The sequence below is a fragment of the Bufo gargarizans genome, chromosome 2, assembly GCF_014858855.1.
Source record: "Bufo gargarizans isolate SCDJY-AF-19 chromosome 2, ASM1485885v1, whole genome shotgun sequence".
NCBI lineage: Eukaryota > Metazoa > Chordata > Amphibia > Anura > Bufonidae > Bufo > Bufo gargarizans.
Genome location: NC_058081.1, coordinates 483,735,363 through 483,879,541, shown reverse-complemented (window position 1 = coordinate 483,879,541; position 144,179 = coordinate 483,735,363). Strand labels below are relative to the sequence as shown.

At 45.2% G+C, this 144,179-nt stretch overlaps 2 protein-coding genes across 4 annotated transcripts; one reads left to right on the top strand and one right to left on the bottom strand.

The window, feature by feature from the left end:
• Positions 1-32,682: 32,682 nt before the first annotated feature.
• Positions 32,683-95,038, bottom strand: LOC122926067 (mucin-12-like). The gene is made up of 3 exons (XM_044277451.1): positions 94,982-95,038; positions 93,627-94,717; positions 32,683-32,856 (listed from the first exon to the last, which is right to left on the bottom strand). The coding sequence occupies exons 2-3, from the start codon at positions 94,686-94,688 to the stop codon at positions 32,683-32,685; spliced, it is 1,236 nt and encodes a 411-aa protein (XP_044133386.1). The 5' UTR covers positions 94,689-94,717; positions 94,982-95,038.
• On the top strand, positions 82,630-134,495 carry LOC122928380 (peroxisome proliferator-activated receptor alpha). 3 transcript variants are annotated; one of them, XM_044281158.1, is made up of 8 exons: positions 82,630-82,820; positions 109,989-110,094; positions 112,758-113,012; positions 115,377-115,537; positions 116,781-116,919; positions 123,839-124,068; positions 126,857-127,304; positions 132,839-134,495. In XM_044281158.1, exons 3-8 carry the CDS (start codon positions 112,784-112,786, stop codon positions 133,084-133,086), a joined length of 1,455 nt encoding a protein of 484 aa, XP_044137093.1. In that variant the 5' UTR covers positions 82,630-82,820; positions 109,989-110,094; positions 112,758-112,783; the 3' UTR covers positions 133,087-134,495. The 3 variants fall into 3 exon arrangements, with proteins under 3 accessions (XP_044137093.1, XP_044137095.1, XP_044137094.1); XM_044281160.1 differs by having other exon boundaries at positions 82,632-82,820; positions 123,839-124,038; XM_044281159.1 differs by lacking the exon at positions 82,630-82,820 and adding an exon at positions 102,841-103,304.
• Positions 134,496-144,179: the final 9,684 nt, after the last annotated feature.

Below are 144,179 nucleotides of genomic sequence, written 5' to 3'. Positions count from 1 at the left end.
CAGCTTCTGCGCCATAGGATGACCACAAGCATATTGCTGTCTCTTGGCAATCGTTTCAGTGATCGACTGCTGACTAAATGACTGACGAGTTGTAGGAGGACAAGGAGCAGGAGCATCAGGACCAGCAGATGATGGGAAGGACAGACAGGTCCCTTCGGTTGAGGTGGTGGAGCCTTGACTGCCTGAAATCGGGTGCGTGCCACTGGGTGATGCAGCAGTTGCTGCCGCAGGCTGGACCACCACATCGAAGCCAAGGTTCTTCCAGGCCACTTTATAGTGACGCTGCATATGTTGACTCAGGGCCGTGGTGCGAACATTGGCACCCTGGCCATGCATCACCTTCTGCCCACCGATTCGACAAATGGCCATGTTCACCTCCTTCAGCGGCTTAACAAGAAACTGACACACCGCCGAGTAGGTGATTTTAACCCCAACACTCCGCACTGACTGACTGCTACGGCCGCTGCCTCCCTGAACCCCTGCACCACTACTTTCCATGGAGGTAGGCTCCTGCAAAGTAAGTGGTCTACCCTGGGCATGTTTGGCTCCCGACCTTCCACTTCTGCCACCCTGCTGACTCCTGGCCACACTACCGACTTGTTGGCTCCATGGCTCCCTCAGGCGCAAGCTGCCACCATCTTCTCCCGATGATGATGAAGCCCCTTCATCACCCGGCTCCCAATTGCGATTGACTACATCATCATCGAGTACTGTCTGCATGTCACTGATGTCCCCCTCAACAGTCTCTGAGCCAGGAGCCTGACAGCTCGCAACACCAGCTTCTACACATCTTTCCTAATCACTACTTACCAGCCTACAAGAGGAAGCGGCAGATGTCTCATCCAGATCTTGGCTGGGCAGTAGCTGCTGACTGTCCTCTTGTAGCTCATCCTCGCTATATAGTGGAGTTGAGCCAACAGCATATAATACTTGTTTGGCTGAGGGAACAGAAAAGCACAGAGGCAGGTTGAGGACAGCTGAGGGCACAGGGCCTGCTCCCGGGCCATGCCAACTAAGGGTTGGGTCTGACGAACCCACCGACTCTTGGCTGGTAGTGTCTGATGTCACTTGGGACGAAGTGGAACCCCGAGTCAACCATTCAAGCACTGCTGGGTTGCTGGTCAAGACACGAACGCTAGATGACACCGGGAGCTCAGGCCTCTCAAAGTGACCCCTGCTGCCATGCCCCCTTACTCTGCTGTGACCTGTGCCTGCGCCAGAAACATTTAGGACTCTGCCCCTCCCCTGTGCAGGGCCTAGCACTTCTCTGTCTGACATACTGTTAGATCAAATAAATAAATAAAGAGGAAATTAAAACACCAAAAAAGTCTGTAATTTTGTCACTTAACTGCACACCGGCTAATAAGCCCTTCTTTTCCCACTAATATACCACAAAAAAGGCTTTAGAACATATAACTGCACCGCTGAACTGCAAATAAGCCCTTTTTTAAGTTTAAAATGCTTTATAACATATACAGTGGATATAAAAAGTCTACACATCCCTGTTAAAATGTCAGGTTTCTGTGATGTAAAAAAATGAGACAAAGATAAATCATTTCAGAACTTTTTCCACCTTGAATGTGACCTATAAACTGTACCACTCAATTGAAAAACAAACTGAAATCTTTTAGGTGAAGGAAAAAAATTTAAAACTAAAATAATGTGGTTGAATAAGTGTGCACACCCTCATATAACTGGGGATGTAGCTGTGTTCAGAATTAAGCAACCACATTCAAAATCATGTTAAATAGGAGTCAGCATACACCTGCCATCATTTAAAGTGCCTCTGATTAACCCCAAATAAAGTTCAGCTGCTCTAGTTGGTCTTTCCTGAAATTTTCTTAGTCGCATCCCACAGCAAAAGCCAGGGTCCACAGAGAGCTTCCAAAGCATCAGAGGGATCTCATTGTTAAAATGTATCAGTCAGGAGAAGGGTACACAAGAATTTCTAAGGCATTAGATATACCATGGAACACAGTGAAGACAGTCATCATCAAGTGGAGAAAATATGGCACAACAGTGACATTACCAAGAACTGGACGTCCCTCCAGAATTTATGAAAAGATGAGAAGAAAACAACATTAAATGAGCTGCAGGAATATCTGGCAAGTACTGGCTGTGTGGTACATGTGACAACAATCTCCCGTATTCTTCGTAGAGTGGCAAGACAAAAGCCTTTTCTTACGAAGAAAAACATCCAAGCCAGGCTACATTTTGCAAAATTACATCTGAAGTCTCCCAAAAGCATGTGGGAAAAGGTGTTATGGTCTGATGAAACCAAGGTTGAACTTTTTGGTCATAATTCCAAAAGAATTGGAATTCCGCCAGACGCGTTAAGGGATGGGTTCCACTGAGGAAGAGATAAGGTATCTCGAAACGCGTATGGGCGGAATACCTGTGCGTTAAATCGACTACACATTATACATGGCCATGTATTAGATCTTATTATCAAGGAGCAAAATATCGCTTCACTTACGAAACTTACAGATGTACCAAGTCTCACGAGAATTGGGACGAGATCCCGAAAGACGCTGTAAAACTAAACCAACATTGCTGGAGCGTGGTGTGAGCGGTAGGACGCCACTGAAAAAATCTCTACATGCAGAAAAAAGCTCTTTGATCAGCGCAACGTATCGTGAGTAACAAATGTGTATATCCACTCTCTTAAAGCGGGTAAAACCGATTGACTATGAAAGCTTGAAACTAAGGCGAAATTGTGTCCTCTATACATAAAGATTAGAGGTCCTACGCATACAGATTGACATTAGACATTTGCTACTGGGACTTATGATATATTCGATTTTATATATTCGATTTATTTTATATTCAATATATTGTATACTGTATTTTATATATTAGATGTATAGTACCTAGGTACAATGTGATTTATTAATTTGTGTGGTTCCACATTGCTCTCAGAATAATTTGAGTGCCGGTCCAACTTTCTATATCTAATAACATCCACACAAGTAAGCCCCCATGCACACGACTGTAGGTATTTCACGGATCTGCAAAATACAGGTGACCCATTGACCATTTTTTTGGACCCACTGAGGGTTTCAAAGGACATGTTTTATCTATTTGAGAAATAGACATACAGATCCGGAAAGCACACGGATGATCTGTGTGCTTCGCTCAGAAGATAAAACATGTCCTATTCTTGGCCCCAAAATATGGTCTACGGACCCCCAAAAATTTAATATAACATGGGCGTCACAAGGACATCATCCTTTATTTTGTGGATCTGTGCTTTGCAGAACGCAAAATAAATATGATTATGTGCATAGAGCCTAACTCTTACGGTATACATAATACACTTATGATATACATCAGGCATGCTCAACCTCCGGCCCTCCAGCTGTTGCAAAACTACAACTCCAAGCATGCCCAAACAGCCTACTGCTATCAGCCTACAGCAGGGCATTGTGGGAGTTGTAGTTTTACAACAGCTGGAGGGCCGCAGGTTGATCATGCCTGGTATACATAATGTCAATATATGCTACATCCAAATAACAGATAAATACAATCAAAATCTCCTCTACTAGTTAAAGGGCATCTGTCAGCAGATTTGTCCCTATGAAACTGGCTGACCTGACCTTGAAGGCATCTGTGTTGATCCCATGTTTATGTGTGCCTGAGAAAAATAATCTTTTAATATATGCAAATGAGCCTTCAGGAACAGTGGTGGTGTTGCCATTACACCTAGATATTCAGCAATTTAGACAGCACTCCGAAATTTGCTTAGATGATTTTTATTTGCTTAGCCAGACATGGTGGTTCCTTAGACAATGTTGCGGGCAGAGAGAATGCTCTTCATCAGGCTGATGTGTAAAATATAAATAAAACATATTTGTAGTCCCATTTCATCCATGGGACAGATACATTTATTTGACATCTCTGATAGTCGAGAATTGGAAATATCAGGATCCGACACAATACATTTGAATGTGGGAGAGAGCGACTTAACCCTGGGGGGTGAAATGAGTTGTGCCTTAAAAGACTATTCCTGTCTGTAGGTTTGGTGTAGAGGTCTGTATGTAAGGTGTTGTCTCTTACCTTGAGGAGAACATCCAAAAAGGAAATTTCAGTATTGCTGCAATCCAAGGAGAGAGAGATGGAGTCTGTGGGCGAGTCAATGGTTTTGTGAAATGTGTGCAGATCTTCTAATGGGCCCTGCCAAATACAGAAGACGTCATCTATATATCTATACCAGCATTTGACATATTGACTGAACATCTCGTTGGTGTACACGATACAGTTCTCAAAATGGTTCATATACAGAACTGCAAAAGTGGGTGCCACATTACGAACCATGGCTGTCCCAGAGGTCTGAAGGTAAAATTGGTCTTCAAAAAGAAAATAATTATTTTTTAACACAAATGATAATAAAGACACAATAAATTCTTGTTCTGGAGTAGAGAATTCGGCTTCTCGTTGGATAATTTCCCTGACACACTCAATGCCTTCCTCAGTGGGGATATTAGTATAGAGCAGTGATGGTGAACCTTTTACAGACCGAGTGCCAAAATCCCACAACTTTATCGCAAAGTGCCAACGCGGCAATTTAACCTGAATACTACTATCCAATATAGTATATCTTCCATGTCAGTGGCGTAACTACCAGGGAAGCAGGGGAAGCGGCTGCTTCGAGGCCCGGGCTGACAAGGGGCCCGGCCCCCGGCAGCGTGCCCTGTCTATCCTTGCAGAGCTAAACATATGGGGATCCCTCAGCTCTGCACCCCCATTTCCCAGTATACCAGACATATGGGCTCTGCGCCCTGCAGCTCAGTGTAGATGCCAGATCCTTCTAAGCTACAGGACCTTTGATGATGTCATGACCATGTGACCGGTCATGTGGGTGGGAGGAGCCAGGCTGTGGGCTGGTAGCGCCTTTATGATCCTCATCTGCTCCTGACTTTGGCTTGAACTGTTGAACATATGAGGTTAGCACCCTAGCACTTACAATTCCGGGTACTTAGGGGTTAATGCAGGGATGATGTGTATGGCCTCATTCACACATTGCAGATTTAGTCAAATCTGCAAACAAGATGTACAGCGAGCTTATAGCATAGCTGTGTGTGGGGTGCATGTAGCAGAGCTGAGGGTGCTTCATGTGTATAATGCAGCAAAGATAGTAGTATAGTGTGAATCCAGCACAGTAGTGTGTGTGGTGTATGTAGCAGAGCTCTATGAGACAGAGGAATGTATAATGTGCACAGCAGAGCTGTGTATGTAAAATGTGCAACACAGTGATATACAATGTGCCACCCAGAGCTGTGTGTGCGCATGTAGTAGAGCTGTGTATGTAAAATGTGCAAAAACCCTGATGCTCTCAAAAAGAGCAAGCAATATAAAACATTGTAGTTTGATACCTTTTACCCCTTAAAGACCAGCCCCATTTTCATTTGTACATTAGCCATAACCTTTTTATTTTTCCATTCACAGTTATATGAGGGCTTATTTTGTGTGGGACAAGATGCATTTTTTAAATGCCGCCAATTAGTTTACCATGTCTTGTATCAGAAAGCAGGAAAAAAATATATTTGTGGGTTAAAAAAAAAACAAAAAAAAAACACACACAATTCCGCCAAGATTTTTGAGGTTTTCACATCACAGCGTTCACTAAAAATGGCGTCTTTATTCTGCGGCTCAATACGATACTAAACTTGTATGGTTTTTATTTGGTTTAATTACTTTTAAAAATTACTTTTCTATATCTCGGTCTATGTGAGGGCTTGTTTTTGTTTAACGATCAGTAGTTTTCTGGGGGTGCGGGTTCCGACAGAGAGGGCTCTGAGTGCCGCCTCTGGCACCAGTGCCATAGGTTCGCCACCACTGGTATAGAGGCTGGCAACATCCATGGTAACAAGAAGGATATCATCACCTTCCAGTTTCAGGCATTGGATTTTATTCAAGAAGTCAGTAGTGTCTTGAATGTAGGACTCACCTTTTTGGCATATGGTCTTAAAAGGTTATCTAACATTTTAGCCGCTGGTTGAAAAATGGAATCACAACCAGAGAATATGGGCCTGCCTGGGGAGGTGATCTTTGTTCTTGTGAATCTTCGGTAGTGCATAGATTACAGGGATACGAGGGTATATGGGGATAAGGTAGTCAGCTGCTTTTTTATTTATAATGCCATTTCCTAGAGCTTTCTCCACTATGGCAGAAAGTTCCTTAGAACAATCTCTAGTGGGGTCGTAGTCTATAGGTAAGTAGACCCTTCGATCCGCAAGTTGCCGAAGGATCTCCAGTCTATAGTCCGCTTTGTTCATCACCACAATCCCCGAGCCTTAATCAGCCGGCTTGATGATTGTGTCTTTGTTGTTACATACAGTACAGAGCAAAAGTTTGGACACACCTTCTCATTCAAAGAGTTTTCTTTATTTTCATGACTATGAAAATTGTAGCTTCACACTGAAGGCATCAAAACTATGAATTAACACATGTGGAATTATATACATAACAAAAAAGTGTGAAACAACTGAAAATATGTCATATTCTAGGTTCTTCAAAGTAGCAACCTTTTGCTTTGATTACTGCTTTGCACACTCTTGGCATTCTCTTGATGAGCTTCAAGAGGTAGTCACCTGAAATGGTCTTCCAACAGTCTTGAAGGAGTTCCCAGAGATGCTTAGCACTTGTTGGCCCTTTTGCCTTCACTCTGCGGTCCAGCTCACCCCAAACCATCTCGGTTGGATTCAGGTCCGGTGACTGTGGAGACCAGGTCATCTGGCGCAGCACCCCATCACTCTCCTTCTTAATGGTCAAATAGCCCTTACACAGCCTGAAGGTGTGTTTGGGGTCATTGTCCTGTTGAAAAATAAATGATGGTCCAACTAAACGCAAACCGGATGGAATAGCATGCCACTGCAAGATGCTGTGGTAGCCATGCTGGTTCAATATGCCTTCAATTTTGAATAAATCCCCAACAGTGTCACCAGCAAAGCACCCCCACACCATCACACCTCCTCCATGCTTCACGGTGGTAACCAGGCATGTAGAGTCCATCCGTTCACCTTTTTTGTGTCGCACAAAGACACAGTGGTTGGAACCAAAGATCTCAAATTTGGACTCATCAGACCAAAGCACAGATTTCCACTGGTCTAATGTCCATTCCTTGTGTTCTTTAGCCCAAACAAGTCTCTTCTGCTTGTTGCCTGTCCTTAGCAGTGGTTTCCTAGCAGATATTCTACCATGAAGGCCTGATTCACACAGTCGCCTCTTAACAGTTGTTCTAGAGATGTGTCTGCTGCTAGAACTCTGTGTGGCATTGACCTGGTCTCTAATCTAAGCTGCTGTTAACCTGCGATTTCTGAGGCTGGTGACTCGGATGAACTTATCCTCCGCAGCAGAGGTGACTCTTGGTCTTCCTTTCCTGGGGCGGTCCGCATGTGAGCCAGTTTCTTTGTAGCGCTTGATGGTTTTTGTGACTGCACTTGGGGACACTTTCAAAGTTTTCCCAATTTTTCGGACTGACTGACCTTTATTTCTTAAAGTAATGATGGACACTCGTTTTTCTTTACTTAGCTGCTTTTTTCTAGCCATAATACAAATTCTAACAGTCTATTCAGTAGGACTATCAGCTGTGTATCCACCTGACTTCTCCACAACGCAACTGATGGTCAGGCAAGAAATCCCACTTATTAAACCTGACAGGGCACACCTGTGAAGTGAAAACCATTTCAGGTGACTACCTCTTAAAGCTCATCAAGAGAATTCCAAGAGTGTGCAAAGCAGTAATCAAAGCAAAAGGTGGCTACTTTGAAGAACCTTGAATTTGACATATTTTCAGTTGTTTCACACTTTTTTGTTATGTATATAATTCCACATGTGTTAATTCATAGTTTTGATGCCTTCAGTGTGAATCTACAATTTTCATAGTCATGAAAATAAAGAAAACTCTTTGAATGAGAAGGTGTGTTCAAACTTCTGGTCTGTACTGTACATTTTTTATGGCAAGAGACTGTCTTTTGGATATGTTATGTCTTACCTTGATGGTCGAAGATCTTGTTTCTAAGGTCTTAAAGTCTTGTGAGACATGCGAGATGTATTCTTCAACCACCTCGTATCTTGAAGGGGGGATGAACTTGCTTGGTGGTTTGCAACCTTTAATGCAATCCTTGAAGGGCGAAGGGGCGTCTTTGTTCTCTAGGGTCCATGAAGGTTTCTCGATTTCTATGTAGGCCCGTAGTCTGATAGCTCTGAAGAACTTTGACATTTTTTTGTCCAAAAGGTAAGGGTCGGAGAAGTTGGTGGGGGCAAATCCAAGCCCTAAGTTTAATGCGGATATTTAGTCACTTGTCAAGGTTTTATTTGATAGGTTGATGACTAAGTCATTCGAAGTGGCTTGGTCGGTCTGAGATATCATATCTGGTGGGTGGATCTCGTTCCGATCGGTTCCCTCTGTTGTTGGTAATAACCTCGTCCTCTTCCTCTTGTGTTTCTTCTCCTTTGCTCCATTTGTTATACACATCATGTATATTATTGCCACCTGGTGGTCCCTCTGTCATGATTAAATATCATGTACTATGTAACAGTATATCACATTTAAGTAATATTATGTATTTTTGGACATGTAATTGTCTGCATTATGAATTTATCAGTCATATTTAAGTTATATTGCGTATTATTTTTGGATATGAATTTATCTGTCCCATGGATGAAATGGGACTACAAATAGTTTTCTCTTTTTTCCCCTTTTTTCTGTAATCATGTATCACAAGAATCATGTATTTACATATGTTTTATTTATATTTTACACATCAGCCTGATGAAGGGCATTCTCTCTGCCCGAAACATTGTCTAAGGAACCACCATGTCCGGCTAAGCAAATAAAAATCATCTAAGCAAATTTCGGAGTGATGTCTAAATTGCTGAATATTTATTATAGTTCCAAGAGGTGGAGCTAGGAACATACCACGACGTGCACCCAAACCAGTCAGAATAGATAGAGTGCTGTGATCACTGCGAGATGCCATTACACCTAGAGGCTCTGCTCTCTCTGCAACTATCACGCCCGCTCCACTTTGATTGACAGGGCCAGGAGTGATCATGTTTACAGTGCCTGGCCCTGTCAATCAAAGTGCAGAGGGCACAGCTGTTGCAGAAAAAGCTTAGCCTCTAGGTGTAACAGCAACAACCCCATTGCTCCCAGAGGCTTATTTGCACATATTAACACTTCATTTTAATCAGAAGTATCACATAACTGGATTCTACTTCGCCCAGAAACTTGTAGGCCAAAAGCCCAGGAGAGGCATGTGTTAGAGTAGGTCCCGTCTGTTGGATGCCACCTTGTCTCGGGTAGATGGGCCCGACATATTTTTTATCAAAAATATGCGCAAAGAGCTTCTATTTTTCAATCAGTAAGTATAGCAGTAATGCAGTTTACCTTTTTATATTTTCACCATTCACCTGCATACCTCCCAACTTTTGAAAATCGCAGAGGGACAATATATTGTACACGTCGCAGCAATTATTTTCATACTAGGCCACGCCTCTAACTCCGCCCAAAGCATAATTACTGACTCTATCAGAACTGCAGCAGCTGGGACTCAGTTAGGTGAGTATAAGTTCCTTTATTTTTTTTACAGCATGTGGAGCCCCTGGGAAAAATGTTTTCCTGTGCTTCAATATCCATTTAAATATTATCACATAAATCATCCGATTATAGATATTTTAAGGTCCAAATTGCACCAAATAATGAAGTTATTGTCTAATATACAGGTAGAAACCATACAGATAGTTTAGTAAGGAGCAATTTAGTAAATGTATTAATGCATATTTAAGCATTAATTCCCCAGGTCAAAAAGAGGGACATTTAAGGATCAAAGAGGGACAGAGGAACTTAGGTAAAAAAAAGAGTTACAGGGACACTTGGGAGGCATACACTTGTGTATTTGTGCATTAAGCAGTGTGCTGCTACTTATAGTTCTAAGCATTATATTGCAGCTAAGGTAGCGTGCACCTGCCGTGTCGATTCTGCATTATGGATGCGGACCCATTCACTTTAATTGGTCCGCAAATCCGGAGATGTGGTGCAGTGCGAATAGAAGGACGGAACGGGAGTGCTTCTGTGGTGTTTCGCAAAAAGATAGAACTTGCTCTATCTTTTTGCGGAATGAACGGATCGCGGACCCTATTCAAGTGAATGGGTCTGCGATCCGCATTTGGCTTCCCCACGGTTGGTGCCCGTGCATTGCGGATCACAATTTGCAGTCCGCAGCACGGCCATGGGGGACGCACATTCGTGTGAAAGAAGCCTTATACTTACAGTTACCTTCTAGGCTGCATCTGTCATAGCAGCCATTCTTCTCAGGAAGGCAGCAGGTGCCATGATACTCCACCATCCCAGAAGAGCAATGGCGGTGTTCTGTGCTGATAACCAGCTGTAGGCATGGAAGAGAAGGGGTACATTGTGCTGTGCCCCCTCCCCCTCCTGTTCACTGAAATGACTCTGCACTGTTCAAAATGAGGACTCTGAGGAGGAAAGGAGAGATGCTGTTCCTGTGCACCTGAGATTGACGAGGGCATTCTTTGGGTCAGTTCACATGGCTGATTTTTAAATTACACATGTAAAAAAAACTCAGCACTGAATCCAAGCAGATTTTTAGGCTTCAAAATTATGTGCGTTTTTTGTAAATCGTTTTTCAGAAAGATTTTTTAATGTTTTTTTTTAGACTCCACAGATGGGTTTCTATGCCAACCATAGAAACTACACCCTTCTTCTTCATCCCAGGAACCATTTTAGATAACATATAATAGCACATCTGTATGTTCACAATGAGCTCCAATAATCGCATTAAAGTACATATCAATGAAATGCGCTTTTTAATGAATATTTTAGTAAACATATCCAGAATTGCACTTTTATGTACCAAAACAAATAAAACTACACTCCCCTTTTTTAAAACGTATTCAAAACTTTATTAAATTCTATAGTACTTTTCCCACAAGCATTTTTGGGGTGTTTTTTGGAGCGTTTATGTGTAAAATAATGCGCATATGTGCACATCGCAAATGGTGCATTTTTTTGCTGCTTCCTGTTAATTTGAATGGGATAATCATCTCCTCCCTCCTGAAGAAGCAATACGCAAAACGCGAGTTGAGGGGACGCCATCTTTTACATCTTCTAAGTTCACGTATGTTACCTACAAATAGGTATTAAGTACTATGGTGTATTCCTTATCTTCCTTATTACGTACAGAATCTATGGATCTATAGCAGGGATGCTCAACCTGCGGCCCTCCAGCTGTTGTAAAACTACAACTCCCACCATGCCCTACTGTAGGCTGATAGCTGTAGGCTGTCTGGGAATGATGGGAGCTGTAGTTTTGCAACAGCTGGAGGGCCGCAGGTTGAGCATGCCTGATATATAGGATAAATGCGAGGGATATTCTTTATGGCAATATTTTACCGCCCTAGTATTTGTTACGATATATCCCCGCGCCGGCTACATTAGAGGAAGAGGAAGTTTGAAGTAGATTGTTATACTCCATAGCAATGCAATATGTGTTAGGCTACTTTCACACTCGCGTTTTGGCTTTCCGTTTGTGAGATCTGTTCACGGCCCTCACAAGCGGACCAAAACGGATCAGTTTGCATTCTAATGCATTCTGAATGGAAAAGGATCCGCTCAGAATGCATCAGTTTGCATCAGTTCAGTCTCCATTCCGCTTAGGAGACGGACACCAAAACTGGCACACAATGTAAGTCAATGGGGACGGATCCGTTTTTACTGACACAATCTGGCACTATAGAAAACGGATCCGTCCTCCATTGACTTTCAATGGTGTTGAAGACGGATCCGTTTTGGCTATGTTAAAGATAATACAAACGGATCCGTTCTGAACGGATGCAGACGGTTGTATTATCTGAAAGGATCTGCACAAAACGAGAGTGTGAAAGTAGCCTAAGATATTAGTCATCACCATCAATTTGTTTAGTACTCATAGACTCTTTTGGGAATACAATTTAAATACAGAAGATGTGATATGATGTGACACATTTGTATCCCTACTGTTATTATAATATAATCTTTTTAATTGTATTTAATAAAAAGTGAATTTTTCTAGGAATTCTATAGTACTGATTAATTTGTGATCTATAGTATATAACTGAGTATTCCGGTTAGAGGTGGAGTTAATCACTTTGTGGATCTAACATAGTGTGAATTATAATCTCAGTGTGTGTAAACTTTTGACATTGCAGAAAGTAATAAAAATGCCTTAAAATATTCACTCTCTCTGATTATTCTGGCATTTGGCAAATAATAATAATTATGGTAATCCTAATTGACCAAAAACAGGATGTAAACTTCTGGTTTCAACTGTATGTGGTTCAGAATGAGCACTTTTGAGCCAATGAGCCATATTTATGAAGAACTTGCTCGTCTTTTTCCAACATGAAAGTCAGCTAAAGTGGGTGAGATGGAGGGTGCCTTTTCTTTTTATTAGAAATTTTTTCATCAAAATTTCTTACACTTTATAAATAAATCGAGTTGCGCTTTGTGTTTCACTTAGCCTTAGAGTGATTGACTACATGTACTGGGAAACTGGGGGACCATACTAAGTTTTGCTATGTGGCCCTATGAGATGTTTTCCATGTGCAACAAGCCGACTAAGACGTTGTAGAGGTTTTGTCGTGACGCCAGTTGCATTTCAGCAATGAGGGACTAAGTCCCCCTATGTAGAAGGTGATGGTGGAACCCAGGTGTAGGAATGCCAGAGTGGTATGAGGGTGGCCTAAGATGTCCGTCTAGGTGCGGCTATGCACTTGTCACTATGCTCCTACCTGGATATCCGGGAACCCCAGACGTAGTCGTCCGAAAAAGTGAAAATAGGGTTAACAGTTGAGGGATTGGTAGACTAAATTGAGTCCAGACTTGTATTGAAGTTGAAACAGCTTTACTTGGCATAAACTTTCATCAGGGAACAATCTTCCAACTTTATCTTGGTCACCAGTGTAAGACTGTGTACCGGGGTGGGCTCCCCAGGATATAGCGAAGTCACGAACAAGGACAGCAACACCGACACCGACTTGTGCAAAACAGAATTTTCTTTACTGAAAGATATAGCAATGAACACAATCCCAAATTTGGAGGCAAAGAAAATAAAGTTACATACACTCAGCCACAGCACTCAGCCACAGCACCGAGATGCCCCCTGGTGAATACCGAGGAAACAATACTTTGACTCCAGACAGGATCTGGGTATAGGACAGCGATCAGTCCCTCTTTGCTGCTACTCCGGACACTTTAGGACACCATGAGGCCAGGACGCGCAATGTCCCTTTTAGTTATGGAGTCCTTGTAACAAACGTGGCAAACACTTTGGCCTTATATAACACAGAATTCTTATCTAACTAACGGAGTCTCTTAGGTGCCAATCTGCAATTAGGTGCGTGCACAATTTTACTGACCCAGGTCTTGTGCTGTATCCGATGATGTCTTTAAACTGAACAGCAACAAGTCTCTTCAGCAAACATGAGGTCCTGCAGGATAGGCACCGCTCCGGCCACTCCAGGACACCCTGACGCTAGGATTCGACCAGATTTTGTTTCACACAGTCCTTCTCTGCTCCTTTCAAGATGGAGGCAGCTGCAGCTTCCTGGTTCTTCTCTAGAGTGTCCAAACCGCATCTCATATGAATATTCAAACACTTGCAATATGTTAGCTGTGTTAAGAAACAGCGGCATCTAGGGGCAGAGCGAGACACACATGGAATTGTGAGCTCTGCTCAGGGCCGAGTGGAACGAGCACAATAAGCTGACCAAACCAGCTGAAGATGGGTAAAACCTCAAGAGACAGATCCAGAGACACAACGGACCACTTAAAACTGGACCCAACCAGGGAGAAATGGACAAATTTGTTGGAAAACAAACTGTACGGGCCGGGAAGCATGGAACTAAGATGGCGCCGAGAGCAGAAAAGACCGCCGCCTCTGAATATTCCACAGATTCAGACAGAGAAAGCGAACAAGAAACAGTACTAGAAAGAAAAGACCTTTCTGTCTCTCGACGCTTTATAAAGGATCTTCTTGCTGATGCTATAGCACCATTGCGAAAAGACCTGCTCGACATTAAGAGAGACCTCAGGCAAGTCAATGAAAGGGTGGAAACACTTGAGAGCCGCCAAGAGATGATTATAAATTATAACACAGTGGTCTCACATAGTCTAGACAGAACGCAAGCACATATTAACCAGCTCTACAACCTGGTAGAAGACCAGGACAATCGAGGCAGGCGCAACAATCTGCGGCTAAAAGGCTTGCCTGAAGCTATTGGAATAGACGACCTGAGGGGATCAGACAAGGAACTCTTTACCATGCTTCTATGCCCCGACTCAGAAGCAGATCTTACTATGGATGGGTACATATAGCCTTAAGGCCTCCTCCAAACATGGAGACCCGCCGAGAGACGTGATATGTCGCCTCACTAGCTTTCAAGCTAAGGAGAACATATTGAAAGCCTCCAGAGCTAAGAAATCCATAACATTTGCTGAAGCTGATATATTGCTCTTCCAGGACCTGTCAGACTGGAATTCTGCTAAAGATTTGACAGACTTGCCAGATCTTCCTATGGTGGTCCCGTAGGCACCAGTAAGCCGCTCTGCTGACAAGTGGGGGAAAATGAAACCAGGAGTATTAACACCCAAGCAGCTGGTTACAGATATGGAGGGACTCTGATAGTCTTGTCTTCACTCAGAGACTCACTCAATTTCTCTGGAATTATTATTAAAACTCAGGGACTCACCTGAATATGGATTTTGAAGAATTACAGATAAGTAGAGGTCCAACTACATAATAACAAAAAATAAAATAAAATGTTATATATTGTGTAAGACAAAGTAATATAAGCATTTATATCAAGGCTAGGACCCTTACATATATACACATTTTTTATATACTTGCTTGTTCACCACACTACGGACTCTGGTTTTGGTCCTCCCTCTTTTCCCCCATCTCACAGGGGTATTGCATAGATGCTGCTCCTGGGAGATACAACGCGATTTGTATAGATTTTATCACAAGGTTTGAACAAAACCTGCTTTATAAGGGCTACAGTTTGTTTCCCTACCTTCCTTACCCCGCTTCCCTCATTACTTCCTTCTCTCCTTCGGGAAAAAAGCTGGGATGGGCAGAGGACCTAGATGGTAATGAAATAGTTGACCATGGCTGACATAAAAATATGTACTTTTAACGTTAGAGGGTTGAATGCACCACCTAAGAGAACACAGATCTGCCAATTTCTGAAAAAAAACAAAAGGTGAATATTGCTGTCCTACAAGAAACCCACTTTAGACAAGGACATATTCCACGCTTATCTCATATGGCATTTAACCACTGGTTTCACAGCACCTCTTCATCAAGTGTTAAGAACGATACACAAAAATACACCTTTGGTGGTGCAGTCAACTCTTGCAGATGATGAGGGACGTTATTTGTTTATAAAAGGGATATTGGGAACACAAAAAATGGTAAACGTGTATGCTCCCATTGTATCTCAAGCTGATTGGATTAAAAATACACTGTCCAATATTCTGAATTCAAGGACAGCTAAAGGTCTGCTAAATTCAAATACTATGCCCATGGAGACAAGGCCTCAAAATTCATGATGACTAGTTTGAAAAAACATAAAACATGCTCATCTATTCCATTAAAAACGCTTCCCCCCAGACATTAATGTCCACCGACCAAATAGCTGCAAGATTCAGTAAATATTACCACTCTCTATATAACCTTAGAGAGCAACTGGGCCCCCGAGAAACTATAGACAGGGAAAAAAGATAGAACAATGGCTCTCAAATATTTGCCTTCCTTCCCTTACACCGAGGCAGACTATATCCCTTACGCAGCCTTTTTCTTTGCAGGAGTTGGAGAAAGCTGTTAGAACAACCCCAGCTCATAAATGCCCAGGACCTGATGGGCTACCTTCTACTTACTATAGTGTATTCTCAACGCTGCTACTACCTAGATTTTTGTCAGTTTGTAATGAGGTGTTAACTAAAAATACATTGCCGCCTCAAAAAGGGAATAGGGCCCAATACTGACCCCTGAGGTACCCCACTAGTGACAGTGACCCAATCTAACGGTACATACTCAGATTGGGTCACTGTCACTAGTGGAGTACCTCAGGGGTCAGTATTGGGCCCTATTCTCTTCAATATATTTATTAATGATCTTGTAGAAGGCTTGCATAGTAAAATATCAATTTTCGCAGATGACACTAAACTGTGTAAAGTAATTAACACTGAAGAGGACAGTATACTACTACAGAGCGATCTGGATAGATTGGAGGCTTGGGCAGATAAGTGGCAGATGAGGTTTAACACTGATAAATGTAAGGTTATGCACATGGGAAGATATAATGCAAGTCACCTGTACATACTAAATGATAAAACACTCGGTAACACTGACATGGAAAATGATCTAGGAATTTTAATAAACAGCAAACTAAGCTGCAAAAACCAGTGTCAGGCAGCTGCTGCTAAGGCCAATAAGATAATAGGTTGCATCAGAATGCGCATAGATGCCCGTGATAAGAACATAGTCCTGCCACTTTACAAATCACTAGTCAGACCACACATGGAGTACTGTGTACAGTTCTGGGCTCCTGTGAACAAGGCAGACATAGCAGAGCTGGAGAAGGTCCAGAGGAGGGCAACTAAAGTAATAACTGGAATGGGGCAACTACAGTGCCCTGAAAGATTATTAAAATTAGGGTTATTCACTTTAGAAAAAAGACGACTGAGGGGAGATCTAATTAATATGTATAAATATATCAGAGGTCAGTACAGAGATCTCTCCCATCATCTATTCATTCCCAGGACTGTGACTGTGACAAGGGGACATCCTCTGCGTCTGGAGGAAAGAAGGTTTGTACACAAACATAGAAGAGGATTCTTTACGGTAAGAGCAGTGAGACTATGGAACTCTCTGCCTGAGGGGGTGGTGATGGTGAGTACAATAAAGGATTCAAGAGGGGCCTGGATGTATTTCTGGAGCGTAATAATATTACAGGCTATAGCTACTAGAGAGGGGTCGTTGATCCAGGGAGTTATTCTGATTGCCTGATTGGAGTCGGGAAGGAATTTTTTATTCCCCTAAAGTGGGGAAAATTGGCTTCTACCTCACAGGTTTTTTTTTTTTGCCTTCCTCTGGATCAACTTGCAGGATAACAGGCCGAACTGGATGGACAAATGTCTTTTTTCGGCCTTATGTACTATGTTATGTTATGTACTATGTTATGCAAAAATGCTGGCACTTAGACTCCAACATTACCTACCGCAGCTTATACATGCAGAATAGGTGGGTTTTGTGGCTGGCCGGGAAGGTAGGATAAACACAACCCGATTAGTAAGCCTTATCCAATTTGCCAGGAGTTCTCAACACCATTAGTTCTCCTAGGAACATATGCCGAAAAGGCATTCGACCATATAGACTGGTTATTTATGCAGAAAACCCTGTTCAAATTTGGATTACCCACACAATTTATAAAGGCTATTGTGGCTATCAGGAAAAATAGGAAAATCCAGCTCAGAGATGGTGGAAAAATTGTAGCTTTATTGCGGCATAAAATCTTCAACAAACAGGAACAGTTCGGTTACGCGTTTCAGACCATAAATAAATAGCGGATTTTCCTATTTTTCCTGATCTACTGTTGCGCATCCAGGTGCGCCATCCGTGCTCGACTGGTGAAGAGGAAGGTGAGAGCTGCTGTGTGCTTTAATGTGATCTTCTATTATGACTATGTATGACAACCCCACTGCTCGTGTGATGGTTAATAGGACTTTATCCCCCCCCCCCCCATTTTCAATACAAAATGGCACAAAACATGCCTTTCCCCTTTGTTATTCATCATGACAGTAGATTGTCTCTTTCAAGCAATACACCAAGATGACAAAATTGAGGGTCTAACACTAAAAGGGACCTGGCATCAACAAGCAGCATTTTCTAATGACTTATTAGTTATAATTACTAACCCAGATGAGGCTTTACCAGCGAATCACACACTTTTCCAAAGGTTTGGGGAACTATCAAACTTTCTAATCAATCCCACTAAGTCACAAATACTAAATGTCACATTAGACCAACAAACACAATTAACACTAGCGCGACACATCCCTTACAACTGGTCCTCTAAGGCAATAAAATTCTTAGGAGTGAACGTAACTGCAGACCCTAGAGCTCTATACAAAGAAAATTTCCAGACCCTACCACAAACCATCAAAGACACAATAGACTCATGGGAGATCCAGTTCACATCCTGGTTCGGGATGCGCACGCTAATAAAATCTATCCTAGTACCTAAAATTCTATATTACATGCAAACTTTGCCAATTTCTCTTCCAAGATCCTTCCTCACACAAATAAGACAGCACTTCTCCTCATTCCTATGGAAGAAAGCCAGCCCACGCCTTCCTCACCGCACACTAATCCAGACAAATAGAACAGGAGGTATAGGCCTCCCAGATTGAATGCTATATTATAGGGCGATTCATGGAAGGAGATATTTACAATGGCTTAGGGCCACAAATGATAGGTTAGACATTCAAGCTAAGACTCGGCAGATGAGACCTCCTCTACGAACACACTTACCGTATTTGCATCACTGAAAGATTCGATCCAGTGCACTAATACTTTGAGCAATATGACGACAACTACTATTAAGATATGGCATAAGTACCTGTCCAACAACTTGCTCTCCTCAACATAGTTGTCCCCAATAAAACAAGTAAGAGATGTCTCAGGGAACTCATCTCAAACCTTTAAAGCCACACTGTCTAGAGAATGCGCACACCTATTGGTTCCAGTGGTGGACCTATTAGATACAACAGGCTCTCTCCAGAAGAATTGGGAAGTACACCCAAAACTACACGCACTTACTTTTCTACAAAAATTACATTTCAAGAGCCAGATAGAGAAGGGGGTAACCACATCACACACCTCCAATATGCGATTTGAAACAATGGTTTTATCAAACACCATGCCTACAAAGAAAATCACTACCATATATGCTGGTCTAGTCTCCCAGAACAAGCCTGAGACATATGACTTTGTTAGTCAGTGGGAGAAGGATTTAGGTGCTGCCCTTTCAACTATGGATAAAAAATGCTTCTTAGTACTTGCCTCGAAAGTGTCGTGCTGTGTAAAATTACAAGAGAATTTATATAAATTTATTACAAGATGGTACTATACGCCACAAAAACTTAATTCCCTTTTTCCAGAATGTGATCCTAGCTGTTGGAGATGTCGGAATTAAGTAGTCACACTCTTTCATATATGCAATGCCCGGTCATGGCAAACTACTGGCGACAAATCTGCATAACCCTGACAAACATAAGCAAAACTACAATAACACCGGAAGCAAAAAGTTGCCTGTTAGGTCTACTGGGAGATATAAAATGTTCTAAACAAATGAAGACTCTGCTTTCTCTATTGTTGGCAGCAGCCAGAGCGTTAATTGCTTTTAAATGGAAATCTAGAGAGGCCCCAACATACTCCCAGTGGCTGATCAAGTGTGATGATATATACAGAATGGAACAGATTGCAGGTTGGGAAATGAGAAGCACGAACAGTGTTCAGTCCATATGGTTGCCCTGGAAGACTTTCAGGAAATTCTCTTAATACTCTGCAACATCCTCTGGAAAGAGAAATTATCAATCAAATTTCCCTATCCCCACCTCCCTTCCCCAAGTTTTTACTTACCCCATTTTCCCAGTTACGGTTATGAATAACTCTGTTGCTGTAATATAATGTTACAAAACAATGTATGTAACACGCTTTACTTGTCAAGACTGTTAAACTGAAATTGTAACATGCAGACATAACATGTAATTTTGTCAATTTTCACAAACAAGTTTAAAAAGAAAAAAAGAAAAAAGAAACAGCAGCATCTTGTGGTTAAAGAACAGAATGACAGTGCTAATGAATCAATATGCCCCTCCCTATACAAACTTGTTCTGCGCATAGTGCTGTGGTGATATACCAGCATTGGCCCTGGTTGACCTTCGCAGAGTGAAAGGCTCAAAAGCACTGGGGACGTCAGGCACATCTGACGGGGAAGGATCTGCTGACTGCTCAGCATTCTCTCTGGGTGGCAAACTTGCCATAGCTGGGGCCTCTGTGGGTACTAGGGCAGGAGCAACCTCCCTTTTTATCGTGTATGGGACCACCTCCCACCGCCCATCCAACCTCCCCGATGGACGTTTGGCTTTGACCATCACCCATGGCAGACGTCCCGCCATACTGGTTTTGGGTTAGGGTGTCGCAGGCGTTCTCCCACAACCTTGTGGATCGCTCTCAACCGCCGGTGGTGCTCCTGCACCCATGTGGTGGCATTTCTTGGTGGTAGTCCCATCAGATCAAGCATGTGGAGGTCTTCAACCTCTTTCGTCTGGTGGTACTGTGTACCCTGTTGTTGTAGGCCCACATCGGCTCTGGTGACGCTGAAGTCCGGATGGGATGGACAGGAGTCCACTGTTCAGTACTCTTACTCAGCCCACAGGGTCAACACTTAAGACATGTCTCAGCTACCATGTCTGCCAGACCTGGACAGTATACCAGCCATTGGAGCCACTTGAACGCCTTGTCGCTCCTGAAATGGGCGACCCTTTCATGGGCTTCCCGGGCGGCCTCTAGTCCCAATGACATGGGGATGACAATCTATTGTCGGTACTGCAGCTCTGGCTTCAAGTATATGGTCCGGCACAGGAGGCCCTGGGTAACAGTCAACTTATCCTATTGTCTCAATATTTTTTGCCCTCTGGGGTGAAACGAGCCTGCTCTTCTGGCCGAGGCCATATCTTGGTCCGGACCCATTGTTTCACTTCGCTGGTATCTTCGCCGGGGTCCTTTGCGGCACCTTCACGTCTCCAATGGGCCAAAGGGACATGTTGCTCTTTTGCAGACAACAACCTCTGACTATCAAGTTTAACGTCGGCTCGAACTCCGCCTGTTCTGGGCTCTCTCTGGCCACATGGCCATACAGCCAAGAAGCCCAACAGCAAGGCCCTCTCTCCTGGATGAAGTTGCACGAGGTGTTGGGGACATTTCCTACTAGGGCGGTCATGGCATTGGGGGCAAGCTGGTCTTGCGCAGGCGCACCCTGATCCGGTGCCATAGGCGCCAGGGGAAGGTCTCCCGCTGCGTTCCCATCCATAACTGTTGCTGTATCCTGCCGACTATGCCAAGTTGTAAGACCGTGAACCGGGGTGGGCTCCCTAGGATACAGAACAGAACGTTCTTTACTGAAAGATATAGCAATGAACACAATCCCAGATATGGAGGCAAAGAAAATAAAGTTACATACACTCAGCCACAGCTGAGAACCCCTGTGCTGCACAGTGAGATGCCCCCTGGTGAATACCAAGGAAGTTTTCTATAATTTACCTACTGGCGGGCACACTAAAACTACCCCACCATACCTGTTATTACCCTGTTGACCACCCGAACGATTGAGTGAGTGTTTAGTACGGAGTTATCTGTGGTGCAGCACAGCAGCTTACAATCTTATCAACTCTAGAACACCTCCCCTCTCATAACTAGTCCAGGAACCCGTATCAGAGTATTGTTCCTGAGCAATGTGCTGAGCTGAATTGAAGTCATGGGCCTGTTGTTATCTCTCAATTGCGCAATGTCCCTTTTAGTTATGGAGTCCTTGTAGTAAATGTGGCAAACACTTTGGCCTTATATAACAGAGTTCCTATCTAACTAACTAACGGGCCTAGTCGCAGTCTCTTAGGTGCCAATCTGCAATTAGGTGCGCTTCGGCCACTCCAGGACACCCTGACGCTAGGAATCGACCGGATTTTGTTTACACACAGTCCTTCTCTGCTCCCTTCAAAATGGAGGCAGCTGCAGCTTCCTGGTTCTTCTCTAGACTGTCCAAACCCCACCTCCTATGAATATTCAAACACTTGCAATATCTTAGCTGTGTTAAGTAACAGCGGCATCTTGTGGTTAAAGAGCAGAATGGCAGTGCTAATTAATCAATATGCATGTATACAGTATTCAGACAATGGTGACTGTTTCTCCATCTGACACCAGCAAGCTTTGGCATAAGTTTTGGCAGGCAAACACGTTTGGCTCTGCTACTGCTTAGACAATGGGGGTATATCCCCACCTTAGACAATGGAGGCATATCGCTAGGATATGCCCCCATTGTCTGATAGGTGTTGGGACCCGCACCTATATCAAGAACGGAGCGTGAATCGCTGTGGCTGGAGGACCCCACAGGATCCCGCCTCTCCCATAGAAGTGAATGGGAGCGTGCCGCGCATGCACAGCCCATGCTCCCATTTATTTCTATGTGGTAGACAGTAATAGCCGAGCCAGTGCTCGGCTATTTTCGGCAGCCCCATAGAAATGAATGGAGGGTGGCTGCACATGCGCAGTGCGCTCTCCTTCACTTTCGGTGCTCCGTTCTCGATATAGGTGCGGGTCCCAGAAGAATTGAAGGTTCTCTGGCTGGCTTTGGCAAGGCCTGTCCAACAGGGATGAACATAACATTTACAAGGCCAGTCCCACACTTTGACCTAACATTTACATGGAATTGAAACACACATTGGGCAGGATCAGGAATAACTACACATGATTGCATTGGGCCATCCTTTGGGTCATTCTAGAGGTGAGAGGAATCACTATACCAAGCACCCTTGAAACCAGTGTTACTTTTCTGCTTATAAAAAATCTGTAGCACAACATCTTCTACATGCAGCCAAGTTGGTCATTCCCCCATCACTGAAGGTCCCTGGACCATCCCAAATTAGAGGAGTGGTAAAAGGAGTTTGCAGTGACGTAACAAACGGGGGAGCCTGTGGATCAGTGGCCTGAGAAGATCATGCAGCAAATTAATTCATCATTTCACTAGAATGATTTCCGTTCATCCCCCACCTTATCTTTCCTTCAAATATACACTCTTTGTGGCTCTGGGAAACACGGTCCGGGTGTCTGCCGGATCTCTCAGGCCGACTGAGGTGCCCTTGAACTGAACCAACTGTATCATAGTGTATTATGATGCATTTGATTGCGGCTCTCTTGTATTGTACTGTCAGCAGAAGAGATCCACGATCAGATATGAACTGACTGCACCATAAAACATTATGATTAGGGATGAGCGAATCGACTACGGATGAAATATCCGAAGTCTACAGTATTTGCATAATACTTTGTTTGAATACTGTACGGAGCGAGTGATCCATACAGTATGGAATGTATTGGCTCCTATGAAACCAAACCCGAGTTTGGGCAATGTTTTTTTTACAGTAGAAAATGATTTATGAAGTTCATACGCAAAGTCTCACAAGACTTTGCGAAGTAATAACTTCGGCTCCTAGGAGCCAATACATTCTAATACTGTACGGAGCGCTCGCTCTGTACAGTATTCAAACAAAGTTTCCTCCAAAGTCGATTCGCTCATCCCTAATTATGTTACAGACAGTTTGGGTCGTGGGCGCCATGGTCGGTGCAGGAGATTCGGCAGACACACAGACTGAATTCCCAGGCCGATCACGATCGTGCGCATGAGCCCTTAGACTAGGTTGGTGCTAACTAGATAACACTGGAAAAGGCCATTGATGCGGCGAATTGGATCTACCCAACAAAAATCTCCTGGCTGGTAAAATTGGAGGTGAACGAAGTCCTTGAGCTGTCCGCTTTGGCAAAGTGGATGGAGGAGATTTATCAAAACTGGTGTAAAGCAATCCAGTCAGATTGTTTTCTATGGGCAACTAAGCCTGTTTTCCTTTACACCAGTTTTGATATATCTCCTCTGAACAGCAGATTTGTTATCGTGGAGTCCACAGCACTTGTAATGGTGTCCATATTGTTTGTCACTTGAGTTAAAAGACGACCTGTCCTCTTTCCTCACATGCTTGTTCTAGTAAATGCTTATATTCCCTATGAAAGTACAATGGCGAACACATGCGGGCTGCCATCTTTAGTAAGGTAGACTCACCCGTCCGGCGATGCACAGGTAAGCCCTTACCTGTGCCGGGAGCCGGTCTGAAATCAAATGCAGTCACCGGGAGCAGGCAGTTCCGAGAACAGCTGCTGGGTTCCTTCATCGGGCTGTTCTCGGAACTGCCTGCTCCCGGTGACCGCATTTTATTTCAGACCGGCTCCCGGCACAGGTAAGGGCTTACCTGTGCATCGCCGGACGGGTGATTCTACCTTACTAAAGATGGCAGCCCGAATGTGTTCGCTGGCGAACACTGCAAACTGACCATCACTGCTTAATAAAACCATTAGGTCAGTAGGGTGGAGAGCTCCCATCCGAGAAACAGCCGAAAAAAACTGTTAAACTTGACAACACAGGACAACTCAAGGACTAAGGCCTCATGCATTTTATTAGCGGATTGGATGTGGACCCATTCATTTCAATGGGGCCGCAAATAATGCAGACACCACATTTGTATGTCCCTTCCGTGGCCCCCGGACAAGGATAGGACATTTCTACAGAAGTAAAAAAAAAAGTTGTCGACCTGCACACAGCCAGGATCCGTGCTTTGTGGATCTGCTTTTTGCTGAGCGCAAAACGGATCCAGTTGTCTGCATGAGGCCTTAGAGTCCTCTCGGATACCACAGATCATTACAAATGGATATACATGAAAGGACGTTCTACAGTAGCAGAGGGTCAGGGATGAAATCCCTGGTGTCGCAAAATGGTGCATGTGAGGCTAAAATGGTACAATAATCATCCGTTTTTTTATCTGAAACGTCATTCTCTGCATCTTTAAGTGCTGAAGAGCACTCGAATATGTGTTCATGACGCCCCTCTGGGAAAAATGCACTGACCCCTGTCACTCGACCTCCTCCAATTAGGCAAATGTAGAAGCGGTGTGAGGTGTTAATCACCAGGCTCTGGGCATCACACCGTGCAGGCTGACAACACACCCAAAATGAGCTCATTAGAGGCTCCCGTGGCACGTCAGGACACAGCTGAATCACCACTAGTGGGTGTGAATGGCAGAATGTCATTTGCTGGAGGTGTAATTTACATCCATGTACAGACTCGTCCCCACAATCTGCATTCAATGTGAAGAGATCTCTTAAAGGGGTATTCCAGTTTCAGCAAATAAAGCTTGTCTTTCGTACAGTATAATGAAAAAATATAGTTTTTGAATATTTTTTGCTGATCAAATCCTCACAATGTTCAAGATCTCTGCTTGCTGTCATTTAATAAGAACCTTCATTGTTTTCTTCCAGGAGATACAAATCTGTCCTGGTGATTTGATGGACACACAGATGCACGGCCTGCTATAAGACATCATCAGAGTTCTGTATGTAATGATCCATGCACCAGGGTGAACAGAATTTTTGTAATGGTTTCAGCTTGCTTTTTTTTTTCTGCAGTTAAAACAAGATAGCGACACATATCCTGTTTTTTCTTTTCTTTTTTAATTTTTTTAATTTTATTTTATGAATATGATTATCGAGGCTACCATCTTGCCTGAGCTGTTCTTAACAGTATTTGGAGAATTGCTGTACAGAAGCCACCATGGGCCACAGACACATTAGACCACAGGGGACCTCACGGACTTCCATGGGAGAGTTTTCTAGGCATGACCTGTGCAGAGGTCAGGGGGGAGTAGATAAGCTTCGACAATCATCTATCGTGGATGATGTTATCTTTACAGAAAGGTGATGTCTGTCATTCTAATCTTGCCTGTAATGATAAGCAGATAACTTCAGTAAAGTAATCTGTACAGACCATAAAGTCGCACATATGATTAAGCTTAGTGGCCGGTGGGAAAACTACAGGATTTTATAGTTTCTGTAGAAATAGATAATATTGACATGGAAAACTAAAAATAACATCAAAAATTCTTTAAAAATGTGTTTTAACATAAAAACATGTTTTAAAGAATAGGTCATTATCTCATGATACATTCCTTTAAAAAAAAAAAAAAAAACATCCAGTTGGTACTTGTGTAGGGGAGACGATGGAATTGGCAGCAAGACAGAGAACTAAGTACTGAGCAGACTATCCTCCCTTCATAGGTCAGCACACAGCAAGATTTACAAGATTGCCCGGAGACCCCTTTAAATGTGACACATTGCAAAAATGCACTTTTATAAATTTGCCACTAGAGGGCAGCAAAGTACTGTAGAGCTCTTATACTATGTTACTTTTATCCTGCCTGATAATGTAGATACAGGAAGGCAGATTATAAATATGAGGCAAGGTAATTTGTTAAAGAGGGTTCTAAATGCCAGTAGATCTGTGTCATATTATGATAGTGTCAGGTAAAGGGTCATTTAGGGGATTTTATTAGTGATCTTTCTTCAATTCTTTTTCCCAAGAAAAAGGGTTAACCTGCTAGAATGAATGGGACTGTAATACCAATGCCTTATTCTTTCCAAGGCTGGAAGCTGCAGGTCGATTCTCGGCATATTTCCTGGGTTGCGGCCGTATCTCCACCAGTCACCATTATAGTTAATAGGGCCAGATGGCAATCATGTAGTATCCGGCATTGCCAGATCCAGAGAGAACCAGCAGCCTGCCGTATCTTACTAACGCTAATGTGAAACAGTGGCGTGTCTAGGGTGTTTTGCACCCGGGGCAGGTCTTTTCTCTGCCCCCCCCCCCCCCCCCAATACTTTAAAAAAATGGTACCACCTCACAGTAGTGTTGCCCTCACTGTACAACCTTCACAGTAGTTTTGTCCAGATATGTGCCCCCTCACGGTAGTTATGCCCATATTGTGCCCCCTCACAGTAGTTATGCTCACATTGTGCCCCCTTAAAGTACTTATCACTTTATTGTGCCCCTTTACAGTAGTTATTCCCTCATTGTGCCCCCTCACAGTAGTTATGCCCTCTCTGTGCCCCTTTCACAGTAGTAATGCCCTACCTTTGCCCACTTCACAGGTGTAATTCCCTTTCTGTGCCCTGTGGGGATTCGCTCTGGTAGGCAGGGTGAGCGGACGCAGAACAGAGGCACCAAAAATTGTTCTTGATAAAACTGCAGTGTTGTATTCACACAAGCAGGTTTAAGGCCCCATGCACACGGCCGTTGTTCACAGCCGTGTGCGGGTGTATTACAGTGTATTACTGTATTGCGGCGGCAGCAGGGAGCGCACGGCGTCATAGCAACCAGTGACGCCGTGCGCTCCTGCTCTCAGGAGGGATCCAGGCCGCGGTTCCACGGCCCGCACACGGCCGTGAACAACGGCCGTGTGCATGGGGCCTAACAGCTCAGCAAACAACTTTGGTGCATGGAAATGGTGCATGAAAAATAAATATAACCAATTTATGAACAGCAAAGTATGATGAAAAGTATACTGATATATACACATACAAATAACTTATTTGATAGTTTTAATGGTTTCACTGGGGCCGCCCAGGAACTCGGTATAAAGCTTGAAAATCCAATAGGATTCTCTATTTATTAGTTTTTTGTATATAGATGACTGGGACAAAGGGGTATGATCGATAACCACTAGATGGTGATGGTGATTTTTCTCATGGACTTGGGCGAACTGTCTAGACACACTGGGCCAGATTTATCATGACTGACAGCTCACTCCACTTTAACATATGGCTAAAGTCAGTTTTAGCCAAGTCAGATTTATGATCGGCCCTTTAAGGCCTCATGCACTCATGCACGTTTTTTTTCGCGGATCCATTGACTTTCAATGGGTCCGTGGAAAAATCGGAAAATGCACCGTTTTGCAGCCGAGACCGTGATCCGTGTATCCTGTCCGTCAAAAAAATATGACCTGTCCTATTTTGTTGACGGACAACGGTTCATGGACCCATTCAAGTCAATGGGTCCGTGAAAGAACACGGATGTACAGAAGATTGGCGTCCGTGATCCGTGGCCGTAGGTTACTTTCATACAGACGTATCCAAAGATCCGTCTGCATAAAAGCTTTTTCAGATCTAAGTTTTCACTTCGTGAAAACTCATATCCGACAGTATATTCTAACACAGAGGCGTTCCCATGGTTCTAGTTAGAATACACTACAAACTGTGTACAAGACTCCGCTGGGGGAGGTGTGTGGCACCTGAAGGGGTTAATTGTACTATCATATCCCCCTGTAAGAGATCAGGGCTGCCAGGCAGCAGGGGGCAGACCCCCCCCTCCCCAGTTTGAATATCATTGGTGGCCAGTGCGCCCCCCCCTCCCTCCCTCTATTGTAATAATTCGTTAGTGGCACAGTGTGCGCCCCCCATCGCCCCCCCCCCCTTCCTCCCTCTATTGTAATAATTTGTTGGTGGCACAGTGTGCGCCCCCCATCGCCCCCCCCCTCCCTCTATAGCATTAACAACATTGGTGGCCAGTGTGCGGCGTCCTATCCCCCCCCCCCATCATTGGTGGCAGCGGAGTTCGCTGGGGCTCCGATCGGTAACCATGGCAACCAGGACGCTACTGCAGTCCTGGTTGCCATGGTTACTTAGCAATAGTACAATAGTAGAAGATTCATAGTTACCTGCTGGCTGCTGCGATGTTCGTGTCCGGCCGGGAGCTCCACCTACTGGTAAGTGACAGGTCTGTGCGGCGCATTGCTAAATGAACTGTCACTTACCAGTAGGATGAGCTCCCGGTAGTCCTGTGACTCCAGCAATGAGCGCTTCCATCTGTATTGATGGAAGCTCTCATTGCTTCTAGGCTCTGGACCGCCCCCCACATCCCCTTCTTAGCACGCCACTGGCAGGTGAAATACAAATGTTGATGTCACAGCACAAGATAATGCACACAGCAGGGTAATCATGGTAATCAATAGTAAAAATTTTGATTGGGGAAACATTCAAGTTTCTATCGCACCTAACATTCATTTACCAATAACACCCTTTTAATTGGCAATAGGCTTCCTTAGTTTTCAGGCCCTATAGCAGCTGCTACTGTATGTCTGCTTCCCTGGTAGTTACGCCCATGCTATAAATTTACCAGCAGCCCTTGCCACACAATTTCAGTCTGCAGATGTTTGGAGCAGAAATGAGGAAACAAGTACAGACAGACATATATATGAAAGCCTTGTCTCAGCAGAAATGCTAATGTACATTGTTCATAAACGATAATAGACGCAGTACAAAGAGAATAAAACATCAACATACTGTATATAACAAAAGCTATCTAAATAGTAGCTCCATATTTGGAAATAGCTTTTTAAAAAAAAAATCTTAAAAGTCCCACTCCTGGTATATCTGTTTCTTATGTATAAGAATATAAGTACTATAATACTGCCTCTCATGTACAACAATATAACTACTACAATACTGCCCCAGATGTACATGAACCTCTGCACCTATGCACAAGAATATATTTACAATAATATTGCTCCCTATGTATAAGAATATAACCACTCTAATACTGGTCACTATATTCAAGAAATTAACTACTATCATACTGCACTGTGTACAAGAAAATAACTACTGTAATACTGCCCCCTGTGTACAATATGACTACTATAATACTGCCTGCTATGTTCAAGAATATAAGTACCATAATACTGCGCCTATATACAAGAATATAACTACTATAATACTACCCCCTGTGTACAAGAATATGACTACCATAATACTGTCTCCTATGTTCAAAAATATAAGCACTATAATACTGCACCTACAGGTAAGTATAATAATTTAACTACTATAATACTGCCTCCTATGTACAAAAAATTAACTACTATCAATCTGTCCCCTATGTACAAGAATATGAATACCATAAAACTGCCTCCTATGTTCAAGAATATAAGTACTATAATACTGCCCCTATATACAAGAATATAACTACTATAATACTGATCCCTAAGTATAAGACTATTACTACTATAATGCTGCCTCCTATCTACAATAATATAACTACTATAATACTGCCCCTATATACAAGAATATTACTACTATAATATTGCCCCTATGTGCAAGAATAAAACTATTATGTGACAAAGACACAGTGGACCCTCTGACTATTCCACCAAGGGGTATCCACATCTAAAATTGTTATGGTGTATCACAAATGAATGGGCAGTGCTGCAGTTCCCTGCACAGCGATGTTCCCTGCACAGTTCCTGTGTAGCTACAGAGTGGCAGCTGCAGTGCTTCTGATCCTCTTATCAGAGGGAACCATTTAAATTTGTCCTCAAGTAAAGCCTTGAGAGTCCAGACAGTCGAGTGACCTGTCACTCCTGCATCTACAGACACTGCTGTAAAGTGAGGGACTACAACCAAGCCACCCATCACCAAATAACCACTAGGCCATAATCACCTAAGTGCAGAATTGCCACTAACCAACCTGCCTCCATTTCCTTGCTGGTGTCAAAGAGAAATTGCACTGAAGCCTGCTGCTACTGTATGCTTTTAAAGTTCTACTTTGCACTCAGTAAAAAATACTTTGTTAAGATTAAAGAGGACCTTTCACTGGTCCTGACGTAATAATATTAGCACCTGGCAGTGTAGGGCATTATTAGTAAATGTCAGGGCACTTTTTTTCAGATGCACTGCTCTTTTCTCCCGCTGTGCCCCCCGTTCAGTTTTGCCACCCTGTATGCTAATTAGTAGCATCGGAACAGGAAGGAGGAGATGGCCGCTTTTCTCAAGGGGCGTTTCCTTCTCCCTGGCTGTGAGCTGCCCAATCGCAGCGGAGAGCATCACAACCAGGGAGAAAAAAAAACTCACCTTCTCCCTGGCTGTGACGCTCACCGTTGCGATTGAGAAACGCGGCCGCCTCCTCCTCCCTTTACCGATGCTACAAATTAGCATACAGGGCGGCATAAGTGAACAGGGGGCACATCGGGGGAATGAAGCAGCGCATCTGAAAAAAAAAAGCACCCTGACATCTACTAATAATGCTCTACACCGCCAGATGTTAATACTGTAACGTCAGGACCAGTGAAAGGTCCTCTTTATATCTGGCTGCATTCTTCAAAAAGATATTTCCACTACTTTGATCCCCAGGGACCAATGGCCTGAGGGTGTACACACATGACACAACACGTCATCAGGGCCACTATCCTCCACACTGACTCCTCAGGGAGTGTACCCCATGGAGGCCCTCAGAATGAACAGAACACTCTGCAATTGAAGGAACTCCTATATAAATTAATAGAGCAGCAGGGGGCATGCCTGACCAACTGCTTTATTCATTTTGGGGCGGGGCTTCACGAGATATAGGATCCTCACGGGGCGGACTGGTCAAAGACCCTACATGGAAATTTCCCGGTGGGCCAATGTCCAGAGATGCCCGAGCCCTCCTCATGGCCACTGTCCACGTACATAATGATCTAATGCTCTTAGCATCAATTAAAGGGGTTGTCCCACCAAAAACATTCTACAGTTTTTAAACCAGCACCTGGATCTGAATACTTTTGTAATTGCATGTAATTAATAATTTAGCATAGCCACTGAGTTATTCAATAAAATATATCTGTACAGCGCCACCTGCGCCTGAGTTGTGATAGGGTCGGAGCTGCAGCAGAATGGACACACCCCCTGAGCTGCAGCAGAAAGGACACTCCCCTTAAGCTGTCAGCTTGATATAAATCTAGCAGAGCAATGAATGAGGAGATCTCTGGATCCATGTGAGGCACAGGGCTGGTTCTAGCTTTGTTAGAAAGAGGTTGTCATGGACTATATGATGTCTCATTTTCTAAATTAGTCATGGGACAACCCCTTTAACGCTAGGAGCATTAGGTACTTATTCACCTGTGTCACCATCCTCCTGTGGTATTTGATTTTGCTGGGGCGGTATTTTGTGCTGTACTATAGTATCGCTGGCCCCACCTACTTCTGTTGGCCCCGTCTACTTGTGTTCCTCCACCTTATGTCAATTTGGACTCACCTACAACATGGGGCCTCTTAGGTTTTTTCCAGGGACAATTCAAGTTCTCAATCTGCCCCTGGATCTAATAGTTATCCCTTAAGCTACATGCACAAGACCGTATGTGTTTTGCAGTCCGCAAATTGCGGATCCACAAAATAAAAAACAGATGACATCCGTATGCCATCCGTTATTTTTGCGGATCCATTGTAACAATGCCTAAAACGGAAAAGAATATGTTCTCTTTTTTTTTGCAGGGCTACGGAACGGACATGCTGATGCGGACAGCACACGGAGTGCTGTCCGCATTTTTTGCGGACCCATTGAAATGAATAGGTCCGCATCCTATCCGCAAACAAAACGGAACGGACACAGAAACAAAATACGTTCGTGTGCATGTAACCTAATCCTGTGAATAGGGGTAACTTTACACAAACGAAATACTTAAAGGAACACTTTCATAAAATGTTTTAATGACCTATTAAAGTGTACCTAAATGTTTAAACATTTTATACCTTACAAATGCCCTATAATTCTGCAACTTAGACAGAATAATGGAAATTGCTCCAGAGCTCCAGAGCGGGCACCATCCTTAAAGACCTGACATGCACCGGATTTTCAGCGGACCAGTACCTCATATTCTCGGAATTTAAGCGACCTGATAAATGAAATCAAGCTTTATCCGACATGAAGTACAGCAATGGGTCCAGATGTCTGTCAGCAATCATAGCAACCAAGTCCGGTAATTTCCGCGTTTCGCTATGTCAGCCTCTTTCAGTTCCTGCACACACGTTATGTGGTTTCAGGTTCAGAGATTTCAGCACTCGCTGACACATTGCTCGTGATACACCAAATTGCTAGAGTCTTCAAGTTGATTTTTGGGGGCTACTTGCAATCCGCTGCTGAATTTCAGGCACAACTTCAGCCGTCCTGATTGATGGAGGCCTCGGTTTCTTCATGTTTGATGCCATTTCTGGACCAGACTCCATGAATACATTTAGCTGGTGGTTTTGTTCCTGGGTACTTGTCGGCAAAGGTCTCCAGAGTTTCCTTAATCACTCTGCTTCGCACGTAGCCTTCCACAATCGCTATCCGCTGATAGAGGGAGAACACCATCTTTCTCACACAATAGGCCTGTCTCAGTTGCCCATAGCAACCAATCAGAGCTCAGCTTTCAGTTCCTACAGGGCTCTGAAAAAATGAAAGCTGACTTCTGGTTGCTATGGACAACTAAGACAGATTTACTATTAGGCAGTTTGATTTGGAGACATTGGAGGCGGCTATTTTTTCGTGGGCCACCCTGCACCGTCAGGCAGGAGCCCCAACATCAGGGTGTGCCTCAGGGAAGAAAGGTTGTGCCCTTCTATCACTGCCCTAGCCCTAAGGAGCATCAGTATGAGGACTGCCACTATGAATAATTATTGCCGTTCCCCCGCTGTGCCCCCCGTTCACTTTTGCCGCCTTGTATGTCAATAGCATCGGTACAGGGAGGAGGAGGTCTTATTTGTATTGACTGCTACAGAAGGACAATATTTTTGTTTTTCATTTTCAATAGCATATTACTGCTGAAATTGAAAAGAAAAATAGCCAAAAATGTTTTCCATGGACATTAAGTTTAAAAAAAAATACCCATTTCCGATGTGTGGCCCTTTAAATGAGTTTAGCATAGCATTGTACAATGCACACAGCAACCACCAGAGGGAGATATCGATGTGTACAGTAACTGGTATGAACTATAAGGAGTTATAACACGGGTTCATTTTGAGCTATTTATATACAACTTAGGCCTCTTTCACACTACCTTTTTCCGTTTTGAAGGCCGTTTTTTGCGTTCCATATACGGTCTGTATACGGAACCATTCATTTCAATGGTTCCGCAAAAAAAACGGAATATACTCCGTATGCATTCCGTTTCCGTATTTCCGTTTTTCCATTCCGTTGAAAGATAGAACATGTCCTATTATTGCCCGCAAATCACGTTCCGTGGCTCCATTCAAGTCAATGGGTCCGCAAAAAAAAAAAAAAAACACATATGGAAATGCATCCATATGTCTTCTGTATCCTTTCAGTTTTTGCGGAACCATCTATTAACAATGTTATGCCTAGCCCAATTTTTTCTATGTAATTACTGTATACTGTATATGTCATACTGAAAAACGGAACGGAAACACAACGGAAAAAATAAAATAAAAAAAACAACAGATCCTTGAAAAACGGACCACAAAGCACTGAAATAGCCATACGGTATTGTGAAATAGGCCTTAGGGTAGCTTCTTGAAGGGGTATTCCCATCTTAGACAATGAGGGCATATCGCATTGTCTGAAGGGACCCACACCTATATCAAGAACGGAGCGGGGAGCGCTGTGGCTGGAGGACCCCAGATTTCCCGGGGTCCGTCCACCACCAAGCGCTAATCCCCGCCTCTCCCATAGAAGTGAATGGGAGCATGCCGCGCATGCGCAGCCCATGCTCCCATTCATTTCTATGGGGCAGACGGCAATAGCCGAGCCAGTGCTTGGCTATTTTCGGCGGCCCCGTAGAAATGAATAGAGGGTGGCTGCGCATGCGCAGTGCGCTCTTCTTCACTTTTGGGGCTCCATTCTCGATATAGGTGCGGGTCCCAGCAGTGGGACCCGCACCTATAAGACAATGGGGGCATATCCTAGCGATATGTTCCCATTGTCTGAGTTGAGAAAACCCCTTTAAAGGGAACCTGTCACCGGGATTTTGACACAATAAAAGCACACAGAGCTATGGGAACTGGGTATTGCGGATGTGCTAGCGGCCATCTAGCAACTCCTGTCTTCAGCTCTATACACAAAATCCCGGTGACAGGTTTCCTTTAAAGGGCTTGTCTCACTTCAGCAAATGGCATTTGTGATTGTCCATATTTCCTCCTTTGCTGGCTTGATTAATTTTTCCATCAGATTATACACTGCTCATTTCCAGGGGTTACGACCACCCTGCAATCCAGCAGCGCAGATATGAGGAGGCCGGGACGAGAGCTGCTGTGCATGTGTGCCTATGTGTGCTCCCGGCCACCACATAGGCCATCACTTTGTCCTATAGTGTGCAAGCACGACCACCACTGATTGATTGCAGGGTGGTCTGTAACCATGGAAACGAGCAGTGTATAATGTGATGGAAAAATTAATCCAGCTAGCAAAGGAGTCAATATGGATGATCACAATACATTAGTAAGTGCCTTGTAGTAACTTTCCCTACATGATAAATGCCACTTGCTGAAGTGAGAGACCTTTTTAAAGATAATTCCCTAACGCTGGGTTCACACCTGAGCGTTTTACAGCGCGTTCCTACGCGCTGTAAAACGCACAACAGGCAAGAACCAATGATTCCCTATGGGAATGGTTCTCACCTGGGCGTTTTACAGCGCGTACGATCGCGCTGTAAAACGCCCGACGCTCAAACAAGTGCTTGAGCTTTTTTTTGGGCGTTTGTCGCGCGTTCCCGCACATAGAAATTCGGAAACGCGCGACAATGTGTGCACCCCTGTCTCTGTATGCGCGATTGTAAACGCCCGTACAATCGCGCATACAGAGCGCTCGTTTCACAACGCTCAGGTCTGAACCCAGCGTAAGATCACACAGCAGTCACAAGCTGTACAGTACCTGCTAGCATTAAACACCCACATGAAACACCCAGTATGTCATCAAGTATAAAGATACAGGGGAAGATTTATCAAACTGGTGTAAAGTAGAACTGGCTTAGTTGCCCATAGCAACCAATCAAATTCCACCTTTCATTTGGACAGCTCATTTGGAAAATGAAAGGTAGAATCTGATTGGTTGCTATGGGCAACTAAGCCAGTTCTACTTTACACCAGTTTGATAAATCTCCCCAAATTCTTCTTCATTATATCAAATAAAATAAAAATAAATAAAACGGCAGCAGGCACTCACAAAGAAGTAGCTGCATAAAAGGGATCATCCCTTTAAGGAATCATGGACAGCCACCAAGTACTGTATATATAATATGGTACAGAAAAATCATAGCAATAATTAAATAAAAAGCCCAGAAAATAATATATTGGCAATTGTTCTGGTGACTGATACAAAATGACCCTGGCTTCAGCACTAACATACAGTCCCAGTTAAACAACCACAACACTAAAACCTTCACTTACCTCTCCCCATGTAGCAGACATCACCACAGCTTTTTCCCCTGAACTTCTCCACTTCACTGCTGAGTGCCATCCTCTCCTGCACTGGTCACATAAAGGTGACATCATCGCAGGTCCTTCTCAACCACTACCTTCAGCATTGATCACATGGACTGTGATGTCATCACAGGTCCTTCAGCTCCTACAGTGCATTAGATTCAATTGTATTTCCGTCCTGCGGAAGGCAATACAGTTGTATCTATCTGGCAGGCAGTACATTCGGGCCCATTATTTTTTTTTTTTTTTTTTTTTTTCATGGTAATGCAAACGGATCCGTTCTGAACGGATCTAAGCATTTGCATTATAGGTGCGGATCCGTCTGTGCAGACACCAGACGGATCCGCTCCGAACGCAAGTGTGAAAGTAGCCATGTGTGCATTACAAGGTACTTCAGTTTTGTGTTAGATTCTTGTATTTCTGTACAAGTACAGGATCGGATTGAAATTAGATTGAGTTTTCACATTAATATTGGGGCGTATTCTGTACCGAAATCCACATAAAATCCTCATGCAGTCCGCTTCCCATGCAAGTGAATAAGGTTTCGGCCACCCATCGCGTGTCACGGCTGAGGATGGGGAAAACCCTTAGCCGTGTGATGGCAGATGATGATGGTCGCTGCTCGACCAGGACGACAGAATTAGGGAGCAGGTCACCTCCTAATCGCATCCCTAATCTGACCCTGACTCCTAGCTGTATGAGCCGACCCTGATGGTAGGAGGGCTCATACCCTGCTAGCCCTCAGGGGGTCCCTAAACTAGATGCAGGGTAAGACGACCTGTTCCTCCTGGACACGGAGGAACAAGGGTCTCACTGGCCAAGCTGCAAGGAAAAGGGGAACACAAATACAACATATAGATATGGCAGGAGAACTAAAGCAGTTCCAAACCTACCTGCCACAGCCACGCTGACTGGAACCCGTGCATGACAACTGATGTCCACAAAACACTAAGGGACACAGCACACAACACATATCACACAGGTAACCAGGACATCCATAGTTGTAATAAACAGATAGACCATAAAGACATCATCTAACACCAGACATAGAGTTTTATGACCACAAGGGTGGCCCCCACTGGCAGTAGGTAAATACCAGGCGGCTGTCTCCAGCAACCATGGCTGAAGAACCCCTCAGCTAACTGAAACCAGCAGAGGCTTTATACCCCAAAGTAGCCACACCCACACTCAGACACACCCAGGGCACACACACTGAGGGAGTTAACCCTTCCTTAACCAGGGAGTATAGTGAAACCACATAAAGGGGAATACACAAACAAACTCTCACTGCAGCTGTTACCGTCGACAACGACATGTGTAGCAAACGTGTCCTGGGAGCCGGCCAAAAGGCAGAGACACTGCCACCACATGTACACAACACCACACGTTGCGACGGGCAGCCACAGGCGAAGGGAAAATGTCAGAGTGCACACATAACATAAAACACAGTGCACACCATACATTCAAAGTGCATACAAACACCCACACATAACCAAAGGCAACCGCACGCATACCTGTTGTCTGCGGCAACCGCACTTGAGGCAAACAACAAAGTGCCCCCAGCTGCGGTTGACACAACACCAGACCGCGGGCAACTGCATGCGGCTCCCAAGGAGTCACGGCCATGAACATGGTCGTGACATCGCGCACATAGAAAAATCTCAACGTGGATCTTCAATATCTTTTGTAAGGATCTGCAGCAAAGCAAACAGCAGCACAAATTTCCTCTACAGCAAATACATGTCAGATTTTATCCTGTTATGTGACCTGACCTAAGGGCACGTCCACACTCGCCAGAACCGCTGCAGGTTTTCCATCCAGATTTGGGGGCAGAAAATCCACAGGGGAATGAGAGTTGAACAAATCTTATCAATGTGCTCGAAACATTTCTGCACGCAGACTGGGTGGTGGTGCAGGGCTCACAATGCACAGCAGGTCTGTACCTATCGTGGATTTTCCTCATTGAGTTATTGAATTTATCCTGAGAAATCCCAAAGGTTGCAAAATATCTGTGGATCTGCAGCGAAATCCGTAGACATTAAATACAAATAATCAGTTTAGGCTAGCGTTATAGGTGTCTATAGGTGTTCTCTGCTGGGGCAGGGCTGGATGTTACCACAATGCCCACTGGGCCATTGACTATAATGGGATCCGGATTAGATCTGGCCACTACCAGGCAAATATATCATTTTTTATATATATATTTTTTTTTACTTCAGCAGATCTGCAGCAGCACTATTTGAACGCAAATTTTCTGTTGTAAATCCAGTACATGGTGCAGATTTGTATGCAGAAAAAGCACACGAAAAAGCATTAAAACCACAATAACTAAATAATCCTCACTATCTATCGTGCTTTTATACGTTTTTTGTTACGGATTTTTTGTTTATGTTGACAACACTCATTGAAGTTTATGGGGAAAACCACTCTACATAGGGTGCGAAATCGCACAGTTGATATGCTGCGGATTTCAAAATCCTCATGGCAGGTCAATTTCCGCAAGTAAAAAATAGGCAATGTGTATGTCAAATATGGAAAATCTCATTCACTTTGCTGGTACTGTGTTACACTTCAGTTTTTCTGCACACAAAAAACTGCATGTAATCTGCATCATGAGAAAAGTAGGAAAGTTTTCAGAAAACCATATGGAGACATATAGAAAAAAAAACTGCAATATGTGAATAGAGACCAGTGTTTTGGTGTGACAACCAGAGACAACCAAAGAAGCATGGAAAAATACTATAATATTGTTTACCCGCACTTCTCAATGCCACTCTGACTTATGCCTCATTCACACTTCAGTGTTCGGTCAGTGATTTCCATCAGTGATTGTGAGCAAAACCCAGGTGCTGGCTCTAAACACAGAACAGGGGCAGATCTTTCCCTTAGGCCTCTTTCACACTACAGTATGTCCATTTCAGTGTTTTGCGGTCCGTTTTTCACGGAGCCGTTGTTCCGTTTTTTTGCTTCCGTTGTGGTTCCGTTTCCGTTCTGTTGTTCCGTTCCGTTTTTCCGTATGGCATATACAGTATACAGTAATTACATTGAAAAAATTGGGCTGGGCATAACATTTTCAATAGATGGTTCCGCAAAAAACGGAACGCATACGGAAGACATACGGATGCATTTCCGTATGTGTTCCGTTTTTTTTGCGGACCCATTGACTTGAATGGAGCCACGGACCGTGATTTGCGGACAAATATAGGACATGTTCTATCTTTCAACGGAACGGAAATACGGAAACGGAATGCATACGGAACACATTCCGGTTTTTTTGCGGAACCATTGAAATGAATGGTTCCGTATATGGACCGTATACGGAACGCAAAAAACGGACCGCAAAACGGAAAAAAAACGGTAGCGTGAAAGAGGCCTTATACCTTATGTCTGTGGAGGCTCCGGTCCTGGTTTTGGCTCACAATCACTGATGAAACACTGACTGTTTAACTGAGAACTGACATGCAACAGTTTGACATTTGTGTGCTGACAGTGAACCAAAATAAAATAAAATAATTCAAGTCTCCTTTAAATCCTGTTTTATTGTAAAATGACACGTTTCACTCTGAATTCTGAGAAATGCCCACGTGACCCATCAGTGCCAGGGAATGAGCTTGTGGGTGTGTATTGGGCAACATCCTGACTGGCTGAAACCTTGGTGTTTTGATTGTCAGCTTTGTCCTCACATTTCATACCAGATGTTTTACATTGTAAGCAATGTCTGCACCCAGTATGTGTAAAGGGGGGCTTCCGCCCACAGTGAATGCATCACTCGCTGCATAACTGAGTCATGATTCAGGAGTCTGGACGTGGGAACGTGTCATGATATTAATATCCAATAGCAGGTACAGATACTGGACATGTCATTTTATGGCTTCCTACTATGTGTATTATCTATTCCTCAGGTACATCAGCTTTTTAAGCTATGGTCTAGATTAGAGTTTTGCTTAAATGGGGTGCTTGTTTGTTTAAAGGGTCCCCAGACGGTAAACCGAATAACAGGTGAACTGAGGGAGGGACATAAGCAGTCGGCTGTAACATGCGCGGCCCGCGGGAACTGGGCAGTAAGTGTTAAATTCTAGCAGTGCCCCCACAGGAGATTTTAATCCCTTCAAGACCCTGACATTTTTCACCTTAAAGGGAACCTGTCACCTCCTAAATGCATGTAAACCCGCCAGCAGTACCTCAGGGTAGCCCGTAGTGTGATACTCATCATACTTTTAGTCCTGCAGTCCGATGCTGCATAAAGTCAAAAAACGATCTTTTATCCTCTGACCGCGCTAATTTGCATGTCAGCTTCAAGTCAAGGTAACCACCTTGCCTTTGAGTGACAGCTTCGCTTTCCTAAGTCTAGCGCATGTGCGGTGCCCTCTGTTTTACTGCGCGATCCTATGTCAGGGCATGGGGTCGCACAGTAAAATAGAGGGCACCGCGCATGCGCGAGATTTGGGAAAGAAAAGGCAAGATGGGGCGTAGTTACCTTGACTTGACGAAAGGATGATGCTTTTTTTTACGGCGTTAAACAGAGTGGATAGATCATGTGATAGTTTTATAGAGCAGATGATTATGGACGTGGTGATACCTAATATGTCTATTTATTTCAGTTTTACAAAATAAAAGCATTTTTGAAGAAAAATAAATCATGTTTTAGTGTCTCCATTTTCTGAAAGCCATATTTTTTAATCTTTTGGGCGATTGTCTTAGGTAGGATCAAATTTTTTTGTGGGAAGAGATGACGGTTTGATTCGTTCTATTTTGGGGTACATATGACTTTTTATCGCTTGGAATTACACTTTTTGTGATATAAGGTGACCAAAAAAATTGAATTTTTTGCTCAGTATTTTTATTTTTTATGGCGTTCACCTGAGGTGGTAGATTATGTGACATTTTTATAGAGCACGTCGTTACAGACGCGGCGATACCTAATATGTCTGTTTTTTTGTTTTTTTATTATAAAAATACACTTTTTTTTAACTTTTTATATTTGTCCCACTGTGGGACTTCACCTTTTCAGGGTTTGATCCCTGTTTCAATTCAGTACAATACATTCTGTATTGTACTAAATTGAACTGTCAGCGTCTTACACAGTAAGAGGCTGACAGTTGCCTAGGAGACCCAGCCCTCAGGGTGGATCTCATTAGTTTCCGTAGCTGGCAGGCCTCGATGCCTGTGTCAGTGCGGGGAGGCGATGGAGTCAGGGTCCATTCACACGTCCGTTTTTTCTTTCCTGATCTGTTCCGTTTTTTCAGGAACAGATCAGGACCAGATCTGGACCCATTCATTTTCAATGGGTCCTGGAAAAAATCGGACAGCACAATGTGTGCTGTCCGTTTCCGTTGTTCCGTTCCGCATGTCCGTTTAAATATAAAACATGTCCTATTCTTGTCCTGAAAAATCGGATCCTGGTACAATACAAAGTCAATGGATCCGCAAAAAACGGATGACATTCGGATGTCATTCCGTATGTCATCCGTTTTTTGCGGATTCCGTTCCTGGAAACACATAACAAATTTTATTTTTATTTTTTTTTTCAAAGAAATCCAAACAACTTTATTTGATTATTGAAATGTATACATGTTTCCGTTTTTTGCGGATCCGCAAAAAACGGATGACATACGGATGACATACGGAAACATTTTCAGGAACAACGGATCCGCAAAAAACGGACCGTTTTTCAGGATGAAAAAAAACAGGACGTGTGAATGGACCCTCAGAGGGAGCCGCGGTCAGCTGGCATCATCGCAGACAGCAATGCCGGCGGATGCAGCAGCGGCCTGGCTATCAGTAACAGAGCTGCAACCGCCCGATCACATCACGTACATGCAGGTGAGGATGCAGCAAGAAGCCACATTCCCTCATGTACATGTACGTGACAATGCGTGATTGGGTTAAAGGGGTTTTCCGGGATAACTATGGTGTTTAACAGATTTGCTCATGTATTTGCTTACCTGTACATCTCCTCGTGCTTTATTCAATTTGGACTCTCCTGGCCCTTTTTCCCCATGTAAACCAATCACTCTGGTATGTTTCTGCAGTGGCCAGGTTTGGGGTGGCCCCAACGCTAGGATGGGTCCACCGGACACCGTCGAGGTGTCACCACTTCAGGGCTCCAGATGGTGACCAAAATGGTCGCCAATGCGACTTAGAATTTTGAAATGGCGACAAGACTTTTGCCATTTGCAACTAGACCCTCCGCGGCAGCTCTGAGGTTGAATACAGCGGCGGGCACAGGAGATGATAGTTCTCTGCCCGCCGCCGATGTTCTTCTCAGCAGCGCAGTGGAGAAGGAGTCTCTCCCTCCCCCCCTGTGCTGCTGCCGCCACCACCAGTAAGAAGAGAGACAGGAGGAGGAGGGGAGGGGCTGTGGCCACTGCGCCACCAATGAAGATAACTGACCTGTTAATACAAATACAGGTGGTGAGTGCCAGAATCAAATAGCCGGCACCCGACCTGTATGACGGGGAGCTGCGATCAGCGGCAGTTAACTCTTCAGGTGCGGTACCTGAAGGGTTAACTGCAGCGGATTGCACCTTCCTGCCATAGAGGTCGGGTGTCGGCTATTTGATTCTGGCACCCGCCTCCTGTATTTGTATTAACAGGTCAGTTATCTTCATTGGTGGCACAGTGCCCCCCCAACACCCCAGTATAATAAACATTGGTGGCGCAGTGCGCCCCCCCAGTATAATAAACATTGGTGGCGCAGTGCCAATTAGGGTTAAAAAATAAATAAAAAATTAACTCACCTACTCCAATTGATCCCGTAGCTGCCGGTCTCCTGTTCTTTCTTCAGGACCTGTCAAAGGACCTGTGATGACGTCACTGAGCTCATCACATGGTCCATTACCATGGTGATAGATCATGTGATGTACCATGTGATGAGCACAGTGATGTCACCACAGGTCCTTTGACAGGTCCTGAAGAAAGAACAGGAGACCGGCAGCTACCCGATCAATTCGAGGATGTGAGTTCATTTATTTTTATTTTTTAACCCTCAATTGACCTTCTACTAAGCATTCTGTATTAAAGAATGCTATTATTTTCCCTTATAACCATGTTATAAGGGAAAATAACACAGTGAATAGACTTTCATCCTAGCAACCATGCGTGAAAATCGCACTGCATCCGCACTGATCGGCGTAGCGTTGTCAAGATACCAACATTTTGATTCGGTTTCGATTTGGCGACTAAAAATTTAATTTGGCTCCTAAAATTTTTCAGTTCAGGAGCCAATGGCTACTAGGTATATTTTTTTTGTCTGGAGCACTGCATTTGTTGCTGTACTCCGGAATGGATGGTAAGGCGTGGTGCACCCCAATGGGAAATAAGTCCAGAGAGTCAAGGTCTGCAGTAAACCAGGGTACTTCTTTATTGGAGGAATTCAGGTACAAAACAATACAGGCGAGGCATTGTCTAGCTTCTCCAGTCTCCTCCCTGGCAGAAGAAGGTTTTGATGCTGAGGAAAGGCCTGAGCTAGCTGGTCCTCTTTCTCTTCAGAAGGCTGGTACCCCGGTCCAAGGCTGGTGATCAAGGGTCTGTGGCAGCGTATCACCGTCTCATCGTCTTCTTCTGATCAATCAGTAGTCTGGCAGAGTCTCCACCCTAGCAGAAGAATGGTTTGATGCTGAGGAAAAGCCTGAGCTAGCTGTCCCTCTCTCTCTGGCATCCTGGTCAAGGGCCCATGGTCTGTAGCTCAATAGTCCAGGTGGCTCCTTGGTCACAGGACTAGTGACCCATGGTCTGTGGCTCAGCATCCCCATCTCAGTGTCTTCTTCTGGTCACTCATGAAGGCTGGCATGAGTCTCCCCTCCAAGCACTGGTCCCTAACTGCAGCACACTAGGGGCTCTGACTGCTCTCATTATATACAGTTTTTGCTAGACTGTAGCTGTACGGCGATGGGAATCGGGTTTACAATACCAGCGCCATAGAGCTACTACCAAATCTCTTGGTGACCAGGTGATGATGGCTGCTCAGGACGTCAGGCAGTCATCTTCCCAAGGGGCAGAAGGAGTTTTTTCCGCCCCCCTGCAACATGGATCGCTGCGATTGGCCAATTTCTGCAGGTGATTTTGTTCACAGAGCTTACATATCCACTTTTCACCAACCACTACATATTAATTTCTGTAATACACCTGTTTGGTCAAAAGTACCCCTTCCACCCCTTAAAATGTTCGTATGGGGGTGCTCTTTCCAAAATTGGGTCACTTCTTGGGGTTTTACATTTCTGGGGACCTTAGGAATATTTTAACATGCTACATGTCACCTAAAATCCATGTCTATTTATTCAGGCCTGCCAAATCCATATTTTGCAGTTTGCCTTTACAGCCCTGCTGTGCGCCCATACAGCAGGCTACAAGCACATATGGGGTGTTTCCTGAATGGGGAGAAAATGGGGAACATATACTGAGGTGCATTTTCTCCTTTAACCCCTTGTGAAAGTAAAAAACTGGGGTCTGCTAGTAATTTTTTATTTTCACAAATGCGTGCTTTGAAATCCTTTAACAAGTGTTTCTGCCTTCTGTGAGACACCTGTTTGCGGAAAAGTCCCCTTTCCGCCACTTGGGTAAGAAAATGTGGGATGAATTTTGTCCTGTTACCCCTTGTGAAAGTGAAAAATGTGCAACTTTTACTGGAATAAAATTGAAATGTTTCATTTACCCAGCCAAGTATTTCCTAATTCTCTGAAATACCTGATGGGTCAAGGTGCTCACTACACACCTTGAAATACTCCTTGAGGGGTCTAGTTTCTGGAATAAGATCACTTTGTGGGGGTTTCCACTGTAGGGGTACCTCAGGGTGTCTTCATATGCGACATAGCTTCAAAAAGCAAATGCTACAGAATCTGTCCTCCAAAAGCCCTCTGGTGATCATTCCCTTTTGAACCCTGCCATGCGCTCAAAAATCTGTTTTTCAGCACATGTGGGGTGTTTCCTTATTCAGGGGAAAATGGGTAAGAAAATATGAGGTGCATTTTGTCCTGTTACCCCTTGTGAAAGTGAAAAATGTGGGTGTAATGCAACTTTTTCTAGAAAACAATTTTAATTTTTCATTTTCACAGCCAAGTATTTCCTAATTCTGTGAAACGGCTGATGGGTCAAAGTGCTCACTACATATCTTGAAATACTCCTTGAGGGGTCTAGTTTCTGGAATGGGGTCGCTTTTTGGGGGTTTCCACTGTAGGGGTACCTTAGGGTCAGGGGCGTAGCTAGAAATTACTGGGCCCCATAGCAAAAGAATTTATGGGCCCCCATCCCGGATCTCCCACCCCCACATACCTCTCAGAGCTCCCACCCCTTCCAGAGCTCCCACCCAAACACCCCTCCAGTACCTCCCACCCCAGGATCCCCACACTCCTCCAAGACCTCCCACCCCCACACCCATCCTAAATCTCCCACTGCCAGTCCCCAGATATAATGGTCCAGACATCAAGTGTCCTGCTCCCCCCCACAATTTAATGGTTTAGACCTTGGAGATCCTGCGGCTCCTCCCTCAATAAATTGGTCTAGACCTCCAGGGTCCTGCTTCCCCCTAAATATAATGGTCCAGACCTCCAGGGTCCCCTCCTCCCAAGATATAATGGTCCAGTGTCGTGTTCCCCCCCTATATAATGGCCCAGACCATACCTCCAGGTCCTGCTCCCCCCTTCTCCTTAAATGTACTGGTCCAGACCTCCAGGGTCCTGCTCCCCCCTCCTCCCTAGATATAATGGTCCAGGACTCCAGAGTAAATTTTACCAGTCCCAGAGTCAGCCAGCCCTCACCGCCACTTGAATATCTGCGCGCCCACACTCCAGCAGTGCTGCCAGGCCCAGCAGCACGCAGCTTCGCTGTACGCTCCGCCTCTTCCACTTCCGGCCAGTGGGACTGCCGCCCAGACTGGGAGCGGGACCACTCCCTCTCCTCACTGCAGGTACACCTCTCTGCCTTCAGCCAACACCTATTGCACAGCCCACAGCCTACAGGCCCTGCAGATAGCGCTTTCTCTGTCTGTCCTGGAGGGGCCTGCGACCCCTGTAGCTATACCACATGAATTAAAAAAAAATTATAATAATCCTCAGCAGGCAGCCTGGGCCCCCAGTGGCGTAGGGCCCCATAGCCATTGCTATGGCTGCTATGGTGATCCCTACGCCCATGCTTAGGGTGTCTTCATATGCGATATAGCTCCAAAAAGCCAATGCTGCAGAATCTGTCCTCTAAAAGCCCTCTGGTGATCATTCCCTTTTGAACCCTGCCATGTGCTCAAAAATCCATTTTTGAGCACATATGGGGTGTTGCCGTATTCAGGGGGAAATGGGTAACAAACTTTTGGGTGCATTTTGTCCTGTTACCCCTTGTGAAAGTGAAAAATGTGGGTGTAAAGCAAACTTTTCTGGAAAAAATTGTAATTTTTCATTTTCACTGCCAAGTATTTCCTAATTCTCTGAAACGCCTGATGGGTCAAAGTGCTCACTACACACCTTGAAATACTCCTTGAGGGGTCTAGTTTCCGGAATGGGGTCACTTTTTGGGGGTTTTTACTGTAGGGATACCTTTCGAACCCTGCCATGCGCTCAAACATACGGTATTAAGCAAATGTGGGGTGTTGCTGTAAACAGGGGGAAATGGGTAACAAAATGTTGGGTGCATTTTGTCCTGTTACCTCTTGTGAAAGTGAAAAATGTGGGTGTAAAGCATCTTTTTCTGGAAAAAATGGTAATTTTTCATTTTCACAGCCAAGCATTTCCCAATTCTATTATCTTGAAACAAAAGCCATTGAAAAGCAATTGAAGGTGTTTGCTTAGTTTAGAGAACACATATCAAAAATCTCAGAAAGCATGAGTCTCTACTCTACTATATTGGGTACCAGCAGTTAGCCTCACATTTTTAAACTATCCATTGCATAGGTGATAAATATTGTTCACTAGCTTTATCTGGATGACATCCATATCTAAAAAAAAAAAAACAGGTGTAGACAGTGTATGACATGACCTGCTGTCGGAGTTCCCTCCAGATGATCTGAGTGTTTTGAAAGGTATTGATTTACCATTACGGATCACCATGTGCGCGCTATCTTAAGCACGGATTAGTCTATTGGACCATAGGACTCTAGGTATTCATGAAGAACATGTTCAATGTACCGGATTCATGATATCACAGATGACTGGTTATCTCCAAGAAGATAAAGATATCAGCATTGGGTTATCACACAGCTTTCCCAAATTCCTGAACAAATAAAACTGGTGGTCGCCTCTGCTCTATGATATCAGACAGATGACCCAAGACAGATTTGCTAAAGCTCTGTGGCAGCCATGGTTGTTACACAGCTTTCCCACTGTAAGATCAGCGAGGTCCGATCTCTGGAATCCCACCCAATCCTGAGAATGAAAAGGCCCCAGCACTGCAACCTCTTCACTGATTTTCCCTGCATAGTGTTTCCCCAGACACCCAAAGTGCAGGGGACTACAGAACAGTTTGTTTCTGTGATATGATTAGGGGTATTGTCATTGATGTGTAGCATGCAATCACACTATCTTATTTATGCTCTATGTCACATTTATATCTTTCTTACCTAAAACAACAGCAGAAACCACCAGAAAGTAGGGAGAGTACAAAAAAAAAAAATCCTTTAAATTTGCAGGTAATACATTTATCAGTCTCTTCCTTGCATTAAGAGACATCCTATTCTTTCTGACTGTGTATTAAATATATATGATATTTCCAAGAACTACAAGTCTGAACAGGACCTGTAAGGTCGGTAAATCTAGAAACAAATAACAGAATCCAGCAGAGACGTCTACCTGCTCCCATCTATGTTCAGACGGAGATCAGATAGGGGGTTGCTTGTTCTCAAGCAGGATTGTTGTGCATGCATGTTAAATTGCAAAGTAGCGTAGACTGGGAAGCACTGTAGCTATCCTATGGCCTGTGATGTGAGAAGACAAACTCAAGGCAGAGTAGCAGATCCTGTTACTAGTATATTTTATTATATCATAAAGTCTTGCGCCTTGTCAACGGGATTGTTAGTTGGCATATAGAGTACACAGAAAATATGATGTAGAGGCTTCAAGATGCTACAAATGACATTTTTATCAGTCATAGGAAAGTTCTGTTTCTTCTATCTAGACGGTAAGGTGTAATTACTCAATATTATATTTAAAGGGGAGTCTCACTTCAGTAAGTGGCATTTATCATGTAGAGAAAGTTAATACAAGCCACTTACTAATATATTGTTATTATACATATTGCTTCCTTTGCTGGCTGGATTCATTTTTCTATCACATTATACACTGCTTGTTTCCATGGTTACAGGCCACCCTGCAATCCATCAGCTGTGGTCGTGCTTGTACAATATAGGAAAAAGCACTAGCCTATGTGTGTTCCCATGGTCCCGGCCACCAGAGAGGCTGACGCTATTTTATATGGTGTGCAAGCACGACCACCACTGATGGATTGCAGGATGGTCTGTAACCATGGAAACGAGAAGTGTATAATAGGATGGATAAATGAATTCAGCCAGCAAAGGAATATGGATAATAATAATACATTAGTAAGTGGCTTGTATTGACTTTCTCTAAATGATAAATGCAACTTATTGAAGTGAGACAACCCCTTTAGGCTAGTTTCACACTAGCGGCAGGACGGATCCGACAGGCTGTTCACCATGTCGGATCCGTCCTGCGGCTATTTCGCCGTGCCCGCGGACCGCCGCTCCGTCCCCTTTGACTATAATGGGGACGGGGGCGGAGCTCCGGCGCAGCACGGCGCTGCACGGAGAAAGCCGCCGGACTAAAAAGCCTGACATGCAGTAATTTTAGTTTGGCGGCCTTTCTCCGTGCAGCGCCGTGCTGCGCCGGAGCTCCGCCCCCGTCCCCATTATAGTCAATGGGGACGGAGCGGCGGTCCGCGGACACGGCGAAATAGCCGCAGGACGGATCCGACATGGTGAACAGCCTGTCGGATCCGTCCTGCTGCAAGTGTGAAAGTACCCTTAAGGGGTGCAATGTTATAACTAGGGTTGAGCGAATACCTGGAAGTTCGGGTTCGTTGGGTTCGGCCGAACCACCGCAAAGTTCGGGTTCGGGACCCGAACTTGACCCCGAACTGGAACCCCATTGAAGTCAATGGGGACCCAAACTTTGGGGCACTAAAATGGCTCTGAAAAAGTCATAGAAAGGGCTAGAAGGCTGCAAAAGGAAGCAAAATGGGGGTAAGAGAGCAGGACAATTGCCCTGCAAACAAATGTGGATAGGGAAATGAATTAAAATAACAGAATTTTTTTTTTTTTAAGTAAAAAAAAAAAGATCTTGAACTAGGAGGCGGAGGTCAAAGTGGAGTAGGAGGTTGAGGAGGCGGTGGACGTGGCAGTGTAGGTGGAAGCGGTGGTGGAGGAGGAAGTAGCCAACACTATTTTTGTATTTTTATTTTTTTTTATAAATTTGGGAAGACCCCAAAACATTGGGAAATATAAAAAATAAAACAAAGAGAAAGTGCGCTGGAGTATAACAATGGCTGGGTGAGGCCGGTATACATGTCTATTCTGCACAAGGTACGGACAAGTCCTGTGGGATCCATGCCTGGATTATTTTAATGAATGTGAGCTTGTCCACATTGGCTGTGGACAGGCGGCTGCGCTTGTCTGTGATGACGCCCCCTGCCGTGCTGAACACACGTTCGGACCAGGGCCGGCGCTACCATAAGGCAGACCAAGCGGCTGCCTTAGGGCGCGCCCTGCGCAGGGCGGAAGAACGGAAGAATGAATGAATGCCGTTTTTTTTTGCACTTGCTTGTGCTGCAGCGCCGCCGCCGTCAGTGAACCTGCCCGCCCCCAGCCTGCGTGTGCCGGCCGGCAGCTGCGGCGCTCGTCATAGTCAGGGCAACATTACCACCCGTCCCCAGCCTGCGTGCGTCGGCCGGCGGCGCTCATCGTAGTCAGGGCAACAGTACACAACACAGTCACCTGCAGAGGGGGCGTGACTGGTGTGAGAGCGGCACGGCGGCGGCGGGTAGCGCAGGTACCATAGGCGAGTCTCGAGCTGACTGATTGTGTCTGAGTCAGACACAGGCAGCCGCGCCCGCCAGTAAGATGAGAGCAGATGATTCAGATCAGAGTCAGACGCACACTGGCCCTCTGGCAGCCAGCAGCAGCAGGAGACGTGGTCAGGACAGGACAGGTCAGGACTTGTTAGGGTAGGCGTAGGTCTGAATTGAATTTTTAATGCTATTTTATAATAATTAATATCAGATCATTTGTTTTAAAATTAATTCAAAATGATGAGATGAGCGCCCATGAGCAAAAAGCGCTAGGCTAGCGCACACACTGACTAGCGCCAGAGCAGAGGCGCTCAGGCTTAGCATGGCGTCAATGATGTGTTTAAAAAAATTAATTACAAAACAACAATCATTAATATTGGGGGGGTCACACACCCCGCCCCCCCCCCCTAATATTAATTATTGTTGTTTTGTAATTAATTTTTTTAAACACATCATTGATGCCGTGCTAAGCCTGAGCGCCTCTGCTCTGGCGCTAGTTTGTGTGACCGTGACATGATGGAGGGAGGGCAGGGGGGACAATGTAAATGTCTGTACTCTGAGTATGCCACTGTATGTGACATGGGAATGGGGCCAGGCCGCCAGGAAGGGTCGGCCGGGGGCCGGGGGGGGGGGGGGAATGATGTTCCATGGGGGGGTAAAATGTGACACAATAGGGGGTAATGATGTGATCATGGATGGGGCCAGAGCCGTCCGTCAGGGGGGGGATTAAGTGCCATGGGGGGAGAAATGTGACACAATAGCCTATTGTGTGTCACATTTCTCCCCCCCATGGCACATCATTCCCACCCCTCCGGCCCGGTCGGCCCTGGCCCCATCCATGATCACATCATTACCCCCTATTGTCAATAGGGGGTAATGATGTGATCATGGATGGGGCCAGGGCCGTCCGGGCGGGGGTTAATGATGTGATCATGGATGGGGCGCGGGAAAGGGGGGGGGGGCACTAAAATGTAGCTTCGCTTGTGTTGGCAAAAATCCTTGCACCGGCCCTGGTTCGGACAATATACTGGCTGCAGAGCAGACCAGCACCGCTAAGGCGTTAAGGGCAAGCTCAGGCCATGTGCACAATTTGGAGACCCAGAAGTTGAAGGGGGCAGACCTGTCATTCAGTACGTGTAGGCGTGTGCACATGTACTGTTACAACATGTTGCTGAAATGCTGCCTCCTGCTAAGACGTTCCGTATCAGCTGGTGGTGCTGGTTGTTGTGGAGTGCTGACAAAGCTTTTCCACATTTCGGCCATGCTATCTCTCCCTTCTGAGGTGCTGGCGGTGCCCCAGCTGCGTTGGCGACTTCTTCCTCCTCCTCTGCCTTCGCCTTGTGCTTCCACTGAGCCCCCGGGGTCAGGTGGGAATGCCATCAGCAGCGCGTCTACCAGCGTGTGCTTGTACTCGCGCATCTTACGATCACGCTCCACTGATGGAATTAAGGATGGCAAGTTGTCCTTGTAGCGGGGATCCAGCAGGGTGGCCACCCAGTAATCAGCACTGGTTAGAATGTGGGCAACTCAGCGGTCGTTGCGCAGGCACTGCAGCATGTAGTCGCTCATGTGTGCCTCTGTATCCCCACAGCCACGCTCCAATGATGCCCATGAGCTCCTTTGGGTGCCACCCTGCTGTGAACACGGTTCCTCCTTCTCATCATCCTCCTCCTCCTCATCCTCCAGAACTGTGCTGTGGCTGGACAGTTGTGTACCTGGCCTCTGTTGGTGCAGGAACCCACCCTCCGAGACACTTGTGAATGGCTGACCTGATAACCGTGGAAATGATCCCTCTTCCTCCTCCTCTTCCTCCTGTGCCACATCCTCTTCCATCATTGCCTCGGTGGGGAAGTGCTGCTGTTCCTCAGAGCGACTCACCCGACGTGCGTGCTGAAGCTGAAACTCCACTATCGCCTGCTGCTGGTCGCACAGTCTGGCCAGCATGTGGGCACGTCGCATATGAGGCATTACCAAATTCAGCAGATGCGCCAAGCAAGGGATGTGCGTCAAATCGGCTAGGCCCAGAGCTGCTACAAGATTTCACCCATTATCGCACACCACCAGGCCGGGCATGAGGCTCAGTGGCACCAACCACTCATCAGTCTGTTGTTCCATGCCGTCCACAGCTCCTGCGCAGTGTGGGTTTTCCCCCCCCAAACAGATGAGTTTCAAAACAGCCTGCTGTCGTTTACCCCTGGCTGTGCTGAAGTTGGTGGTGAAGATGTTACGATGACCAGATGAGTAGGCAGTAGAGGAGGAAGCTGAGTAGGAGGCAACAGGAGGCAAAGAGAAACGTCCTGCAATCCTCGGTGGCGGAAGGACATGCACCAAACTGCTATCCGCCTCAGGCCCAGCCGCCACTGCATTTACCCTGTGTGCAGTTAGGGAGATATAACGTCCCTGCCCGTGCTTACTGATCCACCTATCAGTGGTTATGTGGACCTTGCCACTGGTGGCGTTGCGCAGTGCACACCTAATTTTGTCCGCCACTTGATTGTGCAGCGCAGGGATCGCTCTCCTGGAAAAGTAGTGGCGGCTGGGAACCACGTACTGTGGGACAGCCACTGCCATAAGTTTTATAAAAGTCTCAGTCTCCACCAGACAGAATGTCAATGGGGACCCGAACTTGATAATGGGGGGTAATGATGTGATCATGGATGGGGCCAGAGCCGTCCGTCAGGGGGGGGATTAAGTGCCATGGGGGGAGAAATGTGACACAATAGCCTATTGTGTGTCACATTTCTCCCCCCCATGGCACATCATTCCCACCCCTCCGGCCCGGTCGGCCCTGGCCCCATCCATGATCACATCATTACCCCCTATTGTCAATAGGGGGTAATGATGTGATCATGGATGGGGCCAGGGCCGTCCGGGCGGGGGTTAATGATGTGATCATGGATGGGGCGCGGGAAAGGGGGGGGGGGCGCTAAAATGTAGCTTCGCTTGTGTTGGCAAAAATCCTTGCACCGGCCCTGGTTCGGACAATATACTGGCTGCAGAGCAGACCAGCACCGCTAAGGCGTTAAGGGCAAGCTCAGGCCATGTGCACAATTTGGAGACCCAGAAGTTGAAGGGGGCAGACCTGTCATTCAGTACGTGTAGGCGTGTGCACATGTACTGTTACAACATGTTGCTGAAATGCTGCCTCCTGCTAAGACGTTCCGTATCAGCTGGTGGTGCTGGTTGTTGTGGAGTGCTGACAAAGCTTTTCCACATTTCGGCCATGCTATCTCTCCCTTCTGAGGTGCTGGCGGTGCCCCAGCTGCGTTGGCGACTTCTTCCTCCTCCTCTGCCTTCGCCTTGTGCTTCCACTGAGCCCCCGGGGTCAGGTGGGAATGCCATCAGCAGCGCGTCTACCAGCGTGTGCTTGTACTCGCGCATCTTACGATCACGCTCCACTGATGGAATTAAGGATGGCAAGTTGTCCTTGTAGCGGGGATCCAGCAGGGTGGCCACCCAGTAATCAGCACTGGTTAGAATGTGGGCAACTCAGCGGTCGTTGCGCAGGCACTGCAGCATGTAGTCGCTCATGTGTGCCTCTGTATCCCCACAGCCACGCTCCAATGATGCCCATGAGCTCCTTTGGGTGCCACCCTGCTGTGAACACGGTTCCTCCTTCTCATCATCCTCCTCCTCCTCATCCTCCAGAACTGTGCTGTGGCTGGACAGTTGTGTACCTGGCCTCTGTTGGTGCAGGAACCCACCCTCCGAGACACTTGTGAATGGCTGACCTGATAACCGTGGAAATGATCCCTCTTCCTCCTCCTCTTCCTCCTGTGCCACATCCTCTTCCATCATTGCCTCGGTGGGGAAGTGCTGCTGTTCCTCAGAGCGACTCACCCGACGTGCGTGCTGAAGCTGAAACTCCACTATCGCCTGCTGCTGGTCGCACAGTCTGGCCAGCATGTGGGCACGTCGCATATGAGGCATTACCAAATTCAGCAGATGCGCCAAGCAAGGGATGTGCGTCAAATCGGCTAGGCCCAGAGCTGCTACAAGATTTCACCCATTATCGCACACCACCAGGCCGGGCATGAGGCTCAGTGGCACCAACCACTCATCAGTCTGTTGTTCCATGCCGTCCACAGCTCCTGCGCAGTGTGGGTTTTCCCCCCCAAACAGATGAGTTTCAAAACAGCCTGCTGTCGTTTACCCCTGGCTGTGCTGAAGTTGGTGGTGAAGATGTTACGATGACCAGATGAGTAGGCAGTAGAGGAGGAAGCTGAGTAGGAGGCAACAGGAGGCAAAGAGAAACGTCCTGCAATCCTCGGTGGCGGAAGGACATGCACCAAACTGCTATCCGCCTCAGGCCCAGCCGCCACTGCATTTACCCTGTGTGCAGTTAGGGAGATATAACGTCCCTGCCCGTGCTTACTGATCCACCTATCAGTGGTTATGTGGACCTTGCCACTGGTGGCGTTGCGCAGTGCACACCTAATTTTGTCCGCCACTTGATTGTGCAGCGCAGGGATCGCTCTCCTGGAAAAGTAGTGGCGGCTGGGAACCACGTACTGTGGGACAGCCACTGCCATAAGTTTTATAAAAGTCTCAGTCTCCACCAGACAGAATTACAGCATTTCAAAGGCATTTTGAAATGCTGGCATTCAGGGCCAGGGATCGAGGGTGGGTAGGGGGGGTACTTCCTCTTTCTCTCCAGTGTTTGGGAGATGGACAGCTGAATGCTTCCATGGGACATTGTGGAGATGCTTGGTGACCCTGACGGATGTGGTGGCGTTGCTACCACATCATCTGTTTGCGGGGTGGCAGGTGCCACTGTCACTCCAGAGGGGGAGGAAGAGGCCGAGACTGCAGCAGAAGAGGGACCAGGAGGAGCCTGAGATCTTTTGTGGTTTTTGAGGTGTGTACTCCACTGCAGCTCGTATTTTGCACTTAGATGCCTGGTCATGCAGGTGGTGCTCAGGTTTAGAACATTTATGCCTCGCTTCAGGCTCTTATTGCACAGCGTGCAAACCACTCGCGTTTTGTCATCAGCACATTTTGTGAAGAACTGCCACGCCAGGTAACTCCTTGGAGCTGACTTTGGTGTGCTTGGTCCCTTGGTGCGGTGGGCAGTAGCAGACATACTGGGTAGTGGACGGACACTCTGCTTTTGCACCCTGCTCCCTTTTTTTGCTGTGCGGCTGGTGCTGTGTGACCACCGCCTCTTCCTCAGAACTGCACATGTCACTCGCATGACCTTGATTCCATGTGGGGTCTAGGACCTCATCATCCTCCACATCATCTTCCACCCACTTATCACTCCTGCCCTGCTTGCCGCTATGCACACTGCAGAAAGCCGCAGCAGTTGGCACCTGTGTTTTGTCATCATCAGAGATGTGCTGCGGTGGTCCTCCCATGTCCACATCCTGAAACATAAGTGGTTGGGCATCAGTGCACTCAATCTCTTCCACTTCTGGAGCATGGCTATGTGGGCGGACCTCGTAAAACCCTTGCAGCAGAGTCATCAAAAAGCATAAGAGACTGCTGCATGACTTGGGGCTCAGACTGCTTGGCTGATTTGCAAGGGGGTGAGGTGAAAGACTGATGCCTGAGGGCTACAGGTGCCAATTTTGAGCTTTCAGCAGGGGACCGGTTGGGAGACAATGTGAAGGAACTGGAGGCACTGTCAGCCACCCAATCTACTACCGCCTCTACTTGTTCTGGCCTCACCATTCATACACCGGTATTCAGGCCTACAAAATAACGCTGAACGTTCTGTCGCCCAATTGCACCTGAGGAAGGTGTTTCATTTGGGCATGTAGCTGGCACAGATCGACCACGTTCTCTCTCTGCAACAGGAGCTCCACCAACCCCAGCAGCACCACGACTAGGGCCACGTCCCTTATTTGATCCCATCCATAACAGTGTCATCCACAGATCCCCCATAATAGTCTTCCACAGACCACCATTAGTTCAAAACCCACCAAAAGCACATCTTTTGGTTCAAAATATTTTTTTTCTTATTTTCCTCCTCAAAAACCTAGGTGCGTCTTATGGGCGAAAAATACGGTATATTTAATTTTTGCCCAGTATATTTCATTATGTTACCCCCAGGGGGACGCACAGGGGCTGGGGGTGCATGGGACGCACAGGGGCTGGGGTGCAGAGCACAGGGGGCTGGGGCTGCAGGGGGTGCACAGCACGGGGGCTGGGGGTGCACAGCACAGGGGGTGCAGAGCATAGGGGGCTGGGGCTGCAGGGGGTGCACAGCATGGGGGCTGGGAGTGTAGGGGGTGCACAGCACAGGGGGGTGGGGGTGCACAGCACAGGGGATCGGGGTTCAGGAGGTGCACAGAACAGAGGGCTGGGGGTACACAGCATAGGGGGCTGTGGGTGTAGGGGGTGCACAGCACGGGTTCTGGGGGTGTAGGGGGTGCACAGCACAGGGGGATGGGGGTGCATGCGGTGCACAGCACAGGGGGCTGGGGCTGCAGAGGGTGCACAGCACGGGGCCTGACGGTGTAGGGGGTGCACTGCACAGGGGGCTGGGGGTGTACAGCACAGGGGCTCGGGTTGCAGGGGGTGCGGCGGGTGCAGGCTGAGCTCAGCCCAGGGGCAGGTCTTATTGCATAACAGGACAATGTGCAGCTTCTGCCTGCTGCAGATCACTGGGGAGGGACGGGCTGAATGAACTGGATTGAGTCTGGCTGCTGTGGCTGTTGTGATGGGGCTGGCATGGGCTGCTTGGCTGTTGCTCCCGGCTCTGCTGCACTGGGCCCTCTCTCATCCGCAATGTCTGGACTTCAAGCCCCTGCTCCGCCTGCCGCAGGCGCTCACCTTCTGCGTCCAGATTTTGGCTGCTGCGACTCGCACGATCCGGCGCTGAGGTCATGGTGTCTAGCAGGATCATGTCAGCAAGAGGCGTAGCGCTGGAGAGTGTATGGGTGGGGCGCCGGCGACCAGGCACAGGGGCCCGGACTGGCCATAAAATCACTTGCGGCAAGTTGCGGGGCTGCGGGCCTACCCCCCCCCCCCCCCCCTTGCCGGGCCTGATCGCGGTTATGCTCCTGAGTCCAACTAGTACGGGGTACTATCTGGAAGGTAGTGTTTAGGGGAGCGCCCTTTAAGGGAATCTGTTACCAGGTTTTAGCATATTGGGCTATCACAATTGCCATGTATAATAAACTACCTTCTTTCCTGCTGTGGTCTTCTTTTTTCGTTTCATGGTGTCATTTTTATAAAAAATGCGCTTTTATGTTATGCAAATAAACCTCCAAGGTGCCCAGAGGGGCGTTATTCTTCTTCTCTTGAGCCCAGTAACGCCCCCCTGCAGTGCCCATCCCGCCTTAAATTCCAGCCCATGCCCAGTGACACTTTTGAGGCTGTTGCCTCCAGGAGCTTTATGATCGCACAGGCACAGGCAGTCGGCGGTACTGCACCTGTGTGAGATTTCCGGCGGGCAAAAGGAAGAAGCCAGGGGCGTAGCTGGAATGTATTAGATGACGTAGCTGAGGGGGCGGCGCCGCTTACCTTGGCTGTGAAAGGATATTTCTTGATGAGGAGGCGTGCTTAGGCTGGAAATTTAGGCGGGCTGGGCACTGCAGTAGGGCATTACTGGGCTCAAGAGAAGAAAAATAACTCCCCTCTAGGCACCTTGGAGGTTCATTTGCATAACAAATCAAAATGACACCATGAAACGAAAAAAGAAGACCACAGCAGGAAAGAAGGTAGTTTATTGTATATGGCAATGGTGACAGCTTAAAGGGAACCTGTCACCGGGATTTTGTGTATAGAGCTGAGGACATGGGCTGCTAGATGGCCGCTAGCACATCTGCAATACCCAGGCCCCATAGCTCTGTGTGCTTTTATTGTGTAAAAAAAACAGATTTGATACATATGCAAATTAACCTGAGATGAGTCCTGTCCCTGAGATAAGTCAGGACTCATCTCAGGTTAATTTGCATATGTAACAATTTTTATTTTATTTTTTACATAATAAAAGCACACAGAGCTATGGGGACTGGGTATTGCGGATGTGCTAGCGGCCATCTAGCAACCCATGTCCTTAGCTCTATACACAAAATCCCAGTGACAGGTTCCCTTTAATATGCTAAAACCTTGTGACAGATTCCCTTTAATGGTTCTGTACTCTCTGGATGGTACTAGGGGTACTCTCTGAAAGGTAGTATTTATAGGGGTACTCTCTGGTTGGCACTGTTTATAGAGGTACTCTCTGGATGGTACTGTTAAAGAGGGTACTCTCTTTATGGTACTGTTTATGGAGTTATATTCTGGATGGTACTGTTTATGGCGGTACTCTCTGGATGGTACTCTTTGTGGGGATACTCTCTGGGTTTTACTGTTTCAGGGAGTTATTCTCTGGATGGTACTGTTTATTAGGGTACTCTCTGGATGCTACTGTTTATAGGGGATGGGATCTCTGGCAGATGCAGTTTGCTCTCCTGCTGTCAGTGATTATTGGGATGTCTGGCACTATTTATGTAGAGGGAGCACTCGCTGGCTGTCGTGGTTTATTAGGGGACAATCTGGCTGCCGCTGTTTGAGAGCTCTCTCTGGCTGCCACTGTTTATGGGCATGACTAACACTCTTAATCTCTGGAATGTACTGTTTATGCAGGTACTCTCTAGATGGGACAGTTCACAGGGACACTCTTGCAGATGCTGTTTATGAGTACAATCTTTATGTCACTGTTTATTGGGGTGTCTGGCACTTTGTTTTTAATGGAGAAGGCTGTCTGACTGAAATTATTAATCAAGGTCCTTTCTTGCATCCAGTGTTTATTGGGACACTCCCTGGCTGCCACTGTTTATGCGGGCATTCTCTGACTGCCCCTGTTTATGGATGCACTCTCTATCTGGTGCTGTTTATGGGGGCACTTTCTGGCTGCTGCTGCTGCTCTTTATGGGCATGCTCTCTGGCTAGCACTGTTTATGAGCATGCTCTCTGACTAGCACTATTTATGGGCATGCTCTATGACTAGCAATGTTTATAGGCATGCTCTCTGGCTAGCTCTGTTATGGGCATGCTCTCTGGCTAGCACTGTTTATAGGCATGCTCTCTGGCTAGCTCTGTTATGGGCATGCTCTCTGGCTAGCACTGTTTATAGGCATGCTCTCTGGCTTGCACTGTTTATAGGCATGCTCTCCGGCTAGCACTGTTTATGGGCATGCTCTCTGGCTAGCACTGTTTATAGGCATGCTCTCTGGCTAGCACTGTTTATGGGCATGCTCTCTGGCTAGCAATGTTTATAGGCATGCTCTCTGGCTAGCACTGTTTATGGGCATGCTCTCTGACTAGCACTGTTTATAGGCATGCTCTCTGGCTAGCACTGTTTATGGGCATGCTCTCTGGCTAGCAATGTTTATAGGCATGCTCTCTGGCTAGCACTGTTTATGGGCATGCTCTCTGACTAGCACTGTTTATAGGCATGCTCTCTGGCTAGCTCTGTTATGGGCATGCTCTCTGGCTAGCACTGTTTATAGGCATGCTCTCTGGCTAGCACTGTTTATGGGCATGCTCTCTGGCTAGCACTGTTTATGGGCATGCTCTCTGGCTAGCAATGTTTATAGGCATGCTCTCTGGCTAGCTCTGTTATGGGCATGCTCTCTGGCTAGCACTGTTTATGGGCATGCTCTCTGGCTAGCACTGTTTATGGGCATGCTCTCTGGCTAGCACTGTTTATGGGCATGCTCTCTGGCTAGCACTGTTTATGGGCATGCTCTCTGGCTAGCACTGTTTATAGGCATGCTCTCTGGCTAGCACTGTTTATAGGCATGCTCTCTGGCTAGCACTGTTTATAGGCATGCTCTCTGGCTAGCACTGTTTATGGGCATGCTCTCTGGCTAGCAATGTTTATAGGCATGCTCTCTGGCTAGCACTGTTTATGGGCATGCTCTCTGACTAGCACTGTTTATAGGCATGCTCTCTGGCTAGCTCTGTTATGGGCATGCTCTCTGGCTAGCACTGTTTATAGGCATGCTCTCTGGCTAGCCCTGTTTATGGGCATGCTCTCTGGCTAGCACTGTTTATGGGCATGCTCTCTGACTAGCACTGTTTATAGGCATGCTCTCTGGCTTGCACTGTTTATAGGCATGCTCTCCGGCTAGCACTGTTTATAGGCATGCTCTCTGGCTAGCACTGTTTATGGGCATGCTCTCTGGCTAGCACTGTTTATGGGCATGCTCTCTGGCTAGCACTGTTTATGGGCATGCTCTCTGGCTAGCACTGTTTATAGGCATGCTCTCTGGCTAGCACTGTTTATAGGCATGCTCTCTGGCTAGCACTGTTTATGGGCATGCTCTCTGGCTAGCAATGTTTATAGGCATGCTCTCTGGCTAGCACTGTTTATGGGCATGCTCTCTGACTAGCACTGTTTATAGGCATGCTCTCTGGCTAGCTCTGTTATGGGCATGCTCTCTGGCTAGCACTGTTTATAGGCATGCTCTCTGGCTAGCACTGTTTATGGGCATGCTCTCTGGCTAGCACTGTTTATGGGCATGCTCTCTGGCTAGCAATGTTTATAGGCATGCTCTCTGGCTAGCTCTGTTATGGGCATGCTCTCTGGCTAGCACTGTTTATGGGCATGCTCTCTGGCTAGCACTGTTTATGGGCATGCTCTCTGGCTAGCACTGTTTATGGGCATGCTCTCTGGCTAGCACTGTTTATGGGCATGCTCTCTGGCTAGCACTGTTTATAGGCATGCTCTCTGGCTAGCACTGTTTATAGGCATGCTCTCTGGCTAGCACTGTTTATGGGCATGCTCTCTGGCTAGCACTGTTTATAGGCATGCTCTCTGGCTAGCACTGTTTATGGGCATGCTCTCTGGCTAGCACTGTTTATGGGCATGCTCTCTGGCTAGCACTGTTTATGGGCATGCTCTCTGGCTAGCAATGTTTATAGGCATGCTCTCTGGCTAGCACTGTTTATTGGCATGCTCTCTGACTAGCACTGTTTATAGGCATGCTCTCTGGCTAGTTCTGTTATGGGCATGCTCTCTGGCTAGCACTGTTTATAGGCATACTCTCTGGCTAGCACTGTTTATGGGCATGCTCTCTGGCTAGCAATGTTTATAGGCATGCTCTCTGGCTAGCTCTGTTATGGGCATGCTCTCTGGCTAGCACTGTTTATAGGCATGCTCTCTGGCTAGCACTGTTTATAGGCATGCTCTCTGGCTAGCACTGTTTATAGGCATGCTCTCTGGCTAGCACTGTTTATAGGCATGCTCTCTGGCTAGCACTGTTTATGGGCATGCTCTCTGGCTAGCACTGTTTATGGGCATGCTCTCTGGCTAGCACTGTTTATGGGCATGCTCTCTGGCTAGCACTGTTTATGGGCATGCTCTCTGGCTAGCAATGTTTATAGGCATGCTCTCTGGCTAGCACTGTTTATGGGCATGCTCTCTGACTAGCACTGTTTATAGGCATGCTCTCTGGCTAGCTCTGTTATGGGCGTGCTCTCTGGCTAGTTCTGTTATGGGCATGCTCTCTGGCTAGCACTGTTTATAGGCATGCTCTCTGGCTAGCACTGTTTATGGGCATGCTCTCTGGCTAGCACTGTTTATGGGCATGCTCTCTGGCTAGCACTGTTTATAGGCATGCTCTCTGGCTAGCACTATTTATAGGCATGCTCTCTGGCTACCACTGTTTACAGGCATGCTCTCTGGCTACCACTGTTTATGGGCATGCTCTCTGGCTAGCTCTGTTTATGGGCATGCTCTCTGGCTACTACTGTTTATAGGCATGCTCTCTGGCTAGCTCTGTTTATGGGCATGCTCTCTGGCTAGCACTGTTTATAGGCATGCTCTCTGGCTAGCACTGTTTATGGGCATGCTCTCTGGCTAGCACTGTTTATAGGCATGCTCTCTGGCTAGCACTGTTTATAGGCATGCTCTCTGGCTAGCACTGTTTATAGGCATGCTCTCTGGCTAGCACTGTTTATGGGCATGCTTTCTTGCTAGCACTCTTTAGCGTATAACAAAAACATACAAGCTGTCCCTCAGAACATCAAGACCTTATACAACCGTTATAATGGAAAAAAGTAGGCTTAAATCACCTTTGAAGTTTTTGATGCATTTTTTTATTAAATTTTTTTAGAAACTGAATGAAAAACATTACGTGTTGTAGGATTATCTGAGGTCAGCTATTCCTGAAATGTGCAGTCTAGCCTGCACTCCATTGTGGTGTGCAATACACAAACACATCCATGCAGGGCCGTCTTTAATATTGATTGGACCCTGGGCAACAATTTACTTGGGCCCCCTGGATCCCGCCTTCCCACACCTTAGCAGGCAATCACGCCCTCTACCACAACACACACACAAAAAATCCACACATCTGGTAGAGTACAGTGAATGACTGTAAATACTTCCAGTTCTGAAGACTCCAGCGGCTCAGGATCAGTGCTCTGGGCAGCTGGCCTCAAGCTGGAAGTGGGCACCGCTCTGCAGGAAGGAGATCAGGGCTTGGCTCACCCTAGTGTTACAGTGCACCCCACAGTATGCAGTATTGCACCCTATAGTATACAGCAACCCACAGTATGCAGTATAGCACCCTATAGTATACAGCACCACACAGTATGCAGTATAGCACCCCACACTATACAGTACCCCACAGTATATAGTAGAGCAGTATAGCAGCCCACAGTATACAGCACCCCACAGTATACAACACCTCACAGTATACAGTAGAGTAGTATAGCACCTCACTGTATACAGCACCCCAAACTATACACGATACAGCACCCCACACTATACAGTACAGCAGTATAGCACTCCACAATATACAGCATCCACAGTATACACTATATAGCCGCCCACAGTATACAGTACAGCAGTATAGCACTCTACAATATACAGCACCCACACTATACAGTACAGCAGTATAGCACTTCACAATATACAGCACCCACAGTATACAGCCCCCCACACTATACAGTAGTTTACAGTATATTAGCATAACAGCCCCTGTCACCTTTTTCTGATGTAATCTTCACTAAAAAAGCTCCACAGTTAAGGCAAACTTCTACAGCAACACTCCTGGTAGAAAGGACCTTGATGACCTCATAGCCATGTGACCAGTAATATTGCTAGGTTACTGGTCACATGGTGATGATGTCATCTAAGGTCCTAGAGAATCACAGCTCTCACAGTACGCTGCCTGGAGTACCGGCAGGCATGGCATGGCAGCACCCCCTGTGTAGCTGACAGCCTGACACCCGGGGCAGTGGCTAGCAGGGCTCAAGAGGCAGCTGCCTTGGGCCCCCCAGGAGCAACTGGGCCCGGGGCAGCTGCCCCTTTGTAAAGACGGCCCTGCATCCATGAGAGTGTGACACAGACCCCCCATATTCTCATTTATTCAAGGAGCCTTTCAGTTTTATGGGCAAGGGCGTAGCAAGGAAGAGGCAAGCTGTGCATGTGCCCTGGGCGTGGCTAGGAGTGACAGGAGCGGGGTGCCAGCTCAACCTCACTGTCATTTCAAGATATTGGGTTATGCTGCAGCTGCCTTGCACATTTATAAATGAGTGATCTGAAGTGTGGCAGGGCACAGCAACATGAAGTAACACCTTAAAGGGAACCTGTCACCAGTTTTATGGTGTCCTAACTAAGGGCAACATAAATAAGTCACTGATTCTCTTAGCAAAATGCTGGGTCACTTTATTTAATTGACCCAGTCAATCTGCCAACATCTTGTATTGAAAAGCTCCAGCTGATAATGATTAGTCATGAATATTCATGAGCTCCTGACTCTCCCCGCCCACCTGCTGCTGATTGACAGTTTTTTTCCATATAAATCAGCAGCAGGTGGGCAGGGGAGTGGCTATATCTCTGAATTTAAAAAACGCTGGACTCAATGACATCACGCTGGACTCAAATCAGCTTATTAGCATGCGGCATCTTTGTGTGTATATTATGAGGTAACCATCTGTCACACCAGTAAGTGAATACATCTAAGGTACTTTTTAGTAGTTAATGATTGTATATAATTACTTAGATTATAATCAAATATCCACATGACAGGTTCCCTTTAAAGTGTCCCTGCACTTCAAATAAACTCTTGAAGTCATAGTGACACGTCAAAAGGTTTTTGATTAATGGGGATCCAAGTGTTGAGACCATGCTGATCGCTGAAATGTGGATAAAGAAGTGCTCACACCGAGTGCTGTCTCTCCTGGATGCTGAAGACAGACTCAGTAGAAAGTCTATGAGGCCGTCTCCAATCCATCTACTGCAGCGAGGAGAGAGCGCTCTGTGTGAGTGCTTCTGTCACCTCATTCTAGTGATCAGTGGGGGTTCCAGCACTAGTTTGATACTTAAAGGGGTTGGCCACTCTCCATGTATTTGCTACTACTGTGTGGAAGGCAGGGAAAAAGTTAATTTCCTAATATATATCATTAAGCAGATCTGCCTATATTTTCTATTATCTGAAGCCACACCCCCTGAGCCCGCTCTGCCCTGCAGCCGAATCCATCCATGGCTGCATGCGACATGGAGGAGCTTTAGAGAAAGCTCGTCCATGCCTGTAGTGTAACTGCGCATGCGCTGCTTTTCCTCATCTGCCTAAGAGCAGCTCATGCCCAGTCTGCCCCTGCCACTCGCACGTTTCCTGCTTGTTCTGTCTGTACAGCTTATTCCAGTCAGAGTTCGGAGCGGGGAGCCTAGTAGGAGCAGATCCCCTGTCCATAATTTACAGAGCCTCTGTAAAGTAAATGTTCACCCCTTAGAGCTCTTTGACATGTATACTCGTCATGGAGCACTGCTACTCGGCGCTCCATGACAAGTATACATGTCATGGTATTAAACTGTCACCATGTCTGCAGACATAATGACAGTGCTGAGACCCCAGCTGTTACACACAGCCAGGGATCTCAGCTAACTGGCCCGGGACCAATGAGGGCAGTCCCGGCTGGCGATCGCTCTAACTGGCTAGTCTGCACAGACTAGCCAATCAGGCGATCCTAATGCCGGCTGAAAGGTTCTGATCCCTACAAAACGTTACTGTGGGGATCATAACCTTCTAATGTGTACATATAATAACCCCCAGCCTTCATTGTGCCCCCCTAATTACAGGATGGCCGAGCCGGCGCGCGCGATCCCCCACCTTCCTTCCCCATTTTCAGGATGGCTGAGCGGTTAGCAGAGTGACGGCCGACATAGAGACCGCTGTATGGAAAGTGTTAACAGGGAAGGAGCTCCCTCCCTCTCTCTCCCATCGGGCATCTGCTGTGCCGTTGCAGTGATCCGATGCTCAACGGGTTCACGGAGGGAGGGGGCTCCCTCCATCGGGCCGCTGCGCTGGGGGCCGATGGTTACCATGGCAACTGGATGCCTCCACAGGCTTCCGGTTTGCCATGGTGCCTGATCAGGCTCCTGCTAAAGGTGTAAACTGTAAAGTTACAATACACTGCAGTACACTGTATAGTGTACTGCAGTGTATTATAGAGGCATCAGACCCACTGGATCTTCAAGAACCAAGTGGATCTGGGTCAAAAAAAGTTTAAAAATAAAAAATATCTAATTTCTTCTTATAGCTGCACATTTATGATCGATAAAAAATAAAATACACTACACATGTTTGTGTCACGTCTTGGAGGTAGTTTGCCGTGACACTTTCGCCGAGCATGCTGGTTGTAACGTGTTGTTGTATTGCATGCGTGTGTGCTTTCCCTTTAAGGCTGGTGCCCTTCCTTTCTGGTGTGCACAGGGTTAAGTTGTGAGCAAGGTAGAGCTGGGTGTGGTCTCAGGTCTCTTCATATACTGTTGCTGTGAGACTGAGATCATTGCTATGTCTGCCTTTGGCTACATGCACACGACTGTATGTGTTTTGCGGTCCACCAAAAAAAACAAAAACAGATGCTATCCATATGCCATCCGTTTTTTTTTTTTTTGCGGATCCATTGTAACAATACCTAAAACGGACAAGAATAGGACATGTTCTATTCTTTTTGCGGGGCCACAGAAAGGACATACTAATGCGGACAGCACACGGTGTGCTGCCCGCATTTTTTGCGGACCCATTGAAATGAACGGGTCTGCATCCTATCCGCAGAAAAAAAAAAAAAAAGGACCAGACACGGAAACAAACAACGTTCGTGTGCATGTAGCCTTTGTATGAGAAGCTTTCTCCTTTCTTGGATGCTATCTGAGGGCCATCCTAGTTTGACATCGATGTCATCCCCTTGTCTTCCCTTTGTTTCTATTTCTTTACCTATCCTAACTTGTTGTTCAGGAAGTTTGTTGTATGTCATTTGGTGTTCCATGTCTGGTCTATTTGGTGTTTGTAGTCCAGCATGGTTGTTTGACATTTCCCCGGTTTGTCTGTACCTCCAGAAGGGGGTCCCTGGAGTTCCCCAGAGGGGGAACTATAGGAACTACAACTCAGTTAAAGGGCTTCTGTCACCCCACTAAAGTGATTTTTTTTTTTTTGGGCTGGTGAAATTTGTTATATTGCGATATATCACAATATAATTGTGTCACTTACTTTGATCCAGCAGTTTCTTCAAAAAACGAAGTTTTATCATATGTAAATTCGGTCTCTAACAGCAAGTAGGGCGGCTACTTGCTGCTGCAGAAATCCGCCCTCTCGTCGTGTTGATTGACAGGGCCAGCCGGGATCTCCTCCTCCGGCCAGCCCTGTCGGCATTTCAAAAATCGCGCGCCTCTGTGGATTCGGCGCAGGCGCTCTGAGATGAGGAGGCTCGTCTCCTCAGCACTCCCTCAGTGCGCCTGCGCCGATGACGTCTTCTATTTCGGTGATGTCATCGGCGCAGGCGCACTGAGGGAGTTCTGAGGAGACGAGCCTCCTCATCTCAGAGCGCCTGCGCCAAATCAACAGAGGTGCGCGATTTTTGAAAAGCCGACAGGGCTGGCCGGAGGAGGAGATCCCGGCTGGCCCTGTCAATCAACATGACGAGAGGGCAGATTTCTGCAGCAGCTAGCAGCAAGTAGCCGCCCTACTTGCTGTTAGAGACCGAATTTACATATGATAAAACTTCGTTTTTTGAAGAAACTGCTGGATCAAAGTAAGTGACACAATTATATTGTGATATATCGCAATATAACTAATTTCACCAGCCCAAAAAAAAAAAATCACTTTAGTGGGGTGACAGAAGCCCTTTAACCACCTCCGGACCGCCTAACGCACATGTGCGTTCCGGAGGTGGCAGGGCTGCGCACAGTCACGCATATACGCGTCATCTCGCGATACGCGAGATTTCCTGTGAACGCGCGCACACAGGCGCGCGCGCTCACAGGAACTGAAGGTAAGCGAGTGGATCTCCAGCCTGCCAGCGGCGATCGCTCGCTGGCAGGCTGGAGATCCGAATTTTTTAACCCCTAACAGGTATATTAGACACTGTTTTCATAACAGCGTCTAATATACCTCCTACCTGGTCCTCTGGTGGTCCCTTTTGTTTGGATCGACCACCAGAGGACTCAGGTAGGTCAGTACAGTCGCACCAAACACCACACTACACTACACCCCACCCCCCCCGTCACTTATTAACCCCTTATAAACCCCTGATCACCCATGATCACCCCATATAAACTCCCTGATCACCCCCCTGTCATTGATCACCGCCCTGTCATTGATCACCCCCCTGTCAGGCTCCGTTCAGACGTCCGCATGATTTTTACGGATCCGATCCATGTATCCATGGATCCGTAAAAATCATGCGGAAGTCTGAATGGAGCCTTACAGGGGGGTGATCAATGAAAGGCGGGTGATCACCCATATACACTCCCTGATCACCCCCTGTCATTGATCACCCCCCTGTCACTGATCACCCCCCCTGTAAGGCTCCATTCAGACGTCCGCATGATTTTTACGGATCCGATCCATGTATCCATGGATCCGTAAAAATCATGCGGACGTCTGAATGGAGCCTTACAGGGGGGGTGATCAGTGACAGCGGGGTGATCACCCTGATTACCCTGATCACCCCCTGTCATTGATAACCCCCCTGTCAGGCTCCATTCAGACGTCCGCATGATTTTTACGGATCCGATCCATGTATCCTTGGATCCGTAAAAATCATGCGGACGTCTGAATGGAGCCTTACAGGGGGGGTGATCAGTGACAGGGGGGTGATCACCCTGATTACCCCCTGTCATTGATAACCCCCCTGTAAGGCTCCATTCAGACGTCCGCATGCGTTCTGTGGATCCGATCCATGTATCCATGGATCCGTAAAAAATCATGCGGATGTCTGAATGGAGCCTTACAGGGGGGGTGATCAGTGACAGGGGGGTGATCACCCTGATTACCCTGATCACCCGCCTGTCATTGATAACCCCCCTGTAAGGCTCCATTCAGACGTCCGCATGCGTTCTGTGGATCCGATCCATGTATCCATGGATCCGTAAAAAATCATGCGGATGTCTGAATGGAGCCTTACAGGGGGGGTGATCAGTGACAGGGGGGTGATCACCCTGATTACCCTGATCACCCGCCTGTCATTGATAACCCCCCTGTAAGGCTCCATTCAGACGTCCGCATGCGTTCTGTGGATCCGATCCATGTATCCATGGATCTGTAAAAAATCATGCGGATGTCTGAATGGAGCCTTACAGGGGGGGTGATCAGTGACAGGGGGGTGATCACCCTGATTACCCTGATCACCCCCTGTCATTGATAACCCCCCTGTAAGGCTCCATTCAGACGTCCGCATGCGTTCTGTGGATCCGATCCATGTATCCATGGATCCGTAAAAAATCATGCGGATGTCTGAATGGAGCCTTACAGGGGGGGTGATCAGTGACAGGGGGGTGATCACCCTGATTACCCTGATCACCCCCTGTCATTGATAACCCCCCTGTAAGGCTCCATTCAGACATCCGCATGCGTTCTGTGGATCCGATACATGTATCCATGGATCCGTAAAAAATCATGCGGATGTCTGAATGGAGCCTTACAGGGGGGGTGATCAGTGACAGGGGGGTGATCACCCTGATTACCCTGATCACCCCCTGTCATTGATAACCCCCCTGTAAGGCTCCATTCAGACGTCCGCATGCGTTCTGTGGATCCGATACATGTATCCATGGATCCGTAAAAAATCATGCGGATGTCTGAATGGAGCCTTACAGGGGGGGTGATCAGTGACAGGGGGGTGATCACCCTGATTACCCTGATCGCCCCCTGTCATTGATAACCCCCCTGTAAGGCTCCATTCAGACGTCCGCATGCGTTCTGTGGATCCGATACATGTATCCATGGATCCGTAAAAAATCATGCGGATGTCTGAATGGAGCCTTACAGGGGGGGTGATCAATGACAGGGGGGTGATCAGGGAGTCTATATGGGTGATCACCCCCCTGTCATTGATCACCCCCCTGTCATTGATCACTCCCCCCCCTGGTAAGGCTCCATTCAGCCATTTTTTTTGGCACAAGTCAGTGGAAATTTTTTGTCTGTTTTTGTTTTCGTTTTTTCTTACAAAGTCTCATATTCCACTAACTTGTGTCAAAAAATAAAATCTCACATGGACGCACCATACCCCTCACGGAATCCAAATGCGTAAACATTTTTAGACATTTATATTCCAGACTTCTTCTCACGCTTTAGGGCCCCTAAAAAGCCAGGGCAGTATAAGTACCCCACATGTGACCCCATTTCGGAAAGAAGACACCCCAAGGTATTCCGTGAGGGGCATATTGAGTCCATGAAAGATTGAAATTTTTGTCCTAAGTTAGCGGAAAGTGAGACTTTGTGAGAAAAAAAACAAAAAAAAATCAATATCCGCTAACTTATGCAAAAAAAAAAAAAATTCTAGGAACTCGCCATGCCCCTCATTGAATACCTCGGGGTGTCTTCTTTCCAAAGTGGGGTCACATGTGGGGTATTTATACTGCCCTGGATTTTTAGGGGCCCTAAAGCATGAGAAGAAGTCTGGGATCCAAATGTCTAAAAATGCCCTCCTAAAAGGAATTTGGGCCCCTTTGCGCATCTAGGCTGCAAAAAAGTGTGACACATCTGGTATCGCCGTACTCAGGAGAAGTTGGGGAATGTGTTTTGGGCTGTCATTTTACATATACCCATGCTGGGTGAGAGAAATATCTTGGCAAAAGACAACTTTTCCAATTTTTTTATACAAAGTTGGCATTTGACCAAGATATTTTTCTCACCCAGCATGGGTATATGTAAAATGACACCCCAAAACACATTCCCCAACTTCTCCTGAGTACGGCGATACCAGATGTGTCACACTTTTTTGCAGCCAAGGTGGGCAAAGGGGCACCTTTCAGATTTCGCAGGCCATTTTTTACACATTTTGATTTCAAGGTACTTCTTACACATTTGGGCCCCTAAATTGCCAGGGCAGTATAACTATGCCACAAGTGACCCCATTTTGGAAAGAAGACACCCCAAGGTATTCCGTGGGGGGCACGGCGAGTTCCTAGAATTTTTTATTTTTTGTCACAATTTAGCGGAAAATGCTGATTTTTCTTTTTTTTTTCTTTTTTCCTTACAAAGTCTCATATTCCACTAACTTGCGACAAAAAATAAAAAATTCTAGGAACTCGCCATGCCCCTCACGGAATACCTTGGGGTGTCTTCTTTCCAAAATGGGGTCACTTGTGGGGTAGTTATACTGCCCTGGCAATTTAGGGGCCCAAATGTGTGAGAAGAACTTTGCAATCAAAATGTGTAAAAAATGCCCTGCAAAATCCGAAAGGTGCACTTTGGAATATGTGCCCCTTTGCCCACCTTGGCAGCAAAAAAGTGTGACACCTCTGGTATCGCCGTACTCAGGAGAAGTTGGGCAATGTGTTTTGGGGTGTCATTTTACATATACCCATGCTGGGTGAGAAAAATATCTTGGTCAAATGCCAACTTTGTATAAAAAAATTGGAAAAGTTGTCTTTTGCCAAGATATTTCTCTCACCCAGCATGGGTATATGTAAAATGACAGCCCAAAACACATTCCCCAACTTCTCCTGAGTACGGCGATACCAGATGTGTGACACTTTTTTGATGCCAAGGTGGGCAAAGGGGCACATATAACAAAGTGCACCTTTCGGATTTCACCGGTCATTTTTTACAGATTTTGATTGCAAAGTACTTCTCACACATTTGGGCCCCTAAATTGCCAGGGCAGTATAACTACGCCACAAGTGACCCCATTTTGGAAAGAAGACACCCCAAGGTATTCCGTGAGGGGCATGGCGAGTTCCTAGAATTTTTTATTTTTTGTCGCAAGTTAGTGGAATATGAGACTTTGTAAGGAAAAAAGAGAAAAAAAAAAAAATCATCATTTTCCGCTAACTTGTGACAAAAAATAAAAAATTCTAGGAACTCGCAGTGCCCCTCACGGAATACCTTGGGGTGTCTTCTTTCCAAAATGGGGTCACTTGTGGCGTAGTTATACTGCCCTGGCAATTTAGGGGCCCAAATGTGTGAGAAGAACTTTGCAATCAAAATGTGTAAAAAATGCCCTGCAAAATCCGAAAGGTGCACTTTGGAATATGTGCCCCTTTGCCCACCTTGGCAGCAAAAAAGTGTGACACATCTGGTATCGCCGTACTCAGGAGAAGTTGGGCAATGTGTTTTGGGGTGTCATTTTACATATACCCATGCTGGGTGAGAAAAATATCTTGGTCAAATGCCAACTTTGTATAAAAAAATGGGAAAAGTTGTCTTTTGCCAAGATATTTCTCTCACCCAGCATGGGTATATGTAAAATGACACCCCAAAACACATTCCCCAACTTCTCCTGAGTACGGCGATACCACATGTGTGACACTTTTTTGCTGCCAAGGTGGGCAAAGGGGCGCATATTCCAAAGTGCACCTTTCGGATTTCACCGGTCATTTCTTACACATTTTGATTGCAAAGTTCTTCTCACACATTTGGGCCCCTAAATTGCCAGGGCAGTATAACTACGCCACAAGTGACCCCATTTTGGAAAGAAGACACCCCAAGGTATTCTGTGAGGGGCATGGTGAGTTCCTAGAATTTTTTATTTTTTGTCGCAAGTTAGTGGAATATGAGACTTTGTAAGAAAAAAAATAAAATAAAAAATCATCATCATTTTCCGCTAACTTGTGACAAAAAATAAAAAGTTCTATGAACTCACTATGCCCATCAGCGAATACCTTAGGGTGTCTACTTTCCGAAATGGGGTCATTTGTGGGGTTTTTCTACTGTTTGGGCATTGTAGAACCTCAGGAAACATGACAGGTGCTCAGAAAATCAGAGCCGTTTCAAAAAGCGGAAATTCACATTTTTGTACCATAGTTTGTAAATGCTATAACTTTTACCCAAACCATTTTTTTTTTGCCCAAACATTTTTTTTTTATCAAAGACATGTAGAACTATAAATTTAGCGAAAAATTTATATATGGATGTCGTTTTTTTTGCAAAATTTCACAGCTGAAAGTGAAAAATGTCATTTTTTTGCAAAAAAATCGTTACATTTTGATTAATAACAAAAAAAGTAAAAATGTCAGCAGCAATAAAATACCACCAAATGAAAGCTCCATTAGTGAGAAGAAAAGGAGGTAAAATTCATTTGGGTGGTAAGTTGCATGACCGAGCGATAAACGGTGAAAGTAGTGTAGTGCCGAAGTGTAAAAAGTGGCCTGGTCATGAAGGGGGTTTCACCTAGCGGGGCTGAAGTGGTTAAGCAGCCCTATCTGGGTCCACCATGCATCTTGCCGCATGGTGGTCCAGGAAGTTACTCCTCCTGTATTTGGTGTTGGTATGGAGTCCAGATTTGTTTGGGCTTCAGTGCTTTTTCACAGGATTCAGTGGTTGTGGTGCGGACGACTCGTTCCTTTTATTTATTACGGGCAGGTAAAGTGACGTTGTGGTCCCTGCGGTCTGTTGTCTTTCTGCCACAGGACACTTACCTGTCGAGTTTGCCCTCTGCTTACTGTTTGCTCCTCTCCATGCTGTTAGGCCTGCAGACTCCTGGTCTTCCGTGTCTTTGAAGAACAGGTCTTCTCTGGCCCTGACCTTACTACCAGGGATCATCAAGGTTAGTAGGGCTCTAGGTTTTCTGAGAATGAGCCGCCCTACCTTGTAAGTCCGCTTATGCAGTTAGCAGTCAGGGGGAGGAATAGGGATGTGCTAGGAGGTTTTTCCGCTCCCTTATCCTTGGTTTTAGACCTGGTGGCATTCCTTTCTTCCCTGACATTGTACGATGGGGGTTTCCCCCACTCCCCACCGTGACAGTTTGCAGGGCTGGCGCTTCCATATAGGCATGGGGGGGGGGGGGCAATTGCCCCCAGGCCCCCAAGCCCACCACCCGACACCTGCCCGCAACTAACGGCAGGTCACAGGGACATGAGCGCTTCCATTGTGGAAGTGTTCATTTCCATAGTCATCTGTATCGCGGTCCTCAGGACAGCAATACAGATGGTTGTGCTGTGGGGCGGTAAGTACAGATGGCTGTTTGATGGAGGTAAGTATAAGTGTTTTGTTTTTATACCGGACAATCTGTTACTGCCACATGGGGGGAGCGGGAGGCACTTGATACTGGCACGTAGGGGGTTTGGCACTTGATACTGGCACATGGGGGTGGGGGGTTTGGCACTTGATACTGGAACATGAGGGGGAGGTTGGCACTTGTTAATAGTACATGGGGGGCATGGAGAGGCACTTGTTACTGGTACATGGTGGGGAGAGAGGCACTTGTTACTGGCACATGGGGGGTGGAAGAGAGGCACTTGATACTGGAAAAATATTATGGGGCACTGTGGGGGCTTCTACTAAGGCCATAAAGAAGGGTATTTTATATGGGGGGCTCTGTGTGGTACTAGTATTATCTGTTTCTGCAGTATAGTATTGGGGAGCACAGTGGCACAGTATTGCGGGTAGTAGGATGATTTGTCCAGAAGATGGGAGGATGATGGAAAAGTAGTAAAGTAGTAGTAGTAAAGTAGTAAACTAAGATTTTTTTTATTTATTTTTTGTTGTCAGACGGAGAATGGTGACAAAATGGTGGTCTGGTCTGAAAGGAGAAGACGAGGACAGAGAACATCAAAGGAGACGTTGCTGGATTTAAAGAGGCTCTGTAGTGACATTAAAGTCAGCAAGTGTCATGTGGGGGGGCCCTTATTGTTTTTTGACCCAGGGCCTAGAACCAGCCCTGACAGTTTATCACCACGTTCGTAACAACCTGATCTATGAAAGGGTCATGTTACTTTTCCCGCATGGTGAACGCCATAAAAAAAAAAAAAAGATAACTTCAAAACGCTTTGACTTATCCAGGCCATTCTGAGATTGTTTTTTTATCACAAAGTGTACTTCATGACACTGGTAAAATGAAGTTAAAAAAAAATCATTTTTATTTATAAAAATTTACCCAAAATTTGTTAAAAGTTTAAATTTCTCTACTTCTATAATACATAGTAATACCTCCAAAAATAGTTATTACTTTACATTCCCCATATGTCTACTTCATGTTTGGATCATTTTGCGAATTATATTTTATTTTTTGGGGATGTTACAAGGCTTAGAAGTTTAGAAGCAAATCTTGAAATTTTCAAAAACCCAATTTTTAGGGACCACTACAGGTCTGAAGTCACTTTGCGAGGCTTACATAATAGAAACCACCCAAAAATTACCCCATTCTACAAACTACACCCCTCAAGGTATTCAAAACTGATTTTCAAACTTTGTTAACCCTTTAGGTGTTCCACAAGAGTTAATGGCAAATGGTGTTAAAATTTCAGAATTTTTTGGCAAAATTTCCATTTTAATCCATTTTTTAAGTGGAGGTAGAGGGATGGCACTCAAAACATAAGTGATGTATGGAGGATAGGTAGATTCAAAGATTATTTATTAAATAATGGCTGGGTATGCCTGAATAAAAATAGTATCATAAAGTGTATCGCCAAATAGATGTGAACAATTTCATAAGGCAGATCGCTATCGACACACATCTATATGAAATTGTTCACTGCCTTATGAAATTGTTCACATCTATTTGGCGACACACTTTATGATACTATTTTTATTCAGGCATACCCAGCCATTGTTTTTTAGGCACATCCAGCCATTATTTAATAAATAATCTTTGAATCTACCTATCCTCCATACATCACTTATGTTTTGAGTGCCATCCCTCTACCTCCACTTACTCCTCCTCCATTACAAGCGTTGGGTACGCTTTGTTTGGATTGAGCACCATATTCCACCCCTTGGAGTTATAGTGAGCCGCCTCTTACCTATATGTAATCCATTTTTTCCAGTAACAAAGCAAGGGTTAACAGCCAAACAAAATGCTATATTTATTGCCCCGATTCTGTAGTTTGCAGAAACACCCCATATGTGGCCGTAAACTACTGTACAGGCACACAGTAGGGCATAGAGGGAAAGGTGCGCCGTATGGTTTTTAGAAGGCAGATTTTGCTGGACTGGTTTTTTTGACACCATGTCCCATTTGAGCCCCCCTGATGCACCCCTAGAGTAGAAACTCCCAAAAAGTGATCCCATTTTAGAAACTCCGGGATAGGGTGGCAGTTTTGTTGGTACTAGTTTAGGGTACATATGATTTTTGGTTGCTCTATATTACACTTTTTGTGAGGCAAGAGAACAAGAAATAGCTTTTTTGGCACCATTTTTTTTTTTTTTTGTTATTTACAACATTCATCTAACAGGTTAGATCATATGGTATTTTTATAGAGCAGGTTGTCACGGACGCGGCGATACCTAATATGTATACAATTTTTTTTATTTATGTAAGTTTTACACAATGATTTCATTTTTAAAACAAAAAAATCATGTTTTAGTGTCTCCATAGTCTGAGAGCCATAGTTTTTTCAGTTTTTGGGCGATTACCTTGGGTAGGGTCTCATTTTTTGTGGGATGAGATGGCGGTTTGATTGGCACTATTTTGGCATGCATACGACTTTTTGATCGCTTGCTATTACACTTTTTGTGACGTAAGATGACAAAAAATGGCTTTTTTTACACAGTTATATTTTTTTTTTACGGTGGTCATCTGAAGGGTTAGGTCATGTGATATTTTTATAGAGCCGGTCGATACAGATGCGGCGATATCGAATATGTATACTTTTTTTTTTTATTTATGTAAGTTTTACACAATGATTTAATTTTTGAAGTCTAAGCCATAGTTTTTTCATAGTTTTGGGCAATTATCTTGGGTAGGGTATGATTTTTGCAGGATGAGATGACGGTTTGATTGGTACTATTTTGGCATACATGCGACTTTTTTGATCACTTTTATTACCTTTTTGGGGAAGTAAGGTGGGCAAAATTTCAATTTTCTTATAGTTTTTATTTTTATGGCGTTCACCGTGCGGGGAAAGTAACATGACCGTTTTATAGATCAGGTCGTTGCGGACGCGGCGATACCTAATATGTGTAGTGTATTTTTTTTATTTTATTCAGTGATAAATGTGTTTATTTAATTTTTACTTTTTTTTACCCCAGACCCACTTGGTTCTTGAAGATCCAGTGGGTCTGATGTCTGTATAATACAGTACACTATATAGTGTACTGCACTGTATTTCACTTACACTTTGTCTGAACAGATCTATGCCTTTAGCACAGATCTGTTCAGCACCATGTACAGCAGGATGCCTGAGAAGGCGTCCTGTTGCCATGGGAACCTTCCCCGTCTGCTCAGTTGTGGCCACTTCGCTGGGCGGCGGCTACAACTCTCCCCAGTCAAGATCCTGCGCATGGCCAATTGAATCCTCTGGGCATCGTCCTCGTCTAATCTTCTGCGCTTGTGCCCGGCCGGGGTTACATCGCGCCTGCGTACAGACCCAGCCTGCGTCTTCGAGGCCGCTGCAGCCTCTGCTTAGTGCGCCGGGCACTGTTCAGAGCAGCGCTTCAGAGCGCTGCTCACTTACATCTCGCAGGATCTTGACTGGGGAGAGTTGTAGCCGCCGCCCAGCGAAGTGAATATTGATGAGCTGGGCGGGGCTTCAGAACGGCAGTTGGGAGCGGCTGGCTGGGCGCAATTTGAGATGAAACGCCGCCCCTTGGGCAGATTGGTGATGAGACAAGCAGGTTATAAAACTTTAGTTTTCGGTATTTATAAGGTGGACAGGGGGGATACTTATATGATTTTAATACACTTTAGAAGACCTGTACTGTCATATATATAGCTAAATATGCTGATTTGGCCTGTCAGTGTCCCTTTAAGAGACTTGATCTTTTGATCGCTTGTATTATACACTGTAATACTTCTGTAGTGTATAGGCAGGGTGTAATGACTTCAAGAGGACCTGTCACCGAAAAATAAAATGCAATCTCAAAGCACCATGTTGGGCTACTTTCACACTCGCGTTTTGTGCGGATCCGTCATGGACGAATCTGTTCAGATAATACAACTGCATGCATCCGTTCAGAACGGATTTGTTTGTATTATCTGTAACACAGCCAAGACAACACCATTGAAAGTCAACGGAGGACGGATCCGTTTTCTATTGTGCCAGATTGTGTTTGGCTCAGTTTCATCAGACGGACACCAAAACGCTGCAAGCAGTGTTTTGGTGTCCGCCTCCAGAGCGGAATGGTGACTGATCAGGGGGCAAACTGATGCATTCTGAGTGGATCTGCATCCATTTAGAATGCATTAGGGCAAAACTGATCCGTTTTGGACCGCTTGTGAGAGCCCTGAACGGATCCCACAAGCGGAAAGCCAAAACGCCAGTGTGAAATTAGCCTTACAGAAGGAGAAGCTGAGCGGATGATGCATATTTTTGTGGGAAAAGATTCAGTAAAACGTGAAATTTATACATTTATATCTCTGCTTTTTCTACCTTTTGTGAACAGCATCGGTACAGGAGGGAGGTGTTATCAGCTATCTCTCTATGTACCCAATGCCATCAATCACTGATAACACCTAAAGCCCCTCCAACACGCCCCACACTACCCTATGCCACTAGGAGCAGAATCGCCCCTTCACTTAAGGCGACTTTGACACTCGTGTTTGGTGTGCATCCGTCATGGATCTGCACAAATGGATCCGCACCGATAATACAACCGGATCTGAACGGATCCATCATGAACACCATTGAAAGTCATATCACTTTTTGAAGAAGCTAGGACAGGTCCTCCAGGTTAGGCTACTTTCACACTCGCTTTTTGGGCGGATCCGTCACAATAATACAAACCGCATGCATCCGTCATGAATGGATCCGTTTGTATTATCTGTAACATAGCCAAGACGGATTCGTCATAAACTCCATTGAAAGTCAATGGGGGACGGATCCGTTTTCTATTGTGCCAAATTGTGTCATAGAAAACGGATCCGTCCCCATTGACTTACATTGTGTGTCAGGACAGATCCATTTGGCTCAGTTTCATCAGAAGGACGCTGCAAGCAGCGTTTTGGTGTCCGCCTCCAAAGCGGAATGGAGACTGAACTGATGTATTCTGATTGGATCCTTTTCCATCCAGAATGCATTAGAACGTAAACTGATCCATTTTGGACCGCTTGTGAGAGCCCTGAATTGATCTCACAAACGGAAAGCCAAAACGCCAGTGTGAAAGTACCATATGACACAAAAGGGGGTCAACTGTTGTCCCCTAAGTCTCTTAAAGGGGTTTTCTGGGATTCGGATATTGATGACCTACCCTCAGGATTAGCAGCGCGTTCCGATGACTGCTATGGCCTCCTCGCAGCTCATAAAGCACTGTGCAGCCCATTGAATAGTGGCTTTGCCTCATATTGCACCTCTGCCCCATTCACCTGAATTTAATTTGTCAACATTTTTAAGATCTCTGCTTGCTTTCTGTGACTGGGGACATGTTTGTTTACATTCAAAGCCCCCCAAAAAATGCCCTGATCACATCTAAACTGACACAGATGAAGAGGAGTGTATTAAAGGGGCTGTACAAGTTGAGGGGGAGTTGGTAGACCTGTGAAGTTTAGTTACCTGCTTCCCAGCGCTGGCCCCCGCTCCTTCTCTTCCACTGTGCTCCCTTGTTTTAAACATCCGGTCTGACGCCACCTGCAGTCAATCATCGGCCGTGGCGGTACCGTCCGTGTGACACAATTGGCTCCAGGCACCATCAAACCAGATGCTTACAGTGAGCAGGGGCAGATTGGCCATGGACCCTAGAGGGACATTTCCTGATGCCTAGAGGGCCACCCAAGCACTCCTCATGTTGGCCAGCCAGGTACATAACAATCTGATGCTCTCAGCATTAATGCTAAGAGTATCAGGTACTTATACACCTAACCAGTGGCCGCTCTCCTGAACTCAGCTGTACCACCGTCCTCAGGATGGAGATACAGTTGAATAACGCGGCAAGGACGGCAGTATTATGTGCTGCACTGTGGTATTTGGTTCTACAAGGGTGGTATTGCTGCCCCTCTACGTCTGATGTCCCACCTACATGTGTTGCCCTGCCTTCAGTTAGTTTGAACCTGCCTACATGGGGCCACTTTTAGGGCTCATGCACACAAATGTGCTGTTTTTTGCGGTCCGCAAAAAAAAAACCAGAAGCCGCCCGTGTGCCTTCCACAATTTGCGGAACGGAACAGGAGGCCCATTATAGAAATGCCTATTCTTGGCCGCAAAACGGACAAGAATAGGACAGGTCTCATAATTTTTGTGGGGTCACGGAACGGAGCAACGGATGCGGACAGCACACAGAGTGCTGTCTGCATCTTTTGCGCACCCATTGAAATGAATGGTTCCGTATACGGAACGCAAAAAACGTTTGTGTGTATGAGCCCTTAGTTTTTTAAGTTCCCAGTCCACCGATGACAGTGAGGGAGCATAGAGGAGCATCGCAGGCCTGAAGGAGGAGCGGGAGCAGATAAGTAAGCTTCCTAGTACAGCTCCAGCAAAGTGTGAGGGGGGTGGGCGTGGAGGTTCCAAAAAAGCCTCCATTCTTACACAACCCTGTTAAGCTGGACATACACATTAGATAGAGTTGAACAAACATCTGGTGAACGTTCATTTAGCAGACACGGCCATTAACATTTTAGCCGTTACAGTTGATCAAACTGCCTATAAATGTTCAATGACACTGGGAGAGGTAGGAAAGATCTTCTCTGAAATTGTCCATTTAACCAACTAGACCAGACCTCCCAAGTGTCCCTCTTTTGGAGGGACAGTCCCTCTTTTTGACCTGAGGTATAGATTTGCATTATCACATGTACAATACTGGTCCAGAAAGTGTTTTGATGGCTCCTATCTGTATATTAGACCCCGCCTTCTATATTACGTGGCCTTTAGACATTTCTATATTCAGATAATTTTGACCTATTATATAAAAGTAAACTATCGTAAAAAGTGTAAAAATATGCAGGAAAAATTGACCTTACACACACAAGGAACCATAAGGGTAAATGCACCAGTTGAGGATTTATGTGCAGACAATCTGCAGGTATTCGCAGGAAACTCCGTGCGGTCAATCCGCATCAATTGGTGCCGATTTGCATGCAGACTTTCCTCCCTCCATCGACATCAATGGAGAAAATCCGGTCAGGAAAAATAAAAAATAAATTGACATCTTGCGGATTAAAAAATCTGTACCGTACCTCAAAATCTGCATCGTGTGCATGAGGATTTCAAATTCTCATAGAATACAACATACATGACCTACGGTGCGGATTTTCCGCACGTTATCCTGATCGTGTGCATTTAGCCTTAGGCCCCTTTCACACGGGCGAGTTTTCCCTGCGGGTGCGATGCGTGCGGTGAACGCATTGCACCCGCACTGAATCCTGAACCATTCATTTCTATGGGGCTGTGCACATGAGCGGTGATTTTCACGCATCACTTGTGCATTGAGTGAAAATCGCAGCATGCTCTATATTGTGCGATTTTCACGCGACGCAGGCCCCATAGAAGTGAATGGGGTGCGTTAAAATCGCATAGTATCCGCAAGCAAGTGCGGATGCGGTGCGATTTTCACGCACGGTTGCTAGGAGATGATAGGGATGGAGACCCGATCATTATTATTTTCCCTTATAACATGGTTATAAAGGAAAATAATAGCATTCTGAATACAGAATGCATAGTAAAACAGCGCTGATCGCGAAGCCCGGCATCTCCTTCTGTATCCTTTGTTGAGCAGGACCTGGGGTGAGCATTAAATACAGGTAAAGGACCTTTGATGACGTCAGATCACATGCTCCATCACCACGGTGATGGACCATGTGATTGGAGCATGTGATCTGACATCACCGGAACTACGCGATCAAGAGGATAAGGTGAGTTAACTTTTTTATTTTTTTTAACCCCTCCAGCACTATTATACTAAGCATTCTGTATTCAGAATGCTATTATTTTCCCTTATAACCATGTTATAAGGGAAAATAATACAATCTTCAGAACATCAATCCCAAGCCCGAACTTCTGTGAAGAAGTTCGGGTTTGGGTACCAAACATGCGCGATTTTTCTCACGCGAGTGCAAAACGTATTACAATGTTTTGCAATCGCGCATTTTCCCGCAACGCACCCGCCTCTTATCCAAGCAAAAAAACTGACGCCCGTGTGAAAGAGGCCTTAGTGTCCCCTTTTGACTGTCCAGAAATTTGGGAGATGTGCTTTAGGGCTCATGCACACGACTGCGCAAAACACAGGTGCCGCCTGCGTGTGTTCCACAATTTGCGGAACGGGCCGCCCATAATAGAAATCCCTACTCTTGTCCCCAAAACATTCAATAGAACATGTTCCTTTTTTTTTTGCCGGGTCCATGGAATGGAGCAACGGATGGGGGCAGCATACGGAGGGCTGTCCGCATTTTTTGTGGCCCCTTTGAAGTGCCTTATTCTTTTTCGGTATTGAAATCCGGTAAAGGGTCTCAATACCTAAAAAAAACACATCAGTTTTGTCCTAATGCATTCTGAATGGAAAGCAATCTGTTCAGTATGCATCAGGAAGTCTTCAGTTCTATCCCTTGTACGGTATTTCTTCCGACCAAAATCCCAGAACAATACCGCACGGCATTGATTTCCATAAAGATGTATTAATGCCGGATCTGGTACCAAGTGTTTCGGAAATTGCCACATCACCGGATCCGGTTTTCCGATCTGCGCATGCGCCTGTACATAGGCGGAGCTGGTTTCGCTTTTTAACTTTGCAATATCGGATCCGTTATTCCTAATGATACCAGATCTAGATACGGATACAGAAAAAAGGACATCAGTTTGCCGGATCCGCTACCGGGCACAGGAGCCTGAGGGGCCCAAAGACCCTTGTGCCACATAAGACACTGGCATTATAGAAAGTGCATGCTGGTCAATTTACACCTCTGGCTGGAGGGAAGGGGTTAGGTCAAGAATTTGGCATGAGGGAGGGGGGTGCGCTTTCAATGTTTGCATCAGGCAGCAGGAAGGCTATGTGCTCCCCTACCCCTTTCCAACAAGCACTGAGGGAAGGGGGCCCAAGCTGAACTCTTGCACCAGGGCCCATGAGCATTTAGCCACGCCCCTGAATACTAGTATTGCCAAAATGGAGTTAAGCTCCTCCCTGCCCATGAGCACACCGCATATACAGAGGCTTCCTGTATAGGAACCCCCGGCCAACAATCAGAGATCAGTCACCGACGGCGGCAGAAAATGTCATCTTTCCCCCGAGACAGTAAGCTCTATGGCGCCCTCTATGCACGAAGCAGGCAGTGACAGCGCCCCCAGCGCATAATAAAGTTTCCGGGCTGAGCCCCGCCCACTCCTCTCACGTGACCGTGATGTTAGCGGAACGCTGTAGTTACTGGTTACCATGTCGCTGTCGCCTCCTTCTACTGGAGGAGCCAATGGCCGTGCCCGGACAGAGAGGTGTGTGAGGGAGACAGGAGTCGTCCTCCTCCTCACACGGGCGTCACGTCCGGCCCTGTCACAGGACAGAACCAACAAGGACGAGCTGGGGAGTCTGGGACCCCAAATACAGGGCAGGACACCTGCACCCCAAGACGTGTAACCGGGGTGTGACAGCGCCACCTGCAGCCCGGGGGGACCCCAGTATTGAAAGGGGGAGAGAGGTCAGTGCTTACAGTTCTTTGCAGCCAGTCTATTAACCCGTACCCTTCCAGCAAATACTCCAGAGCTATTGACAGCCTGATAACTACGACCCCGACACTATTAACCCCTACCCTGCCGGCACTTATACACTAATACTAGTAACCCCTACCGTGCCGGCACTGATACCATAATACTAGCCTCTACCCTGCCAGCGCTGATACACTAACACTATTAACCCCTGATACCCTAACACTAGTAACCCCTACCCTGCCAGGACTGATACACTAACACTAGTAACCCCTAGCCTGCCAGCACTGATACACTAACCCTAGTAACCCCTGATACCCTAACACTAGTAACCCCTACCCTGCCAGCACTGATACACTAACACTATTAACCCCTTCCCTGCCAGCATTGATACACTAACACTAGTAACCCTACCCTGCCAGCACCGATACACTATTAACCCCTACCGTGCAGGCCCTGATACACTAACACTAGTAGCCCCTACCCTGTCAGCACTGATACACTAACACTAGTAACCCCTACCCCACCAGCACTGATAGCCTAACACTATTAACCCCTACTGTGCCGGCCCTGATACACTTACAATAGTAACCCCTACTCTGCCAGAACAGGTATGCTAAATGACCCTTACCCTGTCAGCACTGAAACACTAACATTATTAACCCCTACCCGGCCAGCATTGATACACTAACACTAGTAACCCTACCCTGCCAGCACCGATACACTATTAACCCCTACCGTGCAGGCCCTGATACACTAACACTAGTAGCCCCTACCCTGTCAGCACTGATACACTAACACTAGTAACCCCTACCCTGCCAGCACTGATACACTAACACTAGTAACCCCTACCCCACCAGCACTGATAGCCTAACACTATTAACCCCTACTGTGCCGGCCCTGATACACTTACACTAGTAACCCCTACTCTGCCAGAACAGGTATGCTAAATGACCCTTACCCTGTCAGCACTGAAACACTAACATTATTAACCCCTACCCGGCCAGCACTGATACACTAACACTTAGCTAGTACCATGCGACTGGTGACAGCATAACACTATTAACCCCTACTTTGCCAGTATACACTTATGCTATTAACCCCTACCCTGCCAGAACTGATATACTCACACTGTTAGCCTAACTATTAACCCCTACAATGCGGCCAGTGATAGCTTAATACTATTAACCCCTACCCTTCCAGCACTGATAGCCTAACACTATTAACCCCTACAATGTTGCCACTGATAGCTTAATTCTATTAACCCCTACTATTTCAGAGCTGATAGCCTAGCACTGTTAACCCCTACCATGCCAGCACTGAATTGCAGGTGATTAGATATTGGATTGTGGTGATAAAGCCCCTTGTTTTTGGCATGAAAAATGTGCATGCTTTATGAAGTAATACCAGCCCTGAACCTGCAGGGGTCAATGGAAACAAATCCGGGACCCCCTGCAGTATTCGGGTATTACGTAGAAGCCTAATACTGAATCCCATAGAACCCTTTTCGATTGCTCCAGGAATCTTCACCGGATACAAGCCTGACAGCTGAATACATTGTTACATCTTTATAATATTATAATATGACAGTAGTGGAGGTCTGACCTCTAAAAGCCACATGGGGCCCTCCATGGTCTGCGCAAGGAACCCCAACCCAGTCGCACACAAGTTCTTTACTAGCCCTGCGACCCCTTCGCTCTGGTGGTCAGTGAGATTTTACATACAGGTGAAACTCGGAAAATTAGAATATCGTGCAAAGTTCATGTATCTCAGTAATGCAACTTAAAAGGTGAAACTAACATAAGAGACTCATTACATGCAAAGCGAGATATTTCAAGCCTTTATTTGTTATAATGTGGATGATTATGGCTTACTTCTTATGAAACCCCAAAGTCACAATTTAGAGGTACCCTTTGCTCAGGGGGTATGGATTAATTAGCTGACTAGAGTGTGTCACTTTGAGCCTAGAATATTGAACCTTTTCACAATATATTAATTTTAAGCTGCATTAAAGCAATTCCTTTTAAGCTGCATTACTGAAATAAATGGACTTTGCACGATATTCAAATTTTTCGAGCTTCACCTGTAAGTGATATAACTTATACTGGGGTAATATTATACATAATGTGAGTTCAGTGCTTATCAGACCATAGGGTCCTCCATAAAGTGCCGTGCTCAGGAATAAGTTATCAGCCCTTCGGACCCTCCCAAGCCTGTGTACACAGTGTGACTGCTGGTCTAATCTTACATCCCCCAACCCTGCCCTCCTCACCACTAGGACCTGAAGGACAGGAAAAGCCTCTAAAACGGCGGCTTGTTTTCTAGGTGGGAGGAGGATGGGGAAAAACTGTAGGCAAAGCCTATTATGAGAGCGCCATATATCCGTATAACCACCAAAGGGGAGCTCAGGGAACCTGCAAGGAATTCTGCGCTAAAGCGGTTTTCTGGGATATTGATGGTCTATGCACATGATAGGCCTTCAATATCAGATTTTCAGAGGGTTCAGCACTACGGATGAGCGAACTTGTGTTTTCAAGTTCGGCATACGGGGTTCAGGTTCGGGTTATCTAAGGGCTACTTTCTCACTGACGTTTTGGTTATCCGTTTGTGAGATCCATCAGTTAAGTCTCCATTCCGCTTTGGTGTCCGTCTGATGAAAATGAGCCAAACGGATCCGTCCTGGCACACAATGTAAGTCTATGGGGACGGATCCGTTTTCACTGATACAATCTGGCACAATAGAAAACGGATCCATCCTCCATTGACTTTCAATGGTGTTCAAGACTGATCTGTCTTGGCTATGTTACAGATAATACAAACGGATCCGTTCTGAACGGATACAGACGGTTGTATTATCTGAACGGATACATCTGTGCAGATCCGCACCAAACGCGAGAGTGAAAGTAGCCTAAGAATTCCGTTATGGATTCCGCTACTACGGACCATAAGTTATGTTCTGTGGTGGCAGAATCCATGGCGGAATTCTTAAATAACCCGAACCTTGTACGCCGAACGTGAAAACACAAGTTCGCTCATCCCCATTCAGTACCCCTTCTGATCAGCTGTTCTGGAGTAGCTGGGGCCCAGTACTACACAGCGCCATCCATTGTGTAGTGGATGGAGCTGGTTACTGCAGCACTGATCCTATTGAAGTAAATGCTGCAGTAACCAGCTCTGATTCCTATTTCCAGCACCGTAGGTACTCCCAAATACCTTATCGACGGGGGTGCCGGACCCCTGCCATTCTGATATTGATGGCTGAACACTTCCTGCCTGTTTCTCCTATAGGCAGTAGCTGATTGTTGGTGGTCTGAGCACATCTAAGTCTGTACGACTGCAATGATGTGGAACCATTTTAATGTGCTATTAACTGTTGATGGATCAAACAATGATTAGTGGGGTTCGGGATCCTAAGACCCCCTCCAAAGCTGAAAATGGTTGGTTTTGACCCTATGAATGCTACTGCTCGCTCCATTGAGGCTAAACCAGCTCTTTCTCCCCAACGAGCGCTTCTGTCAATTGCTCAGACCTGTTTTGTGGAGCTTCCACTTTAGAGGACGCCGGTCTATGATGTCCCCTGCATTGTCTGAGGACGCGCCTCCGTTATGACCAGATGTGCATCCTCCAAACTGAAATCTGCTGTAGATGGTAGAAAACTCGCTCGCTAGAAGTTATGGATGAATCGCTATTAGCCTTCAGTAAGTCCTCTTTCACACGGGCGAGTTTTCCGCGCAGATGCAAAGCTTTAGGTGAACGCATTGCACCCGCACTGAATCCTGACTCATTCATTTCAATGGAGCTGTGTACATGAGCGATGTTTTTTACTTGTGCGTTGCATGAAAATCGCAGCATGTTCTATATTCTGCGTTTTTCACGCAATGCAGGCCCCATAGAAATGCGTGAAAATCGCGATATGATTTTCACGGATGGTTACTAAGGAGACGAGGGATGAGCGACCCAGGTCCCCATTTACCTTATTATTTTCCATTATAACATGGTTATAAAGGAAAATAATATCATTCTTTAATACAGAATGCTTAGTAGAAGGTCAATTGAGGGTTAAAAAATAATAAAAACATAACTCACCTCATCCACTTGATCGCGCAGCCAGAATCCTCTTCTTTCTTCTTCTTGAAGGACCTGCAAAAGGACCTTCGCTGATGTCATCGCGCTCACCACGTGGTTCTAGAAGAAATAATAAATGAACGGCACAACGTAGAGCCATCAGAATAGAGGCTCCAGAATAGTTATTACATGGGAAATGCATGGAGCTAATAAAACAGACATGTCAGGAGCGGTGAAAGGTCCTCTTTGAATCGAAAAGGAACAAACCGGATCCGGCATTATAGTATCATTGTCAATGGGTACTGAAAAAAACGGATCCAGCACCATTGACCTGCATTGATTTTCATGCCAGATCCAGTTTCTTCCGTTTCGCAGACTGGACATAAAACAGCAGATTGCTGCGGTTTTGTGTCTAGTCACAAAACGCAATAAAACGGAACTGATGCATCCTGATCAGTTTTGTCCCCATTTAATTCCCGTTTTGAGAGATCCTGTACCGGATCTCAAACCCAGAAAGCCCAAAACACTGATGTGAAAGTAGCCTTAAAAGAAGATGAATTTGCTGGGTCTGCTTGCCGCGCACCTTTCTCGGAAAAGTGGTGATGGCAGGGTTGAAATTGAATCACTTATTGATTAGTTGCTTCATTCTGGAGAAAAAATACTTTCAATTCATATGCAAATGAGCAAATAAGTGCACCCACTGTGCACCCTTGTTCCGCCTGCGTCCTCTACCAAGCCTTCGCTCTACTTGGTTCCAGGTTCCTCCATAGTCATCTCATCCGGCTCTGTCAATCAAAGAGAGGGAGGGGCAGGCGGAGCGAAGGTGCACAGAGTGGCTCGGGCCTGCCCTTGGTGCACTTAACTGCTCATTTGCATCTAGGATAAATGTATTTTTTCTTTAGAATGAAGCATGAATCGCTAAGTGTCATTCCATAAAGCAGAACTATCCCTGCAAGGCATTAAAGGGGTTGTCCGTGATTTATCTTCTTTTTTTAAATTCCGCCCCCCCCCCCCCAGCAGAACCTGTAAAGGGAACCATACTTACCTGCTCCCCGCCGCATGGTTCATGGCTGTCTTCACTTCTGGTTCCTGCATGTAAACAGGGTGAAAAGAAATCCATTTTTCATTAGGTCTCAAGTTGATTCATAAAAATCATTGACCCCTGGGTGAATGGGTGTCATTTACACAGCAGGCGGGCCAGATTCCTGTTGTATTTGTCTGGAGTCAGTATTGGGAGTGGTATTTACAGAATACAGACGTGTCACCCTGGTTGACTTTTATAATATCAGCTGTATGTCCTGGAAGCCATCAAGGGTATCCTGTCTTATAAGGTTCCGGGCCCTAAGGCCTTAAAGGGGATGTCCATTTTGAAAAATCTTGTTATGTTCGGCAGGCAGCCCAGAAACTATAATAATAGGTGGGGTGAGATGACGGGTGCTGGTAAAGCAGGGCAAACCCTTTCTAGATGATTATAGCTTAAGAATTGAAGCATTTAATGACAACCATTGGGTCTCCATGTAGCATCCTCCTGGCTGAGAGCCGATATAGCAGCAGGGTACTTATGGGGTCCTCCGACAGCAGACACTCCCTATATACCAGCCTGGTATAAAAGTGAGGGGTCCAGACACCTCCACTGACCTCAGCCAACGACTAAATATAAGTTCTTAAAGGGGTATTCTGCCCAGAAACATATAGCTTATCAGTGGATGTCCGACTGCTAGAACGTCTGCAATCTCTAGAAGGGGGGCTCTGGTTATCTTCTTTCCCCCAGCATCAGCTGTTGGAGTAGAGTTGGCACCCCCATACACATTAGATGATCTTCAGGTCCAGAAGAAATCAATAGGTTCGGACGGCGTTCGTGTTTGTGTGCTCCTTTACTAGTGACTTTTTTTTGGGGGAGGAGGAGGAGGAAAAAAGTTTTTTTTCCTTTCCAGTTGGACCCTCGTATTCATATTCACCAATAGGAAGAGTACTTAAAGGGATTCTCCAGCCTATTTATAAAATAATGATCTGTTTAAAGGGGTTGTCTGATCTTAGACACCGGTGGCATATCGCTAGGAGATGCAACCAATGTCAGAGGTGGGACCTGCACCTATCACCATAACAGGGACCATAACAGAGACCATAACCTCCCCCCCCTGAAAGTGAGCAGAGAGTAGCCGTGGATGTGCAGCCACCGTCCATTCATTTCTATGGGACTGACAAAAATAGCCAAGCTCTGGTTCGGCTGGCTCCAGCAGTCCCATAGAAGTGAATGGAGCGTTGGCACACTTGTGTGGTGCGCCCTCTATTCATATCTATGCTCGGCTACTTTCTCAACCCCTGGTAGAAATGAATGGAGAGCACGCTGCACATGCGTAATGAGCCCTCCTTCACTTTCGGGGACCCGTTCCAGAGATAGGTACAGGTCAATCAGATATTGGGGACATATCCTAATGATATGCCACCAATGTCTAAGATGAGACAACTGCTCCCCGTTCCCACTGCGTTCACACAGTCTGCGGTCTCTTCCACCCCCATCCGACCGGATGTGCACTTCTCTTTTACCATTCAACTTTATAGTATTAAATGCAACTGAACAGGAAAAGAAGCGCACACATCCGGTCAGTGCCCAGGCCGAGGAGCCCGCAGCCTGAGGGCAGCATCAGCACAATGACGGACTAGTAAGTATTAGGCCCCCTGCACACGAACGTGTGCTTCCCGTTGCCGTATTGCGGACCGCATTCTCGTGTCCGCAGTACACGGGTGCCGTTCCGTGGGCATTCCGCATCACAGATCACTTGAATCGGTCCGCAAATCCGGAGATGCGGAATGGTGCGGAACAGAACCCTACGGAAGCACTACGGAGTGTTTCCGTGGGGTTTCGTCCTGTACTTCCGTTCCGTAAAAAGATAGGATATGTTCTATCTTTTTGCGGAACGTCCGGATTGCGGACGCATTAAAGTGAATGGGTCCGCGATCCGCTGCGGTTGCCCCACGGACTGTGTTCGTGCATTGCGGCCCGCAGCACGACCAGAGGGTGCACGCGTTCGTGTGCAGGGGACTTTACCCTAACAATCTTCCTTCCACAGGGCATTTTATAAATAGGCCAGAGATCTCCTTTAAGTAAAAAGAAAACCCCTAAACTGGTGCGCCCCCGAGACTACATGTGACAGGGTAACGTCAAGGACAGACTTATGTCTTAAAAAATTCACTGTGCCATCTTTATTTCCAACATTCTGCACAAATTAATTTCTTAATATATCTTTCTAGCGGACTAGGCTCCTTTATACTGATACAGAGCTACGGCTCCCCTGCATGGACACAGAGCGTCATGATAGAATTCTGTCTTCCTGCAGCCACCACTAGGGGGAGCTTGTTACACCCCTGGTGTATAAATGCATGCAGTCATTTCTCCTATAGATACTGTCCTGCAGAATGTTATCACTTAAAGGGAAACTGTCAGGCTTCCCTAACCTAACCACAGACGCAGAAGTTTCCCGGTCCCCCCAGCTGTCAGGGCGTGCTGGGAGTTGTAGTTTCACAACAGCTAAATAGTTACAGGTGGAGACCATGTTAATAAATGGCCAGTTTGTCATATGCTCACCATATGGAGGCCATTTCTTATTACACAGGTCGGTCATAGTCCGGTCGTATGCAGGTCCCTGAGAGATTTTCCATCATGAATCCTTCCTGTCACATGTCGTGGTGTTGGCAGTGCCCGGCCTCATGCAGAGTTTCCACAGGCAGCTGATAGAAACATTCTGCACAGTGCGTCAGGCAGGAGATATTCCCGTTGTTGCTCCCTTCCTATTTAAGGTGTCCCATAGCGTTGCCCTTATACAGATGAGGCCGCATTTTATGAGCCCCATCCGAGGGCCCGACTCCTTCATTAGTATATGCACACAGAATTTGAAGGATCCGGGTGCAGATGCCCTTATTCGCTTCTTTTCATTGGGCCTTCATGTAGCTACCCCGTGATACAACTTACGTCCTCAGAGAATAGAACTATTTTGGAAAAATAAGAATTTTTGAGTCAAAATCCAGTAAACTTTTATAATGAAAGATATATATATATATATATATATATTTTTTTTTTGTATGAATAAAGCTTAAAGGGGTACTCCCAGATATTTCAAGTTATCCCATATCCACCCCATAGAGGATAAGGTTGAGATTGGTGGAGGTCTGAACACTGGGACCCCCACTGATCACTAGAATGGGGGCGCAAAAATAAACGGAACATCGGGTTGAGCCTGGGCGCTGTCGCTCCATTCATCTCTAGGGGACTGCCTGCAAGCGCTCCACTACTTCCAGCCCCCCTATGGAGATGGAAGATCACCAGATTAATGGGTGGCCATATTGGTTGGGCTCCCACCGATCTAATACTCATCCCCATTCTTTAGATAGGGGCCAACTTGAAATGGCTGGAATACCCCTAAAGCCTAGGGGGGTAAATTGTGATACCAGGAGTCAAGAAAGAATCTGTGTGATGGTGCGCCCCCCTCAGGCCACGCAGAGTGAATACGTTTTGCCTCTTTTTAATCATTGTATAATGAGAAGTTATTTAGCTTTCTATTATACTTTGTTTCTCGCCATTTTCTACGCTCCTGCTTGCTGTCACTGAACGGGAAGATTCTTGTTTATATTGGTGCAATATCTGTCCTAATACTTCTCACAGCTGAGAGTTTAGTACAGTTGTACCCAGTCTAGACAGTCCACTGTGATCTAAATAGAAATGATAAACTGACACATTGTAGCAAACAATGAGGACAGGAGACAGCTTTTTTCTGCTAATGTATTTTAGAGCATTTTGTAGCAAATAATCAACCGTTTTTTTTATACCCATTTTCAACCAAAAGATGTAAACATAAAAGTCCCAGCAATCGGAGATCTTGCAACTGATGAAAAAAACATAAAAACTAAGGGTGCTTTCACACTAGCGTTATACTTTTCCGGCATTGAGTCCTGTCACAGGGGCTAAATACCGGAAAAGAACTGATAAGTTTTATCCCCATCCGTTCAGGATGCATCAGGATGTCTTCAGTTCAGTCATTTTGCCTTTTCAGTACGGAGATAATACCGCTGCATGCTGCGTTTTTATCTCCGGCCAACATTCCAGAACACTTGCCGGAATGCCGCATTTTTTCCCAATAAAATGCATTAATGCCGGATCAGGCCCTGAGTATTCCGGCAAAACGGATCTGGCATTGCGGTCTGCGCATGCTCAGACCGCAAAAATGGATCCGGCATTTCATTGCATTTGTCAGGCGGATCAGGATCCTGATCCGTCTGACAAATGCCATCAGTTTGCATACGTTTTGACGGATCCGACTGCCTGCCGGATTCTCTTGCCGCAAGTGTGAAAGTACCCTAAGGCCTCATGCACACGACCGTGCCGTTTTTTTGCGGTCCGCAAAAAACGGAAGGCGCCCGTGTTGCCTTCCGCAAAACGGCGGCTCGGATGCAGACCCAAACAACGGTCGTGTCCAAACAACGGTCGTGTCGAGGCCTAAGAGGGAGATTTATCAGATTCCTCCTTTAATTTTTCAGAACTCTTTTGGAAACTGAAAGATGGAGTCTGATTGGTTGCTATGGGCAACTAAGCCAGTTCTACTTTACACCAGTTTTGATAAATCTCCCCCTAAATATATTAGAAAGAGGGAACCACCTCTATAGCAGCCATGTGCCCTAGTAAGACATAGGGGCACTGCTGATTGTTGGCTACAGTCGGACAATCCTCTGTGAGGTAAATTCTAACTGCACTGATACATAGAAACAAACTATCAGGAGAGATCTGTGCAGCTCAGCTGTTCACCTCACAGAGGATTGTCTAGACCGGATGCAATTTTCACAAACCCTCAGCTGTGAGAAGTGCTAGGTTTATACAACTCTCAGCTTCTGGGTGGAAACAAGAATGTTTCCATTAACTGACTGCAATCAAAAATCTTGGAAGAGGCGAGGAGTTGACCCACCGCAGACATACACTTCCTCTAGTCAGAAAAGTAGATTTTTCAGGAGCGTCCATGAACAAAACTTTATTGTTCAGATTAGGTTTTAACGTTGTGGTGGCGATGTCAGGAACAAACTGCATGCGGCCTTAATGAGGGATTAATTCTATGGCTTCAGAAAACCTGCCATGAAGCAGTCCTTTATTCCCCTCCGCTGTGGCTCCTCCTGAGGTAAGAAGTGAGGTAAGCTCTGCAGAACCCTCAGCAGGGTCATGTGAGGTCACCGTGCTGCGCATGATGCAGCCTGTGGCCGCGCTCCTCCCTCCATAGCAGGTCATAGTTTTGGTTTTGGGAGCTGAAAAGAGAAGCAGAATTATATGTGACGTGGCCTCTTACTAAGCAACCAGTGCAGTCCCTGAGGCTGCCAGTATGCAGTCCCGTGGTAGTCCAACGATGTAGCAGAGGCGGTAGACTACAGGGGATTGGGATGATAGGGCTGCTGTGACTAGTGTATGTATGTGGGGTGTCTGCTGTGACTACTGGGGAAGTTGGCATGATAGGGCTGCTGTGACTAGTGAATGTATGTGTGGTGTCTGCTGTGACTACTAGGGAAGTTGGCATGATAGGGCTGCTGTGACTGGTGTACGTATGTGGGGTGTCTGCTGTGACTACTAGGGAAGTTGGCATGATAGGGCTCCTGTGACTGGTGTACGTATGTGGGGTGTCTGCTGTGACTACTGGGGAAGTTGGCATGATAGGGCTGCTGTGACTAGTGTACGTATGTGGGGAGTCTGCTGTGACTACTGGGGAAGTTGGCATGATAGGGCTGCTGTGACTAGTGAATGTATGTGTGGTGTCTGCTGTGACTACTAGGGAAGTTGGCATGATAGGGCTGCTGTGACTGGTGTACATATGTGGGGTGTCTGCTGTGACTACTGGGGAAGTTGGCATGATAAGGCTCCTGTGACTAGTGTACGTATGTGGGGTGACTACTGGGGAAGTTGGCATGATAGGGCTGCTGTGACTAGTGTATGTATGTGGGGTGTCTGCTGTGACTACTAGGGAAGTTGGCATGATAGGGCTGCTGTGACTAGTGTATGTATGTGGGGTGTCTGCTGTGACTACTGGGGAAGTTGGCATGATAGGGCTGCTGTGACTAGTGTATGTATGTGGGGTGTCTGCTGTGACTACTAGGGAAGTTGGCATGATAGGGCTGCTGTGACTAGTGTACGTATGTGGGGTGTCTGCTGTGACTATTAGGGAAGTTGGCATGATAGGGCTGCTGTGACTAGTGTATGTATGTGGGGTGTCTGCTGTGACTACTAGGGAAGTTGGCATGATAGGGCTGCTGTGACTGGTGTATGTATGTGGGGTGTCTGCTGTGACTACTGGGGAAGTTGGCATGATAGGGCTCCTGTAACTAGTGTATGTATGTGGGGTGTCTGCTGTGACTACTGGGGAAGTTGGCATGATAGGGCTCCTGTGACTAGTGTACGTATGTGGGGAGTCTGCTGTGACTACTGGGGAAGTTGGCATGATAGGGCTGCTGTGACTAGTGTATGTATGTGGGGTGTCTGCTGTGACTACTAGGGAAGTTGGCATGATAAGGCTCCTGTGACTAGTGTATGTATGTGGGGTGTCTGCTGTGACTACTGGGGAAGTTGGCATGATAGGGCTCCTGTAACTAGTGTATGTATGTGGGGTGTCTGCTGTGACTACTAGGGAAGTTGGCATGATAGGGCTCCTGTGACTAGTGTATGCATGTGGGGTGTCTGCTGTGACTACTAGGGAAGTTGGAATGATAGGGCTCCTGTGACTAGTGTATGTATGTGGGGTGTCTGCTGTGACTACTAGGGAAGTTGGCATGATAAGGCTCCTGTGACTAGTGTATGTATGTGGGGTGTCTGCTGTGACTACTGGGGAAGTTGGCATGATAGGGCTCCTGTAACTAGTGTATGTATGTGGGGTGTCTGCTGTGACTACTAGGGAAGTTGGCATGATAGGGCTCCTGTGACTAGTGTATGCATGTGGGGTGTCTGCTGTGACTACTAGGGAAGTTGGAATGATAGGGCTCCTGTGACTAGTGTATGTATGTGGGGTGTCTGCTGTGACTACTAGGGAAGTTGGCATGATAAGGCTCCTGTGACTAGTGTATGTATGTGGGGTGAGTCTGCTGGGTATAGAGTCTGCTGTTACTACTGGGGAAGTTGGGATGATAGGGCTGCAATGACGAGTGTATGTCTGGTGTCTGCTGTGACTACTGGGGAGGTAAGTGAGGTGGTTGTGACTACTGAGTGAAATACATATGTCCAGTCAGTTCTAGGTTATGGAAACCTAAGTCTCTCCAGCTGTTACAAAACGACAACTTCCAGCATCCTGAGACTGCCTACAGCTACAGCAGGGCATAGTGGGAATTGTAGTTTTACAACAGCTGGAGAGCCGCAGGTTGGCCAGCCCTGCATTAGGCCTCATGCACACGACCGTTGTGTGTTTTGCTGTCCGCAAATTGCGGATCCGCAAAACACGGATGGCGTCCGTGTGCGTTCTGCAGTTTGCGAAACGGCACGGATAACCATTAATATATCTGCCTATTCTTGTCCACAAAATGGACAAGAATAGGACAGGTTATATATTTTTTGTGGATCACGGAACGGAGCAACGGATGCGGACAGCACATTGAAATGAATGGGTCCGCATCCAAGCTGCAAAAACTGCGGCTCGGATGCGGACCAAAACAACGGTTGTGTGCATGAGGCCTTAGGCTGTCTGAACGTAGACACCAAATAATCCCTCATTATTTTATATTTTCCCATCAAGGCAACAGGCTTGTGATATTAGGGGAAAGAGCCACTTCCTAGCCTCCTGAGCTGATCCATTGTAACAAATCATGAATATGCCCTGAGGAACAAACTGGGTATAGAGCCAGGACAGTTACATATCTCCAGAGGACGGGCACCATGTAACCTGCAAACAATCACAAGCTTGATGGGCTAGAAATGAATGAATTAGATCATCAGATAGGCACAGAGGAGATTTTAGGGTTCACAGTTTTTATTTTCACCCCCATTATTGGGGATGCTTGGGAGGACCCTATACTTGGCCAGCATTACCTAATGTGTGTCGCCTGCTTTAGTCTTCATCTTGAGGTTTAGGACATTCTGGGTTAACAGGTCGTTCTGTGCCGGAAGTTGTCTAGGATAAGAGAAACCTGTCTGCTTTCTTAAAAAAAAAACTAAATAAAAAAACAGCACGACACGTGTCTTACCGTGTGTGGTAGTGCAGCTCAGCCCTATTTACTTCAGTAAAGCTAAGCTGCAGCTGCCCTACTAGATACAACCTGTGGACAAGTGTGATGTCATCTTTGGCCATGTCATGAACAATCCTTTTAAAGGATAACGGTCATATATTTTTTTATTGGCTAGTTTATTAGAGCTAGGCATGTATACCTGAGTTAGTCTGTCAATGATTGTCAAAAGATCTGTAATTACCTTATAATAACAGCTTTCATGAATGTCTCCTGTCCCTTCCCACTGCTCCCTTAAAAGACAGTTGCTATGGCTTGTCTGTCTCTGGCTAAGAAGACGGAGGGGCAGTCCTTCACGCTGCATGCCTGCATTAGGCTTCAGAGTGAGGAGGCGTGTCTCTCAGTAATCCAATCTGATTGGCTGGCAGGGAGCTGCTGGCTACAGCAAGCGTGTATGGAAAGTGAGGGAAAGCAGTTTTGGCCTCAGAGAACTGGCAGAGGAGCCATCTTGAGAAGGTCCTCATATTGTAAATGTTTAAACAGCCGTAACTTAGGGAAAAACTCAAGGAAAACAGTGGAATGTGAAGAAACTAAAGATTTCTTTATGCATAATGCTGCAGTGGTAGTAACATATGCTGAAATAGATTTTCTGATGAAAACATGAGTTACCCTTTAAGAGACTACCGAGGAGATTCATCAAAATTAGACAAAAGGAAAACTGAGGAGTCGCCAATAGCAACCAGTCAGATTCCAGTTCTCCTTGTTTTAAAGCCGTTTAGAAAAATAAAGGGTATCTGTCACCCCCTAGGCAGTATTACGTGCAGCACTACAAGATTAGTGCTGCATTCCCCAAGTCTGGATCGCTCATGCTTCCCCACTGTGCACCTGAAAATGTCGCTAAAATACGTTGATCAGCAGCTCGTGCTCAGGAGGTCCTCTCCATTATGTGTGCGTGGCTCAGAAGTCCTGTTAAAGGGGTTATCCAGTTTTTTTAAACTGATGATCGGCAGGGGACCGACATCCAGGACCCCTGCCGATCAGCTGTTTGAAAAGGCAGCGGCGCTGGCAGTAGCGCCGCGGCCTTCTCGCTGTTTACCGCAGGCCCAGTGACGTCACGACTAGTATCAATGGCCTGGGGAGGGCTAAGCTCTGTTCTCTTGAATGGAGCTTAGCTCCTCCCAGGCCAGTTGATACTAGTAGTGACGTCACTGGGCCTATGGTAAACAGCGAGAAGGCGGCAGCACTACTTCCAGCGCCACTGCCTTATCAAACAGCTGATCAGCGGGGGTCCCGGGCGTCGGACCCCTGCCGATCAGATGCAAATGATCTATCCAGAGGATCAGTTTTAAAAAAACTGCATAACCCATTTAAAGCAGCTCCTTGCGGCGCACAGTGAGGGATCCAGGGGATGAGCATAAGAATTAGGGATCCAGAGCAAGCAGTGACTGTTCATGTAGTACTGGACTTAAAGAGGGTGTCTTAGGAATTTTTTTTTTTTAAACCATGACCTGTTTAAAAATACTAAATACCTTTCTAATTGCATGTAATTAAATATTTAGTATAACCCGTGAGCTATTCAATAAAATCTATCTGTATAGCGCCACCTACTGTTTTTTCTTTTCTTTACCTTTCTGTCCACCTCACTGAGGTGGTCGCACATTCTCTGTTCTATCCGTCAACCGCCACTAGCCTTATGTTCTGTTAGACACTGTGACGGTTACAGGACAAGCCCCCGGAGCTGATAGCTTGAATTAATATAGCACGGTAATTGGAGCAATGAATGAGGAGATCTCTGGATCCATGTGAGGTACAGGGCTGGTTCTAGCTTTGCTAGAAAGAGGTTGTCATGTACTATATGGTGTCTGTTTTAAGTGGGAGTAGGGGAGGTGACGGATTCCCTTTAAAGCATTAACCTGATTGGTTGTTGAGGGTAACTCCTCCACAGCTCCTCCTAGTTGGAAATCGTGGATTATGTTTTCAGCTTTTGGGTGGACTTTGCTGTCAAATGGTAGATTTAAAGGGGGGTCCCAATAAGAGATGTCTGTGACGTGCCCATAACTGGATTCCATTACTTCCATTCATTTCACAGAGTGACACCAAATGGAAAAGGGTAACCCCCTCATTCTTAAAAATGTCAGGGAGTGATACCAAGCCTTCATCCAAAGAGCACTGATCGTAAACCCCTGCAGTACTTTCCATGACTCTTCTGGATCAGGTGATCTTTGAATGCACAGGGTGTGTCTTATTCAGATCACTACATGTCACCTCTAGCTCATTCACCAGGCCAGACAGGGCGTGATCGCACCACTTTCTCACCCCTTCGCTGCTGAAAATTTCAGCAATAGGGTAAGGCCTCATGCACACGACCGTATGTATTTTGCGGTCATCAAAAAACGGATCCGCCAAAAATATGGATGACGTCTGTGTGCATTCTGTATTTTGCGGAACGGAACAACTGGCCCCTAATAGAACAGACCCATCCTTGTCAGCAATGCGGACAATAATAGGACATGTTCTATTTTTTTGCGGAACGGAAATACGGAAACGGAATGCACACGGAGTAACTTCCTTTTTTGTTTTCGGGACCCATTGAAATGAATGGTTCCGTATACGGTCCGCAAAAAAAACCTGAACGGACACGGACAGAAAATATGTTTGTTTGCGTGAGGCCTAAAGGTTTTGGCAACAGATTAAGGCTTTCTGCACACGAACGTGTGCGCCCCGTTGCCATATTACGGACCGCATTTGCGGATCCGCAATACACAGGTGCCGTTCCGTGGGCATTCCGCATCACAGATGCGGACCCATTCACTTCAATGGGTCCGCAAATCCAGAGATGCGGTATGGTGCGTAACAGAAGAACGGCACCCTATGGAAGCACTACGGAGTGCTTCCGTGGGGTTACGGCCCGTACTCCCGTTCCGCAAAAAGATAGGGTATGTTCTATCTTTTTTCGGAACGGCCGGATCGCGGACCTATTAAAGTGAATGGGTCTGTGATCCGCTGCTGCTGCCCCGTGGATGGTGTTTGTGCATTGCGGCCCACAGCACGACAACGGGGCGCACAGGTAGAATTTTTTTTAAAAACAGCATCGCACATAGCCCAAGGACAACATTTTTGGAAAGAGACCGGAATTATTTTGGAACCTCCTACATCTCCCATCTCATCTGGGAGGAGTTGGGGGTAGGGCTGAAACGATTATTCGAATAACTCGATTAAATCCCTGTTTCCCTGCATCGAGGAATCGTTTACATCACGTGATCACGGAGCGGGAGTGAAATTAAGCGTCTCACTCACCGCTTCCGTGTCCTCCGGAGGCCAGAGAGGCAGGACTGAGCCGGCCGGCACAGCGGAGGGAGGAGGAGGGAGGAGGAGGGAGGAGGAGGGAGGAGGAGGGAGTCTCTCCCTCCCCACTGTGCGCGGCTGCCGCTGAAGACCAATGAGGACAGAGTAGGAGGAGGAGGGGAGGGACTGTGGCCACTGCGCCACCAATGAATGTGCCGGCCATATCCCACAGGGTCCCCCTCCTCCCCCCCCATCATTGGTGGCAGTGTCAGTTCCGATCGGAGCCCCAGCAGTGTAATGCTGGGGCTCCGATCGGTTACCATGGCAGCCAGGTAGCTACTGAAGTCCTGGCTGCCATGGTATGTTAGTGAGCAGAGAGCAGCGCATTATACTCACGTGCGCTGTGGCCGCCGGTCTCCTTCTTCTGTCTGTGCGGCGGATTGCTAATGCTTACAGCATTAGCAATGCGCCGCACAGACCTATGAGAAGGAGCGACCGCCGGCCACAGCGCACGTGAGTATAATGCGCTGCTCTCTGCTCACTAACATACCATGGCAGCCAGGACTTCAGTAGCTTGACTCCTGGCTGCCATGGTAACCGATCGGAGCCCCAGCATTACACTGCTGGGGCTCCGATCGGAACTGACACTGCCACCAATGATGGGGGGGAGGAGGGGGACCCTGTGGCCACTGCCACCAATGATTAATACTGGGGAGGGAGGGGGGGGGGGGTTGCGTTACCAGAGGGGGCAGGCAGATCAGAGGCTGGGGGGAGGGGGGGGGGCAGATCAGAGGCTGGGGGGAGGGTGGGGAGGCAGATCAGAGGCTGGGGGGAGGGTGGGAGGCGGGAGGCAGCTCAGAGGCTGGGGGGGCAGATCAGAGGCTGGGGGGGAGGCAGATCAGAGGCTGGGGGGGCAGATCAGAGGCTGGGGGGAGGCAGATGGAGAGAGAGTGGTTAATGGAGGCTGCGAGCACCACCTTGGCATGTATAAAGTTATTGGTTTAGAGAGGGGTTAATGAAGGCACCTCCAAGGTGCTTTCATTAACCTCTTCAAACCAATAACTTTATACATGCCTAATGCCAAGGTGCTTCCATTAACCCCTCCAAACCCAATGGGCATGTATAAAGTTATTGGTTTGGAGGGGTTAATGGAAGCACCTTGGCATTAGGCATGTATAAAGTTATTAACCCCTTCAAACCAATAACTTTATACATACCTAATTACGTACGTTATTTTAAGTAGCTTTTTCTTATTAGATTACTCGATGAATCGAGAAATATAATCGATAGAATACTCTATTACAAAAATATTTGTTTACTGCAGCCCTAGTTGGGGGGGTTTGGAGTATTGGCCAGCTTATGCCGAATTACCATACAGAGCCATGCATCAACTGTTGGCCACAATGGTAAAAAATCATATGCCGCAATCCATCTGTTATAGTTTTTTCATGGCGTCCCTAGGAAAGAGCTCTTGTGGCCTCAGCCGTGTCAGTGGGGGCGATGGCCATTTTTGGCTCTGGGATCTTTGAGTGTGGAATGTGTTCACTTCCCAGGATGTGTACAGGGCCTTAGGCCTCTTGCACACAAACGTGTGCCTGTGGCCGTATTGTGGCCCGCATATGGCGGGTCCGCAATACAACGGCACCGGCCCGTGTGCACTCCGCATCATGGATGCGGACCCATTCACTTGAATGGGTCCGCAGTCATGGAGATGCGGAACGGAAACATGGATCGTAACCCGACGGAAGCACTACGGAGTGCTTCCGTGGTGTTTCTGTCCGTGCCTCCGCACCGCAAAAAATAGAACTTTTGTGTGGTGTGGACGGATCATGGACTCATTCAAGTTGAATGGGTCTTGATCCGTTCTGGCCGCCGCACAGATGTTGTCCATGTATTGGGGACCACAAATTGCGGTCCCCAATGCATGGAACGGATGCACAACAGCCGTGTGAAATAGGCCTTACTGAGTGAAAGGGAACTTATCTTCAGGACAGGATTACATTAGATAAGGGTACCTTTCTATAGCCCTATAAAAGCTGACCTACTTGGCACAGCTTTACAACTAAATGACCCTCAAATTACATAGCAAAGGTGAAAGATGTCGGCTCTGTATTCTTCAGGACTCTGTCTGATTTTGATGAGTCACAGTTGCAGGATGTATATCATGTGACCTGTCAGCATTGTGCTGATTGGCTAAGCAGTCTCACTGAGGGGAGGGGCTGATGCAAGCAGCTATTTTCTAGGCTTCTGATATTATTCTAATATTATTTTGGTGAAAGGTATGTCTTCTGGTTGAACTTCATGGACTTTGTCTTTTTTCAACTGTATTAACTATGTTAACTATGTGTCCCCCGAATGGCCTGACCCTCATGGCTAAGGGCTTTAACCTTATCACCAGGTTCAAACTTAATAAGAAGTCTTGTATACTGGACAGTTTGTCTATGTCCACTTACCGTACCATAAGTAGATATTGGCATCAGGTCAGACGACCTTCCCTGTAATTCCTTATGTGATGCCTGTCCTTCTGTCGTGATTGGGCTCCTCATCAGGTCACCATTTACATGATGTGACAGTGACCATAAGGGTGTTGGGTGCTGACATTTTTGGAATGTGTGAATCCTATTATTTCACACTGGCTTGGTATGGAGGGGAGGTGCCATATAGGCAGCTGCCATGGGGCTCATGGTGAAGAGGGGGACATCTTAGGCTAGCTATATCCATATTTCACAAAGATTGAGAAGAAACATCCAGGGTGGCATACTGGTCGTGTCTCTGCCAAGTGTTGAGTGGACATAGACCAACACTTGGCCATTTTGGGGAACAAGGCCAGCAACTAATTTAAAAATGATGCCCAATGTATATGTCAGGGGCATTGCTACCAGGTGAGGAGGCAAGGTAGCTATTATGGGGCCCACCACCCAAATGGACCTTCCTGGTTGGTTTGAGGTGCAGTCAGTAACCTTTGTGGATATTAGAAGAAGGAATGGAAAATTGCAGATCACTAGAAACAAGGAGAGCATTCAGGTCCTGGATAGTGATGGTGGTCACGGTAGTGGGGCCCATTCCAAACCTTGCTATGGGGCTCTGTGTTTCCTTGTTGTGTCCCCGGTCTCTGTCTTCCTCTTTGGGGTTAGGGTTTGCTCTTTCAGTCCATTCTTACACAGCTTGTGTGCTTATCAGTGAGTTAAACATTCATAATAAAATGTCATAGAGTTTGCCAATGGACCTTAGGACCTGGCACCACAGTGACACTAGTCCTCTCCTGCCTCAGGTTCATTATTCTCAGCACAAAAACATAAAAAAAACACAGAGCAAATACATTCCGGTACCTGGAGGGTAATAACCCCTCCTGACAGGTTTAGTCAGGAAACACAGACGCCACAATAAAAATGGTGTGCTTAAAGGAGTTGTCCACTTTTGAAAACCCATTCTCTTATGCTGTAATATTGAAATCTGAATGAAAAGGGTTGTCCAGCAGCTCCTTTAAATGGTCTAAGATAAAAGTATCAATACTCGCCCCTTTTCGTCCCTGTTTCTTCCAGTGCTGAGCTCTGCTCCTCCTGCTGGCGATTTTCTTCGTGGCTGCAGCGGCAACGGTCCGTGATTCGGGTGATTGTTTTTATTTCAGACCTTTTGCAGGGGCTGCCTGAGTTTTTATTTAACCTGGAGGACCTGTCCTAGCTTAGTGTGTGTGTGTTAACAGCAGCACAGCATTTGCCACCATCTGTCAAAAGATACTAATATGCCTTAAGACTGTGATCAGCATGTGATGCCCATAACCCAAACTTACTAAAGACTGGTCTATTCAACTCATTCTTTATTGAGCTCCCCCTAGTGGTGGCTGCAGGCAGAGTAAATTTTAACAGCCACAACTATGGCTGTAAGGCAAATGAGGGGGTGACCAAGTAATACCATGCGGAATCTTATGGTGAATGTTGTCTGACAGAGAGAAGGTCAGTAATGGGGTTTATGGAAGTGTATTGTCGACTCTAGGGCAACCTATTTAACCCGTTTTTCTGTTTTTGCATTTTTTTTCTTTTCACTCCCTGTAGTGCCTTCCCACAACCATAACTCATTTATTTTCTCATTCACATAGCTGTATGAGGGCTTCTTTTTTTGCAGGACAAGTTTTACTTTCTAATGTAACCATTTAAAAGGATTTTGGAGATTTTACTACTGATAAACCGCAGAGTCAGGGTAATAAATATTAAGAATTTTTTGCTGTGTTACAGGAAATGATGGATAAAAATGGTTAATCTGCACAAAAAAATGACATTTGGAAATTTCACTTCCATTTTGCTTTAAAGGGGTTTTCTGAGATTTTTACACTGATTAGCTGTTTCAGAAGGCACCAGCTCTCCTGTGAGTGAAGCAGTCTTCTCCGTGCTTACCAAGCACAGCGCCGTACATTATATAGCGGCTGTGCTTGGTATTGCGCTCAGGACCATTCATTTCTATGGGGCTGAGCTGCTCCTTGGCCACATGACAGACAAACGTGTCATCGTTGGCCTAGGCTAGCTGCTAGTAGACCATGGCGCTCACAGGAGCGCTATCACCTTCTCAAACAGCTGATCGGCAGGGGTCCTGGGTGTCGGAGCCCACCGATTAGATATTGATGACCTATCCAGAGGAGGGGGAAAAAAACGAAAATTGGAACAAAAATGAAATTCAGCCATAGTTTTATTTATTTTATTTTTACAGTGTACCCTTTATGGTAAAACTGACCTGTTCCTTCATTCTATGGATCAGTTTATCTTGTTTTTTAATACTTAAATTTTTCCAAAGTTTTTATTTTTATTATTTTCTTTGCATCGCCAAATTCTGACCCCCATAACATTTTATTATTACGTCTACAGAGCAGTGTGAGAGCTCTTTTTTTTTTTTTTTGCAGGGCAATCTGTAGTTGTTATTAAAGGGGTATTCCCATCACTAGGATATGCCCCCATTGCCTGATAGGTGTGGGTCCCACTGCTGGGACCAGGGCTTTTTTCTTATTAAAAACATTTTTTACACATATTTTAAGTCCCCTTATGGAACTTTAACAAGCTATTGTTCCATAGACTGCAATGAAGTACCAGCCTATGGGAGTTGCACTATCTTCCTATTGAGCCCTGCAGCTGGCGGGCCTCCATACGAACCACTGCTTTTGATACCTTCAGATCCTTCAGAGGGACCAAGGCTGACACGAGGATGAACCATTTGGGCTCTGAGAGCGCAGTGCTCCCAGCAAAAGTACTGTAATTTCTCCAAGACCTGGAAAATTTGGTAATTGATCATTTTGTGCTCCCATGGAAAAGGGAATTGCTCCTTGTTCCTGTTCATTTGTTTATTAGATGGGGACAATTCTTCCTAACTCATCCATGGCTTTGGGTGGTGAGAGGGGTGAGATTACCCTGTCCCCTGGCAATGATATGAGGGGAACATTCACAGGGTTCATACATCATTCTGGGCTCCATGGATGTCGTTTTATCAGGAGACCCTGCTCTGGGTTTGATGGTAAATTACCAGTATCTGCTGGGAACAAATAGGACACAGATTACGTTAAAGTCTTCACAAGAAGCTGTGTCAGCATCTCGCCGATTATGAGCGGATTAGAGGACGTTAACTGTTATGCTCGCTGGGATAAACACAGAGGAAAGTGGCGCAGAGGCCTCCAGCGTAGAGCTGCGGACTACAGCGCGTATACGGTACTACCATATCCGTTGTACATCTAGGAGTCGTCCTCTTAAAGGGCTTCTGTCACCCCACTAAAGTGTTTTTTTTTTTTGGGCTAGTGAAATTAGTTATATTGCGATATATGACAATATAATTGTGTTACTTACTTTGATCCAGCAGTTTCTGCAAAAAACGAAGTTTTAATATATGTAAATTCGGTCTTTACCAGCAAGTAGGGCGGCTACTTGCTGATAGCTGCTGCAGAAATCCGCCCCCTCGTCGTGTTGATTGACAGGGCCAGCCGGGATCTCCTCCTCCGGCCAGCCCTGTCGGCATTTCAAAAATCGCGCGCCTGTGTTGATTCGGCGCAGGCGCTCTGAGATGAGGAGGCTCGTCTCCTCAGAACTCCCTCAGTGCGCCTGCGCCGATGACGTCTTCTATTTCGGTGATGTCATCGGCGCAGGCGCACTGAGGGAGTTCTGAGGAGACGAGCCTCCTCATCTCAGAGCGCCTGCGCCGAATCAACACAGGCGCGCGATTTTTGAAATGCCGACAGGGCTGGCCGGAGGAGGAGATCCCGGCTGGCCCTGTCAATCAACACGACGAGGGGGCGGATTTCTGCAGCAGCTAGCAGCAAGTAGCCGCCCTACTTGCTGTTAGAGACCGAATTTACATATGATAAAACTTCGTTTTTTGAAGAAACTGCTGGATCAAAGTAAGTAACACAATTATATTGTCATATATCGCAATATAACTAATTTCACTAGCCCAAAAAAAAAAAAACACTTTAGTGGGGTGACAGAAGCCCTTTAAGGTTTTCGTCTGCTGTTTATGGAAGATGGATGACATGACACCGCTCAGCTTTCTCAGATGTCTGAATGGCAAATGCAGTACGCTGAATGCACACCTACCTGACAATACTGTCTATCTATCTATCTAATATCTATCTATGTCATATCTATCAAATCTCATATCAAATCTCATATCTCATATCATATCTCATATCAAATCTCATATCATATCTCATGTCTTTTCATGCCGGAAGCGCAGCCACAAATGGAGGTGGCAGGCGCTCATTTTTGTTTGTCTGTATACAAGATTAGAATCTAGCTGTACAAACCAGAAACGCGTTGAGCCAGGCGTCAGCTAGTTACATCAAACCTAATTAGCATGTATTTAGGCAGTTACTATGTTTCATTTGAAGTGGGGGATACCTAGGGTGATATTCTAGAACCCACTGTGTATAGTACAGGTAGTGGTGATTAGCTACGCTGAAGATTTCAGCAGTGGCAAGTGAGAAAGTATAGTAATCCCCTACCCAGACCCTCATATACTCATTAGTATAAGGACAGTATTGGGTGGCAAAGTGCTATGGTTGCCCAGATAGGCCACCTGGGTTTAATTTTTTGCTGTCCTTATGCACTATTTATATCTTGCCAATAATATTTATAGGAATGTGTTCTACCCAGTTTTTTAAGGAAGTATCAGAAATTCAGAATAAAGTTTTTTTTTTTTTTTTTTTTTTAAGCATCCTTATACCTTGTTAGTTATCTATCTAATATCTATCTATCTATCTATCTATCCATCTATCTATCTCATATCTATCTATTATCTCTCTATCTCATTATCTATCTATATCAGTGATGGCGAACCTTTTACAGACCGAGTGCCCAAACTGCAACATAAACCCACTTATTTATCGCAAAGTGCCAACACAGCAATTTACCTTGAATACTAAAGTCCAATATAGAATATCTTCCATGAACTTTATCATTTATCTACAATATCCTGCCTACATTCAGTGCGCTGCCTGTGCTGTTCATGGTGCGCCCTGCGCTAATGACTGACAGGAGAAGTCTAAGGCATATTGGTACACCATAGACGTTTTCCAGGGTGTGGGTGCCCACAGAGAGGGCTTTGAGTGCCATAGGTTTGCCATCACTGATCTATATCTATCGCTTGTACTTGTTAGCGCAGCGTCTCCTGGTGTGATAAGCTCCTGTCTGGCTGTGATAACCTGCTACCTGCAGGCCGGTTATAGATGTCACTTTACAGCTCTCGGGCACTGTCGGCTGCACAGTCATGTATTTCCTGTAGTGCTAAGTACACTTGCTCCTCTCGAAGTTTCCTGCACAAGGCATTTCCTTTGGTTGTATTCACAGGAAGACTAGATTTCATTTCTTTCTTGAGCGCCATGTGATCTGCCAGCATCATTTGTGGACACCATTGTCTGGACTTATTCATGCTCCTAATTTTGGAGGCCATGAGAGGCGGGCAGAGTTTTAATGCTCAAAATTCCCTGCATACAATAGATGACAGGATTCTGTCTGCGTGCAACCTCCACTAGGGGGAGCTTAAGAGCTTACTGCATACATGTAAACATGGAATTAATAATACAACAGCATGCTGCTAAGAGCTCCCTCTAGTGGTGACTGTATGTAGCCAGGATTTTACTATTTAACTGTGTGCTTATGCAAGGGAATTTGGGCTCTATCAGAAAAACAGGACTTAACCTCTATAAATAACTATTCTGTTTTGTATTAGAGCAGAACGTTGAGTCTAAAACGATATGCTTGTAAAAGTTGGAAATGGAGATGAGCGAATTTCATATTTTGAAATTCGTTCACTCTTCGTTTACTGGTAAAAGGTGAATTGTGTTATGGATTCCGTTACCACGGACCATAACGCAATTCTATGACGGAATCCTTTTAGAGGCATTCCGTTATTCATTCCGAAGTCTATGTTCTGCATAACGGATCCGTCCCGTTTCCGTTATGCAGAGTCCTCTCATGACCTGAAATTCGCTCATCTCTAGTTGGAAAGCCATAACGCTTCCCAATCCTAGCAACAAGGGTACCCAAACCTGCCATCCTAGCTGCATAATAACATTTTTTTTATGGGGACTTACTGTAAATTGGTTATTAAAAATAATTCAACATGGCGGGCTACAATCCCGCGTTAACAGAATTCTCGACACTTAATGCAAAGGAATATTGGATTCAAAAAGGTATCACATTAGTTTCACATATATATATGAAAGGGAAAATTAAACCAATAAGGGAATTGAATCAACTGACACCAAGAACTGCACTAGAGCACTATAGATACTTTCAACTACATCACGCACTAGCATGTACTCTTAAAAAAATACCTATAAAAGACACCCCAGGGTTTTTAGTATTTTGTTATAATTTATTCGGGAATAAAATTAAGATTTCACTAATTTATAAGAGATTTATTGAGGAATTAAGTACAACCACTAAATTTAAAAGTGTAGATAAGTGGAATGCGGATATAGGGGAATGTAATCCCTCACAATGGCGGGAAATCTATCAAAATATCAAGAAGGCCTCCTCTTCACGACAATATCAATTGTTACAATTTAAAATAATACACCGTCTATATGTCACTCCGAGCCTCCTATCCAAAGTATATAGCAATAAGGGCTTAGAATTTAGCTGTTTGAAATGCTCCCTTGTAGCTGCCGGGATCGTACACATGCTGTGGGATTGTCCTGTGATTAGGACCTTTTGGGATAGTATATTTCAGATAATGACGGCACAAAACAGGACCAGCCCCCCTTTAACCATTCAAGTAGTTGTGCTTGGTTTTCTCCCTCTTGAATATAAAAAAAAAACCTCCAAAGATGAACAGGCTTATTGGTTGAGGGGCTTCCTATTGGCCAAGGTAATAATCTTGAGACAGTGGGTGAAAGATAGACTTCCGACAATTAATGAATGGCAAACCTTAATGACAAGAATGACAAACTTCGAGAGTATGAAACGATGTGGGGTGCATTTTGCTACTGAAATGGGCATATAGAGAAAGTTGATATGGGGAGAGGAATTTTCCTGACTGGAACTGATGCCCTTTTAGTGCTATCATTGAGACTACACTCCAGTATTAATAAATATACCCCACTTTCTTGAATAATAAATGTTACTAAACACGGCCCACACTAATTGGTTTGGATACTATAAAACTCTGATAGATACCTCAGATGGGGGCAAGAGTGCTCCATCGCCCCGCGGGGCCGCCGCACCAGACCAGATTAGACGGGATTGGCGGGTGGGGGACAATGGGGGGGGGGGGGGGGGAAATGGGTCTCCCACTTTTTTTATTGTTTTTTTTTGGGGGTAGAGCTGATGAACCTCGATATGTATTTAAGAAATGATATTAATGTCAGGATAACTTCGGCTATAGATGTCTTTTATATATGTATGTCACCATAACATGTAACTAGATACACTGCTCTAAATGTATTGACATATGTATTGTTATATGTGCTCCCCCCTCTATTACTTGGCATATATAAGAAAAAGAATAAAAGATAAATGTATAAAAAAAAAAAAAAAAAAAAAAATGGCGGGCTACAGGTATATGTGGGTCTCTGGGGTAATGGTCCCAGTGAGCTCCTCGACTACACACCCTCAGCTTACCAAGCATAGGGCATGTCTATAGTGCCCCCTGCTCCAAGCCTAAATCGCCCTGGCGTCTGCCTGGTTTGTCTGATACTGACCCTGAGTGCAGGTATGTGACCTTAAAATACTGATCAAGAGGATGAAGATTTCTCCGGACCCCCTGCCGTCCTGGCTGATAACAGAGAGCAATAGAACACATTCTGCGAATGGAAACACTATGGTTTACTGTCCCTTTACGTAATGTCAGGTCATTATATGAAGAGGCCATTGTGCCCAATGCTTGCAACTGTTCCGATGGGGGTACTTAAATTTAAACCGCCTAATCTTTGAATGGACTCCGGTCACATGGCGCCAGTGTCACACTCTGTTAACTAGGCTGGGCTGTGTGCGTGTGTGAGCTGGTTAATGATTTCATGCAGAGCTGTAATGATTAATCCATTAGCTGCCGCTAATCGCCCTGAAAGAGACAGGAGACATCGGCACGCTGCGCTCTCTGCTGAGATCTCACTAGACTTCCTGGAGTATTGAGATTTCTTTCTTTCTTTTTTTTTCTTTTGACAGAAGAAACACTTTTTTGGACAGAAAAATGTCTTCTCCACAAGTGGGACACCTGTGACGACTATGGTGGCATCTCCAGAATTTCCATGGTCAGCCGGATATTAGGATGGTAATTATTCTTCATTCGTTTTTCTGTGACTTCCTGCCATTCCATGCATGCCCCTATGTGGGAGGGGCCTATGGCTCTGTCCATTCTGATCTTCCTGTTTCGTGAATCGAATACTAGAACTGCAGTAAAGACTGACACTGACCATGGCAGAACATTAGAAGGAATGGAGGTTGGAGGTGTATGTGAATAGGAATGCCATATAAAGCGCATCTGAAACTTTATTCTATTTTTTTTCTAGATTTATTATGTGCATTTAATTAGAGAATGGAAACGAGTCTGTTAAGGAAAATTGGGGAGGTAGTTTGGGGCAGGGGGTCCCACTTCTATTAGGCCTCTTTTACACGACTGTATGGCTTTTTCAGTGTTTTGCGGTCTGTTTTTCACGGATCCGTTCCGTTTTTTTTAAAATTCTGTTTCTGTTCCGTTTTTCCGTTCCGTTTTTTCCCTATGGCATATACAGTAATTACATAGGAGAAATTGGGCTAGGCATAACATTTTCAATAGATGGTTCTGCAAAAACGGAACTGATACCGAAGACATATGGATGCATTTCCGTATGTGTTCTGTTTTTTTTGCAGACCCATTGACTTGAATGGATTTGCGGGCAATAATAGGACATGTTCTATCCTTCAACGGAATGGAAATACGGAAACTGAATCCTTTTTTTTTTTTTGTGGAACCGTTGAAATGAATGGTACCGTATAAGGCTACTTTCACACTAGCGTTCGGGTGTCCGCTCGTGAGCTCCGTTTGAAGGGGCTCACGAGCGGACCCGAACGCAGCCGTCCAGCCCTGATGCAGTCTGAATGGAGCGGATCCGCTCAGACTGCATCAGTCTGGCGGCGTTCAGCCTCCGCTCCGCTCGCCTCCGCACGGACAGGCGGACAGCTGAACGCTGCTTGCAGCGTTCGGGTGTCCGCCTGGCCGTGCGGAGGCGTGCGGATCCGTGCGGATCCGTCCAGACTTACAATGTAAGTCAATGGGGACGGATCCGTTTGAAGATGCCACAATGTGGCTCAATCTTCAAGCGGATCCGTCCCCCATTGACTTTACATTGAAAGTCTGGACGGATCCGTCCGAGGCTATTTTCACACTTAGCTTTTTTTTTGCCATTTTAATTCAGACGGATCCGTTCTGAACGGAGCCTCCGTCTGCATTATTATGAGCGGATCCGTTCAGAACGGATCCGCCCGAACGCTAGTGTGAAAGTAGCCTAAGGAACGCAAAAAACGGCCCGTAAGCGGGGGGGAAAAAACGGTTGTGTGAAAGAGGCCTTACCCTGAGGAGAACTGTGGGTGGCCTGATTGATTTCATTGGACGCGCTGTATCACTTCATTCACAGCAGGGGGTACTTAGTTCATCACCGTGGAACACAGGAGCGCCCCCGCACAATCACTCCACTGTAGGTTCAGTGCCCGATAACTGTCGGGGCTTTACCTTATCTTATGGTACATGTAGGTTGAGCTACATTGACCTGTCCACATGGACTTTAAGACCTCATGCACACCACTGTGTCCTTTTTTGCAGTCACAAAATACGGATGCAGTCCTCTTTTTTTTAAGAACCTATTGAGTTCAATAGGTCCGAGGTTCACATTTTGCGGGCATAGTCTATCATTCCCACATAGTCTATCGGACCCACTGAAATCAATCGGTCTGCAAAAAGTGCAGATGCAATACGTACGATATGCGTATTTTGCAGATCCTGCAATTTGTAGACCGCAAAATACTTATGGCCGCGTGCATGAGGCCTAAAGGACACCAACGCTGCTTGCACCCCCTACAAGGTATTAGTTGAGGAGATAAGCGTCTGCCATACCAATGTAACACCGCTTATCTCGCTAGCAAGCAATAAGACCTGAGAAGTGAAACCCTGCAGTGCAGTCCGTAGTTAATCTGATGGAGGGCCATGCCCCCATATACATTACATTACATTCTGCCTCTCAGGACACACGTGGACCACTACGCAGGAATGACCGTGTCATGTTACATGGAGCGAGTGACCTTGAGACAGAGCTGCTATCTCATGTCCTCGCAGTTTACACAGCTACAGTATGTGCGGTCTCATATGACAGCTCGTGTCACCAGTCACTGAAACAATGGGGGGAGTAGTATTTTGAGGTTCCGGGCATGTACCTGCAGGAACAGAATATGCTGGAGCGTCATCCTATGAACATGCCATGCAGAATAAACAGGACCTTAGTGAGGACAGCACGGCGTACTGAATGGTCTATGTTGTATACAGAGTTTTACCATTTTAAAAGGGATTGTCCAGGATTAGAAAAACATGGCTTCCTTTTTCTAAAAACAGCACCATGCTTTTCCACGGGTTGTGTGGCATGACAGGTTAGCTGACGGAGGTGAGCTGCAATACCGGATACAACCTGTGGACAGGTGTGGAGGTGTCTCTGTAAGAAAGCAGCCATGTTTTTCTAATCTTGGACAGCCCCTTTAAGCACTGTTGTGGCTGTGTTGTATCAGGTGTAGATCTGTGAGGGGGCAGTGGTACACGGGCCCCAGTGTCTGCAGTACTGCCATACTACTACACAGGCTTTTAGGCCCTGCCTAAGTCTATGTATGATATTTGTACACACAGTATGTGTGGTATATATCTACATGTGCATGAGACAGTATCCAACCTTCATGCTACTTATTGTATTGCAGTGTAATGATCACAGACACAATCTGCAATGTCCGCCATCATGGTAGACACCGATGGAGATTTCTGCTCGGTAACTCCCTTGGAGGACGATGACCTAGGGAGCCCATTGTCCGGGGAATTCCTCACGGACATGGTGGATATCCAGGACATCACCCAGTGCATCGACGAAAATGGGTCCACCTCGTTCAGCACTGCCGAGTACACATATCTGGGGAACAGTCCTGGCTCAAACGGATCAATCAGCACAGATATAACAGGTTAGCGAGTGGACTGTGGACCATCATGTGATCAATGGGGACACCGGCATGTGCCTACTGGGTGCCATATGGTTTAGGAAATGATCTTCATTCTCTACAGTAGTGTTCTAGATTGTTGAAACACCAGGTTTAGACTTGTATACTATGACACTGGCTGACCTGTTACATGTGCTCTTGGCAGCTGAAGACATCTGTGTTGGTCCCATGTTCATATGTGCCGTATTGCTGAGAAAAATGACATTAAAATATATGCAAATGAGCCTCGAGAATCAACAAGGGCGTTACTGTTACTCCTAGAGGCTCAGCTCTCTCTGCAACTGCTGCACCCTCTGCACTTTGATTTACAGGACCAGGCAGTGTAAACGTGATCCCCGGCAATCAAAGTGCAGAGGGCGTGGCAGTTGCAGAGAGCAGAGCCTCTAAGTGTAATGGCAACGCCCCCGTTGCTCCTAGAGGCTCATTTGCATATACTACAATTTCATTATTCTCAGCAATGCGGGCACATATGAACATGGGACCAACACAGATGCCTTCAGCTGCCAAGCGCACATGCAATAACAAATCTGCTGACAGATACCCCTTACGATTTTGGAAGGAGCAGCAGCTGGAGGTTTTGTGGGGTCATTGAGGACGCAGCACGGCCACAGTGAACTTTTTTCCTTCTGTTGCTATTTCTGAGGATTGTTATTTTCTGTAAAGACGTTGTGATGACGTGTCAGGAACTTCAGAGGCAACTGAAAGGCTCAGCAGGAAATGGGGGCATATTGTTTTTAGTCTTTTATCTCTGTGTGAAATTCCCAGATCTTATGTGGAGAATTCTGACCCCAAGAATGAAGTCTGGAGACAAATCCACAAGCTCTGTATAAGCGTCACCAGTCATTACAATACCACTGGAGGGTCAAAGGGTCCGATTGTAAAGTACTATACGTTTTTCGATAGAAATATCTCAATAAAGAAGATCTCGGTGTTGTCACCCCCACTTTTCTTTGGCTTGAAATGATCCCCAGGATTAGGGCCTATTCACACGACTGTAAGAGCTCCATTCCCATATTGCGGACCACAGACAGCGGATGCACTATATACAGGCACTGGCCGTGCGCACTCCGTGCTGTGGATGCAGACCCATTGACTTGAATGGGTCCGCAATCTGAAAGATATGGGCAAACATAGGACATGTTTTATATTTTGCAGAGCGGAGTCGCAGATTGGAAGGAAACACTACGGAGTGCTTCCGTGGGCTTTCAAATCCGCGCTTCCGCACCACAAAACATAGGACATGTCCTATCTTGTGGATCCCGGACCCATTCAAATCAATCTGCACCACATATGGAATTCACACGGCCGGTGCCCATCCATGGAGCCCCTACGGTTGTGTGAATGAGCCCTTAGAGCAGGGGTGCACAACGTTTCCTGGTTGGGGGCCACATTGTCAGACTGAACCAATGATGAGGGCCGCAATTAAAATTTAAAAGGTGTATTAACAACGGAAATATTGTACTTATGGCATATTGAACACACGTTATATACCATTAATGTCTAGTTACACTTCTAGGACTCCCATCTAATGGGAGAAATACATGAAAAATACATGTGAGCAGCCACAAGACATAGACATACATGTCTGTTACCAGATGGTTGGGGGCCGCACAGAATGATATCAAGGGCCGCATGTGGCCCACGGGCCGCAGGTTGTGCACCCCTGCCTTAGAGGGACCTTTTAACTGTGACTTCATTAGTGGTCACTCAACTTTTAAGGCAAAAGATAAAACAAAGTCTCAGAAAGACTAAGGCTACTTTCACACTGGCGTTTTGGTTTCCGTTTGTGAGATCCGTTCAGGTTTCTGAACGGATGCGTTTGTGCAGATCCATGACGGATCCGCACCAAACGCGAGTGTGAAAGTAGCCTAAATATATTTAATATGCACTAAGGCAGTCTGTTCCGGCAGGAGTTACCACATCCGGCATAGCCAAATACTGACAGGCACCGCCGGATCACCACGGCTGTATTTGTCCGGCCTGAAGGAAACATTGATGCTGAAAACCCGTCAGATCTTATTATAGTCTATGGGTCTCCATCGGTATCTGGCTATGCTGGATACGGTAACTGTGGTAGTCTGTTCCTCTGCCGGAACAGATAACCGCACTACCTTGGCATATATTTGAACCAAACCTTGGGAAAGATTTTGGAAAGTGTGTGAGTGTCGTTAATGGTTATTTGTTTGGGTGCGAGGTAAATGACCTCTATGAAGATCAGAGAATGCATTGCTATGTGCATTTTTTCAGCATATAGTGAAAGTTGCAAAGGTTGCGTCACACCCTCGTCCTCCCTGTTCTCTGACTTGTCATTTTCTCTTCCTGTCGTAGACACCCTGTCACCAGCATCCAGTCCGTCCTCTATCACCTTCCCCACTCCTGCTAGTGGCACAGAAGATCAGTCCAGCAAACAGCTGACCCTCGAGTGCCGGGTCTGTGGGGACAAGGCATCAGGATTCCATTATGGAGTTCACGCATGTGAAGGCTGCAAGGTGACCATCTTTAGACAGTATTCATTAATTAAAGGCGCTGTATCAGATAACCTAATTAATGAGAAACAGTGCCCCTCTTGTCATGGGCTATGTCTGGTAATGCAGCTATGCAGGAGGACTCTGAGCAGTCTTGTTCCTCTCTTATTCCTCCTTGAAATGTATAAATAAATTGACCTCTGTGTGTTAACATTCCCTTTGTTAAAGGGGTGTGTTCCTACACAATCTGTAGTGTGAAATTGGAGGCGCACCCCCTAACTGGTTGCACACAGGTGTCAATTTATTTCTAACAGGAATAACAAAGGAACAGCACAACTCAGAGTTCTAAGAAAAGATGTGTATGAGGAATACAATTACTAAACAGACATGACAGGGGAGCCCAACAGGGCCATATTAAATTCAAGTAAATGCTGAAGAGGTGCAGTACTAATCACAGCCCATACACCAGAGTGGCACTGCCCACCCTCATTCAGAAGGAAAACAAAAAAAGGTGGTGGGTGAATACAGTACACTTCGGTCTCGTCCAAGACTACACTCTTCTCCACTATTTTAGGGGGCTTTGTAGGTCCATGAGCATGACGTGCGACAGAGAAATGACAAATATTTATAAGGATGCATTCACCCAAGTGTTTTGTGGTCTGCAAACCGCAGCCGCGCAGATGTGGAAGCACACGGAAGCCCTTCTGTGTGCTCCAGGATCCGCGCAGCCATTCCGCAAAAGATAGGACATGACCTATACTGGAGCAAAAGTATACAGCAGATGTTGCATACAAATTATATTTAAAGACGTTCTCTCATGAAGCAAGCCTCGAAGCCTCAACAGCTGTAATTGGTGGGGAAGTCACATTAGGCCATGCATTTGATGACCAGAGTCCACAAGTAGTTGAAAGGGGGTTTCTGTCTTAGAATACTTATTACAAGTTCTCTGGAGGACCTTGAATGTCCATGTATTACACAGACTATCATTTTGAAAAGGCACCACTGTAATGCTTTTTCTCTCCTATGGTGGCGCTGCAGGAGAATTGAATGCTTGGTGTGAAGTTCCTCTACAGACTACAGCTGATCGTGAGAGGTGAAAGTATCAGGGCACCCTGATATCAGCTTCTTGTCAGGGGAACATTTTGTGGATAGGGGATAAGTTGTTGTAATGGGACAGCCCCTTTAAGAAAAAGCTTGACCTGCTAATATATAGTGACATTAGTCTTTACTTCTGTGTATGGTGTTATTATGATTATTCTATTCCTAGGGCTTTTTTAGAAGAACAATTCGCCTGAAGCTGGTGTATGACAGATGTGAACGGGTTTGTAAAATCCAGAAGAAGAACCGGAACAAGTGCCAATATTGCCGGTTCGAAAAGTGCCTTAGTGTTGGAATGTCTCATAATGGTAAGTGACCTCCTGGGGAAAACATTGATGATAAAAGAAAATTAAATATTCTTGTTTTTTCGGTATGCAGGATTTTCTGCCTTGTTCAGTCTTGTGGAAATCCTGCAGAGATAACAGGAATCGGTCTCCTGCTGAACTGCTTTATTTTTGACTGACTGAGGAGCAGGATTAAACCAAGGGGTGGGGCTTAAAGGCTATATACACCTTTGGGGGCAATTGTTTTTATTATTGCGTTGTATTCATTTTGAGCTAAAATAAATTTTTAAGCTGGTCTTTATTAAAAATATGGCGTTCTTTTTCTTGTACAGAGCTGACATGATCTAGTAGCACCTTTTGTATTTTCTGTCTTTTCCGTCAGACCAGGAGCAGACAGACTACTTATCTCTGCTCTCTGACATTATAAACACTTATTACAGCTCAATTCTTATCTCACTGATAAGAATGAGGCTTAAATAAGTGTTTATAACCTCTCAATAGTTTAGAGATAAGGTTTTGTAGAGGACCAACACAAAGTAAAAGTACACAAAAGTCACACAGCTAGAAAAACCGTTAACCCTTTGTGACAGAACAGCTCAATGTTTTTAATAAAGGGCAATTGAAAAAATTATTTTTAGACAAAAATGAGTAACATGCAATCATAAAAAAAAAAAGTGTATATAGCCTTCTAACAATCTTTGTGACCTACTGTAGAGGGGGGAGGCTCCTGCTGCAGCCAGTTGTCTTACAGACAGACACAAGATACTGAGGAGGAGGAGGAGGAGGCTGAGATTCTGCGACACATAGATAAGATTTCTTTGTATATTTCTCAGTATTAACTGTTAATATGAAAAAGGATAGGATCAAGTGGAGACAGGAAGTGCTGGAATATTTTATATGCATTTTAATTTTTAGTGCAATGACCGAAGTTTTTGAATTTAATGTTGTTCGGGGGCGTGGTCTTGTCGGGCATGTGAGAGGACGCGGTACTGAGAGGCTCCCGTCCTGCCTTTTACAATTATCCTCCATCTGCAGCGCTAGCTGATAGCTTCACAAGCCTCTGGAAGACTCCACTGGGTGCGCGGACCTCGCCTGTGCCGACATGACATGCACGGGAAAGAGCAAAAGGACGCTGGGCCTCCTGCACCGCCGAAACAAGATGGTGCCGCGTCGGAGGTGAGGTCCGCGGAGGTCGCAGCCCGTCTGGGTAAATATGCCTGTTCTTCATCAGTGCCCCCTCCAACAACGATAGTCGCTTCCTCCAAGTGCACAAGGGAAGCACCCCTGAAGGCGCTGAATGTGCGCATAAGGCCATTAAAATGGCAGCCCAGCAGTCAGATATTGCAAAGTCCACAGACCAACAGGCTCTTCCCTGTGCTGCAGAGGCTACCCCTAAGGAGCTTGGGCATTCTGTTACTGATGGAGTAGAATCCACAATTAAAGATATTTTTGCAGCTGTGCAGCACTGCAACAATTCACTGGCTATCCTTACTACACACATGGGCAGTTTGCAAGAGAACGTCTCCCTCATCAGGCAATACCTCAGGCAGGTCAATGAGAGGATTAAAGAGGTTGAAGATAGAGTGAGCACTATTGAAGATCAATTGCCCCCTGTGATAAGAGATCTCGGCGGAATTATACATAACGTGTCTTTACTATTGTCTAAAACGGATGACCTGGAAAATAGGTCACAGAGAAATAATCTCAGATTGGTCGGGGTCCCTTAAAAGGCAGAAGGGTCATTTTTTGAAGATTGGCTAACCCTTAAATGTGGCAAGGACTCTCTATCACGTATGTTTGCCATTGAAAGAGCACATAGGGTGCCATTCCGTGCTCTGCCACCGGGGCCCCCTCCCCCTCGTCTAGTTTTGATGGAATTACTAGACTTTAGGGATAGAGACACCATTCTCAAAAAAAAGTCAGAGACCACCCTGAACTTTTAATAAATGGAAATAAAGTTTCTATCTTTCCGGATTTCTCTGCTGAGGTTCAACGTAAAAGAGTAAAGTTCCAGGATGTGAAACGCCATTTTAGGGACTTACATTTCTTATTCTATGTTGTACCGGCCGAGCTGCAAGTGGTGGCACATGGAGAAGTCTGCATATTTGAAACACCGATGGATGTGGCGCAGTGGGTGGAGGCCAACGAACGTTCTCTTAAAGCCTCATTATCACTGGATGAATATAATTTTTTTTCACAGTCTCAGGAACTATGATGGATCCTACTAAGGTTGTGCTTAATGAGTATAGTATACAACGCACTAATGTTTGTTATTGGTTCACCAGTCATAGGCTACCTCTGTTCATCTATATCTTTGTATGCCTTCGAATATTTAGGGCATAGCTAAAAAATGTAAGATCTGTTTGATTATAGCACGCTGCAGATTCACTGTTTAGGAGGCAGGTTAGAGGAGTAACTGTGCCCACTGTTTTTTTTTTTTTTTAGTTTTTTCTCTCATTATGTTTTCGAGAGTTTTTCTAATATGTAGGAGCCCGGGTACAGGAAATGTTTGTGCCCTAAATGTAATTGCTAGGCTACTAATTTCATGGAGCACGTTCTTGATAACTGAATATATGTTCAAAATGTTAATGTGGGGTTTGGGATCGGGTGGGACTGGCGATGAGACGGGCACAGTGCAAAATTGGTTTTGGGGGGAGACGGCGGAATGCATACCAGAGCTCCCGAGATAGTTCTTCTGACATTATGTCCTACTGTAAAGAATATGGCTGACAAATATAAAATAGTGGGGTGGAATGTAAGAGGATTAGGAGATGTAACGAAGCGAGCTGCAATATTTTTAGCGTTGCAACATCTACAGCCTGCAGTAATTTGTTTGTCAGAGACACATCTGATCCCCACTACTACTCATTTATTACATAAACCATGGGTGGGTCATTCTTACCACTCCACACTTTCCACGCATTCCAGGGGAGTGAGTGTTCTTGTGCAAAGATCTATACCATTTATGTGTCACTCATCCCGTATAGATCCTAGGGGGAGATATGTGGGCCTGCACTGTACCTGTTACCACTCCTCCTTTGTTCTAGTAGCGGTATATTTCCTTCCTCCTTATAGTAGTGAGGTGTTGAAGGAGATAATGGCCTACGTTGAGGAGCTGTCTCCATGTCCCATGTTAATAATAGGTGACTTTAATATCTGTCCTTCGGTGAAATTGGATAGGATAGGGGGGTGGGGCGTGGGTAGGGAAACAAATTTTGCCACTGTATTACAGGAGCTGGACCTACATGATATCTGGCGGGTGAGGAATCCGAACGCGTGCAGGTTTTCATGCTTTTCTAGTTCTCACCATATATTATTATCTAGGATCGATTTGGCTATAGGATCCCCAGATATGCTGTCTCTAGTGACAGATGTTGCTTATTCGCCAAGAAGTCTATCTGACCATTCCCCTATACACGTAGTTCTTCAGTTGGGTGTAAGGAAATCTTTTGGAGTTGGTGCATGGAGACTTAACCCTTTTTGGCTGCAGCTGGTGGATGGGGAGGGAGGTATTACGGAGGAGATCAGGGAATTTTTGACAAATGATATAGGGTCGGCACCTACCGGAGTAGTATGGGATGCATGTAAAGCATTTATCTGTGGTCTATACATTCAGCGGAAACCAGGGAAACCCAAAATCAGCTTCAAGACCTAGTCATGGAAACGGAAAGGAGATTTGTTGAATATCCCTCACATGATCATGAGGCGTCGTTTGTTAAGGCGCAGACAGATTTTAAAGAACATCTACTTTGGATTGAGGATCATAGACATTTCTTTCTTAAACAAAAATACTTTGAGGCTGGGGAAAACTCTGGCAGACTATTGGCTAGGGTTGTCGGGGCATAGGATGGTCCATCCAAAATTCTGTCCATCCAAAGAACTGATGGATCTTTGGCCACGACGGACTCAGATATCCTGACAGTATTCCATATGTACTATCAAACTTTATATCAAACTAAGTCGACTGTAGACTCCCAAAATATTACAGACTATCTTGCTGGGATCCATATCCCGTGGCTTTCAGGGGAAGGTGCGGCCTACCTAGACCAACCTCTGACATTAACCAAACTAGAAGTGGTGCTTAAATCTTTCCCAGATGAAAAAGCTCCCGGGTTGAATGGCTTACCGGCAGAGTTTCAAAAAAAAATATAGCAACCTATTATTACCACAATTGCTATCTGTATTTAATAATGCCCTTCAAAACGGAGAACTACCCACTTCTATGAAGGAGGCAGTGGTAGTTGTACTATTGAAGCCTGGGAAAGACCCGACTCTCCCGGATTCGTACAGACCGATTTCCCTGTTAACCTCTGATGTTAAGATATTAGCAAAGGTCTTAGCAAATGGGCTACAAGGTGTTATCTTGACTATTATACATAATGATCAAGCGGGATTTATGCCTGATAAGTCCACCTCAATAAACCTCAGAAGTCTATTTCTTAATATTCAGAGGTGAGCAGAATCGGTTGGAGATCGGGCCATACTATCTCTGGACGCGGCCAAAACCTTTGATAGTGTGGAATGGAATTATCTCTGGGAAGTGCTACGTGTCTTGGGCTTTGGGAACACCTACGGTATATATCCTGGGTTCAATTATTATATCGAGGTCCTAAAGCTAGGATTAGAGCTAATGGTGGTACATCAGAGGTATTTGGGTTGGGCAATCGCGGTTGAACCAACTGCATGTTTGCTCCGTTCTTTAGAATTATGGGATTCCCTATGGGAACCAAAGAGAAAAGAGTGTCTCTCTACGCAGACGACATGCTCTTTTATGTGGAAAATGTAAAGGAATCGTTGGGTCCAATCATGACTCTTATACAGGATTTTGGAGACAGGTCTGGTCCTCTCATAAATTGGTACAAGTCCATACTGTTTCCATTAGATCCGACCCCTATTGGTTTATCACTTTTATCTACCCAGTTGCAGGTCGCTCACAAATTTAAATACTTGGGAATTGTGGTCTCAACAAACATCGGGCACTTTGTGAAAAATAATGTAGAGCTGCTCCTGAACAAAATGTCGGAAACAATGAATGCGTGGTGTAAGCGGCCAATGTCTGAAATAGGTAGGAGCAATCTACTTAAAATGATTCTTATGCCAAAGCTTATGTATGTCTTGCACAATTCCCCAGTATGGATTCCACAACAGACTTTTTTCAAGATAGATAGATAGACTATTTAGAAGCTTGATCTGGCGTAAAAAAACGAGTCAGGATTCGGTTGGATATATTACAGAGAGGAAAAGAAGCAGGGGTCTATCTATTCCAAATCCATGGCTATATTATATATCCTCACAGCTGCAGCAATTGAGGGGTTGGGGGAGGACTCCTGGGGACACTGCTTCTGCCCGGTTGATAGCACACATTATATAAAATGACTCACCAGTAGCCCTATTGGAACAAAGCGGCCTATCTGACAAGGTAGGGGGACACCCTACACTTAATATGATACATAAGATATGACATAAATGTCAGGATTTGCTGTCTGTACAGGGATTCACTCAGGTCACTCCTCTGTGGAAAAATCCTCAGCTACCTGAGATATTTCGCTTGGAAGGTTTCTCGCCTTGGGAACGGAAAGGTGTGAAATTTCTGTATCAGCTGCAGAGAGATGGGACGTTCAAATCATTTGAACAACTTAGGAATGAATTTGCCCTGCCTCATACGGCCTTTTATTAATTCTAACACATATGGCACGCATTCCAGGCTCAGGCAAAATCTATGTCGCTTACATGCACAACTGTTCTACTGTTTCAATGGATTCTCACAAGTGACTCCTCCAGTGGTCTAATATCATCCATATATAGGAACTTATTTATGAAATCTGTGAAGCAAGATACATGAGTGGTCAAGCAAAAATGGGAAGGAGAGGTTGGCCCAATATCAGAAGATCAATAGAAGTCAGTATTGGCCTTGACACCTCAGTTATCAATCATTATGCGAGGGCCAGCACATGTCCCAATTACTTCTTATCCACCGGGTATAAAGGACTCCGGCATTTCTGTTCAAGATTGGAGTTAGGAATGATGCTTCCTGCCCTAGATGTGGTGTGAGTCCTGCATCTTTGATACATATGTTCTGGGAGTGCAAGGAGCTTGAAAATTTTTGGTCAGGTGTGTTAGCTTCTATTAAAGACTCATCAAATTGTGGTCTCGCCCGGTCCGAGGACATGTGTGCTGGGAATGTTAGATGTTAAAAACTGATATTCGCGCCTGGGAATGCAGTGTCTGCTTTTCCAGGCAAGGAAATGAATAGCTAAATACTGGCTTAGACCCCAGCCCCCTACTGGGACAGAATTTTTGAACAGAATGACTGAGATCCTATGCCTGGAAAAGGGTATATATCTTTAAAGCCAAAGTTTACTAAAATCTGGGATAAAATAAAATAAATCTGGGAGTAGAATACAGGAATACTGTGATATAGCTGGCCTATGGCTCTGGCTATTTTGGGAGGAAGGGTCGTTGAGATAGGAGTGGATGTAGAACATACTTATGCGAATCCCATACTAGAATGGGAAAACAAGCTGTAAGACTTGGCGCAGAGGTGCTCAAGTAACACTGTCCTGAAGTGGATGGATATGTAACATATATTTAGAGTTTTGGGAGTCTACCTGGAAGATTTCGAATACTTTATATCGCTGCTGGTGATGCTGTGCCCGTTTCGTCGCTGTGGTGGGGGGGTGGCCGGGACGGTTTGGGGGAGGGTTTGTTAATTTTAATACCAAAAAACAGCTGAAGGGGTTGCGTTCTGGAACATGCTCCTTTTACTTTTAGAAAATGTACAGGATATATGAAAATGTCTAGTTACATTTTTATAGGTCTAAAAGGGATTGTTTGTACCCCTTAATGTATCCCTTTGTTGATATGTTTGTGTATCAATGTATACTTGGAAAAAATGTTAATAAAAATGATCTGATTGTTCACGTATCTCCTGTTGCTTCTGCAGCAATTCGTTTTGGGAGAATGCCCCGTTCTGAGAAAGCGAAGCTCACCGCTGAAATCCTCACGTGTGAACAAGACGTCAAGGACTCACAAATGGCCGACCTTCTGTCTCTGGCTAAAGTGATCTACGAGGCTTACCAGAAAAACTTCACTATGAACAAAGTAAAAGCTAGATCAATTCTCACCGGGAAAGGCAGCAACTCCGTACGTTTCCTTCAAGGACTGAATTTTGGGGTGAATGAGGAATTTCTCTCTTTCAAAGTGTGTTTTGACCTCAAGGGCTGTCTAGAATTGGAAAAACATTGTTGCTTTTTCGATAAAAGGCGCCACACCTGTTTATGGTTTAATAGTAGTACTGCAGATTCGCTTCATTGACTTCAAAGGAACGGAGCTGCAGTCCGGATACAACTCATGGATAGGTGTAGCGCTAGTAGAAAGCAGTCATGTTTTTGCAATAAATTTCATTTCCTCTTATCTCATATTTAGAGGAGTGTCCCCAACATAGAAAGCAACGGAATATTGCAGGGGTATGCCATCGCTTCCTGCCAGGACCACCACCAATGTTTGAATGGAGCTGTGTTGCAGTTCACTGCACACTGGGTAGCCACAATTGCAGGTGAAAAACCAAACCGATTGTGATTCCTTTGTTCTTGGGAACCAGAGTTCAGCCCCCCTATCAATCTTCGTGTCAAGTTATATCCTTGTAATGTGCCATAACTTTCTAAGAAGGGAACACCCCTTGAAAGGAGCATTTTATAGGAATAGAAGGCTTTGCTCCAGGGCCACCACTGACTGCCAGTCCCTTGTCCTTTCACTTGACATGATGACATGCCATGCATGTGGGAGGTGACCATATCTATTAGACAGAGCCAAAAGTGGCTGAAAAGAGTGTCTCTTACCTATGGAGGACCCGGCAAATCAATACATTATTCATTTCAATGGAAATTGTGTACTGGTTTATTTCCCCTATGGGAGTGCTGTAGGGAAATTGAACCTTTGCTGCAGAATTCTCCCCAGATATTGTTGGGGGTTCCAGTCTAGAATTGGGTTTCTTTCACTGATTTGCTTGAGGGTTGTAGTTATCTCACTTCAGTAAATGGCATTTATCATCTAGAGAAAATTAATACAAGGCACTTACTAATGTATTGTTATTATCCATATTGTCTCCTTTGCTGACTAGATTCATTTTTACATCACATTATACACTGCTCATGTCTAGGGGTTACGACCACCCTGCAATCCATCAGTGGTGGACACAGTTGCACAGCATAGGAAAAAGAGCCAGCCTCTATGGTGGGAGCAAGCATGTGCACCAGCTCCCGCCCTGTCCATCTTTTATCTGCGCTGCAGCTGTGGCCATAACCTCTGGATGTGAGCAGTGTATATTGTGATTCAAAAATGAATCCAGCCAGCAAAGGAAGAAATATGGACAATCGCAATACATTAGAAAGTGCCTGGTATTAACCTTGTCTACATGATAAATGCCATTTTTTGAAGTTGGAGAACCCCCTTAAAGGGGTTCCCCAGGCTTTTAATATTGATGACCTATCCTCATGATAGGTCATCAATATCAGATCAATGGGGGTTCGGCACCCAGAACCCCCAACGATGGGTTGTATGAATGGAAGGAGTGCGCTCGTGCTGTCTCCCGTGTCTCTTCCTGCTCGCTGCTGCTATGTCTATGGCAAGCAGGAAGAGAGAAGGGAGATGGCATGCATGCACTGCGTGTGCCTTCCCTTCATACAGCTGATCAGCGCGGGTGCCAGGTGTCGGACCCTGCCAATCTGATATTGATGACCTATCCTGAGCATAGGTCATCAATAGTAAAGGCACGGACAACCCCTTTAAGGCTAGTGTTGGCCTTCTCTTGGTTAAGAGTAACCTTTGGAGTGAATGACTCTGCATCAGTAAACTGTGTAAACCTCTGCATTAGTCATTCTGACAGTCATGATGACAGTTCTGGTGTGACAACTCTCCGTCCAGTGTCTGGTTGCTGAATACACTGTGAATGTACAAAGTACAAGTGTACAGAGTGCGAGCACCACTAACAGTCCCTACGAGAGCACCGCGTTCTGTGCAACATCTCCAGGGACAAATACAGGTCAAAGAAACCGAAAAATCTAAATCATTTGCCACAGTCTGATGACCCTTCTTTATGAGCATGACCCTTCTGTATTGCTCTTCCGCATGAGCAATAGGACCATGATCATTCTTTATAAGCATGGCCCCTCCACAAAGTATTAGGCAGATTTTGCTACATAAATGCTATGAAGAGGCCTTGGCGAGATCCAGTACACCTGGCAGATTGTAACTGCAGACCACCTCATCCTTCTCCACTGTACCTTCTTACTTCCGACATTTGACCGCCCTCCTGAAAGGACCTGTCACTTCTCCTGACATGTCTGTTTTCCCATCAAATAACAACACTGAAATATCTTTTCTTTTTCTTTCTGCTTTGTGTGTGAAAATGTGTAAATAAATTGACAAGTGGTTGTTACCATTCCCCCTGTCAATAGTTGCGTGCCCTTACATTGTGAGGCTGCCTTCACATCTGTGTTTTCAATTCCGGTTTTGAGATCCGGCAGAGAATCTCAAAACCAGAATCAAATGGTCCAGTTTTGTCCCCATTCATCAATGGGGACAAAACTGATCTGGATGCATAAGTATGCATCCGTTCTGCTTTGTTGCAGGAAAAAACCCGCCAAAAAAGCTGCCATTTTGAGTCCGGTTTTCGAAACCAAATCCGCCATGAAAATCAATTTTTTTTGTTGACGAAAAAAAAAAAACAGGAAAGGGAAACGATAATGCGGAATTGTCCGTCTATTCGTACGTTTACAGGAGGAATAACAGAATAACCACACAATGCAGAGTTCAAAGAAAAGATGATCCATTGTTATTTTTTGGGAGAATACCATTTTCTTGGTTTGGGTATGTTTTATTTCCCAGTGGGATGCAGATACGGGATAGAATTAAGATGTGAAAGTCACTTTGTCACCTGTCACTTCTTATTTTCTTCCTACAGCCTTTTGTAATACACGATATGGAAACATTATGCATGGCAGAAAAGACATTAGTAGCCAAGCTTGTGGCCAACGGTATACAGAACAAGGAGGCCGAGGTGCGCATCTTCCATTGCTGCCAGTACACGTCAGTGGAAGCTGTAACTGAACTTACGGAATTTGCCAAATCCATACCTGGATTTATCGAACTGGACCTGAATGATCAAGTGACCCTGCTAAAATATGGAGTCTATGAAGCCCTGTTTGCCATGCTGGCTTCTGTAATGAACAAAGATGGGATGTTGGTGGCCTATGGGAATGGTTTTATCACCAGGGAGTTTTTGAAGAGCCTAAGGAAGCCAATAGGTGACATGATGGAACCGAAATTTGAATTTGCCATGAAGTTCAACGCTTTGGAATTGGATGATAGTGATATATCTCTCTTTGTTGCTGCCCTCATTTGCTGTGGAGGTAGGAGTTCTTTTATACACTTCCCTATCCCATCCAACTTTATTTGAAGAATAATTTGGGTGCCATTTAGTAAACCAGGTGGCCATTTTTAAAGGGGTTCTCCGGAAATTATTAAAAATGGCCAACAGTAACCGGTCCTAGAAAGTGAGGAGGACTGGTTGCTACTACTTGCAGAGCTACCTGGGGGGTGAGGGGACGGTGCCTCACTACACACTGTAATGCTCTACAATAGACGGTAGTGATGTTCTCCTGCCTATGATATGTCATCATGGCTGAGCAGCCTAACAGGAACGCTTACCAATATGTAGTATATAAAAGTGCCAGAGCGCTATGTGTAGTGAAGCCCCGTCCACTCACCCCCTAGACAGCTCTGCTAGTGGAGACAACCAGTCCTACTCACATTCTAGGACAGGTTGCTGGTGGCAATTTTAAATCATTCCCGGAGAACCCCTTTAAAGGCTATTTACACAGGAGACTGATTATTAATTTAAATGTATTTTGGCCAAATATCCATATTTGTAGTATGTTTTTATTATGCTGAATGCAGCTTTTTCTGATAAGTCTGTCAGACTGGCCATCCAAACGAAATGTTATCCAGCACCCCTCTGAACTCTCTCTGAAGCCGATTTATGTCCCTTTAACCCCTTCCTGACATCCGCTGTACACGTACGGTGCATCATGAAGTGAGTTCCCGATACATGCCGTACATGTAAGGTAAAGTGCAGCTTACTCCATGCTCTCGTAAGTGGCTGCACAGTGGAGAAGGAGGGAGAACTCCTTTATCCTTCAACATCCAGAAGGATCTTGCTGTTGTTTTTACAGGTATGTGCTTCATGCTGTATGCCTGTATTAATGTGAGGCACGGGATCTTATTACTTTTGTACCTCCGTATGCCTCACATTGATAGTAACAGTGACCCCATCATGTACCTCATATAATGGGCAACGTGGGTTTAATGATGGCGTCACTTACTATTCATATGAGGCAAGTGGAGGTTCAAAATTAATAAAACGATGTGCCTCACATTAATAATGACCCCATAATGTACCTCATATAATTGTCAACATCGGGTGGATGTGAAGTACATGGTGGTGTTGCTTACTATTAATGTGAGGCACATGGGGTTAATGATGGTATCTTTTACAATTAGGGCTCACGAACACAAACTTATTTTTTATCCGTGTCCGTTCCATTTTTTTTTGCGGACCATTTGCGGAACCAATCATTTCAATGGGTCCTCAAAAAAAAAAAGATTTTATCTGTGTGCCTTCCGTTTCCATATGTCCGTTCCGCAAAAAAAAAATTACAGACAAGGATAGGACTGTTCTATTAGGGGTCAGCTGTTCTGTTCCGCAAAATGCGGAATGCACACGATGTCATCCGTATTTTGTGCGGATCGCAAAATACATACGGTCGTGTGCATGAACCCTAAATGTGCCTTACATTAATAGTAACCCCATGATGTACCTCCTCACATAATGGACAACATGGGGTTAATATGAGGTACATGATTGGGTCACATTTACTATTAATGTAAGGCGCATGGCGGTCCAAACTGATAAAACCATGTGCCGCATATTAATACTAAGTAATTCCAACATGTACCTCCTCACATAATGAACAACATGGGGTTAATGTAAGGTGCGTGATGGGGTTACTTACAATTAATATGAGGCACATGGAGGGCCTAATTAATAATGCTACATGTATGTGCCTCACATTAGTATTAACTCCATCATGTAACTCCTCACATTTACTATTAATGTGAGGTACATAGAGGTCCAAACTGATAAAACCATGTGGCTCACATTAACAGTAAGTAATCCCATCATTTACTTCACATTAGGGTACTTTCACACTTGCGTTTTCCTTTTCCGGCATAGAGTTCCATACCAGAAAAGAACTGATCAGTTTTATCCCCATGCATTCGGAATGGAGAGTAATCCGTTCAGGATGTCTTCAGTTCAGTCTTTTTGACTGATCAGGACAAAGATTAAACTGCAGCATGCTACGGTTTTATCTCCGGCCAAAAAAACTGAAGACTTGCCTGAATGTATTAGTGCTGGATCTGGCATTCAAAATACTGGAATGCCGGATCCGTCCTTCCAGTCTGCGCATGCGCAGACCGGAAAAAAGGTGAAAAAAATAAATGTCGGATCCGTTTTTGCGGATAACACCGGAAAGACGGATCTGGCATTTCAATGCATTTTTCTGACTGATCAGGCATTTTTCAAACTGATTCTGATCAGTCTTACAAATGCCATCAGTTGGCATACGTTTTGCCAGATCCGGCAGGCTGTTCCGGCGACGGAACTGCTTGCCGGATCACTCTGCCGCAAGTGTGAAAGTAGCCTTAACCTCATGTTGTCCATTATGTGAAGAGGTAGTTGAAGGGGTTACTATTAAAGGGAACCTGTCAGTGGCAAAAACCACCACAAACCACCAGCAGTACCTTCAAGTAGTCAGCAGTGTGTTTCTAATGATGATTTTCGTCCTGCAGTCAGATGCGGTAAAAGAGGGAAAAACTGTTCTTTATCCCCTGAGCGCGCTATTTTCGTGTCATGTTTGAAGTCAAGGGGGCAGCGGCCTACTTACTTCAAGTCAAGGTAACTGCGCCCCCTTCCCTGCCCCTTTGCCTGTTACTGACAGCGCTTATGCAGAGAGTTCGGCTTGCTTTGCCGAACAGCCATCTGTCAGTCACAGGCGAAGGGGCAGGGAAGGGGGCGCAGTTACCTTGACTTGAAGTAAGTAGGCCGCTGCCCCCTTGACTTCAAACATTACACGAAAATGGCGCGCTCAGGGAATAAAAGAAAGTTTTTTCCTGTTTTTACCGCATCTGACTGCAGGACGAAAATTATTAGAAAGACACTACTGACTACTTGAAGGTACTGCTGGAGGTATGGGGTGGTTTTTGCAGCTGACAGGTTCCCTTTAATGTGAGGCACATGGTTTTATCAAGGTAGACTTCCATGTGCCTCACATTATTAATGACGCCATCAAGGATCTCCTCAAATAATGGGCAATTGGTACACAAAAAAAAAACTTACACAAAAAATACACATTAACCTAATGGCGTCGCTGACAAGAAGTTGTCACTGTAAGGGCATCTTAGGGTCTCTTCAAATGTGACATGGCACCCAAAAACTGTTCCAGTAAAATGTTCCCTCCAAAAACCATATGGCATTCTTTCCGTTTTGAACTCTGTATATCCATACAACAGTTTATGACAACATGTCGGGTGTTTTTGTAAATTGCAGAATCGGGGCAATAAATATTGAGTTTTGTCTTGCTGTTAACCCTTGCTGCGTTACAGGAAAAATGGATTAATATGGAAAATCAGCAAAAAAAATTTTGTGGAACATCTAAAGGGTTAACAAAGTTTGTAAAATCAGTTTTGAATAACTTCAGGGGTGTAGTTTCTAAAATAGGGTAATTTATGGGTGGTTTCTATTATGTAAGCACCATAAAGTGAACTGGTCTTAAAAAAGTGGGTTTTGGAAGTTTTCTTAAAGGCTATGTACACTTTTGGGTGAATTGTTTTTTTTATTATTGCATTGTACTTATTTTGAGCAAAAAATTATTGTTAAATTGGTCTTTATTAAAAAATGTGGCATCCTTTTTTCTGTACAGAGCTGAGATGCTCAAGTAGCACCCTTTGGATTTTCTGTCTTTTCCTTCAGACCAGGAGCTGATGGGCTCCTTATCTCTGCTCTCTGAGATTATAGACACTCTTTATAGCTCAGTTCTTATCTCACTGATAAGAATGTGGTTTAAATAAGTGTTTATGACCTCTTAGTAGTTCAGAGATAAGGTTTATTAGATGACCGCTGAAAGTAAAAGTGTAAGTACCAGTCACACAGCTAGAGAAACTGTTAACCCTTTGTGACAGAACGGCTATATATTTTTAATAAGGCCTTGAAAAAATTTATTTTTAGCTAAAAATAAGTAAAATGCAATCCTAAAAAAAGTGTCTCCAAAGGTGTACCTAGCCTTTAAAAATGTGAAAAATTGCTTCTAAAATTATAAGCTTCGTCTTAACGTCCTAAAAAAATAAAATTGCATTTACAAAATGATGCCAACATAAAGTAGACATATGGGGAATGTTAAAGGGGTTGTCCTGCCATTTATATTAATGATCTATCGTCGGGATAGGTCATCAATATCTGATCACCCGTGCCGATCAGCTGTTTGAAGAGGTCCATGCGAGCGCTGCTTCCTGTTCATTACACTGCCTGTCGTCTCCTGTGGAGCAGTGGCGTAGTGGAATTACAAGTACACGCTCCATTCCAGCTGATCGGTAGGTGTGCTGGGTATTAGACCACCATTGATCAGATATTGATGACCTATCCTGACGATCGGTCATCAATATAAATGGCAGGACAGCCCCTTTTAATTACTGTTTTAATATTTTATTATTTTAATTTAATTATTTTATGAGTTACCACTATCCGTCTTAAAATCCGATAAATTCACATTTAGAAAAATTAAAAAAAAATCCAAATTTTCCATACATTTTAGATTTTGTTATAAATAAAGGTAAAACATCCTAACCAAAATTCACCACTAACATGACGTCCTGTGTCGAGAGAAAACTATCTCTGAATGGCTTGGATAAGAAAAGGCTTTCCAAAGTTAATGCCACATAAAGTGGTCAGATTTGCTAAATTAGGCTGTGTCAGGAAGGTGAAAAATGGCTGTGTCCTGAAGAGGTTAAAGGGATGCAACAATAAAATAAGGTCTATTCCAGGCACAACAAATAGAAAGCTCAACCTTCCTTTTGTCAGATGCACCATGTTCATGTTTTATGGGTAGCCCTTGCTCTTGAAGGAACACTAAACCTAGAAATGAACGCTTAAAGTAAGCAAGGAATATAGCTGCACCACTTTTTGCACAATCCTGACGCAAGCACTTTTGTACAAATCCTTGAAATTTGGGAAAAAAACGGTTTAATATCCTGCTACCTTCTTACATCTTTGCCTGGCTCCTGCTCCAGCCACTTGTCTTACAGCTATTTGAAGGACAGTTAGGAGGAGGAGAACATGGCTGATCTCCTGGGACACAGAGGGGAAATAGTTATATATTTTTTTTTACTTCTTTGTGCATTTTCTTTGCTTAGTGTTTCTAGAATACTGTCCTATAGAAGTAATTTATTTTGTCATGCTCTACCCCCAATCACTGTCCAGACCATTCTCTGACTGCTCCCTCATCACTCATGTTGCATTGGTCATTCATAATGCCTATAGATTGCAGTAGAGAGAGAGAGTTTTCTTTCTTCTGGAGGAGAGATATTTTGCATATTTTTGCCCCCAGAACATTGGCCTAAGGAATCCGTACCAGCTTCATGTCCACAAGGAGAATTTTTTTATTTAATCAAGATGTCCCTTCATTTCGTAAAGTGCAGGGGGGAACAATGAGCACAGGGCAAAGCTCAACCATGAATAAGAAGAGCATGCCCTGACCATATTATACCATGAGTTACCGTATACGTGACTGTGCTTTTCTATAATAATCCCGTTGCCTTTGTTCTATTGCAGACCGTCCAGGACTGGTGAATGTACCAAGTATAGAGAAAATGCAAGAAAACATTGTGCACGTTCTGAAGCTTCATCTGCAGTCTAACCACCCGGACGACAGCTTCCTCTTCCCCAAGCTCTTACAGAAAATGGCTGACTTAAGGCAGCTTGTGACAGAGCACGCCCTTCTAGTCCAGACCATTAAAAAGGCTGAAACCGATGCGTCGCTCCATCCATTACTGCAAGAGATTTACAGGGACATGTACTGAGGACTCGTAGTAGTGTTTTCAGGGTGTACTCTTCCTGTTTTAATGGGAGCAAGGCATTATACATAGATATTCCCAACCTTCAGAAATGAGTTTGTTTTAAAGCTTCCGTGCCTTCCACCTCAAATGTTTCCGCCATAGAGCGTTGACACTACACCTTTCCATCATCAGTCTTCCTTGTTATATTTACGAAATGAGGAACATTTTTTTTTATTTTTTTGCAATCAAACAAATGTTAAGATAATCTAGCAATACTTACAAACCTCAGGTTAGCATCTCAAGGACAGAGATTACATCCTCTATAGACATGGTACAATGCCACAATCCTCTTTCTTTAAGCCAAGAAGATATGAGACCCGGGCAGAAAGTACATAGTAAATTATTTGATTTTTTGATATTTTCATTGAATTGTTGAAGCTTGCAGTATCAATTACATAACCAACTTTGCAGATCTATTATTGGTACTCACTGCCATCCCTTGAATGGGTTAAAATATGCCACATCTAGTGACCACCTGGACTGGATCACTTTGGATTTGAACAAATGGGTATCTACGGTCACCATAGCCTTAAAGTGGAGAAAGTGGCACCCGGATACCATGGAACAGCCCACAGTCTCCAGGATTAACACACTGTCGTATATAACTCCCCTATGGGAGTCAGATTTAAGATATTTTTAGGCTTCCTAACTCAAGAAGAAATCTATATTCTTTACAAAATTTATGGTAGATACCTAAATACAGATGGTTTATGGAATATATTTGTAAGGTACTTTTTGTGTTGGTAAAGTAAACCAGATTTTTTTTAACAGGATACACTACAACCCTACAGGAGAAGACGCCAACTAAGTGATATCAAGTGATATACAGTGATACTGGGTACTGGTTAGTGGACGTTTCGATTTTTGGGGGAATGATTTAGGAATTCCAGATATATTTTTTTTTCAATTTTTTTTTTATTATATATTCTTTTTTTTTTTTACCTGGTGAAATTATCTAGAAATAACTTCAGTTTTAATAGTGGGCTGATTTAACATCTGGGGGTTATTTAGGCTTTTTAACAATGACAGTAATTATTGGAATTTCTATAAAGGAGTGTTGACATTTTTATAAAATAGAACTAATGGCCGAGTGAATTCCGAATATTCATAAAAAAATGCACTGTTCATAATTTAGTTCTTACATTTTGTTTCCTCTCAGGGATATTTGCATTTGCTTCCTTATATAAGTTAAACTAGCACCTTTTTTCTTTTCCGTGTTTTCATGATTTATTTTTTCCCTTTTACATAAGGCAGCAATATTATTACTTATGTTCATAGATGGTCAATATACTTAACATTTTTCAATCAAATATTAAAATGTAAATTATTCCCCATGCCTGGTACGTGATAATATATGAACAACTACATGTAAACTCTTCCTTCTTGTCCTCCTTTCCAATTAGACGCGTATAGGAATTAGTGTAGAAGCATATATAGAGATGCACAGCTGCAATGGTTTACTTAAGACAATAAAAAAATAAAAAAAATAACATAAAAAAGGTTCTTCAAAATGTAAAAAAAAAAAAAAAAGTGTGTATATGTACAAAATATATATATATATATATATATATATATATATATATATATATATATATATATGCATGCACTTTTTTGGAGGGCGAGGTGAGGGTGACAGTTTTACATAAATATCCAATATGCATTGGCACATCATTGCTCAGGAGAGAAGGAGAGACCGGTTGGATTTTAACCTGTAAAATTGTTGATATAACAATTTTCAGGATAAGTGGTGACAGGGGGCTACCAATCCCCCTTTCCCTATTAAAATATACCTGAAGTTGTAACCTGAAGCTCCTGGGGCCCCATTGTAATATCAGTAAGAGATCCCTGTCTACCTTTATTTTGGTGTGTTCCCCTCAGACAACAGAGTGCTGGTGCAACTGGTACCTCTGAACCCCCTAGCTATGCTTTTGGTGAACACTGAGTATGCATGTTTAAGGGGTATCATTAAATATAGCTGTGAGCTATGAGCAGGTGCTGAATAAAGGACAGAGTTAATACTAGTGGCCAAAATTTTAACTAGTCATCAGGACAGGCAATCAATATCTGATCGGCGGAGGTCTGACTCCCCGCAGCCCCAGTGATCAGCTGTTTTACAGTAGCTCCAACACACACAGCTCTGTCCATTTCTATAATAGACAGAGCTATGTGGTTTTGGCGGCAGAGCTACTGCAGAACAGCTGATCAGAATGGTGTGGCGTGTCGGACCCCCACTGATCAGATATTAATGGCCTATTCTGAGGACAGGTCATCAATCATATAACCCCTTTAATGTTGAATGTGAATCAGTAACTAGCCAGGGTCAGGTGATGGAGGCCCTAGAGCAGTTGCCCCAGTTTCCACATAATGCAGCTTAAGTTTAAATGGTCACTAACCTCTCAACAAATGTTGCCTAACTGAATAGTACAGGAAACTAGAAGAAAGTTTGTAATGTACCTGATCAGAGAAAGATAAAAATGCCACTTCTAATGCTGTCCACTCAGAACTCTGTTCCATCTCTCTTGAGAGACCAAAACTCACTGGAGAATCAAATTACAGCTGCCTTTAGAAGACTATGGAGATTGGAGAGATGCTGAGCGGCTAGATGGAGAAAGAAGCATTTAAAGCTCAATGTTTTTTTTATATTTGCTTGTACTTTTAATATAAGCAATGTTTGTTTAAAGGTTACTGGCAATTAAAAATGGATGGCAAACCGTATAAAGCCAGTAATAAATGCTGCATACAGAGATATTTTGTCCGGGAGAATGCCAAATGGCATAACGGAAACCCGCTGGATCTCATTATAGTCGGTGTGATCTGATGGGTGGCGTTGGTGTCCAGCATGTGCAGGATCTGCCGCTGACATTTTTTCTGTTCTTATACCAGTAGAAAAAAACTGAACGGCAACATGGATGTGAACCTAGCCTAGAAGAACCACTTCTACCTAGGAAATGACTGAATAAAACTGTTAGCGCAAAAAATCTTGACCTTTCCAATGACTGAGAGACTGCGCTATAATGGGATAGGGCAGTCACACAACAGTGCAGCCATGGGGGTCACAAACATTGCACAGCTCACTAAGGCCTGTTTTACACTGGCGTTAATGGTTCCGGCAGGGGAACAGCCTGCCTGATCCATAACTGCCGTGCGCTGCTGGAAGTCCGCCCGGCCCCATTCACTATAACTACAGTGAATGGGGCTGGACGGACTTCTGGTGCACACAGTAGTTACGGATCCGGCAGACTGAACAGCCTGCCAGAACCATTAACGCCATTGAGAAAGGGGTTTAAATATATATGTTGGCTGTAACTCTTGTGTTATCGTCCTGCCCAATATACAAATTATCTTTTTCTGTGTATTCATAGCGGTTCACACAAGATATGATGGAAGTCTTTTAGGCAATGATTTGTTAGCTGCACTAATACTGTGCACAAAGGGGCATTACTAGATATTGTAAAGGGAATGCTATAAAGACTTCCGTCTACCATAATAACAAATCTTTTGATTTTCCGGTAGAGCAGCTGTCGCTTTCCACCTGTTGCAAAACCTTCAGCTATCAGGGTATGCTGGGAGTTGTAGTTTTACAACATTTGGAGAGCCATAAGCTGGACATCCATACCCTAGAGATATGTTCTGTGTATTTTTTCCAAATGTTTTTTTTTTTTTTCATTTTTTAATTGCTGCTTTTACTATTTTATTTACTATGTGAATTATATGATATCGTACATAAAAATAAACCTCTATATATTTTTATGGTTGCTCATATATTATTGTTGATCAGAATTCTATAAAAGATTGTATGTTTATGGAAATCAGTCTAGATGTATTACTGTATAATGTAGTGGAGAATTATGGGAATAAACCGTGTCAGGGGTTACTCTTTTTAACAGCCATATATTTTTTATGTTGATTTATGTTTTACTTTTTTCATATTTTTATTTTTTTTAAACATCTACATAATACCTGATGTAGGTGATGACGGTTATAATTCATATTATTAAAGTATCAGTTGATGTGAGAATTTAAAAAAAAAAAAAAAGCTCTTTAGTCAAACTTTCATAATGGGACTCCCTTTTGGTGCTGGGTTTTGCCTCCCTGGACAGAAAGGTCTGGAGTTTGTTTGCCCCTCCAGTTACTGTTCCCTTGCTTGCTACATAGGTTCTCTCCACCTAATAGCAAAGGGGATTGGGCTAACCAGACCTGGGTCCCTTCTCCAACAACTTGAGAAGTGGCATAACTACAGGTTAAACTCGAAAATTTCATTTATTTCAGTAATGCAACTTAAAAGGTGAAACTAACTAACATATGAGATAGACTCATTACATGCAAAACAAGATATTTCAAGCCTTTGTTATAATTTGGATGATTATGGCTTACAGCTTATGAAACCCCAAAGTCACAATTTTGAGGTACCCTTTGCTCAGGGGGTATGGATTAATTAGCTGACTAGAGTGTGACACTTTGAGCCTAGAATAGTGAACCTTTTCACAATATTCACATTTTAAGCTGCATTAAGGCAACTCCTTTTAAAGCATAACTGTCACACTTAGACCCTAATTTCAATTTTCATATATGTAGTTACTAATAACATGATATTCCAGAATCAGTTACTATTAGACTGACTTACCCCATATTTAATACGATTCAGCCCTTAGCAACCAGTCTGCATAAAACTGCAATTTCACTATTCAGTTAAGATGGCCGCCACTGCCCTCATCCTGAAGCTAATCCCGCCTGCCCTCACTAGCTAGTAACAATAGCCCCCCAAAAGTGTCAGTAACCACAGCCCTCCCCCTAAAGGGTTAATCTCCTGCAGCACAAAGGGGTCCTCTTACCACATGTTGCTTTCATTTATACACTGAGCAGATGGCAGATCTCCCTTCCCTGGTCTGCGCTGCTCCAACTCTACTTCTCCAACTCTGCCGTGTGAGGGAGCGTCTGCCAAGCGCAGGGACAGGGAGAAGTGCACACAGCCCAGGCACTGTTATCAGCTGCTGGGGAGGACCTGGCTTTAATAATTTACTTACAGTCCCTGGCTGTCAGTAATGTGACCTTGCAGGCAGCATGCTAAGGAGATATTAATTACCACAATCCAATACTCCAAAAATAAATAAAAAATATGACAGTTATCCTTTAACCACCTCCCGACCGCCTAACGCAGATGTGCGGTCCGGAGGTGGCGGCCCTGCGCAGAGTCACGCATATATGCGTCATCTCGCGAGGGCCGGGATTTCCTGTGAACGCGCGCGCGCGCTCACAGGAACGGAAGGTAAGCGAGTGGATCTCCAGCCTGCCAGCGGCGATCGCTCGCTGGCAGGCTGGAGATCCGAATTTTTTAACCCCTAACAGGTATATTAGACGCTGTTTTCATAACAGCGTCTAATATACCTCCTACCTGGTCCTCTGGTGGTCCCTTTTGTTAGGATCGACCACCAGAGGACTCAGGTAGGTCAGTACAGTCGCACCAAACACCACACTACACTACACCCCCCCCCCCGTCACTTATTAACCCCTGATCACCCATGATCACCCCATATAAACTCCCTGATCACCCCCTGTCATTGATCACCGCCCTGTCATTGATCACCCCCCTGTCAGGCTCCGTTCAGACGTCCGTATGATTTTTACGGATCCACGGATACATGGATCGGATCCGCAAAACGCATACGGACGTCTAAATGGAGCCTTACAGGGGGGTGATCAATGACAGGCGGGTGATCACCCATATACACTCCCTGATCACCCCCTGTCATTGATCACCCCCCTGTCATTGATCACCCCCCTGTAAGGCTCCATTCAGACGTCCGCATGATTTTTACGGATCCATGGATACATGGATCGGATCCGCAAAACACATGCGGACGTCTGAATGGAGCCTTACAGGGGGGTGATCAATGACAGGCGGGTGATCACCCATATACACTCCCTGATCACCCCCCTGTCATTGATCACCCCCCTGTAAGGCTCAATTCAGACGTCCGCATGTGTTTTGTGGATCCGATCCATGTATCCATGGATCCGTAAAAAATCATGCGGATGTCTGAATGGAGCCTTACAGGGGGGGTGATCAGTGACAGGGGGGTGACCTGTCATTGATAACCCCCCTGTAAGGCTCCATTCAGACGTCCGCATGTGTTTTGTGGATCCGATCCATGTATCCGTAAAAAATCATGCGGATGTCTGAATGGAGCCTTACAGGGGGGGTGATCAGTGACAGGGGGGTGATCACCCTGATCACCCCCTGTAATTGATAACCCCCCTGTAAGGCTCCATTCAGACGTCCGCATGTGTTTTGTGGATCCGATCCATGTATCCATGGATCCGTAAAAAATCATGCAGATGTCTGAATGGAGCCTTACAGGGGGGGGTGATCAGTGACAGGGGGGTGATCACCCTGATCACCCCCTGTCATTGATAACCCCCCTGTAAGGCTTCATTCAGACATCCGCATGTGTTTTGTGGATCCGATCCATGTATCCATGGATCCGTAAAAAATCATGCGGATGTCTGAATGGAGCCTTACAGGGGGGGGGTGATCAGTGACAGGGGGGTGATCACCCTGATCACCCCCTGTCATTGATAACCCCCCTGTAAGGCTCCATTCAGACGTCCGCATGTGTTTTGTGGATCCGATCCATGTATCCGTAAAAAATCATGCGGATGTCTGAATGGAGCCTTACAGGGGGGGTGATCAGTGACAGGGGGGTGATCACCCTGATCACCCCCTGTAATTGATAACCCCCCTGTAAGGCTCCATTCAGACGTCCGCATGTGTTTTGTGGATCCGATCCATGTATCCATGGATCCGTAAAAAATCATGCGGATGTCTGAATGGAGCCTTACAGGGGGGGTGATCAGTGACAGGGGGGTGATCACCCTGATCACCCCCTGTCATTGATAACCCCCCTGTAAGGCTCCATTCAGACGTCCGCATGTGTTTTGCGGATCCGATCCATGGATCCGTAAAAATTATATGGACGTCTGAATGGAGCCTTACCAGGGGGGTGATCAATGACAGGGGGGTGATCCGGGAGTCTATATGGGTGATCACCCCCCTGTCATTGATCACCCCCCTGTCATTGATCACCCCCCCTGTCATTGATCACCCCCCCCCCCCCCCTGTAAGGCTCCATTCAGACATTTTTTTGGGCACAAGTTAGCGGAAATTTTTTGTTTGTTTTTGTTTTTTCTTACTAAGTCTCATATTCTACTAACTTGTGTCAAAAAATAAAATCTCCCATGAACTCACCATACCCCTCACGGAATCCAAATGCGTAAACATTTTTAGACATTTATATTCCAGACTTCTTCTCACGCTTTAGGGCCCCTAAAAAGCCAGGGCAGTATAAATACCCCACATGTGACCCCATTTCGGAAAGAAGACACCCCAAGGTATTCGCTGAGGGGCATATTGAGTCCATGAAAGATTGAAATGTTTGTCCTAAGTTAGCGGAAAGTGAGACTCTGTGAGAAAAAAACAAAAAAAATCAATTTCCGCTAACTTATGCAAAAAATAAAAAATTTCTAGGAACTCGCCAGGCCCCTCATTGAATACCTTGGGGTGTCTTCTTCCCAAAGTGGGGTCACATGTGGGGTATTTATACTGCCCTGGCTTTTTAGGGGCCCGAAAGTGTGAGAAGAAGTCTGGGATCCAAATGTCTAAAAATGCCCTCCTAAAAGGAATTTGGGCCCCTTTGCGCATCTAGGCTGCAAAAAAGTGTCACACATCTGGTATCGCCATACTCAGGAGAAGTTGGGGAATGTGTTTTGGGGTGTCATTTTACATATACCCATGCTGGGTGAGAAAAATATCTTGGTCAAATGCCAACTTTGTATAAAAAAATAGGAAAAGTTGTCTTTTGCCAAGATATTTCTCTCACCCAGCATGGTTATATGTAAAATGGCACCCCAAAACACATTCCCCAACTTCTCCTGAGTACGGCAATACCAGATGTGTGACACTTTTTTGCAGCCAAGGTGGGCAAAGGGGCGCATATTCCAAAGTGCACCTTTCGGATTTCACCGGCCATTTTTTACAGATTTTGATTGCAAGGTACTTCTTACACATTTGGGCCCCTAAATTGCCAGGGCAGTATAACTACGCCACAAGTGACCCCATTTTGGAAAGAAGACACCCCAAGGTATTCCGTGAGGGGCACGGCGAGTTCCTAGAATTTTTTATTTTTTGTCACAAGTTAGCGGAAAATGAGACTTTGTAAGGAAAAAAGAGAGAAAAAAAAAAATCATCATTTTCCGCTAACTTGTGACAAAAAATAAAAAATTCTAGGAACTCGCCATGCCCCTCACGGAATACCTTGGGGTGTCTTCTTTCCAAAATGGGGTCACTTGTGGCGTAGTTATACTGCCCTGGCAATTTAGGGGCCCAAATGTGTGAGAAGTACCTTGCAATCAAAATGTGTAAAAAATGGCCTGCAAAATCTGAAAGGTGCACTTTGGAATATGTGCCCCTTTGCCCACCTTGGCAGCAAAAAAGTGTGACACATCTGGTATCGCCGTACTCAGGAGAAGTTGGGGAATGTGTTTTGGGGTGTCATTTTACATATACCCATGCTGGATGAGAGAAATATCTTGGCAAAAGACAACTTTTCCCATTTTTTTATCCAAAGTTGGCATTTGACCAAGATATTTTTCTCACCCAGCATGGGTATATGTAAAATGACACCCCAAAACACATTCCCCAACTTCTCCTGAGTACGGCGATACCAGATGTGTGACACTTTTTTGCTGCCAAGGTGGGCAAAGGGGCACATATTCCAAAGTGCACCTTTTGGATTTCACCGGTCATTTTTTACACATTTTGATTGCAAAGTTCTTCTCACACATTTGGGCCCCTAAATTGCCAGGGCAGTATAACTACGCCACAAGTGACCCCATTTTGGAAAGAAGACACCCCAAGGTATTCCGTGAGGGGCATGGCGAGTTCCTAGAATTTTTTATTTTTTGTCGCAAGTTAGTGGAATATGAGACTTTGTAAGAAAAAAAAATAATAATAAAATCATCATCATTTTCCGCTAACTTGTGACAAAAAATAAAAAGTTCTATGAACTCACTATGCCCATCAGCGAATACCTTAGGGTGTCTACTTTCCGAAATGGGGTCATTTGTGGGGGTTTTCTACTGTTTGGGCATTGTAGAACCTCAGGAATCATGACAGGTGCTCAGAAAGTCAGAGCTGTTTCAAAAAGCGGAAATTCACATTTTTGTACCATAGTTTGTAAATGCTATAACTTTTACCCAAACCATTTTTTTTTGCCCAAACATTTTTTTTTTTATCAAAGACATGTAGAACAATAAATTTGGCGAAAAATTTATATATGGATGTCGTTTTTTTTGCAAAATTTTACAGCTGAAAGTGAAAAATTTCATTTTTTTGCAAAAAAATCGTTACATTTTGATTAATAACAAAAAAAGTAAAAATGTCAGCAGCAATAAAATACCACCAAATGAAAGCTCCATTAGTGAGAAGAAAAGGAGGTAAAATTCATTTGGGTGGTAAGTTGCATGACCGAGCGATAAACGGTGAAAGGAGTGTAGTGCCGAAGTGTAAAAAGTGCTCTGGTCATGAAGGGGGTTTCGCCTAGCGGGGCTCAAGTGGTTAAAGAGCACCTTTCACCTGTAAAAACAATGTGAACTAAGTATGCTGACATGGAGAGCGGCGCCTGGGGATCTCACTGCACTTACTATTATCCCCGGGCGCCGCTCTGTTCTCCCGTTATGCCCTCCGGTATCTTTGCTCTGTAAGTTATAGTAGGCGGAGTCTGCCCTTGTTCTGCTGGGCGTCTCCTTCTCCTAGGCTGCAGCGCTGGCCAATCGCAGTGCACAACTAACAGCCTGAGAGAAAAAAAACTCCCAGGCTGTGAGCTCTGCGCTGCGATTGGCCAGCGCTGCAGCCTAGGAGAAGGAGACGCCCACAGGACAAGGGCAGACACCGCCTACTATAACTTACAGAGCGAAGATACCGGAGGGCATAACGGGAGAACGGAGCGGCGCCCGGGGATAATAGTAAGTGCAGTGAGATCCCCAGGCGCCGCTCTCCATGTCAGCATACTTAGTTCACATTGTTTTTACAGGTGAAGGGTCCTCTTTAAGTTGCATTACTGAAATAAATTAACTTTTGCACTATATTCAAATTTTTCGAGTTTCACCTGTATAGTGGCCCACTCTTTTTCTAATTTCCTTTAATGTATGGCTTTCAAAGTGTGACAAATCTGACGACGATGCAGCAGGCGATTGTCGGGAAAGAAGTGTTTCTTCCCTGCTCGTCAGCGGAGGAGATCACTAATGCCATCGCTTGCCCATAACTAATGCCATCACTTGTCGCCATACAGACTTGTTGTTTGCCGACAGCAGAGCGGGTTTACACAGCACGATCTGCCGCCCGTAAATGACGGTTTTTGTGACCACACAAATGATCTATTACCCAATGAACGAGCATTTCGCTCGTTCATCAGATAATCAGCAGCACTTTTAAACTGCCAGACAATTGCTAACGAGCATTCCTATGAACGATCATTAGTGATTATCTAGTGGATTCTCGCCCCTTCCTGTAAAGGGCCCTTGAGACACTGTAGTAGAGAAGACAGGGGAAGAAGGTTTATGATGCTGGACATCCCCCACTCTCAGAAAGGAGATAATTAACTCTTTAATACTAAAAGTAGCAGTGGGTAGGTATATAGTCAAGGAGGGGAAACTGAGGAAAAATGCAGATAAGTGGTTGTGAGGGATATAGTGTTCTTACAGGTCATGTCTATATGGAAGAGACGCCTGAGCTGTACAGGAGGTTATATTCCACCCCTACCATTACTTAGCCACTAACTAATGTGAGGTCTATATCAGGACCTACAGCCCAAGTAGATTAAAGGTGGATGTTTATGCACCAACATCGGAGAGCAAGTGCATGCATAAAAATATGCAAAAAGCACAATGTGATGTAAAAAGCCCTCTCCCTCTGTCAAACACCTTAGATGCCATGTTTACCATTGCCATTTGTGCTCCATAGCCACCACAAAATTTGCAATTTCTAATTGCGGATTAAATGC

Excerpts from the sequence above, each read along its gene's own strand:
- LOC122926067 (XM_044277451.1), bottom strand. The coding sequence starts at position 94,688 with ATGCCAACTTCCCTAGTAGTCACAGCAGACACCCCACATACATACACT. Across the intron at positions 32,857-93,626 it reads CTATCATGCCAACTTCCCCA|CGGATAGCGATTGTGGAAGG; the intron begins GTAGTCACAGCA and ends TCCCTCTATCAG.
- LOC122928380 (XM_044281158.1), top strand. The coding sequence starts at position 112,784 with ATGTCCGCCATCATGGTAGACACCGATGGAGATTTCTGCTCGGTAACT. Across the intron at positions 116,920-123,838 it reads TGTTGGAATGTCTCATAATG|CAATTCGTTTTGGGAGAATG; the intron begins GTAAGTGACCTC and ends TTGCTTCTGCAG. Across the intron at positions 127,305-132,838 it reads TGCCCTCATTTGCTGTGGAG|ACCGTCCAGGACTGGTGAAT; the intron begins GTAGGAGTTCTT and ends GTTCTATTGCAG.